Raw genomic sequence first — 144,179 nt, forward strand, 5'->3', positions numbered from 1 at the left:
CCTAGTCACCACATTCTGGATGCCTGTTCGGGTACACTGAGAGAGAATTTAGCATGGCCAATACACCTAACCCGCATGTCTTTCAGACTGTGGGAGGAAATCGGAGCAGTGGGGGAAACCCACACAGGCACAGGGAGAATGTGCAAACTCCACACAAACAGTGACCCCAGGCCGGGAATTGAACCCGGGTCCCTGGCTCTGTGAGTCAGCAGTGCTAACCACTGGGCCACTGTGCTGCCCCACAGTTCTGCTGAAGGCGGTCATGGTTCAAACTAGTGACTGGCTGAGACTCAGTTCAATGACTCATTGGAAAAACTGTCCTTGGAACAAATCTTAGAATCGTAGAATCCTACAGTGCAAAATGGGACCATTCGGCCCATCAAGCGTGCACTGACAACAATCCCACCAAGGCCCTATCCCCCTAACTCCACATATTTATCCTGCTAATCCCACTGACATTAAGAGACAATTTAGCATGGCCAAACCACCTAACCCACACATTTTTGGACTGTGTGCCTGAAACATCTGAAAGAAGCATATGCAGATGTGGGGAGAATGTGTAAACTCCACACAAACAGTCACCCAAGCCAGGAACTGAACATAAGTCCCTGAAGCTGTGAGGCAGCAGTGCCTCCCAAAGGAATGGAAAAGAGGGTCATAACAGCAATTTGAGATTATAAGGGAAGACATGTGTGCTTAAAACATTGCATTGTTGGGTGGAATCATATACCCTTCCCAATGGTGGGTTTGGTGATGGTGAGGAGCTGGGGGGAGAGGGAGGGTATTTAAACAAATGGGAGGGTGGTGTGTAAGGAGACCACTATCCTCCTGCCTTTACCCAATTAGATTTGTGTGGGAAGGCCCTTGGGTAACCTTGTTGACCTGCCAACAACTGAGGGCCTTAAGTGGGTAACTCATGCACACTTAATGGCCTCATCCTGCCAACACTGGCATTAAACCAGAGGTGTGGGTATGAGGCTCGCCATGCAGTGAGCATGTGAAGCAAACACATGCAGAGTTGCTTGTTGGCACCTTGGAGGTGGTGTTCCTCATTCAAAGACACTCAGTGCCTGATCAAGGGAACTGGCACCTGGAAGGAGGAACCCACTGAGAGCAACTCACCTGCCCTCACTGCTGAGTCCTCATGACACCACACCATGAAGTCCACCCTACAACCCTCTCCTGCCATTGCTCACCGTTGGCCTGGGATCCACCACTATCACCATGCCTAGGGTGGATGTTGTATTGGCCGCTGTCACTGACATTCAATAGAACTCTTGACTTCTGATAGACTAGATGCTCTCAGCGCATGGGTCTTCCACCTCTGGATCCCGGGGCATAGGCCCTTGGCTGAACTGTCAAGTGCCTGAATGGAAGAAGGTATACATCCCCAAAAAGAGGCAAGGGGCCCCCGCCAGCTCTCTATCTCAATGGCTGTCTCTGCCTGCTGTCTTTTGTCAAAAAGGCAAAAAGGGACCCATTCTTGCAAGAGTTATAAAACCTTAGCTGCCAGTGATTTATATATCTTCTACACAGCGGACAATAGAAGAGATGGCAGCTTCCAATGAATGCTTCAGGAATCAGGATGTTATGTTGCAGTCTTATCAAACTTTGGTTAGACTGCACTTAAGAGTATTGCGTTCAATTCCACATTACAGGAAGGATGTGGAGGCTTTGGAGAGGGTGCAGAAGAGGTTTACCAAGTTGCTGCCAGGATTAGAGGATATGAGGTATAAGGAGAGGCTGGACAAACTAGGGTGGTCTTCTCTGGAGCAGCAGAGCCTGGAGAGAGATCTGAAAGAGGTCTATAAAATTATGAGGGGCACAGATAAGGTTGGCAGTCAGAACCTTTTGCCCGGAGTTGAAATGTCTAATACTCGGGGGCCATACACTTAAGGTGAATTCAAAGGAGATATGAGGGGCAAGTTTTTTAGAGAGTGGTAGGTGCCTGGAATGCATGGTCAGGGGTGGTGGTGCAGCTGGATACAATAGGAGAGCTTAAGGGGCTTTTAGATAAGCACATGAATATACAAGGAATTTATATTTATGTTCGTAGAATCCCAACACTGTCTTTCGGCCCATTGAGTCTGCACCGATAACAGCCCCACCCATCACCCTGCCTTTACCCTAGCTAGTCCCCCTGAAACTGGGGGGCAATTTAGCATGGCCAATCCACCTAACTCTCATCTTTGGACTGTGGGAGGAAACTGGAGCATCTGGAAGAACCCCGCGCAGATACATGCAAAATCCACACAGACAAACACCCGAGGCTGGAATTGAACCTGGCTCCCCGGTGCTGTGAGATAGCAGTGCTAACAATTGTGTCACCGTGCCACCCCAGAATAGAGGGAGATGGGGCAAAGGTAGGCAGAGGGGATTAGTTTAATTTGGCGTCATGTTCCTAGGCTGTACTATGCTACGTTTTAATGATACAAATCAACAAACCATAAGGACTGAGAAGTTATCACTAGAATTGTAGAAGTCCAGATTTAATTCTAATCATGGGATGGAAGGTACAAAGTGGGTGAAGAATATCACATGAAGTATAACAACCCAAACAGTGATAATTCAAAGGCAACCTGTCACATATCAAAACACAATTCATTCTTTATCTTCTCTCTTCCAGTCTTGTACCTTTGGACGTGGACAGAAACAAACTTTATGAAATAATTTAAATACTCTTGCTCTGAAAATACAGTTAGACCTCAAAATATGTTTGTAAAACAGTCACCATTATAATAAATGTGTTAATTCATTCGTTAGAAATTTGGACTCAAAAATCCTGTGTCTTGAGAATGGCAAAACCAATGTACCGTTGGCTATGAATAGCCTCTGATGGCAGCCTCAGGCTTGGGTTACAGGCCGACCTCTGGGTAGAGTCTCTGGCACCGTCTCAAAGCTCCATTCAAACTCTTGCCTCCACATTGTACCTGAGATGTCGCAAGAGGCTGGTGATAGGAGGCCAACACTGATGGAGGGGAAGCACGAGAAGAGGAAGGGGGGGGTGGTGGGGTGAACACAGATCATTGGCGGGCCATCCGTACAGTCTCATTGGACGGAGAACAGTCTGGGCTAGCCCGAAATCTGAAAGTTACCTCCTTCCAATTGGTTTCGCCACCTCCTCTCCCCAGGCCACTGTTGGGAACTGTCTGTCACGTTGCTCGCTGCCTGGCCACATCACTGTCATGTGTCCACTATTTCCCTGGTTGGCGTCTGGTCATGTGGGATGGCCTGCGTTTCGTGGATGGCCTGATTGTGAGGAATGGAGTTCTGTTGGAGTTCGAGAGCGATCGCGTTCTCGGGGAAATTCTTGACCTGCTTCTGATACTCCACGAAGGTGCAAGTCTTGGTGGCGATAGCTATGATGTTCTTCCCGATAAATATAGTCGAAACCCGACTGTCTCGAAATAAGACCATGTTAATCGCCCGGATGAATATTGTGACTATGTTGATGGTTACCAGACTTAAAACAGGGTAGAGCATCATTTTTTGAGGGGCTATATACTCACCTTGCATGCTGATCTCGCTGAGAGAGACACAAGGTAGAATGAGCAGGAGAATGTAGCAATAGAAAAACATGAGGCCTTCTGCCCACATTGGAAGGCCAGACTTATGTGGCTCCCATAGATTGGCTTGGATGTCCAAAATATCCAGCAAGTCCAAGGCTACCCAGAAGAGGCGACCTCTCAAGTCTTCCTTCTTCCTGAAAGTCCTGACATAGTCCATGCTGTCTAAGGCAATCAGGATGAGGTACAGCCCTGGTACACAGATGGAAAGGAGTAAGGTCAACGCCTTCCGCGCAACTGTGTCCGTGTTCTTCTTCTCAGCCTTGTAGTTCTGAAAAATAAAGTACAGCTTAATCTCCAGGACAAAGATGTACAGGAACCAGAGGATCATGGCGTAGCCCCGTTTGGCCGTCTTGACCTCGGCGCCGACCCAGACCGCCACGTACCGCAGCACAATCAGGAAGCAGATGTCTCCGACCAGGACGATGATGCAGACGCCAATCTTCCGAGGCCCCTGGTTCTGCTCCACCAGGTAGGCGTCCATGAAGGCCATGCTGCTCATGATGACGATGGTGGAGAGGCACACGTGCCGCCTGTCGGGCGGTGGCAGCACCATGGTGGTCGGTCGAGGAGCTCTCTCGGGCAAGGCTCCAGGGCTTTCCCCGTCAAACTCAAAATGGAGGCAACTGGGCCGAGGGGTTGCACCTCTTACCCAGTGGGTTGACTTACGCGGGGCCTATGCCTCCTGATGTTTTGAACCAATGTTTTCTTCAGCTTTCCAATGACTGGTCCTTTAAAGACTTGGGAGGCCACCTTCCAACCCTCCACACTCCTCTTGTGATGTATGTGTCTCTTGGCTCAATTGACTCAGGAGAAGTCTCACACTTCATTAAAGGCAAGGCAGTGGCCTACATCAAACAGAAGGAGGTAAATATATCACTGGGGGCTAATTAATTTCCTGTGAATGCATTTCACGTCTGACTGTCGAGTTAAGATAAATGTCCTGGACAGTTTAATCAAAGATACAGTAGTGCCCATTCAGCGCCAGGTGAGTGGAGTCAGCCTGAGGTGCAAATGCATTATAGTTGATCCGTCACCAATTTGCCAGTCGACCCATGAGACCATCTATCAACTGCATTCCATGGTCAGGAGCGTGGATCTTCATCTCTACCCCACAACTTGTGCCTTTGTGCCCATTACTATATCCCAGCAGGTCAAAGGCCTTCCCTTTGCAATTTGGATCCTGGTGTTATCTTCAAATCCATCGCCAAATCCAGCAGACACGATCAATAAGATCTAAGAGAAATAGGGCTGGGGGGAAGAGAAAGAGGGAGGGAATTAGCATTGAGAAATAATGACTGTATTGGCTTGTGTGGCTTGCTGGAAATGAAGTTAAAGTTTTATTTATTGGTCATCATATTATCACACTGCAATGAAGTTACTATCAAAATCCCCGAGTCGCTACACTCCAGCACCAGTTCAAGTACACTGCAGGAGAGTTAAAGTTTTTAGTTTATTTCTTAGTGTCATAAGTAGACTTACATTAACACTGCAGTGAAGTTACTGTGAAAGTTCCCTGGTCGTCACACTCCAGCGCCTGTTCAGCTACATTGAGAGAGGATTTAAGTTTTTTCATTTATTTATTGTTGTCACAAGGCAGGCTTACATTAACACTGCAATGAAGCTACTGTAAAAATCCTTTAGTTGCCACACTCCAGTGCCTGTTCAGATATACTGAGGGAGAACTTAACGTGGCCAATGCACCTAGCCAGCACGTCTTTTGAACTGTGGGAGGAACCCAGAGCACCCGGAGGAAATCCATGTAGACGGGGGAGAATGTGACCCGAGCTGGGAATCGATCCTGGATCCCTGGTGCTCCGAAGCAGCAGTGCTAACCATTGTGCCACCTAATAGATTGACTATTTGTTGGTTCCAAAGTGCACTGTGTATTTGGGAACATTCTGATACATCTTTTACAAACAAAAATTCTGATTTAAAAATCCCTGGTCTTTAAATTAGGAACTGTTCTGTCACGTAGCCTGGGGGAATTCACATTTCAAAGGAAGGCCTGAAGTACGCCCAAGGCAACTTGCAAAGGATGGGCAAGGCAATCGCAACTCCAGTGTGGTGACTTGCCAATGGGAAATGGTGGGATACAGAGTCTAACACACAAGCCAGAAGGGCAAATGGGCCATTCTTTCCTCAAAAAATGTTGCTTAAACAGTGCAAATATAAGTACCCTGACCTACAGTCAGAAAGAGAGACTGATTCACAAATGTGTTACTCTCACTGGAGGTGGGGAGGCGGTGTGTGCTAGAAAGGTCTCAGGTTCTGTGCTTTATTGACCTGGGCTGGAGTTAGAATTTGGGAGGAGGATGGGATATTAGTTCAGTTTCCTGTTCATGATCAGTAACCATAGGTGACACAGCGGTTAGCACTGCTTCTTCACTGTTCCAGGGACCTGGGTTCAATTCCAGCCTCGGATGACTGTGTGGATGGGAGTTTCTGGTCCCACTCACCCCAAGGCTGGAAAATCCCACATGAGGTCAAGAGACCTTTGCATAGTCCATGTCCTACCCACTACAATTCCCGTGGAGGGAGGGGAAAATTCTACCCTCTATGTGGAGTTTGCACGTTCTCCCCAGTGCTCTGGGTTCCCCCCACAGTCCAAAGGTGTGCAGGTTAGGTGGATTGGCCATGCGAAATTGCCCCTTAGTGTCAGGGGACTAGCAGAGTAAATGGGGGTAGGGCCTGGGTGGGACTGTTATCAATGCAGACTCGATGGGCTGAGTGGCATCTTTCTATACTGTAGGGATTCTATGGATTGTCCTGCCCTCATTCAGAAGCATCCAGTATTGTGCAGTATTTTAATCAGCTTTGCTTCCAGTTTCCTAATTCAAAGGCTGTGCTGTGAGAGTGCACTGTGTATCTTGGGTGGCACGGTAGCAAAGTGGTTAGCTCACAGCACTAGAGACCTGGGTTCAACTCCTGGGGTCACTGTCTGTGTGGAGTTTGCACATTTTCCCCGTGTCTGCGTGGGTTTCCTCCGGGTGCTCCGGTTTCCTCCCAGAGTCCAAAGATGTGCAGGTTAGGTGGATTGGCCATGCTAACTAAACCCTAGTGGCAGGGAGATTAGCAGGGTAAGTATGTGTGGGGCTATGGGAATAGGGCTTGGGTGGGATTGTAGGCAGTGCAGACGGGCTGAATGGCCTCCTTCTGCAGGGTGGGGATTCCGTGATTCTGTGGAGAATGAATTATAGCCACAGCCGGAACAAGTTTTTGTCTGATATCACTGGAATGGCGGTTCCCTGAGACGCTGAGTGAAACACACGGACAGTCTCAGGATACCGGACAGGCCATTTAGATGATCATGAGGTGAGAAGAAATGTTTTCACTCAGGGGGTGGTGAACCTGTGAAATTCCCTACCACAGAAGGCCAAGGAGACAAACCACTGAAGCTATTTAAGAAGGAAATGGACGTATTTCTCAAAGATGTCAAGATGTCAGGGGACAACGCTGGAGTGTGGGTTGAGATTAGTTTAAAGTTTATTTATTAGTGTCACAAGGAGGCTTACATTAACACTGCAGTGAAGTTACTGTGAAAGCCCCTCACACTCCGGCGCCTGTTCAGGTACACTGAGGGAAAATTTAGCATGGCCAATGCACCTAACCAGCACGTCTTTCAGATTGTGGGAGGAAACCGGAGCACCCGGAGGAAACCCACACAGACACGGGGAGAACGTACAGACTCCACACAGACAGTGACCCAAGCCAGGAACCGATTCTGGATCCCTGGCACTGTGAGGCAGCAATGCTCACCACTGTGCCACCGTGTTGCCCTCACGCTAGGATAATTTAAGACTTACCTAGATAGCCACATCAACAAACTGGGAAAAGAGGGATACAAACAGATGGTGCAGTTAGGAACACATGATAGGTGCAGGCTCAGAGGGCCAAAGGGCCTGTTCCTGTGTTGTATTGTTCTTTGTTTCTCACCAGGAATCTGGGCTCTGTTCCCTGCTGGGGTCATTGTGTGTGTGGGGAGCTTACACGTTCTCCCTGTGTCTGCGTGGGTTTCATCTGGATGCCCCTGTTTTCTCCCACGCTCCAAAGATGTGCGGGTTAGGTGGATTGGCCATGCTAAATTGCCCCTTAATGTCCCAAGATATGTAGGTTAAAGGGGGATTACCAGGTTAACTATCTGGGGTTACAGGGATAGAGCCTGAGTAAGATGCTCTGTTGGAGAGTCGGTACAAAGCCAATGGGCCAAATAGCCTCCGTCTGCATTGTAATGTTTCTATGACTCTATGGGATAGAGGATCAGCCATGGCCACATGAGATGGCGGAGCAGACTCAAGGGGCTGAATGGCCTACTTCTGTTACTATTTTCAATGTTTCTGTGTAACACAGCTCAGAACACAATAAACAAAGCACCAGAGATGAGATGCTAAGCAAACAGGATAGAAATGTCCTCATTTATTGCACAGTGAACAATCTGAGGACTAGGAAGAAATAGTTCAGTTAAATAAATGTCCAATGAATGATTCTCCATTGGAAAGAGTTTGCAGGGTGACAAGTTAGTCCAGCTTCCTTCTTCCGTCTATACAGACTCTTTGTGCCACCAACTCCCCCTGACCATATTGTGGCATTTAGTTAAACGATGGTCAGAATGGTAATCTTTGTCACCCTATCTGGGAGCCCATTCTATGTGATTGCATGACAAAAATTCCTGATATCACCTTTATCACTCGGTAACGAACTCGCCCCACTGGTTACTCGTGCACTGCAGTCCGGTGACAGCTTTGGCTGACACCTGCATCCACTTTGCTTGCCTGACAATTTCATTCCCCCACCCTGCCCTCAAGTTGACCTCTCAGTCCTTGCCCTCCCACAGTGTTTCAATGAAACTCGAGGTGCAGCACCTCCGCTTTTGGTGAGGCCTTCTGAACTCAATGTTCCAGAGATATCAGAGGATCCCAACCATGCAGAGGGAGGCCATTTGGCCCATCAAGCCTACACTGACAACAATCCCACCCAGGCCCTATCCCCGTAACCCCATGTATTTACCCTGCTAATACCCCTGACACTAAAGGGCAATTTAGCACGGCCAATCCACCTATCTCCACATCTTTCGGTCTATGGGAGGAAACTGGAGCACCAGGACGAAACCCACGCAGACATGGGGAGAATGTGCAAGCTCCACACTGATAGTGACCCGAGGCCAAAATCGAGCTTGGGTCCCTGGTGCTGTGTGGCAGCAGTGCTAACCACTGTGTCACCGTGCCTTTGAGTTCAAGAATTGCAGCAGACATTCTCTTGGTTCCTTTGCCAGTTGTTCTTTTGCAGATGGCAGCATTCTGCCATTCTTCCAAACCCATCATTTGTTTCTCTATTTGTCCCATCACCATTCCCTTCAACCTTGTACCACCAAATCTTTTTTATCATGGAATCTCACCTATCCTGACGCGATCACAGACTTATGCTTGTGTTCATTTTCCCCCCTCCCCTCTGTCACTGGCTCAAAACCATTTCTCATCGACTGGGAACACTGGAAGCAATTTTACCATTTATTGGCAAAGTGTTATCTCGGGTGAGAAATCGCCCGTCTGCCCGTCGGCTGTGCTGCCCACTTGTCCCGCTGTATTGGTAGGCAAAAAAGTACCAAGGGGCGAGCCTCACAATGAAAGATCGGGTCGCCTTTTTTTTAAAAAATGCAATGAAAAGGAAACCTCCCCCCACCACGGATCTCCAACACCCCCCACCATGGGACCACCTCGCTCGTCACCTCCTCCAGAAAACTCCCCTACCTGTACCAGCTGGGGGCAGAGCTTCCAGATACTGCCCCAGCGTGACCCTCTGCCCCCAGGGGCCAAACTCACTTTTGCGCCTCCAGTAATTTCTGATCCCCAGGTGCCCGTTGTAGCAGACCTGTCGTGATTTAGGGCACACCAACATGAGTGGGCAATTTAACACAGCGGGGGATGGAGGGGGAGATGGTGGGGGAGTCTATCATGTGTAAAAGTTAAATAAATGCGAATGGGGATTCTGTCTTTTAAAGTCAGGATTCCAGTTACGTCACTGGAGACAACTGAGTGGGGAAATTCTGCTGGCATGACAGCTGTTTTGGGATACCTGTTCAATTCTCCACACTCCCACCCCCTCATCCCTGTTTCTCCCCACAAAGTGGTCACAGGCATTCGGCCTCTGATCTTCAGGTGATCGCTCTCCAAGGCGGCCTACACAACATACAATGGCACAGAGTCGCTGAGCAGAGACTGATAGCTAAGTTCCGCACACATGAAGACGGCCTCAACTGGGATCTTGGGTTCATGTCGCACTATCCGTGACCCCCATGACTTGCCTGAATTTGCAACATCTCACTTACTGTCCTGTCTGGAGACAATACACATCTCTTTAACCTGTGCTTAATGCTATCTCTGCTCACATTGTCTGCATCTTTAAGACTTGATTAGCTGTAAAGACTCACATTCCGAGTGTAGGGTATCGAAATTTGCTGATGACACCAAGATTGGTGGAACGGCAAATTGTGCGGAGGGTGTGGAGAGTCTGCAGAAGGATCTAGATAGGCTGGGCGAATGGGCCAGGAAATGGCAAATGGAATTTAATGTTGGCAAGTGCGAGGTGGTCCACTTTGGTAGGAATGATGGTAGGAAGGACTATTACTTAAGTGGCGAAAAACTGCAGCATGCGACGGTGCAGAGGGACCTTGGGGTCCTTGTGCATGAGTCGCAAAAACCCAGCCTGCAGGTGCAGCAGGTGGTCAGGAAGGCGAATGGGATGCTGGCCTTCATAGCGAGGGGGATTGAATATAAAAGTAGGGAGGTCTTGCTGCGGCTGTATAGGGCATTGGTGAGGCCGCAGCTGGAGTACTGTGCGCAGTTTTGGGCGCCGTACTTATGCAAGGATATTTTGGCCTTGGAGGGAGTGCAGAGGAGGTTTACTAGGCTGATGCCGGAGTTGAGGGGGTTGAGCTATGAGGAGAGGCTGAATAAATTAGGCTTGTACTCGTTAGAGTTTAGAAGAATGAGGGGAGATCTCACTGAGACATATAAGATGACGAATGGGATGGATAGGATAGAGGTGGAGAGACTCTTCCCGCTCAGAAAGGACAGTAGGACTAGGGGGCACAGCCTCAAGATAAAGGGGGGGCGGTTTAGAACAGAGTTGAGGAGGAACTTCTTCACTCAAAGGGTGGTGAATCTCTGGAATTCTCTGCCCGTTGAGGTGGTGGAGGCTGCCTCGCTAAATATTTTTAAGACGCGGGTTGATGGGTTTTTGATAAGCGAGGGGATTAAGGGTTATGGGGAGAGGGCGGGAATGCGGAACTGAGCCACGACAGATCAGCCATGATCTTATTGAATGGCGGGGCAGGCTCGAAGGGCTAGATGGCCTACTCCTGCTCCTATTTCTTATGTTCTTATGTTCTTATTCTAATCAGTATTCTGTAAACTGTGTGTGCCTTTATATGCCCTGTTTGGGATCAGGATTCCCCACTCACCTGACAAAGGAACAGCGTTCCAAAAGCTCGTGGCATTCACTACCAAATAAACCTGTCGGACTTTAACCTGGTGTTGTGAGACTTCTTACTGTGTTCTCCCCACAAAAACAGGACAGAAAATGCCCCCCCCCCATTACCTCTGATCCTCTCTCAACAGATGCTGCCAGACCTACTGAGTTTTCTGCCAATATTTGCCACATCCATTTCAGGTTTCCAACAATCGCAGTCTTTTGCTTTTGAAAGGAGCGCAGTACTCCCTGTGTTAGGTACCCTGGGGTTGATTTTAACCATTTCCCGGCAAAGTGTGGAGGAGACCAAGTTAAAGTGCTCGGAAACCAGGGCAGGATGAGGGCTAGTGGCCAGAAGAGGCCAAGGTGTTTTCAATTCGCGTGAGGATCCCTTCAGGAGGAGATCGGAACCCTGGAGCTTGTCCTCCCTTGTTGTGGGTGTGGTGTCTGTCTCTTTAAGGCAGCACAGCAGAAGTGAGTCACATGACATGAGGGGACAATGGGAGCTGGGAGTCAGTGACCACCCCAGAGGGTGGAGTCCTCTCTCAGGCAGAATACATCTCGCAGCCATGTAGTTAACATCATAAAGTCTGGGGTTCAACTCCAGGGCAGCCCAGAGCTGTAACTCCTGTACCTAATTTCTTTTAATGATAAATAGCTCTTGTTTCTAACAAAGCCTGAAATCTCTTGACAATGTCACGACGTAACGCGCTGCCCTCCATCGGAATCGTTCTGGAGCGCCCCATCCTCACTGCCTCTCAGCAAGTCACCTGTCTTAGGTTTTAAAATGAGGCCTACCCATTATCAGGCATCACACGCTTTCAGACTCTGCAGTGCCATCCCTTTTCACCCCTTCCCCACCCCACTTGCCCAGGCACCAGTCCAAATTGACCCCCGGTGTCAGCATCAAGCACCGCCCCCTGACATTACCATCCCCCATTGTCAACATCCTTAGGGTTACCATTGACCAGAAACTCAACTAGACTCACCACAAATACAATAGCTACAGGAGCAGGTCAGAGGCCAGGAATACTGCGGCGAGTAACTCACCTCCTGACTCCCCGAAACCTATACAAGGCACAAGTCAGGACTGCGATGGAATACTCCCCACTTGCCTGGCTGGGTACAGCTCCAACAACGCTTAAGAAGCTTGACACCATCCAGGACAAAGCAGCCCGCTTGATTGGCAGCACTATACAAACATCCAATCCCTCTACCACCGACACTCAGTAGTAGCAGTGTATACCATCTACAAGATGCAGCAATTCATCAAAAGATCCTTAGACAGCACCTTCCAAACACAAGACCACTTCCATCCAGAAGGACAAGGGCAGCAGATACATGGGAACACCACCATCTGCGAGTTCCCCTCCAAGCCACTCACTATCCTGACTTGGAAATATATCGCCGTTCCTTCAGAGTCGCTGGGTCAAAATCCTGGAATTCCCTCCCCCATGTCATTGTGGGTCAACCCACAACACGTGTGGGCTGGAGCGATTCAAGAAGGCAGCTCACCACCACCTTCTCAAGGGCAACCAGAGATGGGCAATAAATGCAGGCCAGCCAGCGACACCCATGTCCCACGAATGAATTTTAAAAAAGTGTTTCTGGGTAAGGTGCGGCACAGGGAAAAGCACTTTAATTTGGTACAAAGAAGAAGACTGTTCAGCCCCTCAAGTCTGTTCCTCCACTCAGTTAGTTCATGCTTGATCTGCATCTCAACTCAACGTACCTAGCTCAGCTCCATATCCTTTAACGATATCATCCATCAAAAATCTATCGATTTCGGCTCTGATTTTTTTAGTTGACATGGCTGCTCTTTCCTTCCGTCTGCTCTTGGCATTTAAGCTGGTTCCTCTCTGCCGCGTTCCAAGTAAAACCTTCTGTGAAACAAAACTCCCTCCAGGCAAATGAAATAAGGAACTACAATTACTCCTGACTCTGTCTACGCTGTTCCTCATGGTTGATGCAGACTGCAGCTAATTAAATAGGAACCTGGGAAATAAGCCCATTCTTTCACAGTAACTACGGGCAGTGGAATCTTCCTGACTCTGAACATTTGCGCGCCTTAAAGTTTATTTATTATTGTCAGAAGTAGGCTTACATTAACACTGCAATGAAAATCCCCTAGTCGTTACACTCCGGTGTCTGTCCGGGTACACTGAGGGAGAAACCAAACCTAAAGGCAAATTCAATGTTAACATTCATTTCTAGAGCAAGAATGTACTGCTGAGGCTCTATAAGGTTCTGGTCGGAAGCCAGTCGGAATATTGTAAGCAGTTCTGGGACCCATACCTAAGGAAGGATGTGCTAGCCTTGGAGGGGCTCCAGATAGGGTTCCCTAGAATGATTCCAGGAATGAGGATCTGGGTCGATCCTCGATGGAGTTTAGAAGGAAGAGGGTAATCTAATTGAAATTTACAGAATATTGAGAGGTCCAGATAGAGTGGACGTGGAGAGGATGTTTCTAGTAGTGGGAGAGACTCGAACTCGAGGGCACAACCTCAGAGTGAAGGGACGCTCCTTTAATTCCTCCAGAGATGAGGAGGAATTTCTTCAGCCGGAGGGCGGTGAACCTGTGGAATTCGCTGACACCGAGGGCTGTGGAGGGCAGGTCATTGAGTGTCTTTAAGACAGAGATAGATAGGTTCTTTATTAATAAGGGGTCAAGGGTTATGGGGAGAAGGCAGGAGAATCGGGATGAGGTTCACATCAGCCATGGTTGAATGGGGATGGGTTGAATATCTTATAGTCTAACCAGCACATCTTTTGGACTGTGGGAGGAAACCTGACCACCCGGAGGAAACCCACGTAGACACAGAGAGAATGTGCAAACTCCACACAGACAGTGACCCGAGCTGGGAATCGAACCTGGCTCCCTGGCACTGTGAGGCAGCAGTGCTAACCACCGTGCCACTGCTCAGAGTACAGGCACAGTCTTATGGGAGGCTGTTTAATTAAAAACACATCTTTGGGATCACCATCCAATTCAGGGTGATGGGTGGGCTAAGGGAGAAGGGACCCAGTCAGTACCCCCAGTGTGAGGGAGGCCAGTAGCCTTCACTGTGGCATCAGCTAAGAGTGTTGCTGAAGAGCCTGGGACATGGGGGGGGGGACTGAAAGGGAGACTAGGCCGATAGAGTCAGAAGGATTCTCTTTACCCTGAGCACTGTCCCTGAGAGCAGTCTGAATGAGGTACTGCTCTCATTGGCAGGTCAGTGCCATGGGGGAATCGCCAACTTGCCATTGTACCGTACAAACTTCAATATGGCTGCAGCTCGCTTCTCCCATAAGGAAAATCCAGTAAAACGGGGGGAAAAGGGAATACTGGTCCGAACTGGTCTCGTATACTTTAAAATGGAACACCAGTAAAACGGGGTATTCAGAATACTGGCCTGAACTTTTTTACCTTCTGAGTGGTGAGCTGCCAGGTTTGCCAGGTTATGGACTCTGCGGGAAGAGCCTTGGTGTCCCTGGGTAATAATGCCTGACAATTGCCTCGTTAGCAACCTCAACCAGGATGGCACGGTGGTTAGCACTGCTACCTCGCAGCATCGGGGACCCAGGTTCAATTCCCGGCTTGGGTCACTGTCTGTGTGGAGTCTACACGTTCTCCCTGTGTCTGCCTGGGTTTCCTCTGGGTGCTCCAGTTTCCTCCCAGTCCAAAGATGCACAGTTAGGTCATGACAAATTGCCCCTTAGTGTCAGGAGGACTAGGAAGGTAAATATTTATTTATTAGTGTCACAAGTAGGCTTACATTAACACTGCAATGAAAATCCACACTTTAGCACCTATTCGGGTACACTGAGGGAACTTTTAGGAAGACCATATGTGGGGTTATGTGGACAGGACCTGGGTGGGATTGTTGTCGGTGCAGCCTCAATGGGCTGAATGGCCTCCCTCTGCCCCTGTAGATTCTATGACCCCCATGAATTGGTTTCTTGCCACCACGGGTTCCCTAGGAAAAGCAGCTCGCAGAGGAACACCTTGACAAACTGGCCCACCTGTCTTCCAAGCCCACCCCTGAGAGGTGTTGGGAAAAAAAATCACCCTTATCTACCCCGCCACAGGAACTAGTGCAGACCACCTGGCGATTCAGTTGGACCATGGTCGCTTTGAAGCTTAGCACCATCGAGCCCTTGATATCGTTAAGGGTTTTGCAGCCCTTGATACCTTCAACTGACAACCATCCAGCGCTCACTTTGGAAATGTTCAATTAACTCCCAGCCACCACAGCTCTTTAAGATGAGAGTTTTACGGATTTCCACTAAGCCTCTATGTGAACATCAGCCCTGAGTAGCTAATCTCTAACTTTAACATTCTGCTGCGTGTCAAATGAGGAAAGGGACCAATTCTATCTGACCAATTCCTTTAATCATCTTAAACACCTCTCCTCAACAAACCTTAAACTCCTGCACTCGGAGAGAATACAAGATGAGTTTCTACAACCTGTTCTCCTGATCTAACTCTGCTTACCCAGCTGTCGTTCTGGTGAATCTGCACTGCAACCTCTTTCAGCCCAAAATGTTCTTCCTACATTGTTCCAATTAACATGTCTCATCCTCAACGCATATTTACCTGTGGGACATGGGCAAGGCCAGCAGTTGTTGCCATCCCTAGTTGCCCCTGACCTGAGTGGTTTGCTGGAGCATTTCAAAGGGCAGTTGAGAGTGAACCACATTGCTGTGATTCTGGAGTCACATGTAGGCCAGACCAGGTGAGGACAGCAGATTTCCTTTCCTAAAGGAGATTAGTGAACCAGATGGGTTTTCCCAACAATTGACAATGGTTTCATGGACATCATTACGACTTTTAACTCCAGATTTTTTTAAACAGAATTCAAATTCCACCATCTGCCGTGGCGGGATTCGAAACCAGATCCCTAGTGCATTAGCTGAGTTTTGGATGAATGGTCTATTGATAATACCACAAGGCCACTGCCTGTCCTGCATCAGTTTCTCCAATTTCTTTCACCCACCATGCTTATACCCACTCTCAGCACTCAATGAGGTTGTACCAAACTCATTTCATGAACTATGCACCATGGCACAGTGGTTAACATTGTTGCCTCACAGTGCCAAGGACCCAGATTCCATTCCCAGCTTGGGTCATTGTGTGTATGGAGTTTGCACGTTCTCCCTGTGTCTGTGTGGGTTTTCTCTGGGTGCTCTCGGTTTCCTCCAAAGATGTGCAGGTTAGGTGAATTGGCCATGCTAAGTTGTCCCTTAGAGCCAAGGGGACTAGCTAGAGAAAATGGGGATAGGGCCTGGGTGAGATTGTGGTCAGTGCAGACTCGATGGGCCAAATGGCCTCCTTCTGCACTGTAGGGATTCTATGTATTCTATGACCAGATGCAGAAAGCTGCCACCCAGTCTGTCGGAACCCAGATCCGATAGATAAAAGGCCAACCAACTCTGCCAAACAGCTCCTCCAAGAGCGCAGCACCACACACACAGCAACCTGTGGTCGAATGGCCTGCAGTCACTCAACATTCTTACAGTTTATTTATTAGTGTCACAACTAGCCTTACATTAACACTGCAATAAAGTTACTGTGAAAATCCCCTAGACGCCACACTCCGGCACCTGTTCGGGTACACTGAGGAGAATTTAGCATGGCCAATGCACCTAACCAACATGACTTTCAGACTGTGGGAGGAAACTGGAGCACCCGGAGGAAACCCACACGGGGGGAATGTGCAGACTCTGCACAGGCAGTGACCCAAGCTGGAAATCAAACCTGGCTCTCTGGCGCTATGAGACAGCAATGCTAACCACTGTGTCCATTGCTCGTGGAAGGAATTGCAGACCTCTTGGGAATTAGAAACCTAGAAAAAATTAGGAGATGAGGAATGAAAAGAAAAATAATACAAAAATATGAGCCCGCACTCTCCACCCGGGGGGAGGGCAGTGAGTGCTCGCAATTCAAATAAACTCGGAAAATGTGATTCATTGCAGCGAGTTAGGTTCACGAGGCTGATACCAGAGATGAGGGGGTTAGCCTATGAAGAGAGACTAAATAGACTGGGTCTGTACTCGTTGGAGTTTAGAAGGATGAGGGGGGATCTTATAGAGACGTATAAGATAATGAAAGGGATGGATAGGGTAGAGGTAGAGAGATTCTTCCTGCTCAGAAAGGATAGCAGGACTAGAGGGCACAGCCTCAAGATAAGGGGGTGCAGTTTAGAACGGAGTTGAGGAGGAACTTCTTCACTCAAAGGGTGGTGAATCTCTGGAATTCTCTGCCCGTTGAAGTAGTGGAAGCTACCTCACTAAATATATTTAAGTCACAGGTAGATAGGTTTCTGATAGACAAGGGAATTAAGGGTTATGGGGAGAAAGCGGGAAAGTGGAACTGATCCACTTCAGATCAGCCATGATCTTATTGAATGGCGGGGCAGGCTCGAAGGGCTAGATGGCCTACTCCTGCTCCTATTTCTTATGTTCTTATGTTTCTGAGTTCCGATCTTATGTCTCTCTCACTGGCGGAGTAGTGTGAAACATGCTGCAGGATCCCAGGAAGCTCACTGTAGCACGTTAGCATGTCATTAGCAAGCACTTTCGCTGGAACATTCACCCCTCCCCCCTCACCGGATTATCAGTGAGTGCTGGCATGATGTCACATCAGCGCCATTTACAACAGTCCTACATGAGAGTGTGACCCTGGCACTTTGACCTCTGAGGGGAGTGTTTAGGCTTGTGGTGTGCTCTGCTCAGGGGAGAGGACTCAGGGGACACAGACAAGTTCAACTCGGGGCCAGGAATCCCAGAATTTTGAGAGGAGGAGTCCACAGAGGTCACTGGAGAGTCATATCTTTCCCTCATGTCAGGACATCCCTTGTTTTAAAGGGATTGTGAAGGTTGGTACGCAGGCAGTGCCTCTCTTGTCCCCCTTCCTGGGTTCCTGTCCATATCGCAGTACCCATCCTTAGTGGGGGCTGGCAAGAGGCTGGGAGGGCTTGTAAACAAGAGGCTCCACACTAGGGGGTGACTATGAGTTACCCGGGTGGGATCCTATGAGAAGCAGGGCTGTCAGGGCAGAGTGGGGGCCATCAGGAATGGACTGCGTCTCCCCTCACGCAGCCTGAAGGGCCTCACCCTCGGGGGGGGTGGATGAGTGCAGAGTTACTGGAACCCACATTCAGGCAGCGGTAAGATGGGAGAGGCTGCCCAGAAGACCAAAATCAATTGTCAGGAGCGTTTGCGTGTAACGGTCCGTGGATCGTGGAAGGCTGCTCAAGTCCACAGACCCTGTGACCTGGGAGGAACAGGGTGCCCTCTGGGAATGCACTGGACTTGCTAATTGCTGACCTCAGCTGTCCCTTGTCTGGCACGAGACAAAGACACTAGGCCCGAACAGCCTCCCCGGCCTCCCCTCACTAGTGATTATGCCAAGAATAGTGGAGACCATCCTTGAACACTTTGCAAGTCAATGTCCCAAAGCATTGATCTGAAGTTCTCAGAAAGGCTGCAACGTCGCACAGACTACATTGGTGTGTCCCCTAGTGCATGGCGTAATGGTGAGGTTTACTATCATGCACCGCAATCAAGGCCATGATGGGGTGCATTGGCGAGGCCCCCCCCCCTCAGAATGCAAACACATGCAGCAACTGTCCTCTAATGTGAAGGCAAGTTTCTTTGTGGGGATTTGGGGGCATTTGGTGCCACCAAGACCCTGGTGGGTCCATGGATGTATCCTATTACAGTTGACAGGGACCAATATGGAGATGTGGCCATAGTATTCTAGCGATGGGTGTGAGGGATGGAATTGAGGCCCCTATTGAGTGTACTGCTGCGGAATCCTTTGTATGACCTGCTCAGTTAAAAGGCTTCATTTTAAGATATTTCTGCCTCTGTAACTAACCATGCTTTAAAGCTAACTTAGCCACATTTTAAAACTCAGCTAGGAATGCTGGGACGAGCTTAGAAAGTTGACAACAATCTTTGAAAGTAATCCTGCAAGAAGGGATGTGCCAAAACAGAAGCTTTCTCGGCCACACAGCTGCCAATTGTTTATGAAAGTTAGGGACGCGGATTGTACTAGCAACTTTGATAACACAGATTATAAAGAACATATATTGTGGATTTCAGTGTGCGTTTTTGAGTTCAGTGTTCAGTCTTATTTTTGAATATTCAAGATTTGTACTGGGCCTGGCTGTGAAACCAGTTCCCAACTTTTCTCTTTTTCACTTCTGTAGCTTTAATTTTAAGTTTTATTCAATAAAGAAAATAATTTTTAAACGTTGTACCAAGTGCTGCCTACCTCTATTCTGAGGAATGAATGGACTCTCCAGCTGCCATTGGGTGGTGGTCTCAGGGGTATTGAGTGGTGGGGGTCAGGATTCTCTCACAAACTCTTATAACTCACTGTGGCTTTCTCTTCTTTATAGGGCACCTGATCGGCAACAGCACCCTGCGGAGGAGGGAGAGACTGGGCCTGTTGCTGTTCTGGGAGCAGCACCGTGAATACTAGTGCCTTGTAGGTACCGGCCAACGTTATTCTGACGTCAGTCCTTGTACATGTAAGTGTTAAAGATTCAGTGCTGTAGAAGATGACTGCTCTCTTGGGGCATGGTGGACCACTTCTGCCAGGCCGAGCAAGAGCTGGCACCTTGTGGAATGGAGGGGCACCCTCTGTCTACGGCCCTTAAACTCACACTCATTCTGAATTTCTATGCGAGCAGCATGGGCGACCTGTGTGGCATCTTCCAACCAGCCACATGCACAAATACATCCGGGAGGTCACAGATGTGAGGGCTCACGTATATATCAACTTGGACTGGGACCAGGAGAGCCAGTGCCATGGGCTTTGCCCACTTAGTAGGCTTGCCCCAGCTGCGAGGTTTGACTGACTGCGCCCGTGTGGCCCTGTGCACTCCATGGCGCAACACGGCGCCATTCATGTACCGCAAGGGATAATGCTTAGCACTGCTGCCTCACAGCACCAGGGACCTGGATTCCATTCCCAGCTTGGGCCACTGTCTGTGTGGAGTTTGCACATTCTCCCCATGTCTGCATGGGTTTCCTCTGGGTGTTCCCTCCCACAGTCTGAAAGAGGTGCTGGTTAGGTACATTGACCCGAACAGGCGCCGGAGTGTGGCGACTTGGGAATTTTCACAGTAACTTCATTGCAGTGTTAATGTAAGCCTATCTGTGACACTAATAAATAATCTTTACTGTTACTTTACTCCAATGTGCAGCGTACGGTGCGTTTCATGCAGGTGAGTCTCCACGTCCTGGGACCATCCACGACAGCTACATCCCGGGGCGCTCTTAAATCCCAGCGGTCTACGATTGGCTCCTGAAGCGGGGATAGAGTGTGTCCTGCCTTTGCTTCACTCCGTCCAGCAGTCTGGTCAGAACCACAGCATGGTGCTGGCTTCTGGGCTTCTGTCCCCTACAATCACTGGGGAACAAGTCCTGGGGAATCGTTTATGTCTACCCAGTCTTTGCAGTGATTGCTGCAGGGTAGATAAATCAGGGAATATGCCACAGGTATTGTGTGATTCTCATAGGCGTAGAAATTATTCCTAATGAGGCATAAGATTCAGTCCGAAGTGATGTGGGAAACCGTCCATTTTTCACCACACTCGGCCATTTTGTGTTAAGCTTCCACCCGCTTGGCCTGACTAGTTTTTAAACTCTCTGTGTAAGAGTTTTCACAAGCTGTTCTGTTTGAACGGGGGCAAGTTATAATCCTCAGGGGATCCTCATTTACAGTTTAAAACAACACCAACTAGACAACAGCACAGAATCACAGCTCACTTCAAGGGAACATAGCATCTCGGCCTAAACTTCCCCAGATTTTCTGGAGCCTGGAATGCCTTTGCATTAATGAGTTCTTTTGTCTTCAGGAACAATTCGGGTTCAATAGCTTAAGTAAATTAGACTGCTGTTGGAAGAGGACCACTGGGATACAGGTAGAGGGCAGTCATTAATCATCAATTAAATCCATTCGTACGTTGCATATGTAACGCATCTACAAGATTTTGTTATTAACGAGGCCTGAGGGAAGTCAACTCAAGAACTATTTAGCATAGAAATGTGGAAACTAGAAGCTGCAGTAGGCCATTCGGCCTCTCGAGACTGCCCTGCCATTCATTATGATCATGGCCGATCATCAAATTCAACATCCTGATCCCCCCAGTTCTCCCCATATCCCTTGATCCCTTTAGCCCCAAGAGCTATAACTAATTTCTTCTTGAAATCAAACAACATTTTGGCCTCAGCTACTTTCTGTGGTTGTGAATTCCACACATTCACCACCCCCTGGGTGAAGAAATTTCTCCTCACCTCAGTTCTAAAAGGTTTACCCCCTTATCCTCAAACTATGACCAGTTCTGGACTCTTCCATTATTGGGAATATTCTTTCTGAGTCCATCCTGTCTAACCCTGTTAGGATTTTATAATTTTCAATGAAATCAGGAATAACCGGGATCAGGAACAGAATCATAGAATCCTACAGTGCAGAAAGAGGCCATTTGGCCCATCCAGTCTACACTGACAACAATCCCACCTAGGCCCTATCCCCAAATTTACCCTGCTAATCCCTCTAACCTACACACCCGGGGACACTAAGGGACAATTTAGCAATCCAATGCACCTAAGCCACGCATCTTTGGACTGTGGGAAGAAACTGGAGCACCCAGACACGGGGATTACATGCAAACTCCACACACATGGTGACCCAAGACCAGAATTGAACTCAAGTTCCTGGAACCGTGAGGCAGCAGAGCTAACCACTGCGCCACCATGCCACCCTAATTCCCTCTCACTTTTCTAAACTCCGATGAATATAATCCTAACTGACTTAGTCGCTCCTGATATGACAGAGCTGTCATCCCAGGAATCAGCCTGGTAAATCTTCACTGTACTCCCTCTATAGCAAGGACATCCTTCCTCAGGTAAGGACACCAAAACTGCACACAATACTCCAGGTGTGGCCTCACCCACATGTTGCCTTTTTCTCTGTCTCCAGGTCTGCAGAGCCTGTTATTTTGGGCAAGAGTAGAGAAGGGAAATTTTTTTTTCAGGGTAAGATGACTCACATGAAGTTAATCTTTCTCTAAACCCTAGCTATAAATGTAACACTACATTCTGCACCCTCTCCTTCTCAATGCTTTGTCTGTATTAGTGTGCAAGAAACAATACTGTATCACTGTATACCAATACATGTGCCAATAAAAAGTCAAATCACCCAGTGGATACCCATGCAGACACGGGGAGGACGTGTACACTCCGCATAGACTGTGATCCAAACCAGGAATCAAACCCGGGTCCCTGGCGTGTGAGGCAGCAGTGCAAACCACTGTGTCACTCTTGTGAAAGTTGACAGAATAAATACTCCAGAGGAAACATTTGTAATGCTCAGGGGAAACAGCAGGGAGTGGGACTTTCTTTAAAATGGACGCCGCACACAGCTGGGTCAAATACCCCTTCAGTGCTGCCACACGCTAAATTACAGTGCTGAATCAGGCTTTGATCAGTGCCATGTTCCCAAATTCCCTGCAGTATCCCCTCTGACAGGCCATTCCTATCTCTGCAGCATGGTAGCTCAGTGGTTAACACTGCTGTCTCACAGCACTGGGTTCCACTCCGACTTCAGCTGACAGTCAGTGTGGAGTTTGCATGTTCTTCCCATGTCTGCGTGGCCTTCCTCCAGGTGCTCCAGTGCCCTCCCACACTCTGAAAGATGTGCTGGTTAGGTTGATTGGCCATGCTAAGTTGACTCATAGTGTCAGGGGGATTAGCAGGGTAAATATATGGGGTTGTAGGGATAGGACCTGGATGGGATTGTTGTTGGTGCAGACTCGATGGGCTGAATGGCCTTCTTCTGCACTGTAGTGATTCTATGATCTTTGACAATTGCTATTTGATCATGCAAGGCCTCACCCAATGCTCACAGATATCTGGCTGCTACCAGCTAATAACTCAGGAAATGGGATCTTGGGCTGATTCTTGTCTCTCCCTATGGTAATTACAATGTTTTGACTGTTAGTGAAGGGGAAAAGCTAAGTATGCCATGGCTCAGTGGAGAACACTCATTCCCCTGAGACCTCACATCCCAGTCTGGGAACCTGACCACATAATAGAAGCTGACATTCCAGTGCAATACTGAGAAATGACTTTGGAGGTGTTGCCTTTCGGGCGATTTGTTAAACTGAGGCCTTGACGCCCTCTCCGCCTGTTGGAAAACTTCCCAATGGCATTATTTTAAAATAAAGTTGGCAGTCTAGCCAATATTTATCTCTCGGCCAATCGGACTAAAAACAGACGATTTCGTTATCCCTTTCTGAACTGTTTGTGGGATCTGGCTGTGCACAAACTGACTGCTCAATTTCCTACATTACAACACTGTTTATATTTCCAATGGTTGAAAAGCGCTTTACAATATTCTGAAATTATGTCATATCACTGTCCTCTCTTCAATTCTTTCTGTCTGTCTCTTTCTTTCTCTCTTTCTTACTTTTTCTATTTTTATTTTCCTTCTTGCCTTCTCTCTCTTCCTTTCTCTCTTCCTTGCCTTCTCTCTCTTCCTTTCTCTCTTCCTTGCTTTCTGTCTTTCTTTCTCTCTTTCTTGCTTTCTGTCTTCCTTTCTCTTTCTCTCTCTTTCTTGCTTTCTCTCTTTCTGTCCCTCTTCCTTTCTCTCTATCCCTCTCTATCTCTCCTTCCTTCTTTCTCTCTTACTTGCTTTCTCTGTTCCTTTCTCTCCTCTCTCTCTCTTTCTTTCTTTCTTTCTTTCTTTCTATCTCTCTCCCTTTCTCTCTTTTTCTTTCCCTCTATCTTTCTCTCTACACTGTCCGCAGCATTGTATCTCAGGGACTGAGTCAGAGAGCTTGTTTAGCTTCATTAGTAGGCATGAGTGGTAGCAATTGGAAACACGCTTCTCCGGAATGCGGGGGATCAATAGGAGATTTTGTGACTGTGATTGGTGTATTTTTGCTGAGTAAGTATATCGAGGCTTCTGGAATAAGCACATGAATATGGAGTTCAGGTAGAAATCAGCCATGACCTGATTAAATGGGGAAGCAGATTGATGGGCTGAATGCCCTACATCTGTTTCTATATTCATATCAAAGGACAATTCATTGAAACATAGCGACATAGAAACTAGAAGCAGCAGTAGGCCATTTGGCCCTTTGAGCCTGCTCCACCATTCATTTTGATCATGGCTAATCATCAGATTCAATATCCTGATCTCCCCCCTTCCCCCCATATCCCTTGATCCCTTTAGCCCCAGGAGCTATATCTAATTCTTCTTGAAATCACACAATGTTTTGGCCTCAACTGCATTCTGTGGTGGTGAATTCTACACATTCATCACTCTCTGGGTGAAGAAATCTCTCCTCACCTCAATCCTAAAAGGTTTACCCTTACCCTCAAACTATAACCCCTAATTCTGGCCTCCCCCACCATCGGATTCATTCTCTCTGAATCTACCCTGTCTAATCCTGTTAGAATTTTATAAGTTTCTATGAGATCCCCTCTCAATCTTCTAAATTCCAGTGAATATAATCCTAACCACTTCTCGCATTAAGATTTTAAGTAAGTTTTTTAATTTATTTATTCGTGTTGTAAGAAGGCTTACGTTAACACTGCATTGAAGTTATTGTGAAAATCCCCTAGTCGCCACACTCCGGCTCCTGTTCAGGTACACTGAGGGAGAATTTAGCACGGCCAATGAACCTGACGTCTTTCAGACCATGGGAGGAAGCCGGAGCACCCAGAGGAAACCCACGCAGACATGGGGAGAATGTGCAGACTCCACACAGACAGTGACCCAAACCTGGAATTGAACCCAGGCCCCTGGCGCTGTGAGGCAGCAATGCTAACCACTGTGCCACCATGCTGCCCATGTGACAGACTTTCCATCCCAGGAATCAGCTTGGTTACACATCAATTGTGTATATAGACAAAAAGAAATGTGATTTTCTGCCATGTTACGGAACATCAGCCTGTCCAATGGCGACAGCCAACATTTTCCAGTCCCCCTGCAGCATGTTTCCCTGGGTTAGAGGCGATTTGCCATTGGGCGCTGGGATCTTCTGGTTCTGCCGAAGTCTGTGATGATTTGAATGGCTGACTACCGGGAGGAGAGGGGGAGGTCGGGTCACCTTCAGCAGGACTGTTAAAACCTACTGCTGGGAAGGGCTGGAAAACTCCAACCTGTGTTTCTCTCATGTTGAATTGAGTGAATCTCCAGTAAACAGCCATAATAAATGGTTAATAAACTGAAAGGTTAATCGGTTGTCGATGATTTCTGCGTGAAGGGATAAACACTTAGGGCCTGCTGTTTATGTCAAAATTTGACTTTGTCCAACAGGTATGCAGCATTCGCCATCTGTACAGGCAAGGGGAAAGACAGCAGGGAGAGTGGGCAATTTCAACATGGTATAGAATCATAGAATCTTAGAATCTTAGAATCATTGAATCATAGAATCTTAGAATCATAGAATCTTAGAATCATAAAATCATAGAATCTTAGAATCATAGAATCTTAGAATCATAGAATCATAGAATCTTAGAATCATAGAATCTTAGAATCATAGAATCATAGAATCTTAGAATCTTAGAATCATAGATTCTTAGAATCATAGGATCATAGAATCTTAGAATCACAGAATCTTAGAATCACAGAATCATAGAATTCCTACAGTGCAGAAGGAGGCCATTTGGCCCACTGAGCCTACACCACAATCCCACCAGGCCTTATCCCTGTAATCCCACATATTTACTCTGCTAATCCCCTAACACTAAGGGGCAATTCATCATGTTTAATCAACCTAACCTGCACATCTTTGGAGTGTGGGAGGAAACTGGAGCGCCCTGACGAAACCCACGCAGACATGGGGAGAATGTGCAGACTCCAAACAGACAGTGACCCGAAGTTGTACAGAAAGCCATTCAATTGGGAGGAGTAGAGCAGAATGTGGCATTGACAAGGGGAGAGTATGGTTCGGGAAATAGATACTGTCTATTACATTAGTGTTTACCTCCTTCGTTCTATACCTGTACCCTGATGATCTTTGTAGTTCAGGCTTTAGATGGGGGAGACTTCACATGAGGAGACATTTAAAAATCGAAAGGGAAAAATCAAAAGCCATAAAGCTGAGTGTGACAGGAGGGGACGGAGGATTTATACAGTCATACAGCATCAGTGAATGAGGTTAACTCAGGCCAAAATGGTAAAACATTGAAATCACAGGCATTTTATCTAAATACATGAACCATTTGTAACAAGATAGATAAATTAATTCCACAGTGAGTGACAACTGGATTTAATCCAATAGCCATCACAAAGATGCAGCTACGAATGACATATTAATCCAGGCGAGGGGGGCGGGAGGCGGCTATGACAGAATTTAATCTAGGCAAGGGGGGGTGGGGTGGGAGGGAGGGAGGGGGTTGCGGGCAGTTCTGCCGACTGATCAGCTGGAGAAAACTCTTTCTTCACCTCTTTAGAGGAAAGCCCACCACATTTACTGCCCATCAGGCACTTTAATAGCCAGAATAGGGTCATCCTTGTGATCAAGGAACCTGGGAGATCATAAGACCATAAAGTACAGGAGCAGAATTAGGCCATTCTGCCCATCAGGCCTGCTCCTCCATTCAATTATGGCTGATATGATTCTCATCCCCATTCTCTGTCTTCTCCCCGTAACCCTTGATCCCCATATTGATCAAGGACCTATCTATCTATGTCTTAAAGACACTCAATGATGTGGCAATGAGTTGCAAAGATTCACCACCCTCTGGCTGAAGAAATTCCTCCTCATCTCTTTAAAGGAGTGTCCCTTCACTCTGAGGTTGTGCTCTCAAGTTCTAGTCTCTCCTACTAGTGGAAACATCCTCTCCATGTCCACTCGATCTAGGCCTCTCAGTATCCTGTACATTTCAATTAGATCCCCCCTCATCCTTTTAAACTCCATCGAGTATAGATCCAGACTCCTCATATGACAAATCCTTAATTCCTGGGGTCATTCCTGTGAACATTCTCTGGACCCCCTCCAAGACCAGCACATCTTTCCTTAGGGATGGGGCCCAAAACTGCCCACATGGAGTGGGTGGGTGGGGGAGGGTGGCGGGAGTGGTGGGGGGGGGGAGGTGGGAAATCTCACCCCCTGCGCGCTACAGGTCAACCAGAGAGCAGTAACTCCACACTGCCACTGGGGAGTGGTGGTAACTGCCGGTAATGCACCCACAAAAAGCCCAGGATCAGCGAGAAAGTCTGGAATGGAGGGGCGAGAGTCGCAGGGGTGGGGGTCAGGGGGGTCAGGAAAGGGGTCAGAGTGGCTCTTAGCGGGCCCCCCTTCACCATGGCAGGTCACTCAGTCAGGCCAGACCACACAAGAGCCCACCATCCCGAGAAGCTTCTGGTTTGGGAATAGCCCTGACAGTTGCTGGTTGGATACGAGCCGCATTGGGTCCTCCAGTTGACAATAATTGTCCACCTTTGGGCCCAGATGGCTTCAATCCAGGAAAGCCGTCCTTGAACCTTGCTGCTCCAGTCATAATTGAGACAAAGATGGCAGGACGGTGGCAGGGCCCTCATTTGGCACCCTCCTGCCCAATTAAATAGCACCCACTCCAACTGCCACCAAACACAGGTGAGGAAATTAAAGTCTACCCGCAGTAACCAACTAAATAGTATAGGCAGGGTCCATAGCTAACTGAAAAGACATACATACAGAAAGTACTAGCAGATGAGTATATGTAAGCCTTATAGTAAGAGTAAGGATAGTAATGAGGCAGGATTTTGGTTCACAAAAGCAAGTGGGTAGAATCAATATGGATGAAAATAAGAGATAATAAAGGGAGCAAACGCTGGAATAGTTTGTGGCCCCTCCCCAAAAGTAGTGACAGTAAGAAGTCTCACAACCCCACGTTGAAGTCCAAAAGGTTTATTTGGAATCACGAGCTTTCGGAGCGCTGGTCCTTCCTCAGGGAATCCTTTCTCACTCACCTGAGGAAGGAGCAGCGCTCCGAAGGCTCGTGATTCCAAATAAACCTGTTGGACTTTAACCTGGCGTTGTGAGACTCCTTACTGGGCCCACCCCAGTCCAACGCCAGCATCTCCACATCATGAATGAAACATTGAATGTGTTCAAGAGGCAACTGGATATGGCACCTGGGGCAAACGGGATCAAAAGTTATGGGAAGAAAGCAGGATTAGGCTATCAAGTTGGATGATCAGCCATGATCGTAATGAATGGTGGAGCAGGCTCGAAGGGCCAAATAGCCTCCTCCTGCTCCTATCTTCTATGTTTCTATAACATTAGCTATACCGCTGGACAGAGTGTCAATTCAAGAAATAACAGGAGGTTGTAACGTGGGGAATGTAGTAATCATGGGGGTCTTTAATCTTCATGCAGAGAAGACAAATCAAAGTGATGAAAGTAGTTTGGAGGACAGATTCATGGAACGCGTTCAAGGCAGCTCTCCAGAATAATAAGTCATGGAACCAACCCGGGAACAGGCTATTTTAGATCCAGCTGTGAACGATGAGATGGGGGTAATAAGTAATCTCACAGTAAGGGATCCCCTGGGGAAAGAATCATTATCATGTGATAAGAGTTTGACATTGAGTTTGAGAGTTGTATTCTGTAGGCCAAAACCAGAGTCCTAAACTTAAAGTCCATTACGTAGCAGTGAGGTAGATTGCCCAAATGGGATTAAAATAATTTGGAGAGGCGATGGCCAAGTATTATTATCACTAGACTATTAATCTAGAAACTCAGCTAATGTTCTGGGGACCCGAGTTCGAATCCTGCCATGGTGGAATTTGAACTCAATAAAAAGAAATCTGGAATTAAGAATCTACTGATGATGGGATTGTCGTCAGTGCAGACTTGATGGGCTGAATGGCCTCCTTCTGCACTGCAGGGATTTTATGATCCTACTCTATGATTCTATCTGCAGGATAGGTGGGTTGACCATGCTAAATTGCCCCTTAGTGTCAGGGGGTTAGCCAGGTAAATATGTTAGGTTATGGGGATAGGGGCTGGATGGGATTGTTGATAGTGCAGATTCAATGGGCCAAATGGCCTCCTTCTGCACTGTAGGGATTCTATGATTCTAAGGTGCCAGATTACAGGAGTTAAGGGTTCACGGGTTAGGCTGGTAGATCAGCTTGGACAGAGAGTTGGTCAATGGACAGAAAAGAATGGAGAGAATAGAAATAAGTGGGCCATTTTCAGGTTGGCAGGTTAGTGGTGCCATAAGGATCAGGACTGCGGGACTCAGTTATTTACAATCTATACTGACTTAGAGAAAAGGACCTGATGTGATATAATATATCCAACTAAGTGGAAAGTTAGTTGTGAGAAGAGAAAGGATGTTTATAATTTATAATTCATTATAATTTATAATGAGTTTATAATTCATTAATAAGGTTCATAACAGAATACATTAAGGCACTGACAAAACTACCTGTAAAGAGTTAAATGATTCTTGAAACAAGTTAATATGCTAAGGAGGCAAACAATTTATACAGGTGTGGATGCAGTAAGAGGATGAAACAAGTAGTTATGATTTTGAAATATATATATTAATACTTTAAATATATTTTAAGCATTTATGAATCATTGTTCACTTCAGCCAAAAGCAGGTTACCACAAGGTATGATGGTAAAGGCGAATAGTTCACAGCCAAAGGCCTGGGAACCCTATAGTTAGCGAAATTCATCTCAGAAAGTTTCTTATGTCAGACCACATATTGTAACATTATAAATAGTCTCATTCATTGTCTAGACTTAGGATAAAGATGTGTCTGGATGCAGGGACATGTGTTTATCCAAGTTCAATGATCCAGTAGGAACATCCATTTTGACCCCTGCAGCAAGTGACTAGGGTAACCAGGCAACCAGGAAGTGACTTTAGCCGAGATAGAAGTTAGCATCCGGATTTAATGGGCAAATGAGATATCATTATTCTGGAAGATAGAATGCAGTTGGCTGAGCTGAATGTCAGAAATTATTACTGATGTGTGTACACTAGATGTAATTGATTTTAAACTAATATGAGTCAGGAATGATTGATAGGGAAAACTATAATTGATCTGTTTTTGATTGTATACTTCTGATTCATCGGAGAGGTTCTGTCGCTCTATTTCAGAGCTACTTAATCCTTTTAGAACATAGAACACTACAGCACAAACAGGCCCTTCGGCCCACAAGTTGGGCTGATCACATCTATACCTACCAAGCCATAGAACTATCTGTAACTCCCAATCCCATTAGATCCCATATAGTCATCCAGAAGTCTTTTAAAAGACCCCAGTGAGTTCGTCTCTACCACCACCGATTGCAGCTGATTCCACTCACTCACCACCCTCTGAGTGAAAAACTTACCCCTAACATCTCCTCTGTACTTGCTTCCCAGCATCTTAAACCTGTGTCCTCTCATAGCAACCATTTCAGCCCTGGGAAATAGCCTCCAAGAATCCACCCTATCTATTCCTCTCAACATTTTATAAACCTTTATCAGGTCGCCTCTCAACCTTCGTCTCTCCAGGGAGAAGAGTCCCAGCTCCCTCAACCTATCTTCATAAGGCATGCCTCCCAATCCAGGCAACATCCTTGTAAATCTCCTCCGCATCCTCTCAATAACTTCCACATCCTTCCTGTAGTGAGGCGACCGGAACTGCGTACAGTACTCCAAGTGGGGTTTTGGTGAACTCCGATCAGCTGCTTATTGTGTCTTTTGTTTTGAATAAATGTTACATCTTTATACAGAGATATCTGCCTCATGAGTTTTGCCTATACATGCAGTACAGGTCATCTCAATGTACCAATTTTCCAATATTGGAAGGTTAAGTGAGTGGGCAAGAAGGTGGCAGATGGAAAATGATGTAGGCATTGTACTCACTTTGGCAAGGAGAATAGAAAAATAGATGCTGAAAACCTCCGACCTTGTTGGCCGTTCAATTCCTACCGCAGTCAATGAAGTTTTGGCTGAGTACCAAATGCTTCCTTCTCGCTGGTAGTGTGAGTGGGAATGGACGAGATCAGAGAATCCCACTCAGGATGTTTTTTTTTTAAATGGTGAGAAATTCTTTTAAGTATTTAATGGTGTTTAGAAGGTTTCCAGTGTACCGGAACACAAAAAGTTAACAATTCTGGCAATTGGGAAGGTCAACATTTTGTTGTCTTTCTTGAAAGCTACATGACTAAGGATGTCTCGTTGAAAGAGGAACATTGTGTACAGATTCTGTCTCCCTATCAAAGGATAGTTGCCTTGGAGGGAGTAGACAAGAATTCAATAAATTGATTCCTGGTATGAGAAGGCTGTTCTATGAAGAGAGATCAACTAGAATGGGCCTATGCTCTCGGGAATTTAGAAGAATGAGAAATGATCTCACTGAAATATGTAAGATTCAAAGAGGGCCTGACAGAAGGAAAAAAAAGTAAAAACAGGGAAATAAGAATACTGCTTCCAGCTGTTTGCTTCCCTCTGTGGATCTGGATGCTTAGAGTCAATTTTCCCTGACTGGGGAACTGAGAACATGGAGGCACAGGGCAGGACTTTCCCACCAGTGGGATTTTCCAGTCCTGCCAAGGGTGACCTTCAGCCATTGGTTACCCTGCAACGGAAAGATGGGAAACCCCATTGAAAACAGTAGGATGGGAAGGTCCCACCAACTGCCAATGGTGGGCTGCATTTGTCATCACAAAACATGTCTGCCGTTGACAGAGGGGTGGGGTGGAGGGTGGAATTGCGTCAACAGTCTCAGGTTGAGGAATAATCATTCATGACCCAGAGGAGGAATAACGTCTTCACTCAGATGGTCAGGAATCTTTGAAATTCTTGACTCCAGAGGGCTATGGCTGCTCAGTCATTGTTTATATTCAAGACTGAGCTAGAGGGAATTTTGGAGTCTCGGGGAATTGGGGGCTATGATGGCTGGGAAGGGAACTAGAGTTGAGACTGGGTGGCACGGTGACACGGTGGTTAGCACTGCTGCTTCACAGCACCAGAGACCCGGGTTCGATTCCCAGCTTGGGTCACTGTCTGTGTGGAGTTTGCACATCCTCCCCATATCTGCGTGGGTTTCCTCCGGGTGCTCTGGTTTCCTCCCACAGTCCAAAGATGTTAGAGTTAGGTTGATTGATCATGCTAAATTCCCCCTTTGTGCCGGGGGGCTAGCTGGGGTAAATACATGGGGTTATGGAGATAGGGGCTGGGTGGGATTGTGATCGGCGCAGACTCGTTGGGCTAAATGGCCTCCTTCTGTAGGGATTCTATGGATTCTATCCATGTTGCAAGAGTGACAAATTGAATCTCCATAACTAGGCAAAATACAGGAATGTTTATTAGTAGGGCATGACCCGAGTTAACATAAATGAAGTTACTGCAGTGGCTCTAGGTAGGAAACATACTTGAATGAAAGAAAACTCAATGGCAATTGTGCACTTTTATTGAAATCAAGGCAGATGCAACATATTAGGCATATGTTAGGGTTTGGGTTAGGGATATTTGGGCCCACTTAGGGGCTAACACTGCTTTTGTTTTCTCTGTTCTCATGAATAAATCTTCGCTGCTTCTTGTGAAGTGGCAGGCAGCTCCGAGTATAACAGGAATCTCACAGTAACCTTTCCTGTGCTTCTGCAGATATGCAGTGCTACTTACAGCACTTACTAAAGGTGACAATCGACCCCGTACTGAGTGGTTTGTTTCGTGCGTTGGTGTATTTTAGCAGTATTGTGATGAATGGTTGGGCAAGGCTCATGTGAATTAAGTCTGCAGGTAGCTGATTGGAGCTCCCCTTGTGATTGTGGACTGACTCCCATGCCAAGGAAGTATTCAGGTCTCTTCAACTTCCCTTGGGTGTGCCACAGGAAATGGTTGGCACTCCTGTACAGGGCTGAGGCAGTGCTGTACTGTTGCAGGTGCCTTTCAGGCAAACTCTCAAACCAGGGTTTGGCCTTCCCCCTCAGGCGGATATGACTAATCTCATCACACTTTGAACAAAGAACAACACAGCACGGGAAACAGGCCCTTCGGCCCAACGAGCCCGCGCCGCCGTCCCACTGTCTCAGTGTCCTATTCATGATTTTAGTCTACGCCTAATGTGCGAGGATCAGGGAGGTCCAATTTAGGGACAATTTAGTACCCAATCAATCAGCCTAAAAGCACATCTTTGGGGATGTGGGAAGAAACCGGAGCACCCGGAGGAAACCCACGCAACCACGGGGAGAACGTGCAAACTCCCACAGACACAGGCCCAAATCCATGTGTCCGCACAGCAACAGAGATAGTCTCTGAGCTGTCATGTTGCCCTCGAGATGGTCCAGTTTAAGCACACTAACGACATGAAGCAATAGGCAACTCCCGAAGCAACGTCCAAGAGCAGCCCACTACAACCTGCCGCATGCATGCCCCTTGCTGGACTTAAATGCCTGTGGAGACAAAAAAAATTCATTGTGTTGTGTTGAATAAGAGCCGGAGACTCCAGCCCAGAGTCCTGATTCAATAATTATCCCTTTAACAACACCTTAAATTGGGAGAAGTGGAGGTGCAGTGGTATTCATAGAATCCCAACAGTGCAGAAGGCAGCCATTCAGCCCATCGAGTCTGCACAATCCTCCCCAGGCCCTATCTCTATTTCCTCATGCATTTACCCTAACTAGTCCCCCTGACACTTAAGGGGCAATTTAGCATGGCCAATACACCTAACCTCCACATCTTTGGACTGTGGAAGAAAGTGGAGCACCCGGAGGAAACCCACGCAGACACAAGGAGAATGTGCAAACTCCATACAGGCAGTGGCGCAAGCTGGGAATTGAACCCGGATCCCTGGCGCAGCAGTGCTAACCAAAATTGTCCAGAAATCCAGAGTTCCGAGGTAATGCTCTGGAGACCTGGATTCAAATCTCGTCATGACAGATGGAGAAATTTGAATTTAATACAAATCTGTAATTTAAAACTTGAATGATTGTCATCAGCAAAAAAACCCATCTGATGCTCTGATGAAGAGTGATCCAGATTTGAAATGTTGGCTCTATTCTCTTTCCACAGATGACATCTGACCTGCCGAGATTGTACAGCATTTTCTGTTTTTTGTTTCTGGTTCACGATTGGCCTTTAGGGAAGGAAATCTGCCGTCTTTACCAGTCTGGCCTACAGGTGACTCCAGAACCACAGCAATATAGATGAATTGTCCTCGGAAATGGTCCAGCAAGCCATTCAGCTCATAGCAATTAGGCATGGCCAACAATGATGACCCAGCCAGCAAGACCCACATCCGATGAATAACAAAACAATTAACCTTGTCATTCATTTATTTGCTTGTATTGGGAGCTTGCTCTGTGCAAGTTGTTACATTTCCTACATTAGATCAATGATTATACTTTGAAAGTTCTTCATTGATAGTAAAGCACTTTGGGCACCTTGGGGTGATGGAAGCTGCTTTATAAATGCAAGTTGCACAGACAGGAAGGACATCTCTCCCGTCACATAGTTCTAAATAGTGGGTTGCCTCTTCCTGTTGGGAGATTCCCTAGGTTTCAAGTCGAAGCCACCCTGCAGTAACACAGCAATTTATTGGAGGGTAGGGTCAAGACCCCTGCTTGGATCTATTCTTGGCCATTTCATCGCATGACCTCCTGCCTCCAACAGCACCACCCCACTATTGGTCACCTGTCAAGCCTTCCTCCTCAAACCACGCCTTCCTATGCCAATTAGTCAGGGCACAAGTTCCATGTTGTCTGGATGGACAGACAACCCCAACTCTCCAATATTCCAGTGATGGGGGACGAACTTCCCAGTAAAACAGAGGCCTAAATGGGCGAGGTATTAAATGAGTACTTTGCATCAGTATTCAACAGAGAAGGACTTGGTGGATTCTGAGTCTGGGAAAGGACATGTAGATAGTTAGAGTCGTGTTGAGATCAAAAAGGAGGAGGTATTAGGGTTCTTGAGAAACATTAAGGTAGACAAATCCCTGGGATCTGATGGGATATACCCCAGAATACTGAGAGAGGCAAGGGAAGAAATTGCTAGGGCCTTGAGTGAAATCTTTGTATCCTCACTGGCTACAGGGGAGATCCCAGAGGATTGGAGAATAGCCAATGTTGTTCCTTTGTTTAAGAAGGGTAGCAAAAATAATCCAGGCAATTACAGGCCAGTGAGCCTTACTGCAGTGGTAGGGAAATTATTGGAGTGGATTCTTCAAGACAGGATTTATTCCCACTTGGAAATAAGTGGACGTGTTAGTGAGAGGCAACATGGTTTTGTGAAAGGGAGGTCGTGTCTCACGAACTTGATCGAGTTTTTCGAGGAAGTGACAAAGATGATTGATGAGGGTAGGGCAGTGGATGTTGAGTACATAGGCTTCAGTAAGGTGTTTGACAAGTTCCCTCATGGCAGACTGGTGCAGAAGGTGAAGTCACATGGGATCAGAGATGAGTTGGCAAGGTGGATACAAAACCGGCTTGGTCAAAGAAGACAGAGGGTAGCAATGGAAGGGTGCGTTTCTGAATGGAGGACTGTGACAAGTGGTGTTCCTCAGTGATCAGTGCTGGGACCTTTGCTGTTTGTAATATATATAAATGATTTGGAGGAAAATGTAACTGGATTGATTAGTAAGTTTGTGGACGATACAAAGATTGGTGGATTTGTGGATCGCAATGAGAACAATCAGAGGATAGAGCGGGACATAGATCAGTTGGAGACTTGGGCAGAGAGATGGCAGATGGAGTTTAATCCGGACAAATGTGAGGTAATGTATTTTGGAAGACTGAAAACAAATAAGAAATATACAATAAATGGCAGAATCCTTAAGAGTGTTGATAGGAAAAGGGATCTGGGTGTACAGATACACAGGTGGAGAAGGTAGTCAAGAAGGCATACGGCATTGAGTTTAAAAGCTGGCAAGTCATGTTGTAGCTTTATAGAACCTTAGTTAGGATGCACTTGGAATATAGTGTTCAATTCTGGTTGCCACACTATCAGAAGGATGTGGAGGCTTTAGAGAGGGTACAGAAAAGATTTACCAGGATGTTGCCTGGTATGGAGCTATGAGGAGAGATTGGAGAAACTTGGTTTGTTCTCACTGGAATGACGGAGTTTGAGGGGCGACCTGATAGAAGCCTACAAGATTCTGAAGGGCATGGACAGAGTGGATAGTCAGAAGCTTTTTCCCAGGGTGGAAGAGTCAATTACTCAGGGGCACAGGTTTAAGGTGCGAGGAAGAAGGTTTAAAGGAGATGTACGAGGCAGATTTGTTAGACAGAGAGTAGTGGGTGCCTGGAACTCGTTTGCCGGGGGAGGTAGTGGAAGCGGACATGGTAGTGACTTTTAAGGGGCATCTTGCCAAGTACATGAATAGGATGGGAATAGAGGAATATGGTCCCCGGAAGAGTAGGGGGTTTTAGTTAAGTTGGGCAGCATGGTCGGGGCAGGCTTGGAGGGCCGACGGGACTGTTCCAGTGCTGTAGTTTTCTTTGTTCTTAAATCTTTTGGCTCTGCCTGCCGCAGGAATCATTATGGGCGGGATGGATAATTTTATTAACCAGCAAGAGGTCTGTCGACCTTGAGTGGAAATTTCTGGAACTGGGGTGGGTGGAACTGGAAAATACAAGCAAGAGTGTGCAATAAATTACTGAAGATACTTTGGAGGGAAGGTCATTTTCAGCAGCAAATCTAAATTCTAAACCATCTCCAAGGTGCCATCAATAGCTGAAATGCCAGTTTAGCACTTACTTGACAGAATGCAATATTTTCATAGAATCATAGAATCCCTACAGTGAAGAGGGAGCCTGAGTCTGCACCGAACACAATCCTACCCAGGCCCTATCCCCATAACCCAACATATTTACCCTGCTAATCTCCTTGACATTAGGGTCAATTTAGCATGGCCAATCAACCTAACCCACACATCTTTGGACTGTGGGAGGAAACAGGAGCACCCGGAGAAAACCCATGCAAGCATGGGGAGAATGTGCAAACTCCACACAGACAGTGACCCGTACCCAGAATTGAACCCAGGTCCCTGCCACTGTGAGGCAGCAGTGCTAACCACTGTGCCGCCATGCCGCTCTTGATATGGTGTTTAAGTCTGTGCTAGTAACGGCTTCCTGAAGACTCATTAAGAAGCTGACCTCCCCATAGGAAATTTGCTCCCACTCATTAAGAAAGCTGTGTAGCATTTTGATGCCTTGCACTTGTCCAGGAGTGAATGAGAGGGGGCTGCGGAGTTTTCACACTTCAAAGATGTATAGGTTAGGTGGATTGACCATGTTAAATTGCCCCTTAGTGTCCAGAGACATATAGATTAGATAGATTGGCCATGGTAAATGGACAGGTTATGGGGATAGAATGAGGTAATCTGTGAGAGAGAGTCAGTGCAGACTGAATGGGCCAAATGGCCTTTTTCTGTACTGTAGGGATTCTATGATTCCTGCAAACCATACCTCTGAATAACCCACTGCCAGTGATTTACACCCTGAGCAGGACTTCCCCATTGCCAGATATTGCTCAGGACACCGGCCCTGCATTGGTCACTCATTATAAGGAGATGTAACTGTGACATTATTCTGTATATGCCACACGACATGAATATATTGAAGTAAGTGCTCTAAGGACAGGGGAGATGGGGTCAAATGCAGTCAACTGAAACATAATTCCTCACAGTAAATGGATTCACACTGTCCCGGTGGTAAGAGGATCAACAACACATGAAGCATTAGTGCAAAGGAAGCAAAGGTTTATAGCGAGGATTATGTTTTTCATCAAGTACAACAAAATAAGAAGGATTGACCTGAATTTATCCAACGCATTTCAGTGCCTCAGGATTTCCTAAAGTGCACTTCAGTGAACTAAGTGCTTTTGAAAGAATCACTGGTGGAATTTTTTTTTGCTTTAGTTTGTTCACGGGATGTGGGAATCGCTGCCTGGCCAACTTTTGTTGCCCATCCCTAACTGCCCACGAGAAGATGGTGGTTCGCCGCCTTCTTCAGCCGCTGCAGTTCACGTGTTGGGCACGGAAAGGAGTTAGGAACTCAGTGCCCCATAGTACGGCGGAGTCTGAGTGGGTGAATGGTTTCAAGAAGGAGATAGATATGTTTGTAATTTATACAAAGGGGGTGAAGGGGTATGGGGAACGGGTGGGGAGGTGGATTTGAGACCAGGGAGAGATCAGCCATGGTCTGAATGAATGGCGGAGCAGGCTCGAAGGGCTGAATTTGCCTACTTCTGCCTTAATCTTTGCGTGATAGATTTTGGTGCCCTCACTTGGATACAAAACTTTTTATTATGCTCCAGTTAGGATTGAAACACATAAGGTCCTGAGGAGATATGGTAAATACCAGGAAGATGTTTCCACTTACAGGAGGGACTAGAACAAGGGGATACAGTTTAAGGATAAGGGGTCAACAGTTTTAGAGGTGAGGGGACATTTTTCCTCCTCGAGGGTTGTTATTGTGTAGAATTCCCAGTGGAGGCTGGGTCATTGAGAGTATTCAAGGTAGACTTGGATAGAAACTACAAAATATTGTGAAAGCAGTCACGCAATACAGCCTCCCAACCACTGACACTGTTTACACTTACCATAGCCTTTGGAAAGCAGCCTGCATAATCAAGGATCCCACACACCCCGGACATAATTTCTTCTACCTTCTTCCGTTGGGAAAAAGATACAAAAGTCTGAGGTCACGCACCAACCGACTGAAGAACAACTTCTTCCCGGCTGCCGTCAGAATTTTGAATGGACCTATCTTGCACTAAATTGATCTTTCCCTCAACCCTAGCCAAGACTGTAACACCACATTCTGTACTCTCTCCTTTTCTTCTCTATGAACGGTAGTTTTGTCTGTATAGTGTGCAAGAAAACAATAATTTTCATTGTATACTAATACATAATAAGTCAAATCACATCAGATTTATTAGAGACAAGAGATTTGAAGGTTATTGGGGGCAGATGGAAAAGTGGAGTAGAGACCAGGATGAGATCAACCATGATCTTACTGAATGGCAGAGCAGTCTTGAAGGCCCGAATAGCCCATTTCTGCTTCGAAGTTAAATATTACCATGAAAAAATGAGACTTTGTTGGTGGCAGAAATTTTATTCATTCAGAGGATATGGAGTGTCACTGGCTTGCCAGCATTTATTGCCCATTCCTAGTTGCTCTTGGGGGGGCAGTTGAGAGTCGACCACATTGCTGTGGCTCTGGAGTCACATGTAGGCCAGACTGGGTAAGGATGGCAGATTTCCTTCCCTAAAGGACATCAGTGAACCAGTTGGCTTTTCCTGACAATTGACAATGGTCTTCAGTAGATTCTTAATTCCAGATTTTTTTATTGAATTCTAATTTCACCATCTGCCACAGTGGGATTCGATCCCATGTCCCCAGAGAATTAACTGAGTTTCTGGATTGATAGTCTAGCAATAATACCACGAGGCCATCACCTCCCCTGAACTGTGAGTAAGAGGTTGTGAATGACAGGAAAACTCATTGACTGTGGCGGGACCAGGAGATCCTGCCATCAGGCCATGGTGGGCTACCCCCACCACCACAAAACAAGTGGGGGGGACAGGCTGCTGAAGAATTCCACCCCTCTGTCTTTGCTTGGTACCATTCCAGTAAATATTCCCTGCATCCTCACCAAGAGTAAGGAATTCTCCCAGCACCCTGTCAATATTTATCACTGGACTCCCATCTCCAAGTACAGATTGAGTGGTCATTATCGCTTTCTCTAACATGGGACTTTGCTGTGAGGAAATTGGCTAGCTTGACAGCCGGCAAGCCAATAGTTTTGGGTGTAATCTATGAGTTGTTCCGAGAATGTGCAGACTCGGATTCTCCCCATTCAGTACATCTTCATTATCTTCAACTCTAGCCTCATGTGTTTATTATTCAGTTTAGTTTTTGGAAATTTAATCAGTATCAAAGAGGCAGCCTCGGTGAGTTAGGAGTGAGAATTTATAAACTGCAGTAAACATATGGTGCTTTCACTGAACAGATTCATTGCCCATCGTGATTTAAATAGTGGATTCAGCACAAGGTTCACACCCTGGGTGAAGCTTTTATGTTGCTCCTTAATTATGTTGCTTTCTCCCGCCGTGCTTCCTGCTACTTTGAAAATGATTAAAAAAAAATGTTGCTTAAAGCCAGTCTCATTCCTGTTTCACTGTAGAAATGAAACAGTACACAGTCAATGTAGTTCGGAGCACTAATGATTTGGTGGTTGGGCCTTCAGCCCTCTAGACGTGGTGGCACAATGGTTAGCACTGCTGCCTCACTGTGCCAGGGACTAGGGTTCAATTCCCGGCTTGGGTCACTGTCTATGTGAAGTTTGCATGTTCTCCCCCTGTCTGCATGGGTTTCCCCCGGGTGCACCGGTTTCCTCCTACAGTCTGAAAGATGTGCTGGTTAGGTGCATTGGCCGTGCTAAATTCACCCTCAGTGTACCCGAACAGGCGCTGGATAGTGGCGATTAGGGGATTTTCATAGTAACTTCATTGCAGCGTTAATCACAGGGTGGGCACATAAGGAGTCTCACAACACCAGGTTGAAATCCAACAGGTTTGTTTGGAATCATGAGCAGTGCTCTGAAAGCTCGTGATTCCAAATAAACCTGTTGGACTTTAACCTGGTGTTGTGACACTTGCTACTGTGCAGTTAATGTACTTATGACACTAATAAAGAAACTTTAAATTAGTTCAGTCATTTATGATGAAGTTTGTAAAAATGTAAGCTGCATTCAAAATGTTAACCCATTACAAAATACCGAATATAGTTATCTGTAAGACTTGAGGGAGAAACCCATCTAGCTTTGAACAATCAGAACATTAGGAATTGTTCAAAGAATTACAGAATCATGCAGCCCAGATGTCCCATGCCATCGCTTTTGAAGATAATTAGTGTCACTCTCATATTCCTTCCCTTTAGTCATGCACGTACCTCCTTTTCAACCATTCATCCAATTTCTTTATTCCTGAATCTGCCTCTACCACTCTTTAAGGCAGTGAATTCCAGATCATGGCGCATCTCTATTTACAAAGGAAATACTGCATTTTGTGCTCCAATTTTGGGACCGCATTCTATCAGGAAATGGGAGAAAAATGGCCACTGTGCAGTGAAGGCACAAATCCCACCTTCATTTCCATCTCTTTTCAGTGGCAAGGGAAAGGAAGGAGGGCAGGAAGCCTCTGTATAGAGGCCAAATGATCAAATACTGCCTGCCGTGACTGTGCTGGTTCCCAGTAGCTCACTAAGGAATGAGCATCATAGACCATATCAACACAGCTCCAGTATGGCTTCAAAAAACAAAAATGTACCCATCAATGTTCAATACTAAAAAGAACGTCTTGGGCGGGATCTTACCGGCTCACCACACCAGTCGAGCGAGTTCTCACCCGATTTCTCACCTCTTGCAACCTTGCCAGCTCCATTGTGCCGGCGAAACCAGCCTCATGCCCAGGAATATTGCGAGGCTGAGTTAAATATTAATTACATGTTTAGCATGTCACTAACGAGCCAAGGCGCAATCATCCCGGCTCACTTACCTTAGTCCTCTTGCTGGTGGAGACCCTCATTGGCAAGGGTCACAGGCGGTCCCCACTAGCAGGGACCAGACATGATAATGGACCAGAGACTATTAAAGTATTCCGGCTAGTCATGGCAGGGCCGGGCAATGTCCATGGGGTGGTACCAGCCTGGCACCCTGGCAGTGCCAGCCTGGCACTGTGGCACTGCCCACTGGGCTCCAGACAGTGCCAAGGAGGTGGTGCCTGAAGAGATGGGTCCGAATGGGTGGTGGGGTCTGAGGAACGGAGCTAATGGGGCAGGGCCTGAGAGGGTGAAATGGGGGTGGGACCTAACGAGGGCAGGGCAAGAGACGGCAGGGCCGTTGCAGGGGGAGCACTCAGCAAATTGTGTACACTGTGTACATAGTATGCTGAGAGATTGAGGCACCTGCACAATTGTGCCCCTAGAGCTCAGCAGCCGGCTTCTCAGGTGAGCTGAGATTCCACCCCATCCCCCCACTGGCATGAATCATATTACACTCGCTGTGTTGTTCGGAATGCCATAAATTACCACCAGCTATCTCGTTGAAAAAACTGATGAGGAAACCTCTCATTTTCTCACCCATCTTACACTCAGAACTTTTTGAGAAAATTCCGTCCCTTAACTTTCATATTGAGCTCTTTTCCTACTCTTCTTTTTAGAACATGTTAGGTTGAGGTTTCATTTGCCCTCTCAAGTGGACACAAACGAATCCATGGCTATATTCGAGGATAAGCAGAGGAGAACTGGCCAAAATTTATCATTTAAGTAATATTGTTAAAAAAAATGATCTGGGCATGATCGCATTGCTGTTTGCAGAATGTTGCAGTGCCAAAATAGGCTGTTTGTAGCATTTAGATAGAAACATAGAAACAAAAAAAAGGAGCAGGAGGAGACCATTTGGCCCTTCGAACCTGTGCTGCCATTCATCACGATCATGGCTGATCATCCAACTCAATAGCCTAATCCTGCTTTCTCCCCTTAACCTTTGATCCCACTTGACCCAAGTGCTATATCCAGCCACCGCTTGAATACATTCAATGTTTTGCCACCCACTATTCCTGCGGTAATGAATTCCACAGGCTCACCACTCTTTGGGTGAGGGAGTATCTCCTCATCTCCATCCTAAATGGTCTACCCTGAATCCTCAGACCCCTGATTCTGGAGTCCCCCACCATTGGGAATATCCTCCCTGCATCGACTCTCCCTAGTCCTGTTAGAGTTTTATAAGTCTCTATGGGATCCCCTCTCATTCGTCTGAACTCCCACGAAAGCAACCCTAACCTAGTCAATCTCTCCTCATACATCAGTCCCCACATCCCCGGAATCAGCCTGGTAAACCTTCGCTGCACTCCCTCGAGGGCAAGAACATCCTTCTTCAGAACAGGAGATCAAAGCTGCACACAACACTCTAGCTGAGGCCTCACCAAGGCCCTGTATAATTGTAACAATACATCCCTGCTCCTCTACTTACTGAGTACAACACTTCACATCAAAATTACAGTTCAAAAAATACTTAATTTACAGTGAAGCACTTTAGGACCCTCTGAGGTTCTGGAAATTTCCATATCAGTGCAATTATTCTGATTGTAAAAATTTTATGTACTTGTCTTGGGTATTTCCTTACTAACTGTGCCCATAAATAAAGTTTATTTATTAGTGTCACAAGTGAGGCTTACATTGACACTGCAATGAAGTTACTGTGAAATTCCAGTCGCCACACTCCAGCGTCTGTTTGGGTCAATGTTCCTAATCAGTATGATTTTCAGACTGTGGGAAGAAGCCCATGCAGACACAGGGAGAATGTGCAAACTCCACATAGACAGTGACCCAAAAAGCCAGAGTCGAACCTGCATCCGTGGCGCTGTGAGACAGCTGTGCTAACCACTGTGCCACTGTGAGTGGGTTACTTTGTCCCTGTCATGTTTATAACAGCACTTTGCCATTGATGGGGCAGCTGGATTGTAAACCTGCTGTCACGGAGTAGATTCATCAATTTTTACCTGAGCTGAGAAAAGTTGTTTGCCTTTCCTTTGGAATAATGGTTATTTGTTTCCAAAATAAGGGTTTCAACACAAAAGCCAAAGTACGTACTTCATAAATCTTAAAGGAAACACAAAACATCAAATCAAAATGTGATTAAAGGGGTCAATAACACGCCCCAATCCCTGTGGTGCCCAACATGCATGGAAGACCTTGAGGGTGCCAGTCAATAACATGTGCTCCCTCTTCAGGGACACCCGGTCACTCACGTAGCCAGTAGAGGGGTAGACAGTCAGATCGAATGAACCCCTCCTTGGTCCCCCACTGCACAGTGGCAAGAATGGCCAGGACCGGGAGTAGGTTCATGAGGAGGGTCCCCCCCTTCCCTCACCCCTCCAAATCTGGGTCTCGCAGATATCCATTCCATTTTCTGCCTTTTAGTATTTATAGAGAAAAAGATGGCGCTGGAGTGTGGCAACATCTTGCAAGCTCTCACCAGCATATCCTCAACTTCTATACTTTACTCATGTTTTCTGCTTTTAAAACTCTTTAACTTTTCTAATAAATGTTCTCTTTAAATCTCTTACAGATTTGTCAATCCTCCAGTCTCTGAACTTTCTCTACACCCTAGCTATGACTGTAATACTACATTCCACACCCTATCCTTTCCTTCTCCCCTACGTACACTATGAACGGTATGTTTTGCCTCTATAGCACGCAAGAAACAATACTTTTCACTGTATTCCAATGCACGTGACAATAATAAATCAAATCCAATTTCATTAAAGGCCCTCCATCCGTCTCAAAACCTTTCACCTTGGAGGGGATGCAAAGGCCTAACGGTAATTTCACTGGGCTCGCAATCCAACAACATAGCTAATATTCTGAGGACCCAGGTTCGAATGCTGACACGGCAGATGGTGGAATTTGAATTCAATAAAAAATATCTGGAATTAAGAATCTACTGATGACCATGGCACCGTTGTCGGAAAAATGCATCTGGTTCACTAATGTCCTTTAGGGGAGGAAATCTGCCGTCCTTACCCGGTCTGGCCTACATGTGACTCCAGAGCCACAGCAATATGGTCGACTCTCAACTGCCCTCTAAGGGCAACTAGGGATAAAAACTGGCCCAGGCAGTGACGCCAATGGCCCACAAATGAATGAAAAAGAAACCTTGATTGGATACTTACAGTTCACAACAATTAATCGCATCCGTGTTCTCCTGAGCACGTGTGGCTTCCAGAATAATCAGGGCAGAATGCGTGTACTAGCAGGATTTGATGGCCTTTCGACGATTGAAGAGATTTTTCTATTCTTTTTACACCCAACGGACCTTGAGATTGAACTCTGGAAGCTTTTATTTCAGGCCAGTGACAAACTTGTATAAATATTTTACAAATGTGCCTTTTTGGTTATGACCCTCTGCAGGGAAAGCTGAACCAGCGGACATGGTGACAGAAACATGAGGCTTTAGTGGGGAAAAAAATAATAAGAATCGGTTTTGAGAGCTAAAACTTATTGCTGAGAGTGAATTGATTTTTATAAAAAAAGTCAATCATCATTTTCTGCTGCAGAGATTCAGTTCAGAAGATCTCTCAGACCAGTCTTCAGCTTATTCTTCACACAGTTGGTGTAAAACTCCTTAAGCTGCCTTCCCAGATGGTTCTGGGTGACAAGAGGTCACAGGAGCTTTTGATACATCTTTGAATAGCTCCAAATGATATGGGCAGCATGGTGGTCAGCACTGCTGCCTCCCAGCACCAGCGACCCAGGTTTGATTCCAGTCTTGGGTCACTATTTGTGCGGAGTCTGCACATTCTCCCCATGTCTGTGTGGGATTCCTCCGGGTGCTCCGGTTTCCTCCCGCAGTCTAAAGATGTGGTTAGGTTGATTGGCCATGCTAGATTGCCCCTAGTGCCAGGCGGATTAGCAGGGTGAGTACACAGGGGTAGGGCCTGGGTGGGATTGTTGTCAGTGCAGGCTTGATGGGCTGAATGGTCTCCTTCTGCACAATAAGGATTCTATGGGGGTGATTCTCCCATCCTGCCGCAGGCTGGGAGAATTGCGTGTCGGCCAATTCACGGGATGCACCAGGTAAGTTATTTTAATCTATTTTTAATGTAATTTAAATGTGATCATTGAGCCCTGACTAAATTCTCTGGGTCTCCACAGTATCTCCCACCCTGCCAGGAGTACTTCACTCCAGCGGGGTTTAGAGTGGCTCCCCACTTTCAGGGAACTAGCAGGATGACCCCGCTGGAGTAAGGGGGTAACTGGGACCCCCGGGGGGGGTCAGGCAATGGGAGTAGTGCCCCCTGGGCACAGACACCCTGGCAGTCCCAGCCTGTGCCTCTGGCACTGCCCAAGGGACAAAATGCCCATGCCCAGGGGGCACATTGGCACTGCCCATCAGGCATGGGGCAGCGCCAAGGGGGCAGGGCCTATTGGGGGGGGGGGGGTAGGGCCTGCAGGGGACAGGACATGGGGGTGGTTCTGCTGCCACTCTGCCATTGTGATGGATGGGGGTTGGAGACAGGCCAGCGATTGGGGTGGGCTGCAAGGAGGGAGGTGGATCTGCTGGGGTGAGGGGGATCGTCACTGCTGGGGAGAGGGGTGGGGGCTGGAGATTGGCCTGGTTGGGACGGGACGGGCGAGTTTGGGGCTTGCCCTCGAATGGACAGGGGGCTGTGATCAGGCCATGGGGGTTGGGGGGGGTAACACTGCAGGGGTCCCAGGCTGGCTGGCGATCGAGCTGAATAGCAAACGGTAGGTTGATGATTCGGGGCCACTGTGTATGCGCAGGAGCCTGCTGGTTTCAACTTCCTGGGCAGGGATAGGCCCCGTCCCCTGAAATCTAATGACATTCACATTGGTGGCCTCTGCATTGCACAGAATGTGGGAGATTCTAGTGTGAACTCCCACTGAAAAAAACAACATGAATTACTCCAGTTTTCCTGCAAATTTGGCACTTAGTTGGAAGAATCCTGGCCATGTGATTATACCTGTGGGAGGAAACCGGAGCACCCAGAGGAAACCCACACAGACATGGGGAGAATGTGCAAACTCCACACAGACAGTGACCCACGCCGGGAATCGAACCCGGGTCCCTGCCGCTGTGAGGCAGCACTGCTTACCACTGTGCCACCATACCATCCCTCATTGTACTGATGTTAAGTGGATGTTAATGGTATCTGAAGAAGAGCAGGTGAATTCTCCTTGTTATCCTGACTAAAATTTATCAGTCAACCAAGTGACTCCACAAATACACAGTCTCCAGACAGCAGAAGAACAGTAATAAGAGCTGTTACAGATCCAGGCTGACTTGTCCAATCTGCCACCAATCCATTTCAAATCTAAACGGCTATTTTAGTTCAGTGACTGAAGCTCTGCTGTGATTCTTTTCCCCTCACTCTTGACAACTGAGGAAAAACTGTTGGAAAATGCTTGGGACAACTGCTTCAGACAGCAAACTGATTCCTTATCGAGGGCTCCCACTGAACAACCTAAAGGGGCAAACCTTCTTCACAAACAGTGGACAACCAGAAGCTGCCTCGGAACTGGCCCCGGATGATGCTGCCACCTTCTCTACAGGATATAAAACACCCCCAGCAAGCCACACGCCGCACTTCCGAATGACATCCTGGGGCATATCATTGAGTATTGCCCTCAAGAGGGACTCACTGGTAGCCTCCGGTGGGGGGGTGGGGGGGAGGCGGGGGGGGGGGGGGGGGGGGGGGGGGGCGGGGGCGAGGTTTTACACTGGCAGCTTTGGCCTGGATATTTGATTGAGATCTTGTTTCTTTTTGACCGTTTTGCTTACTACCGTACCAGAGAAGAAGTCAACCACCACCGAAAGAAGATTATTTGGTGAACAGATTAATTTACAGAACCACACAGTGCACAAATTGAAAAGGCCAGACAGATAAAACAACTGGTGAATCTTTTCCATTCTGCTGGGGATTCTTGGTGTCACTATACCTCACTGTTAGCTGAAACACAGTGTAGACGGAGAAGGAATGGCTATAGCAGTGACTTAACAACAATAATGTAATAGAGGCTTTAAAATGGCTATTGTGGCTGAGATCTAAGTATGCTGGGATTTTTGGACAATTTATAGATTAAAACCAGATGCACGTCATATAGTTGCTCTGGGTAAGGCTCTGGTCTGGGAGTTTGATCTGAAATTGTTTACATTAATTGAGACACTGTGGCTTCGATTTGTATGGCTGTTATTAATGGCATGGTACACGTCAAATGAACTAAGTGTAATAGCATCATTTGCAAGTAAATTTATTGGATGTTTGAGCCATGTGATCTGTTTCTGGTTACATAGTTGGCTGGATGGCAGAGAATCTTCCGGAAGTGAGTGGGGGATTGTAGATAAAAGGGCATTTGAGTCTTTGCTTGCCAGCAATAACTCAAAGAGACCAACCATCGTAAGAACATCTGTACCCTGAAGGATGCTTCAGAGAAGAAGATAGATTCTACATCAAGGATTTTTTTTGGCCAAGGGTTTCCTAAATTCGACAGTACCTATTTCCAATTAAATAGTAAAAGGTGATGTTCAATTAGAGTTAAAGTTCAGTGAAGAGTTAATGACTTGCAATTGTTTATGTTTGAATTGGTACCAGAAGTGTTAAAGAAAGGAATTGCTGAATTACTGTTCTTGTTTGTCTCATTAAACAGGAATGCTTGGAAGGTGTTTAAATTAAAAGCTGTATAACAATACTGTGGAGCTTAAATGCTGCATGATATTGCTATAGTCCAATGGCAAAATAACGGGGACTCCCCTATCATTCCTGATTGATTCCAAGACATTCCTGCTCTCCCTTTCTAGTTTGTGCCCTCCTCCAATGCTACATCTGGGCAGTGGCAAATATTAAAGGGATTCAATAGTTTTGAAAACCAGTCTCCTCCAGTGTGGGAATCAAGAACAAAGGAGCACAATCTGAAATTAGAGTCATCTCAGTTAGACATGATGGGCGGCCATGCTCACCTCAAAACCGGAAAATCCCGTCTGAGGTCAATGGACCTTTGTTTAGTGGTCCATAGCAGATGGGACAGGAAAATTCCCCTGGAAATCAGGAATTACCACAAAGGGCAGTGGCAATCTCTCCCAATATGGGCTGTGGATGTTGAGGATCAATTCGAGCTGTCCAGGCTAAGATCAACAGGCTTTTGTTGGGATAAGGTGATTGGATCTGAGGTACCACAGTCTAATTAAACGGTGGAACAGAACTGAGTGGTCAACTCCTGTTCTGATTTTACCCCTTATAATTATTGGTTTACAAACTTGGTTATTGCATAAATAATGGACATACATGGCAATTTTATTTGCAGGCAGTCTCATGTGTAAATTATCCAACCAGACATGTGGCAGGGTTGCATCTTTGGTGGCACAGTGGTTAGCACTGCTGCTTCACAGTGCCAAGAACCTGGGTTCAACTCCCGGCTTGGGTCTGTGTGGAGTCTGCACGTTCTCCCCATGTCTGCGTGGGTTTCCTCCGGGTGCTCCAGTTTCCTCTCACAGTCCGAAAGACGTGCTGATCAGGTGCATTGATCGTGCTAAATTCTCCCTCAGTGTACTCAAACAGTAACTTTGCCGAGTTAATGTAAGCCTACTTGTGACATTAATAAATAAACTTTAAACTTAAACTCAACAATGACGGTTGCCACGATATTGGAACCAAGTCACCCACTAATACAACTAAGAATGATTCTACTTATAGAAGGTTTGGACAACTATTTTCCCTCCCAACACTCTTCCCAAGCCAAGAACCCTGATTTCAAATACAGTGTGAACTACACTGTGAATGGCAAAACCCTTAGGAACATTAATATACAGAGGGATCTGGGCATGCAGGTCCACAGTCCCTAAAAGCGGTAACACAGGTGGCCTAGGTAATTAAGAACACATTTGGCATGCTTGCTTTCTTCAGCAGGGGCATCGAGTACAAGAGTTGGCCAATCATGTTGCAGCAATATAAAACCTTAGGGAGGGCAACATTTGGACTACTGCGTGTTGTTCTGGTCACCACACTACCAGAAGGAGGTGGAAGCTTTGGGGAGAGTGCAAAAAATGCTCAGCAGGATGTTGCCTGGTCTCGAGGGTGTTGGCTATGAGGAGAGGTTGCATAAACTACAATTGTTTTCACTAGAAAGGCAGAGGCTGAGGGGAGAACTGATAGAGGTCTACAAAATTATGAGAGGTATAAACAGGATGGATAATCAAAGGCTTTTCCCCAGGGTGGAACTGTCAGTTACAAAGGGGGCACAGGTTCAAAGTGAGAGGGGGGAAAGTTTAAGGGAGATGTGCAGGGGGAAGATTTTCACACAGTGAGTGGTGGGTGCCTGGAACGCGCTGCCAGAGGAGGTGGTGGAAGCAGGCACATTAGTAACATTTAAGAGCCATCTGGATGGGTACATGAATAGGGAGGGAATAGAGGGGCACAGACCGAGTAAGGGCAGGGTTTTTATTTAGTTTAGTTCAGGCAACATGATCAGCACAGGCTTGGAGGGCCGAAGGGCCTGTTCCTGTGCTGTACCTTTCTTTGCTCTTTGCTTTTTGATTTGATTTGATTTATTATTTTCACGTGTATTAGTATACAATGAAAAGTATTGTTTCTTGCGCACTATACAGACAAAGCATACCGTTCATAGAGAAGGAAAGGAGAGAGTGCAGAATGTAGTGTTACAGTCATAGCTAGGGTGTAGAGAAAGATCAACTTAATGTGGGTTAGGTCCATTCAAAAATCTGATGGCAGCAGGGAAGAAGCTGTTTTTGAGTTGGTTGGTACGTGACCTCAGGCTTTTGTATCTTTTTGTCAATGGAAACTCCATCACAGACAACACAGAACACAGATCAGGCCTCATGATAGATGGGAGGCTTCCATCACTTGGAGCAGAAACTAGGGTGAGACACTCTATGGATCATGGCCTCACTGTTAAAATCTGGTTTATATTCTCACAGGGTAGGCCTAACTTAAAGGCAACAACCATTTTAAAAGATGCCACGTGATAAGGGATGAAATTTTCTGTGAATATATTTGGCCCTCTGCTTTCCAATCATGCCAAATGCTCAGACATCCAAATAACTCATCTAATAATATATGGAGCTTACTTCTAATGATAGGCATCCTTACTCTGTCCAAAATTCTTCACCCCTTTATAGTTCACCTGCATGCAATGTTCTGCTCCCACTACAAGGGAAAGCTCCCTGAACTTTATCCAAATCTGCATGTGGATCTGTGAATCATTCTGCAAATAAAATATCCCAGAAGATCACCCCTGAAGCATATTATAATTCCAGTGGGATTTGCACTTGCCAGGGAGTCCTCTGGGAAAACTGGATTTCTCTAATTCCAAAACACACCAGCAGGCTTCACCATCAATAGACAATTTGAGCTTCAGGGTTTGGCAACTACTCCACTAAGTTGGCACACATCAAGAATAAACATTCACAGATCATTGGCTTCTGTATGCTTTTCCTTCCAAACTGTTATTTTTAACCTAACTTTATTCCAACACAATAAATTCTATTAATTTCATCTTGGATTACAGGATAGGTTCAATACCTCCATTTTAAAATTCCTGTCCTCTTCAAATTCTTTCATTGCCTCACTCAACATATCTTCATAACCTCTTTCAGGCCCATAACCCTCCAAGATCTTTCTGCTCCTCCAAATCGACAGTGACAGTGGGTGGCATGGTGCCACAGTAGTTAGCACTGCTGCCTCACAGCGCCAGGGACCCAGGTTCGATCTCCTGCTTGGATCACTGTCTTTACAGAGTTCGCATGTTCTCCCTATGTCTGCATGGGTTTCCTCTGGGTGCTTCAGTTTCCTCCCACACTCCAAAGATGTGCAGATTAGATGGATTGGCTATGCTAAATCACCCCTGGTGTAGGGGGTAAGTATGAGGGGTTATGGTAACAGGGCCGGAGTGGGATTGTTGTCAGTGCAGACTCAATGGGCCAAATGGCCTCCTTCTGCACTGTAGGGATTCTATGATTTGCTTCATCGCTGGTGACTGTTCCCTAATCTAATCTTGGCCCAAAAGCTTTGGAATTCTCTTCTTAAGTTTCCTTGGCGCTCCAACCTCTCTCTCCTTTCAAAATGCTTCTTTAACACCTACCCCATTTATCAAACTGCTCTAATCTCTTAGCTAACCTGGTGTTAAACTTTGGCTATGCTCCTACGAAGCATCTTTGAGATGTTTATTCACATGTCCCACAAAACAGCAATTCTCATCGGATGCCACTCCGCTCAAACTTATGACGGTGCTCCACATTCCTGGCTGGCTTCTCTGAGCCCAGAATGCGGAATGCACCGTTCCACAAGAAAGTCCATTGCAGCATCAGGGGGAAGACAAGCAACATCCCTTTTTAATGGCACTGTGCGCGGCACGGGGCACAGCGGTTGGCACTGCTGTTTCACAGTGCCAGGAACCCGGGTTTGATTCTCGACTTGGGTCACTGTTTGTGTGGAGTCTGCATGTTCTCCCCGTGTCTGTGTGGGTTTCCTCCGGGTTGGTCCAGCTTCCTCCCACTGTCCAAACATGTGTGGTTAGGTTGATTGGCTGTGCTGAATTGACCCCTATGCTGGAATTTGACCACCTTGCTAGCCCGAGGCCAACAAAGAAGGCTGTTCTGCGAGCTCCGATTCTGGAATGGGGCAGGCAGTAAAATTCCACCCTTAATGTCAGGGGAATTAGTAGGGTAAATACATGGGGTTAAGGGAATAGGGCCTGGGTGGGATTGTAGTCATTAGAAAATAAGAGCAAGGATAGGCCATATAGCCCCTTAAGCCTCTCCGCCATTCATGGCGGATCTCTTCATGGAGTCAGCTCCACTGACCTGCCCACTCACCATAACCCTTAGTTCCAGTGAAGGCTCAATGGGCCAAATGGCCTCCTTCTGCACTGTAGGATTTCTATGTTTTACAGGCAAGTTTAAATGTCTACCATGCATGTTAATGAATGGGTGTAAGTCTGACTGGATGGATGAGTGAGTGTACAGGGTGGTTGGGTGGATGGGTGGGTGGGTTAAGTGATCGGTAGGTACGATTGCAAGTGGGTGAAGTGGCAGGTGGGTAGGATGGTAGTTAGTTGTGGTGGCAGTGATTGAGGTGGCAGATGGGTGAGGTGGATTGTGGATGAGGTGGATTGGGGGTAGGATGGTTCATAGGTAAGGAGGCATGTGGGTGAGGTGGGTAAGTGGGTGAGGTGTGCGAAGTGGGTCAGTGGGTTGCGGGTTAGTTGGGTCGGAGAAGCAGTCAGGGGGTCAGGAGGGATAGTTGGGATGCCAGGGGGTAGGGAGTAGATGGGGGAGGGGTGTCATGAGGGGAGTCGAGGGTCATTGTGAGTTTTGGGAGATCAGATCTGTACCTGCCCAGGAGTTAGACTAGGAACTTTCTGTCTAACTTTTCTGGGATAACTATCCAGGTAAGAACCTGTCTGAAGTCTCTGACTCTAAACCTGAATTGGTGAGGTTTGCAGATGGACCAGGGGAGCAGGGGAGTTTTAAACCTCCTGAGCCATTCCCACTGAGGGCAGCTCTTTTGGTCTTCCACAGAGTGCGCCTGGGGTCATAGGTCATAGGTCCAGTGTCCAAAGGAAAAAGTACTTATTGCTGCTAAAGGGAATGTCAGGAAGAGTTTGCTGACGACACAAAACATGGTGGGAATGTGAGCGGTGAGGCTTAAGAGGCTTCAGGATGATTTAGACAATTTGTGTGAGTGGGCAAATACATGTCAGGTGCTGGATAAGTGTGATGTTATCCACTTTGGATAAAGAAACAGAATAACAGTGTATTATTTAAATGATGACAGATTAAGTGATGACAGATTGGGAAATGCAAAGAGACCTGAGCATCCCTGAACGTTTGTCATTGAAAACAAGCTTGCAGGTTCAGCAAGCGGTTAGTAAGGCAATTGGTATGTTGGCCATCATTGCAAGAGGATTTGTGTACTGGAGCAAGGATGTCTTATCGCAGCTGGACAGGGCCTTGATGAGGCCACACCTGGAGTATTGTGTGCCTTATCTAAGAAAGGACATACTTGCCTTCGAGGGAGTGCAGCAAAGGTTCACCAGACTGGAAGGATTGTCGTATAAGAAGAGATTAGGTCGACTGGGCCTGTGTCCACTGGAATTCAGAAGAATGAGAGGGGATCGAACTGAAAATTCTGACAGGGCTGTACAAACTGGATGCAGGGAATTTGCTGGGGGTTGAAGGGATTGGTTTCAGGACGTGAATTAAGCCATTTAGGACTGAGATGAGAAGAATTTTCTTCACTCAGAGGGTGGTGAACCTGTGAAATTCCCTACTACAGGAAACTGTGGAGCCGGGACAGGATTTTATGGCCTCACTTGTACCAAGATCGGAAAATTCCACCCGAGATCAATGGATCTTTCCATGGTCCACCCCTCACCTGCTCCAATTCCTGTGGCGGTAAAATTCCAGCTCACGTCACTGCCTATATTTAAGAAGAAAATAGGTAGATTTCCAGACTCTGAATATGTCGAGGGGTGTGGGGAGAGTGCTGGAGATAAGAGGATCAGCCATGATCAGATTGAATGGTGGGGTAGGTTTGAAGGGCCGAATGGCCTACTCCTACTCCTATTTTCTACATTTCCATTTCATAAATGGAATACATTGTAAACAATATAAAAGTTGGGAATTTGGTGCAGATGGGGAGGCAAGTGGTGCTTTTTTTGCCCCCAGTGTCTGCATTTAGATTTGATTTGATTGGATTTATTATTGTCACATGTATTGGTATACAGTGAGAAGTATTGTTTCTTGCGCACTATACAAAGCATACCATACATAGAGAAGGAAAGGAGAGAGCGCAGAATGTGGTGCTACAGTCACAGCGAGGGTGTAGAGAAAGATCAACTTATGCGAGGTAGGTCCATTCAAAAGTCTGACAGCAGCAGGGAAGAAGCTGTTTTTGAGTCGGTTGGTACATGACCTCAGACTTTTGTATCTTTTTCCCAATGGAAGAAGGTGGAAGAGAGGGTGTGTGGAGTTCTTGATTATGCTGGCTGCTTTTCCGAAGCAGTAGGAAGTGTAGACAGAGTCAATGGATGGGAGGCTGGTGTGCATGATGGAGTGGACTTCATTCACAACCCTTTCTTTACTCAGAGGGTAGTAAGGGCGTGGAATGCCCTGCCTGCAGCAGTTGTGGACTCGCCAACTTTAAGGGTGTTCAAATGGTCAATGGATAGGCATATGGATAACATTGGAATAGTTTAGGTTAGAGGGTCATTGGATTGGTTCCACTGGTCGGCGCAACATCGAGGGCCGAAGGGCCTGTACTGCGCTGTAATGTTCTATGTCCTATGTTCTTTCTAGTTTCTTGTGGTCTTGGGCAGAGCAGGAGCCATACCAAGCTGTGATATGACCAGAAAGAATGCTTTCTATGGTGCATCTGTCAAAGTTGTAGTGCCTCATGTAAGCTTCAGGCAGTAATCTTGTCTCATGTTTTACTGCATAGTTTATACAAAAAAAACTTATAAGAAATTAAACAGCAGTTATAAATAAAATAAATAAGCTCGACAATGGCAGGACAGGTTCTGAGTTTGGAATGCGATCAGTGGGAGTACATCAATAATGAGACTGTTCCAAGTGAATACATCTGTAGTCAATTTGTCTGCCTTGTACCTCTCCGACTCATTCATTGGGATGGAACGGCAGTTGAAGAAACTCTGGCACAAAAAAAGAGTAGGACAATTTGCTCCAGACACCACAAAGAGGTGTATAATCGCATCGAGTTTGGCATGGCAAATAATGTCCAGACTAAGGGGGATCAGGTGAAAGTTACACTGCACAGGAACTGATCCTATCCAACAGCTACAATGAATTTGCTACTGGCGAGATTGTTAGGAGGTCTGTCAGAGTGCAGGCCTCGGAGCAGAAGCCTCTCCAAAATGCAAAGGAGGAAGGGAGATATATGTGGTAGCGTCAGACACAGATAGCATCCATGCAAGTTACATTGTGCTCCTGCCTTGCAAATGCTAACTGGTGTCAGGGTGAGGGACATCTTGCTCTGGATTGAAAGGATCTTGGAGCTGGAGTGGAAGAATCGGTACGGTGGCACAATGGTTAGCATTGCTGCCTCACAACTCCAGGGACCTGGGTTCAATTCCAGACTATGCAGAGTTTGCACATTGTCCCCATGATCTGTGTGGGTTTCCTTTGGGTACCCCAGTTCTCTCCCACAGTCCAAAGATGTGCAAGTTAGGTGGATTGGCCATGCTGAATTGCTCCTTAGCATCCTAAGATGTGTAGGTTAGATGGATTAGCCATGGGAAACGTGTGGAGTTATGGGTATACGGCGGGGGGAGGGTGACTCTCTGTCAGAGCATCGGTGCAGACTTGATGGGCCCAATGGCCTCTTCTGCACTGTAGGGATTCTATTCTATGATCCAGTCATTGGGATCCATGGGGTCGGTTAGCTAAGCTGGTTAGACGGCTGGTTAGGGATGTAGGATGATGCCAACAGCGTGGGTTCAATTCCCGTACCGGCTGAGGTTATTCATGTAGGCCTGGCTCTCTCAGTCTTGCTCCTTGCCTGAGGTGTGATGACCCTCAGGTTAAATCACTACCAGTCGGCTTTCCCTCTCAAAGAGGAGAGCAGCCTAGGGTCATCTGGGACTATGACAACTTTACCTTTATCTGTGATCTGTATTGGGACCAACAACATAGGGAAGTGTAGACGGGAGATCCTGTTTCGAGACTAGCAGTAAGTTGGAGCTAAATTGAAGAACAGAACCTCAGAAATTACCTGAGCTACTTTCAAACTGGCGCAGGGATAGGCAGGTTGGAGAGGTGAACATATGGCTGATGGAGCGCTGTGGGAAGGAGGGGACCCATTTCATGGAGTACTGGCCTCAGTACTGGGCGAAGAGGAACCATACAATTGGGATGGGCTTCACTCTGTGAAAGGGTTAATAATCACACACAAGTTTAAAAATCACTGCTATGACAAAAGAGGTTTTCTTATAAGATCCTTTACAGATAGGCACCAAGGCCACCAGTCTGTGCAAAGCTCATTAAATCAGACATCTGTAACAAGGAGAAAGGGAATAATCCACAGACACTGGAATGAGCTAGAAAATTAAACAAGTCATAGAACCCCTACAGTGCAGAAGGAGGCTATTTGACTCATTGATCCTACACTGCCAAGAATCCTAGCCAGGCCCTATAACCCCATATATTTATCCTGTTAATCCCCCTGACACTAAGGGCAATTTATCATGACCGATCCATCTAACCTACATCTTTGGACTGTGGGAACACCTGGAGGGAACCCACGTGGACACAGGGAGAATGTGCAAACTCCACACAGACAGTGACCCAAGGCCGGAACTGAACCTGGGTCCCTGGCACTGTGAGGCTAAAGTCCTAACCACTGTGCCACTGTGTCGCCCCTACCACAATATCATGAAAACTTGTAAAAAAGTTACAATTATGTATTAAGCCCTCATACTGATTGATTATTATAATGGCGCAAGTGTAAAGGGATTGTGATTGTATGCAAATTACTTCTAATCGAAGTCAAAAACTATAATTGCTTGTGTATCGCAGAATATTTCACCCTGGCTAGCCACAGAGATGTGAACTGTAGGTTTCCAGCATCCTTGCGAGGGCTTGAATTATAACGGCTGTTTAAGAGAACTCTGTGGCTTGTTCTAGTTACTTGAAGAGTAAAGTTGCAATCAATTAAAAGTTTGAACATCAAAGCCTGCAACACTTAGGGAACTGAAAGAGAATGAGTGGCCTGGTTAAGAAATTTGCTCAATGGCAGGAGATAGAGTGAATGGACATTATACAAGCACTCCAATTGGAAAGGTGGTGAGAGATGTTGATGATGATGAGGCGAGGTTGAGTAAGTTGAGCCTGGAATCACTGGAGATTGAGAGGTGACCCTTTTGAGACATATAAGATTCTCAGGGGCGGGGTAAATGCTGAGAGGTCACTTCCCATGTGAGAGGCTGAATAAACTAGGCTTGTACTCGTTAAGAGTTTAGAAGAATGAGGGGAGATCTCATTGAGACGTATAAGATGATGAATGGGATGGATAGGATAGAGGTGGAGAGACTCTCAGAAAGGACAGTAGGACTAGGGGGCACAGCCTCAAGATAAAGGGGGGCGGTTTAGAACGGAGTTGAGGAGGAACTTCTTCACTCAAAGGGTGGTGAATCTCTGGAATTCTCTGCCCACTCTGAAGTGGTGGAGGCTGCCTCGCTAAATATTTTTAAGATGCGGGTTGATGGGTTTTTGATAAGCGAGGGGATTAAGGGTTATGGGGAGAGGGCGGGAATGTGGAACTGAGCCACGATAGATCAGCCATGATCTTATTGAATGGCGGGGCAGGCTCAAAGGGCTAGATGGCCTACTCCTGCTCCTATTTCTTATGTTCTTATGTTATGTTCTTAATGTTGAGGACCAGTAGGCATAGACTCAGTAAGATGTCATCCATTTCAGAGATGAGAAGGACATTCTCTCTGAGGGCAGTGAATCGATTATTTACCGCAGAGGGTTATATAGGCTGGGTCATTAAGTAGGTTCAAGGTTGAGATAGACAGGTTTTTAATCAGTAAGGGAATCAAGGGTTATGGAGATAAGGTGGGAAAGTGGAATTGAAGATTATCACATCAGATTAGTCACAATCTTATTGAATGACAAACAAACTTGGTAGACTGAATTGTCTACTTCAGCTCTTACATCTTAAGTCTGGTGGTCTTACGACGTCCCGGAAGGATCTATGTTGTAGTCTCAATTATTTGCTGTATGTATTAACACCGTAAAGTGATGGGACAGAATGCCACACATCCACATTCTCTCATGGCGCAAGGATAGGCAGCACTGAAAGCAGTGCAGATGGAAGCAGAGGATTTACAACGCGACATTAATAAATTAAGCGAATGGGCAAAACTGTGGCAAATTGATTTCAATGTAGGCAAATATGAGGTCATCCACTTTGGACATAAATAGATGTGACAGGGTACTTTGGAAATGATGGAAGGCTCAAAACTCTGGATGCCCAAAGTGTCTTGGCAGCGTGAGTACATAAATCTTTAAAATGTCACGAACAACTACAGCAAACAATCAAAAAGGTTAATGGAATGCTGCCTTTTTATATTTAGCCATTCTGAGTGCAAGTCCTGCTTCAGTTATACAAAGCCCTGGTTAGAACACAGAGGGAGTTACTGTGAGCAGCTCTGGGCACCACACCTCAGGAAGGATATGCTGACCTTGCAGGGACTGCACTACAGATTTAGCAGATTTATAGTGTTAGGGTGACACAGTGCTGCCTCACAGCGTCAGGGACCCAGGTTGGACTCCAGGCTTGGGTCACTGTCTGTGCAGAGTCTGCACCTTCTCCCCATGTCTGTGTGGGTTTCCTCCGGGTGCTCCAGTTTCCTCCCACAGTCCGAAAGATATGCTGGTTAGGCGTATTGGCTATGCTAAATTCTCCCTCAGTGTACCTGAACAGACGCCGGAGTGTAATGAATAGGGGATTTTCACAGTAACTTCATTGCAGTGTTAATATAAGCCTACTTGTGACACTAGTAAATAAACTTAAATTGTGAAGAGCGATTGCACAAACTAAGGTTGTAATCATTGGAAGTTAGAAGTTGAAGATATATTAAACAGAACTGGTTGGGTGGATAGAGAGAAACTACTTCCTAAACTCAGGAACCTAGAGCTAAAGCAAGGCAGGAAAACAGAGGTAGTTTTAAGTGATCTATCTTCATATTGTTTCATATTAGAAATAAGGTATAAAATTAGGTGGGCTTAATTTAGTGGTTCTGTTTAAGAACAGTAAAACTCTCATTAGATTAATGGTAGACAAAGGTATTTGAGGGTTTTGGTTGTAGAATCAGTAAAGAAGGAGGCCATTCGGCCCAACAAGTCTGCACCAACCACTAACCCACCCAGGACCTGTTCCTATAACCTCACATACTTACCCTGCTAATACCCTACCACTAGGGTCAATTTATCATGGCCAATCAACTTAACCTGCACATTTTTAGACTGTGGGAGAAAACTGGAGCACTCCGGAGGAAACCCACACAAACACAGAGAACAATGCAAACTCCATGCAGACAGTGACCCAAGGTTGGAATTGAATCTGTGTCCCAGGCGCTGTGAGACAGCAGTGTTAACCACTGTGCCATCAGTCAATTCAAACTGTGCTTCTGTTGTGCTTAGAGAGGCTACGGCATGAAAACTGAATAAAGGTTGGAAAAGGAGAAAGTCTTACTTAGCAACCAGGGGCAACTTTAGAGTGGGAGATCTTTTGGTAATTGTGTGTTTTAGCTGAATTTGTATGATGTATGAGTGAGGGAGGTCAGAAAACTATCTGAATTAGTTCTAAGATGTGAGCTGTTATTATAGTTGTAAGATGTTATTTTAAATAATTGTGGAAATTGTTGGCTGCATCTCAGGGTTTATGTAAAAGCTTTTCAGACAAAGAAAACCTGAACAGGTGTAGTGGAAAACCTGGAGCTGGATTCCTTATTAAACAGTGGAGCAGAAGCTATGTTTGAAAGGATAAGTAGAAAACCTGGAGCTGGATCCTCAATACAAACAGCTAATGTAAAGCATAGTATTAAAATTTTAAGGAGCGACCTTTGGGTGAGGAGTTTGGAAATACTTACGTGACAATCATCTGGGGGGATTGTGAGGGAAAAAAATAATGGAAGGTGGGCTGAGTGGCACAGCCGTTTGGCTGCATAGTGAGGTGCGACCTTTGGAAATTGTGTACCTGTATGAACCAAGGAGGAAAGTAAAGGAGTTTGTATTGTAAAACTTTCCAATTTAATAAATGTTTTCATTTCGTGTTATCAGCTAATAAGCAGTCCTGTGATTGGGTTCATTCGCATGTTCTTAAAAAAGTAAAACGCTACAATTTCCTGAGGTTGGGTTCCATTCTGGAACCTTCCCAGTAACCCCAACTGGGATTGTAACAAAAGCATAGTCTACAAATTGGAGTAACACATTACTTAATATCCAGAGAACTGTGCTAGTAGGCAAAAACTGTGGTGTGTACGCTTGGAAATAAAACAGAGCCTTTCAGTTTTTGGTAAAAGGATGTATGTTATCACCACTACTTTTCAATATAAGGTAACAAGATGAGCCAGTTCAGGACATCTCAGGACATCTCTCCCAGGACATCTCAGCCAATATTGGTGGTCACAGCATCTGAATGATCAGTTAAGCTGATGACATTATTTTAATGGCCAACATCGAGCCAGAACAACTGATGAAGGAACTCAGCGGAGTGCCCATCTCTGCGTTAACTCAACACTATAACCATCAGGTAGCTTGTCCTTTCCCTGGCTGAGGCTCTGCAACTACAGAACTGAGAAAAGAAATATTTTTGTTAAGAGCTTCCATCTTAAGGAGGAGGATTCCGAACATCCAACAACCTGCTCTGAAAACCCTGATCACATGATAACAGCTACATTACGACAGATTCCGCCGCAGCAGTTGAGATAATCGAGAAACATTGTGAAACAACCAATAATTCTAAACAAAACAACTCACAACACTCCAAGTCAGTTTGTCCTCTTTCCCAATATTCATCTGTTCTTAAAGGAATTCCAGGATCTTGATCTGGAACCATGGCCCTATCACAAGAACTACTCATTGTCCATTAGATACATCAGGAGGAATTTTCCTGTTCAGCTTGCTATGGGAATTCTGGCAGGCGGCTGGGGTGGGGTGGGGGGGCGGATTTGGGGGTGGTTGGGGGGGGAGGGAGGGCGGGTGGGGTGGGGAGGGGGGGTCACGGTGATGGTGGTTTGGCCGACCATGCAAAGCTCCATTGATCTTAGGTGGGATTTTCCGGTTTTGGGGCAAGCGCAGCCAGAAGATCCCACCCCCCGTTTTACAAACAGACAGACTAACAAACAGGGGTGAAGAAAGTAGGCGGATTCTCCCAAAAGAAACTGTGTTGAATTTGCGTGAAAACTGGAGTAAATCACACTGATTTTTTTCAGTGGGAATTTGGAAATGAATCACCCACACTCTGTGCGTGGCAAAAATCGCTAGTCCCACAATTCTCGCAAAGCCGGCCCTCTCAGCCGTGCCCTCCCCACCCAGCAGTGCCCCCCCGCCCCCCCCACATCCTGCTCCCCACCACCCCCAACACCCCCCACCCAACCTTGCGGCCTGATCGCTGGTTCCTCGGACATTCCCGGGCCAGCCCAACTACCGGCCCTCCCGGCTAGCCCCAATCTCCCCCGCCGCCTGACAGTTACATGCGCCCCCCCCCCCCAACAGTGCCAACCCCCATCCCTCCCTGCAGCCCCAAACCCCCGATCGCTAGTCCTCCTCCTTCCCCCACCGATCCTGACTGCAGAGTGGCAGCAGGAGCCTCCCACCCCTACCAACTGCCCCACCAGGCCCATCCCATCAGGCTCTGACCTCTAGGCCCCACTCCTCCATCAGGCCCCTCACCCTTGGCACTGCCCCCTGTCCACTAGGCAGTGCCTTTGGGGGCCAAGCTGGCACTGCCAAGGTGGCAATACCCAGGGGACACCCCTCCACCACCCAACCTCTGGGGGTCACGATTGCCCTCTCTTCACTCCAGCAGGATGAGGCCACTCGTTCCCCATTCATGGGGAGCTACTGTGAACCCTGTTGGAGTGAACCACTCCTAGTAGGGGGGAAAGGCTAGCGGGCCTGGAGATTTCAGTCCTGGGACCTCTGATTGTATTTAAATGTCATTAAAATTCTTATTTAGATAAGTCATGAAGCTCCGTGCCTATTTCCAGTGTGGAGCTGACGATATCAGAAATCTGGCGCTGGGAGATGCACTCGGGGCCGGATGCCTAGCGCGGATCGCGCTAACCCGGCTCCCTGCACTAAAAGATCAGCACAGGGGTTTGGGAGAATTGCCCCATTACCTCCACCCTATCTTCACTGGGCGAGGTAACCATGCATGGTAGCTGAAGAGCCAGAAGGTCGAGATATACTGGATGCAAATTCATGGTGCTAATTGAATGACGGTTCAGCTCACAGCCATTACAAACACTGGGATTGATGGCAATCCCAAATGAATAGCATACTTAAATCACAACTAGGCAACTGACTGCCCCAGGCTACAACCTTCAGCTGCATGAAATACTGAACCCATCCAACACTGGCCGGCACTCGAAAAAGCAACTTGCCAAATCCTTGGTGCAGAATATTGCACTGTGTGGGGGCGAGAATTGTACCCCCCCCTAAGGCCGATGGGTAGCAATGTTACTCTGGCGAAGTCAGGGTCTCTAAAGTCTCTGATGAAGTCACGGGTAGATAGATTTCTGATCGATAAGGGGATTTATGGTTATGGGGAGCAGGCGGGTAAGTGGGACTGATCCACTTCAGATCAGCCATGATCTTATTGAACGGTGGGGCAGGCTCGAGGGGCTAGATGGCCTACTCCTGCTCCCATTTCTTATGTTCTTATATTCTCATGTAATCCTTAGAAGCTGATGGGCAGAGGGAAGGACCGATGTGTCAATGTGTCCTCGGGGGAAATTGTGGCCCCAGCATCTCACCGGCTTTTAGCTAAACCGGGGAGGCAGGGATTGAGAAAGTACAGCCACTGGAAAAGTTGGGCTGAGAGTCTGGAGTTGGCAACACTAGAGTTTAAAGTTCAGTGTCACATTACATTAACACTGCAATGAAGTTACTGTAAAAAAATCCCCTAGTCGCCACACTCCGGCACCTGTTTGGGTACACTGAAAGAGAACTTAGCATGGCCAATGCACCTAACCAGCATGTCTTGCGGACTGTGGGAGGAAACTGGAGCACCCGGAGGGAGCCCACGCAGACATGGGGAGAACCTGCAGACTCCGCATAGAGAGCGACCCAAGCTAGGAATCGAACCCAGGTCTCTAGTGCTGTGAGGCAGCAGGGCTAACCACTGTGCCACAGTGCCACCCCTAGAAGGTGAAATATCAGGGGGCAGATAAGCCAGGATGGAGAAGGGCTGGATGGATAAGATCAAAAACAAGGTGGTGCGAGGAACGATAGTGGTGAACAGAATTGCAGTGGAGAGAGATACCAGGACCTTCATCAATCGAGGGATTGAGTTTAGGGGTTGGGAGATAATGCTGCAGCTTTATAAGACCCTAGTCAGACCCCTCTTGGAATACTGTGCTCAGTTCTGGTCACCTCATTACAGGAGGGATGTGGAATCTATTGAAAGGGTGCAGAGGAGATTTGCAAGGGTGTTGCCTGGATTGGGTGGCATGCCTTATGAGGATAGGTTGAGGGAGCTCGGTCTTTTCTCCTTAGAGAGACGAAGGATGAGAGGTGATCTGATAGAAGTGTATAAGATGTTGAGAGATATAGATCGGGCAGATTCTCCGAGGCTTTTTCCCAGGGCTGAAATGGTTGCTACGAGAGGACACGGGTTTAAGGTGCTGGGGAGTAGGTACAGAGGAGATATCAGGGGTAAGTTTTTCAGTCAGAGGGTGGAGGGTGTACGGAATCGGCTGCTGTCGGTGGTGGTGGAGGCAAATTCGTTAGGGTCTTTTAAGGGACTTCTGGATGAGTACATGGGACTTAATAGGATTGAGGGTTATAGGTATGTCTAGTAGGTAGGGATATCATCAGTGGAATTTGTGGGCCGAAGGGCATGTTTGTCCTGTAGTTTTTCTATGTTCTATGTTCTAACCACTCGCAGACTGTGGCTAATTATGGTTTAATGGCTGAAGATGCTCCGGGAGCTATATGGCTTCCTCCTGTTCCTCTGTTTCTGAATTGCCATAAGTTCTAGTGAGTATTATGGGCAAATTTATTGTGGTGCAATTACTAGAGAGGGTTCTGAACAAAGAATTCTTTTACCGTGCCTTTCACATCTGTCGGTAACTCTCCCAGGTGAATCACGAGTAATAAATTAATTATACAAGTGCTAAACATTGTCTTGGCAAATGCAGCAAGTCATTTTGCACACAGCAAGATTGTACAACAGCACTGAGGCCAATGACGAGATCACTTTTTTTTGGTGGTGGTGTTGGTTAAGTGATAAAAACACATGTGTATTTTATCTTTTAATGAAGATCTGCCGTTTTCAAAAATTCACACGATCTGAAAGTTCCTGCTGTGACTCTGCGATTGCAATAGCCCTGAGCGGAGCAGAACACTGGAAGCTAAAAGCTTTCCTTCTGTTGCCTGCCAAATTGTAGTTTGACATTTACAAATGAAAAGTCTAATTTATTCAGAAATCAAAGTCTTTCCCCACCCTCCAATCCCAAAAGGCATCTAACCTGTATTTACAAATGACTTGATTGAAGGGACAGAGAACTCTATATTTGTCCTGCAGGTGATATTAAGTGAAACATGAAGATGAGAGCAGAAATTTACAAAGGGACATTGATTGATTAAATAGGCAGCTTATGAAGTGGTAGGCAGAACTCGATGTGGGCAATTGTACAGCCTTAATGACCACACGTGTCACCCGCTTTGAATCCAAGAAAAATACCTACAGAATCCCTACAGTGCAGAAGAAGGCCATTCAGCCCATCAAGTCTGCACCCAAGCCCTATTCCCGCAACCGCATGTATTTAGCCTGCTAATCCCCTGACATTAATTTACCATGGCCAATTCATCTAACCTGCACATCTTTGTAATGTGGGAGGAAACCAGAGCACCCGGAGGAAACCCACGCAGACACAGGGAGAACATGCAAACTCCACACAGTCACTCGAAGCTAGAATTGATCATAGGTCCCTGGTGCTGTTAGGCAGCAGTGCTAGCCACTGTGCCACCCTTACATCAGAATATTTTCTATATGGTAAGAAACTAGAGCCAAAATATTCCCCGCACTGCCTGCCAGCAGGATCTTCTGTACTTTTTAATTCATTCGTGGGACATGGGCATCACTGGCTAACGAGCATTTATTGCCAATTCCTAGTTACCCTTGAGGAGATGGTGGTGAGCTCCTGCTCGAAACTTTTTTTTGTTTACTTTATTCCAATCCAATCAAGTCAAATTAAAGCCAGTTCAGAGTCCCAACAAGTTGGGACATTCCCGATCCAAGCTGACAAGACAGGGCTCCCACCTCCTGTCTTGGGCTTGATCTACATGATCCAAGCTGATTGGAGTAGGTGTAGCTCCACCTCCAAGGCTTGATCTAATTTGCATCTTAGCCCAATGGCTGAGATGCTGCTTTTAAAAATTGCTTCAAATGAAGCTGAAATGTAACTTAATGACTTCAGCCAAGCTCAGCATGTCGATACTACACTTCAGTCAGAAGATCATAAGTTCAAGTCTTGCTCCAGAGACTTCAGCCCATAATATAAACTGACACTTCTATGAAGTGCTAAGGGAATGCAACATTGACTTTCAGGGATCACCTGCTCTGTCAGGTGGATGTAAAAGATCCCAAGGCATCATTTGAAGAGCAGCAAGAGAGTTATCCCTGTTGTCCTGGCCAACACTCATGTCTCAACAAAAATCTTACCTGCCATTACCTGAACTCCCATTGCTCCCTGCCAATGATACCGTGCCACTCCAGAGAGGGCAAAACGCTACTTCTTTGTTATTCGTTTGTGGGACATGCTGACCATAGCTAAGAAAGCCCACCAACGCCTCTACTTTCTCAGAAGACTAAGGAAATTTGGCATGTCAGCTACCAATCTCATCAACTTTTACAGATGCACCATAGAAAGCATTCTTCCTGGTTGTATCACAGCTTGGCATGGCTCCTGCTCTGACCAAGACCACAAGAAACTACAAAAGATCATAAATGTAGCCCAAACCATCACGCAAACCAGTCTCCCATCCATTGGCTTTGTCTGCACTTCCTGCTGCCTCAGCAAAGCAGCCAGCATAACTAAGGATCCCATGCACCCCGGACATTCTCTCTTCCACCTTCTTCCATTGGGAAAATATACAAAAATCTGAGGTCAGGTATCAACCAACTAAAGAAAAGCTTCTTCCCTGCTGTTGTCAGACTCGTGAATGGATTTACCTTGCATTAAGTTGGTGTTTCCCTACATCCTAGCTATGACTGTAACACTACATTCCGCACTCTCTCTTTTCCTTCCCTATGAACAGTATGCTTTGTCTGTATAGCGCACAAGAAACAATACTTTTCATTGTATACTAATACATGTGACAATAATAAATCAAATCAAAATATGGGCATCGCTGGCCAGCATTTATTGCCAATCCCTAGTTGCCCTTGGTCAGAGGGCAGCTGAGAGTCAACCACATTGTTGTGGCTCTGGAGACACATGTGGGCCAGTCCAAGTAAGGACGGCAGATTTCCTTCCCTAAAGAACATTAGTGAACAAGATGGGTTTTTCCCTAACAATCATGGTCATGATTCTTAATTCCAGATATTTTTGTTAAGTATCAAACTCCACCATCTGCTGTGGCAGGATTTGAACCCGGGTCTCCAGAAGATGCGTTGGGTTTCTGGATTAATATCTAAGGGTAATAGCACTAGGCCATTGCCTCCCCACTTGGATCGGAGTATGTGTTGTTTAACCTCTTTGATTGTTGGTTGTATTCAATTGGGGCTTTAAAAATGACTGTGGTCTCCATCAAGGACAGAGCTGCCAACTGAATAAGAACATAAGGACATAAGAAATAGGAGCAGGAGTAGGCCATCTAGCCCTTTGAGCCTGCCCCGCCATTCAATAAGATCATGGCTGATCTGTCGTGGCTCAGTTCCACATTCCCGCCCTCTCCCCATAACCCTTAATCCCCTCTCTTATCAAAAACCCATCAACCCGCGTCTTAAAAATATTTAGCGAGGTAGCCTCCACCACTTCAACGGGCAGAGAATTCCAGAGATTCACCACCCTTTGAGTGAAGAAGTTCCTCCTCAACTCCGTTCTAAACCGCCTCCCCTTTATCTTGAGGCTGTGCCCCCTAGTTCTACTGTCCTTTCTGAGCGGGAAGAGTCTCTCCACCTCTATCCTATCCAACCCATTCATCATTTTATACGTCTCAATGAGATCTCCCCTCATTCTCCTAAACTCTAACGAGTACAAGCCTAATTTATTCAGCCTCTCCTCATAGCTCAACCCCCTCAACTCCGGTATCAGCCTAGTAAACCTCCTCTGCACTCCCTCCAAGGCCAAAATATCCTTGCATAAGTACGGCGCCCAAAACTGCACACAGTACTCCAGCTGCGGTCCCACCAATGCCCTATACAGCCGCAGCAAGACCTCCCTACTTTTATATTCAATCCGCCTCGCTATGAAGGCCAGCATCCCATTCGCCTTCTTGACCACCTGCTGCACCTGCAAGCTGGGTTTTTGTGACTCATGATCAAGGACCCCGAGGTCCCTCTGTACCGTCGCCTGCTGCAGTTTTTCGCCACTTAAGTAATAACCCTTCCTACCATTATTCCTACCAAAGTGGACCACCTCGCACTTGCGAACATTAAATTCCATTTGCCATTTCCTGGCCCATTCGCCCAGCCTATCTAGATCCTTCTGCAGACTCTCCACACCCTCCACACAATTTGCCATTTCACCAATCTTGGTGTCATCAGCAAATTTCGACACCCTACACTCGGTTCCCTCCTCCAGATCATCTATATAAATGGTAAATAGCTGAGGCCCCAGCACCGACCCCTGGGGCACTCCACTAGTCACCATCCGCCAATCCGAATAGCACCCATTGACCCCCACTCTCTGCCTCCTATAATGGGCCACACAACATCTCCACCATCCTTGTGATCACATTCCCAGTCATCCACTAACTTACATAACTTTCTGTTACAGCGTCATTGCTGTAAGGCAACTTTTGATAACTCCCAAAGGCATTCACCATCTGCGATCAAACCCTTTCACCATGAGCAGACAGCATTGCATTTACAAAAGAGCCATTAACTAATCAAATACCCCAAGCTACTTTGCAAAGGCTGTGTTTCCATGCTGTAAACCACCAAAACTCTAAAATTTGACACTGAGCTACTTGGAGGTATTAGGGTGATCATAAAGGTAGATTATAAGAAGTTTAAAGGAGTGAAAAGCAGAGAAGAAGCAAGGTTTAGGTCAGCGATTCCAGAGCTTAGGACCTCGGTCACTGAAGGCACAGACATCGGAGGTGCAACAACTGAAATTGAAGACGTGCTTGAGGGTAGAATTGAAGGGCGGCACGGTGGCACAGTGGTTAGCACTAATGCCTCACAGTTCAGGGATCCGGGTTCGATTCCCGGCTTGGGTCACTGTCTGTGTGGAGTTTGCACGTACTCCCTGTATCTGCGTGGGTTTCCCCCAAGCGCTCCGGTTTCCTCCCACAAGATGTGCGGGATAGCTTGATTGGCCATACTAAATTGCCCCTTAGTGTCAGGGGAACTAGCTAGGGTCGATGCATGGTGATGAGGATAGGGCCTGGATGGGACTGTGGTTGGTGCAGACTCGACGGGCCGAATGGCCTCCTTCTGCAGTGTAGGATTCTATCATTTCACGGCGGAGGGAAGGATCTCGGGGCATTGTAGGGCTGGAGAAGGTTGGGGAGGTGAGGCTATGGAGGGATTTGAAAGGCAGGATCTGGATTTTCAGTTGAAGCATCATCAGACTGGGAGCCAATATAGCCATCAAGAATAGTGATGATGGGTGAGTGAGACTGAATCCAATTTAAGACGATAAGCAGCAGTGCTTGGGCTTGTCCGAGGACAAATAATTGAAAGCACAAGTTCCTTTGGGAGAACAGAGGTGCTTCATAATGACTGCAAACAGTGAATTCAGTGGGGATACTTCTCAAATTCCAAGCATCATCAATAAATTACTGGGCACAGAGGAACCAATTTGTCTATTCTCGGCTGATGCTGCCCAGAACAAATTGGATGCAGACAAGTTGTGAGTACACCTGGGTTAATCTTTTGCTTCGGAGTCAGAAGGTTTCGTGTCCAGAGACTTAAATCGCGTAATCCAGGTTGACATATATGTTCATAGGACAGTCCCAGGGCAATACTGAAGGAGTGCTACTCTACTTTATTTATTAGTCACAAGTATTCTGAAATTAATATTGCAATGAATTAACTGTAAAAAATCCCTTAGTCGCCACACTCTGGCGCCTGTTCAGGTACACTGAGGGAGAATTTATTATGGCCAATGCATCTAACCATCACAGCTTTCAGATTGTGGGAGGAAACCAGAGCACCTGGAGACACAGGGAGAATGCACACAGACGGTGACCCAAGCCGGGAATCGAACCCGGGTCCCTGGTGCTGTGAGGCAGCAGTGCTAACCACTGTGCCACCATACCGCCCACTATGGGAGGTGCGGACGGCCAATTAAACTGGAGCCCAGTCTGCCCTCTCGGGTGGATATAGAAGTTCTCACTGCATTAGTTCCTAGAAGAGCAGAAATTTTACCCAATCCCCTTGGCGATATTTTCCTTTAACTGAGATCATTTGGAAGGAAAAAGACGATAAGTTCATTGATCACATTGTTGCTTGTGGGATCTTGCTGTGTACAAATTGGCTGTCCTGTTTCCTACATTGCAACAGTGACAACACTTCGCTCAATTAGCCTAAAGTACTCTGAGGCGTCCTGAGGTTGAAAAAGGTGCCATATAAATGTAAACAATTCTTACTTATTAAGTACAGCGTAGCCCTGGAGATGGGTCTATTCTGTAAATAACACAATAGCTGTATGTATTGCATTTCTGTCTCCACTGAAAGGCACAAGCATATCTATTTAGAAGCTTTATTGGGTTTCAGCTGACTGTACTGCTACCCCCTCCACCCACCCCATCTTGTAGAACGTGGCTTTTATTGTTATATGCAGACTGCGTGCCATCTCTTAACCTGCTCGTCATAATGGCATGTTACTAATCACATGAAGCAGATTGTTAGTCTCCACCACTGAATGTAAGCAGCCACTGAACAATTCTAACTGGAATAAATGACTGATGCTGAGCTGCCTAACAGGCATGTGTTGGTGTTTGCCATCATTCGCCTCCATTTTGCAAAGAAACATATCCTTGAATTATACAGTCAACAGCAGAACCCCTTAGCAGCATTGACATCCAAAGGGATCTGGGTCTACCGCTGCCTGAAAGTGGCAACAGAGGTGGATAAAGTGGTCAAGAAGGCATACAGTACGCTTGCTTTCATTGGCTGGGATATCGAGTATAGAAGTTGGCAAGTTATGTTACATCTGCATATATTTGGACTGTTGCATGTAATTCTGGTCGCCATACCACCAGAAGGATGTGGATGCTTTGGCATGTCAGCTACGACTCTCGCCAATTTTTATAGGTGCACCGTAGAAAGCATTCTTTCTGGTTGTATCGCAGCTTGGTATGGCTCCTGCTCTGACCAAGACCGCAATAAACTACAAAAGGTAGTGAATGTCGCCCAATCCATCACACAAACCAGCCTTCCAGCCATTGACTCTGTCTACACTTCCTGCTGCCTTGGCAAAGCAGCCAGTATAATCAAGGACCCCACACACACACCGGACATTGTCTCTTCCACCTTTTTCCATCGGGAAAAAGATACAAAAGTCTGAGGCCACATACCAACCGACTCAAGAACAGCTTCTTTCTTGCTGCTATCAGATCTTGAGCGGACTTATCTCACACTAAGTTGATCTTTCTTCATACCCTAACTCTGCCTATAATACTACATTCTGCACTCTCTCCTTTCCTTTTCCTCCCTAAGTACTCTATGAATGGTATGCCTTGTCAGTGTAGCACACAAGAAACAATATTTTTACTGTATACTAACACATGTGACAATAATAAATCAACTAAGCAACAGATATTGATTTTATTGACCAATGTCACAAGTAGTCTTACATTAACACTGCAATGAAGTTACTGTGAAAATCCCCTTGTCGCCACACTCCAGCACCTGTTTGGGTACACTGAGGGAGAATTTAGCATGGCCAATGCACCTAACCAGCACGTCTTTCAGGGAGGAAACCAGAGTACTCCAAGGAAACCACGCAGAGATGGGGAGAACATGCAGACTCTGCACAGACGGTGCAGGGAAGCCGGGAATTGAACGCAGGTCCGGGCACTGTGAGGCAGCAGTGTTAACCACTCCACCACCATACCACCCATGGATAAGTTGAAGACTTATTATCTGGTGCAAAGGGTCTCATTTTATATACCAGGAAATACAGTAATAATCCAATGCCCTTTTGAAAGTTGTTATTGAATCTGCTTGCGGCATTCTTCCAGGCAGGATGTTTCCGACCATCACAAAAATTCATTTCACCACTGGCCATCATTTGTGCCCTGTGGCTACTAACACTCAAACTGGAGGGACCTGATTCTCCCTCTGTCCTTTAACAAAATCCATTGTAATTTGAACATCACTCTTGAATCTGCTCTTGACAGCCTGTTTTAAGGAAGCAATGTTGATCCAGAAGGATCCAATGTAGACAATAAAAATATTAGAAAACTTACAAATCAAAGAAAAGGTTTAATAAAGAAACTTCATTACTCCAAATTTGAGGCCTCACCCTGGGCCACTCCAAGCAATTTGACAATTCTCAACAGGTTCTTATTTATACTAAGTCATCACATCATTCTGTCATTGGTTACATGATTTACTGGGTCTGCTGACCTTTACAGCTTGTTACCATTGGTCACATTAGAGATTCAATGCTATCACTGGTCACATTCTAACAAGCAATCCCAGTTTTACTCATTTTCTAAATATGGCCAGGTCTGTGCATATTCATGGCAAGCAGTTGCAGGTCTCTGAATTCTGGATGAACCATCTCGGCGTGGTATTCAGGCTGTTCAAGGTCAGTTCATACTGGACTGCAGATATAGGAAGGAGGGCCCGGCCTATTTAAAGGAGGTTTCTACCTCCTCAGTGCTTCACTGTGGAAGTGCATTGCTTGGCCTTGTTCTAAATCACAAAAGCCTTAGTGACGCTGGCTGGTGCGAGCTGAGTGGACTGGTGAGACTGGGCAAGGGAGGGGAACAGCCCCCAATCACTGGGCAGCAATGCCCACTGAATAATGTGGTGTGTGGATACCCAGCATAGGCTAGGGTCATCAATGGACGCAGTGTGGAACTGGCAGCCACCAGACTGGCATGTGATGCCATTCTCCAGTGAACTATACAGCAATAGAATATCTAAACCAACACAGATATTAAAAATAACAACAGGGTGGAGAAATAAATAAAATTTAGTCTACAAACACACATACAGTTTATTAAAAACTTGATTATCAACAGGATGGTACAGTGGCACATTGACTAGCACCGCTGCCTCACAGTGCCAGGGACCTGGGTTTGATTACCGGCTTGGGCCACTGTCTGTGCAGAGTCTGCACATTCACCCCGTGTCTGCATGGGTTTCCTCCAGATGCTCCGGTTTCCTCCCACAGTCTGAAAGACATGTTGGTTAGGTGCATTGACCATGCTAAATTCTCCCTCAGTGTATCCGAAGGGATCAGGGTGTGGTGACTAAGGGATTTTCACAGTAACTTCATTGCGGTGTTGATGTAAGCCTACTTGTGACACTAATAAATAAACTTTAAAAAACTTTAAACAGTGATTGGCACTACTGCCTCAAAGCGCCAGGGACCTAGGTTCGATACCCAGTTTGGATCATTGTCTGTCCAGAGTCTGCACGTTCTCCCCACGTCTGTATGGATTTCCTCTAGGTGCTCTGGTTTTCTCCCACGCTCCAAAGATCTGTGAGTTAGGTTGATTGGCCATGCTTAGTCACCCCTTAATGTCGGGGTTACAGGGATATGGCCTGGGTGGGATTGTTTGAGGCTTAATGGGCTGAATGGCCTCCTCCTACACTGTAGGGATTCTATGATTTTATGAATTTAAAGCAAGTAGTCCAATCTCTATCCACCTCATCAAGTGGCCTCAGGATCTTATGCTTCAATAAGGTAATTGTTGTATAAAGTGGACAGCCAACTTTAACAGCAAAGGTAATAGGATTAAAAGGTTGCCACACAATGGGTTCCTTAATCAGTTAGTGCACCTTTATCAGAATACAGAACATAGAACATTACAGCGCAGTACAGACCCTTTGGCCCTCGATGTTGCGCTGACCTGTGAAACCAATCTAAAGCCCATCTAACCTACACTATTCCAATATCATCCATATGTTTATCCAATGACCATTTAAATGCCCTTAAATTTGGCGATTCCACTACTGTTGCAGGCCGGGCATTCCACGCCCTTACTACTCTCTGAGTAAAGAACCTACCTCTGACATCTGTCCTATATTTATCACTCCTCAATTTAAAGCTATGACCCCTCATGCTAGTCATCTCCATCCAAGGAAAAAGGCTCTCACTGTCCACCCTATCTAATCCTCTGATCATCTTATATGCCTCTATTAAGTCACCTCTTAACCTTCATCTCTCTAACGAGAACAGCCTCAAGTCCCTCAGCCTTTCCTCATAAGACCTTCCCACCATACCAGGCAACATCCCGGTAAATCTCCTCTGCACCCTTTCCAATACTTCCACATCCTTCCTATAATGCGGTGACTAGAACTGTACACAATCTTCCAAGTGCGGCCACACTAGAGTTTTGTACAAATGGATGTTGCTTGTTCACAGCCCAGAATGGAAAGAGGAAAAATCTCCCAACTGCCTCTGATGATGCCATCCCATAATCATATGATTTGCTACGCAGTGATGCATTGATTTACAAAACATGAGACCATAAGGCCATCAGACATAGGAGCAGAATTAGGCCACTCAGTCCATCGAGTTTGCTCCACCGTTCAATCATGGTTGATATTTTTCTCATCCCCATTCTCCTGCTTTTACCATATAAACCCTGATCCCCTTATTAATCAATCTATGTCTCAAAAACACTGGCCTCCACAGCCTTCTGCAGCAAAGAGTTCCACAGATTCACCACTCTCTGGCTGAAGAAGTTCCTCCTCATCTCTGTTTTAAAGGATTGTCCCTTTGGTCTGAGGTTGTGCCCTCTGGTTCTAGTTCATAGCACTGACCACCTTCTAAACTCCAAAGGGCATGGGTACAATGTGTTTAATATTGCCTTATAAGATAACCCCCTCATCCCAGGAATGACACAAGTGAGCCTTCTTTAAGACGTCCTACACAGTAAGGAGACTAAAAATTGGATACAACACTCCAGATGTGGTCTCACCAAAGCCCTGTACAGCTGCACTAAAACTTCCCCACCCGTTCTGCTTACAATAAAGATCAATGTTCCACTTGCCTTCCCAATCACTTGCTGTACCTTTTTAATTCACTCATGGGATATTGTAGGCATCACTGGCTGGGCCAATATTTATTGCCCATCTCTAATTGCCCACGAACTGAGATGTGGATGTGAGTCTGGAGTCACATATGGACCAGACCAGGTAAGGATGGCGGATTTACTTCCCTAAGGACATTAGTGAACCAGATGGGTTTTTACGGCAATCGTTTCATGATCATCATTCAACTTTTCACTCCAGATTTTGATTGAATTCAAGTTTCACCATCTGCCGTGGTGGGATTTGAAACTGGGTCTTCAGAGCATTAGCCTGGGTCTCTGAACTAGTTCAGTGGGGACAATACCACTACAACCACCTGCATGCTAATTTTTTGTGTACTGTCTACAATCTTCCCCATTTAAATATTTGACTTTTCTATTCTTCCTGGACAAGTTCACATTTCCCCACATTATGCTCCATCTGCAAAATATTTGCTCACCTACTTAACCTGTCAATATCCTCTTGCTGACTCCCTAGATCCTCTTGGCAACTTGCTTTCCTGTCTATCTTGGTGTAATTTGAAAATGTAGTTATTTGATCCCTGTAGCACTCCACTAATCAATGCTTGCTAACCTGAAAAAGACCCATTTAACCCTAGTATGAAGTCTCACAAAATCAGGTTAAAGTCCAACAGGTTTATTTGGAATCACAAACTTTCGGAGCGCTGCTCCTTCATCAGGTGAGTTACTTCTTAGTGGGCCCACCCAAGTCCAACGCCGGCATCTCCGCATCAAGTCTAATGGTGACCATGAAATCATTGTCGATTGTCGTAAAAACCCATCTGGTTCACTAATGTCCTTTAGGAAAGGAAATCTGCCGTCCTTACCCAGTCTGGCCTATATGTGACTCCAGATCCCCAGCAATGTGGTTGACTCTCAAATGCCCCCTGAAATTGAGGGCAGTTAGAGTTGGGCAATAAATGTTGGCACAGCCAACGAAGCCCACATCCCATAAATGAATTTTAAAAAGCCTCCTTCTGCACTGTAGGAATTCCAATTTCCTGTCAAGTCCTGTACAGATGCAGGGAGGGAAGAGGGGAGGTGCAGCATCTAAGTTCAGCGACACCGCCCTTCATATCCTTCTTGACCAAGTGGAGGACAGGAGGAGTGGTCTCTATCCAGACTGGAGGGGGAAGCTGAGCAGGGAAGCTAACTGCATGGACACACGTTGTTGATGCTTTCAATGCCCTGACTGTCCAACACTGGTCCAATATCCAATGCCAGAAAGCCATGTGGTAGCCCTGTTGGGGAGGCAGTGGCCTAGTGGTATTGTCAGTGGATTAGTAATCCAGAGACTCCAGGCAAGATCTGGGGATCCTAGTTCAAATCCCACCATGGTGGATGGTGAACCTTGCATTCAATAAAAATCTCTGTAGTTGGCATGCGGGAGGGGGATGAGGCACTGTGACCTCCCTCTAGATACTCCTTCCCCTCAAGGGGACAGGCCAGGACCTTCAGACACCCAAAGGGAGGGGGAGCAGCAGCTGGACTCTCCCTGGGACCTCCACTCAGGAATCTGAGGTTGTCCAGCCCTCTGCCTGTGACCCCTTCAACTCTCATCCCCTGAAGCCACCGAGGGAAGAGGTGGCCCACAGGAGGACAACCAAAGGGAGCCAGGGCCCTCCAAGCCTTGGCTCTCCAGGGGATGGCTACCAAAAGTGGCCCAAGGCAACAGGCCCAACAGACTGCCTCCCTCCCTGCTGTGGATATTGGGTGTGCGCCCTGAAGAAGGAGCAGGTCAAGGAAAGTCAAGAAATTAATTAATCACAGCTGATTGTGCGAGGAAACAATTAATTAACACAAATAGCGAACTTGTATAAATATATCATATAATCACTTTCACTTCAATGTTGTTTCCTGTCTTGTTTCAGGTTCTTAAGGCTTATTGAATGCTCTCTACACACCCCCTCTCTGTCTTCATAGACTTGTAGAGTCAGTGGTATGTGCCAGGGTCATTGTGAGCCAAGAGCAAACACTCTCCTGTACACACTGAGCCACTCTCCATCATGTAACCCGTGTTCCAAACACTGTCAATACTGCTGGGGTCCCCCTTGAATGGTTCGATAGAAATGACCTGAATCTCCGCCCCACTCACTAACCCAGCTCCCATCCAGCATCTGGGGATCTCCACCTCGAGGCTCTGTTTAGTTTGGAACAGTGTGAGTCACATTCTCCATGATCTCCAGCATTGAGTCTCTTCCCCCCAAAGTCACCCACACACTATTTCCCCATATCCACTGACAGATCCCCTGGCATATCGTTCGCCATGCCTCATCATAACCCTTCAACCCGCTCCTTACTCCTTCGATAATGTTCAAATCAATGTACACGTACACTTCCTCCCAGAAAATCCCACGCCCATCACCATTGTCTCCCCCCATTCTTTCCTACTCTATGAACGGTGTGTTTTGTCTTTATAGCCCACAAAAAACAATATATTTCATTGTACATTAATATATGTGACACCAATGAATCAAATCAAATCACTTGTGTGAATCTCTGTACCCCCATCAACATCAGGAGTGGGATTTTCCGGTCGCACTTGCCCCAAGACTGGAAAATCCTGCCCCCGAGGTCAACGGACCTTTGCATGGTCCAGCCCAGCCCACCACGATTCTTGTGGTAGGTGAAAATTTTGCCCCAGGTTTTCTATATTTGAGTCTGCTGACCCCTCCCAGTGAGCACCTGTACATGCGGACACCCCCAGCATGACCAATCAACCTAATCCACACATCATTGGACTGTGAGAGGAAACCGGAGCACCCAGAGGAAACCCACGCAGACGTGGGGAAACTCAGCACAGACAGTAACCCGACGCCGGAACTGAACCTGGGACCCTGGGGCTGTGAGGCAGCAGTGCTGACCCCTGTGCCACCGTGCTGCCCCGATGTGGTGGTTTGTAAATAACTCAAACCTGAGGGGTGGGATCATTGGTCAGCACTGACTTCCCGCGATGGGGCAAATTTTCCGATCACATTAGCTCCACTAATTTCCACGGATGGAGAAACAATATCCTGATTGGGATGAAGCAGCGCTGAGGTTATCTGCAATGGAACAGCTGTCATTGTCTATGCCTCTCACAAAACAGTCAATCAAGTGGAAACTGTTTAGACTTTCACCTGATTCAATTCTCCCTCTTATCTGCCTCAGCTGCCAATCTGCAGCAAGGCAGTGGTTTGGGGCAGGGGACATTATTAAAGATTTTATTTGATAAGGTTTCACTTTGAACCAATTTTATCCAGCTTTTCTCTTTAAGATAAAGGATTGATTATCCCAGAGCGGAGGTGAGAGCGTCTGCCCTTGACATTAAGACTGCATTTGACCAAACGTAAGGGGCCTGAGTAAAACTGGAGTCAATGGGAATCGGTGGGGGGGCGTGGGGAATGACTCTCCACCATCTGGGGTCGTAGCCAGCGCAAAGGAAGATGATTGTGCTTGTTGGAGGCCAACCATCTCAGCCTCAGGACAACAGTAAACTGAAAACGCTGGAAATTCTCAGCACAACCCAGAAATGCTCCGGTTTCCTCCCACACCCCAAAGATGTGCTGTCAGGCTGATTGGCAGGAATAAATTGTCCCTAAATCAGATTCCCTCAATCTGGATGGCCATAAAACATTAGACAGGGGTTGTGGGTGGAGAGGGGGACTGGTGGTGTTGAGATGGCGGCGTGGGCTCGTTGGGCCGGAGGGCCTGTTTCCCGGGCTGATTTTGTTCTTTGTTCTTGGTTCTAGGTCTGACAGCAGCTGTGGAGAGAGAATAGATGTGGAGATGCTGGCGTTGGACTGGGGTAAACACAGTAAGAAGTCTCACAGCACCAGGTTAAAGTCCAACCAATTTATTTGATAGTAAACTCACAAGCTATCGAGGTTTGCCCCTTCGTCAGTTGACGACTGACTGTTCCCTTCCTGTTGGCGAACACTTCAGCGGTCACAGGCAGTCGGCCTCTGACTTTCGGGTAAGCGTTCTCCAAGGTGGCCTTCACGACACACGACAGCGCAGAGTCACTGAGCAGAGACTGATAGCCAAGTTCTGCACACATGAGGACGGTCTCAACTGGGATCTTGGGTTCATGTCGCACTGTCTGTAACCCCCATGACTTGCCTGGGTTTGCAAAACCTCACTTACTGTACCGTCTGGAGACAATACACATCTCTTTAACCTGTGCCTAATGCTCCTTCCACTCACATTGTCGGCATCTTTAAGACTTGAACAGCAGGTTAGTTGTAAAGACTCGCATTCTAATCAGTAATCTGTAAAGTGTCTGTGCTGTTATATGCTCTGTCTGAGGCCAGAACTCTCCATTCACCTGACGAAGGGGCAAACCTCGATAGCTTGTGGGATTACTATCAAATAAATTGGTTGGACTTTAACCTGGTGTTGTCAGACTTCTTACGGAGAGAATAGAGCCAATGCTTCGAGTCTGGATGACCCTTCATTAGGGTCTCAGGACACTGCTGCAGGGGTTCCTCAAGGATAGTGCATGTTATCAGGGTCAATTGGCTTGATGGATAACAAACCTAATTAACCCTTGATAGTTTATTTGAATATGATGAATGGGCTGCAGGTTTTGTCACAGGGCTAACCTCCCCTCCCCTACGAGGCCTATCTCCAAACTTCATGACCTGGGGCTCGGCTTCGCCCTCTACAATTGGATCCTAGACTTCCTAACCCACAGACTGTAGTCAGTAAGGATAGGCAAGAACACCTCCTCCACGATCATCCTCAACACCGGTGCTCTGCAAGGCTGTGTCCTCTTACTGTACTTCTTATGCACCTTTGACCGTGTGGCCAAATTCCTCTCCAACTCGATTTTCAAGTTTGCTGATCACACCACCGTAATGGGCCGGATCTCAAGCAATGATAATGTGGAGTACAGGAATGAGATAGAGAATCTGGTGAACTGGTGCAGTGACAATAATCTCTCCCTCAATGTCAGCAAAACGAAGGAGATTGTCATTGACTTCAGGAAGCGTAGTGGAGAACTGTCCATGTCATTGGGATGAAGTAGAAATTGTCAAAAGCTTCATGTTTTTAGGTGTCTGGATCATCAACAACCTGTCCTTGGTTCACTCATGCCAACACTATAGCTAAGAAAGCCCACCAATGCCTCTACTTTCTCAGAACACTAAGGAAATTTGGCCTGTCAGCTTTGGCTCTCATCAACTTTTACAGATGCACTATAGAAAGCATTCTTTCTGGTTGTATCACAGATTGGTATGGCTTCTGCCCTGACCAAGACCACAAGGAACTACAAAAGGTTGTGAATGTAACCCATTTCATCATGCAAACCAACCTCTCATTCATTGACTGTCTACACTTCTCACTGCCTTGACAAAACAGCCAGTATAATTAATGACCCCACACACCCCGGACATTCTCTCTTCCACCTTCCTCCTTCTGGAAAAAGATATTAAAGTCTGAGGTCATGTACCAACCAACTCAAGAACATTTTCTCCACAGATGTTTGGCCTACCTTGTATTGAGTTGATCTTTCCCTACACGCTAGCTATGACTGTAACACTACATTCTGTACTCTCTCGTTTCTTTCTCTATGAATGGTATGCTTTGTAAAGTGTGCAAGAAACAATACTTTTCACTGTATACCAATACATGTGACAATAATAAATCAAGTCAAATCAAATCAAAACACGATTGATGGGATTAGATAAAATACAGCGCAAGGTTAGTGATGGGGTGTTTGCTGATGATTGCACAGTGTTCTATCCACTTGTTAGATGCAAGTCTGTGCCTGCTACAGCAATATGTGGATAATTTTAAGCTGCGGTTCTGGAACACTTGTATAGGGCTAAGAACTGCAATTAACAATCACATCACACAAGTATAGATCATCACCACCTTCAACGAGGGAGAGGCAAGCTTCCTTCCTTTCCAGCTCTTTGGCATTGCCATCACTGAATTCACCCCACACTCACTGTCCTGGGATTTGGCATAGATCAGAACCAGCCAGGTCAGGTGCTGAGAATTCAAAGGCAAGTAACTCATCTTCTGACTGCCCCAAAGCCTGTCCATGATGTACAAGGCACATATCAGGAGTGTGATGAAATGTTCTCTGCTTTCCTGCAGCAGGCGACGGTGCAGAGGGACCTCGGGGTCCTTGTGCATGAGTCGCAAAAACCCAGCTTGCAGGTGCAGCAGGTGGTCAGGAAGGCGAATGGGATGCTGGCCTTCATAGCGAGGGGGATTGAATATAAAAGTAGGGAGGTCTTGCTGCAGCTGTATAGGGCATTGGTGAGGCCGCAGCTGGAGTACTGTGTGCAGTTTTGGGCGCCGCACCTGCGCAAGGATATTTTGGCCCTGGAGGGAGTGCAGAGGAGGTTTACTAGGCTGATACCGGAGTTGAGGGGATTGAGCTATGAGGAGAGGCTGAATAAACTAGGCTTGTACTCGTTAGAGTTTAGAAGAATGAGGGGAAATCTCATTGAGACGTATAAGATGATGAATGGGATGGATAGGATAGAGGTGGAGAGACTCTTCCCGCTCAAAAAAGACAGTAGGACTAGGGGGCACAGCCTCAAGATAAAGGGGAGGTGGTTTAGAACGGAGTTGAGGAGGAACTTCTTCACTCAAAGGGTGGTGAATCTCTGGAATTCTCTGCCCGTTGAAGTGGTGGAGGCTGCCTCGCTAAATATTTTTAAGACGCGGGTTGATGGGTTCTTGATAAGAGAGGGGATTAAGGGTTATGGGGAGAGGGCGGGAATGTGGAACTGAGCCACGACAGATCAGCCATGATCTTATTGAATGGCGGGGCAGGCTCGAAGGGCTAGATGGCCTACTCCTGCTCCTATTTCTTATGTTCTTATGTTCTTATGAAATCAGCTCCGACAACACCCAAGAAGCTCAACATCATCCAGGACAAAGCAACCTACTAATCAGCAGCCCACACACCGTCTTATCATTCACACCTCCATCTGGCACACATGGGTGTGCCATCTACAAGATGCACAGCAACAGCTCACCAAGCCTCCATCCACAGCACCCTCCAAACCATAAGAACTAGAGCTGTAGATAACTCCAAGTCACACATCATTTGAGCTATACTGTCATTCCTTCAATGTCGGTGAGTCAAATCCTGGAACTCCTCTAACAGCCCTTGACATCAAGGCAACAAGAAGTTTACTGTTTAGTGTCACAAGTAGGTTTACATTAACACTGCAATGAAGTTACTATGAAAATCCTCTAGTCACCACACTCCGGCACCTGTTCAGACACACTGGGGGAGAATTTAGCATGGCCAATACGTCTAACCATTATGTCTTTTTGAATGTGGGAAGAAACCAGAGCACCCGGAGGAAACCTACACAGACACAGGGAGAACATGCAGACTCCATACAGATAGTGACCCAAGGCCGGAATTGAACCCAGGTTCCTGGCGCTGTGAGACAGCAGTGCTAACCACTGCGCCACCATTGCCACCCCTTCCAGATTCCCCAGACAGGGCAAGCATCTGTTAAGCATCTATCCTGTCAAGCCACTAGAAGATTTTATTCAATTAGATCACCATTATGGGGATAGGGCCTGGCTGGGATTGTTGTCAGTGCAGGCTCAGTGGGCCAAATGGCCTCCCCTGCACTGTAGGGTTTCTACGATTTTGGGGCAGCACGATGGCACAGTGGTTGGCACTGCAGCCTCACAGCTCCAGGGACCTGGGTTCAATTCTGGCCTCGGGTCACTGTCCGTGTGGAATTTGTACATTCTCCCCATGTCTGTGTGGGTTTCCTTCAGGTGCTCCAGTTTCCTCCTACGGTCCAAAGATGTTTGGGTTAGGTTGATTGGCCATGCTGCATTGTCCCTTAGTGTTAGGGGGATCAGTGAAATAAATATGTGGGGTTATGGGGGTAGGGCCTGGGTGGGATTGTTAACAGTGCAGGGTCAATGGGCCGAATGGCCTCCTTCTGCACTGTAGGGACACTATGGCCATTCATTTTTCTTCAAAACACCTAATCTCAGCAATTGCCGAGCAAAGGCCAATCCCCTCATTTCAGAAACCAATCTACTGAACCTTCATTGTATTTCCTTTAGGGTAAATACATTCTTTCTTTATACACTAGTAGTGTACTAGACTCTGGCCTAGTGGTATTATCACTAGATTATTAATCGAGAAACTCAGCTAACGTTCTGGGTACCCAGGTTCAAATCCCGCTACGGCAGACGACGCAATTTGAATTCAATAAAAAATATGTGGAGTTAAGAATCTACTGATGACCACGAAACCATTGTCAGAAAACCCCATCTGGTTCTTCAGGGAAGGAAATCTGCCGTCCTTACCCAGTCTGGCCTACATGTGACTCTAGAGCCACAGCAATGTGGTTCACTCTCAACTGCCTTCAGGCAATTAGGGATGGCCAATAAATGCTGTATGGTCAGCGACGTCTGTGTCCCACGAATGAGTATATAAAAAAAACTCAAATTGTGGCTTCACCAATGCCCTGTACAATTGTCAAGAAATGTCTTTACCTGAGAATTGAGGTATCTATAGTGGAGTGCACTGGGCAAATACGAATTGTAATGGGTACCAATTTATTCACCATAATACAAAGAACAGCCTCTAGCTCTGAAGCAGTCTGAGGCAGGTCTTCAGAATGCAAATTACATCAGGGATTGGCCTCGTCCTGAGCCAGGGTTTAATGGTTTGTCTTAATGAGAATCTTTTTGTGCATCGTGCCCAATGAGATATTCCGTCCTGAGAATCCATTTTGCAAGTTGCAATTCGCCATTCAAATGTCAACTGCCAAAAGAAATTCAGAAGTGAAGCAGGAATTAATGATGCACAATGTTGAACTCAATGGCTCCATTATGTAATTAAGTAATAATAGACGTGAGACTGTCTCGGAAAAATGGAAATGGTCAGGTCTGTCTGGAGGGCAAGACGTCTCGACTCCTCAACTCCGTCAACCGTTTTAAAAGAAGGCTCTTGAATAATTTTGAAAAATAATTTTGCTTCCTGTGGCGCTGGACTGGAAGAATGAGCAGATGTGGGGCAGCCACCACCAAACAGCCAATTTATCAGCCAAAATAAAACAAAAAATACCGCAAAATCTCAAACAAGGACAGAAAATGCTGGATGGAGATTTGGCAGCACCTGTGAAGAGAAACAGGGTTACCGGGCAGGATTCCTCCCCAATTTGCCATGAGTTTGGTGACGGTGGAGGGTGTCCACCTTTGGCCAACGGTGGGATCTTCTGGTTCCTGCTGTTGTCAAAGGGGTTTCCTGTTGAATGCATCCCTCTCCACGGGCAAATCTGCAACAGGGGTTTGCCGTCAGCGGGAACGGAATATCCCACCGATACCAATGGCCCGAAGGTTCAGGCCAACACTTTGGATAGAACCATAAAATCCCTGCAGTGCACAAGGAGGCCATTCGGCCCATTGAGTCTGTACCAAATCTCCAACCGAGCATCCCACCCAAGCCCAATCACTGTCACCCCACATATTTATGCTGTGAATCCCTTAATAGTTTCAAGGAGGAGATAGATAGATTTTAATAAAGTAAGGGATAAGGGGATATGGGGAACAAGTTGGGAGGTGGATTTGAGACCAGGGAGAGATCAGCCATGATCTGATTGAATGATGGAGAAGGCTTGAAGGGCTGAATTTGCCTACTTCCGCTCCTAATTCCTACATAAAAGTTTTTAAAGTTTATTTATTAGTCACAAGTAGACTTACATTAACACTGCAATGAAGTTACTGTGAAAATCCCCTAATCACCACACTCCAGTGCCTGTTCGGGTACACCGAGGGAGAACTTAGCACGGCTAATGCACCTAACCAGCATGTCTTGGGAGTATGGGAGGAAACCAGAGAACTCAGAGGAAACACATGCAGACATGGAGAGAACATGCAGGCTCCGCATGGACAATGATCAAAGCCTGGAATCGAACCCGGGCGCGGAGAGGCAGCACTGCTAACCACTGTACCACCATGCCAGCCCTGATCTCTGGACACAAAGGGGTAATTTAGCATGGCCAATCCACTTAACTTGCACATCTTTGCACATCCTTTTGTGTGGAAGAATCATTTAGAACCAGATTGCTAACTCTGTTTCTCTTCACACATGCTGCCAGATCTGTTGGATTTACCCAGTATCTTCTGGTTTGATTTTTAACTGGGAGGTTTGTAACCAGGACCCAGAATGATTCGTATCATTGGCACACACTCAGATGAGGGTGTCATTTTAAGAGAAGGCTCACCTTTCCTTTAGATGCTGTTACTCTATTTGAACATTTGATGAAGGGATTGTCTCACTTACAGCGTGCACTTCCAATAAAATAACCTCATCTTAACATTTCTTTTGAACTACAGATGGCCCCCACTTTGAGCTCAATTTAGAATTAGACATGCAGAATTTTACAGCATTTAGCCCAACAAGACTAACCCCTACATGAGCCTCCACACAGCCTACTTCTTTTAAAAGTTTAATGGGCAGCACGGTGGCACAGTGGTTAGCACTGTTGCCTCACAGCACCAGGGACCTGCGTTCAATCCCGGCTTGGGTGACTGTGTGGAGTCTGCACATCCTCCCCATGTCTGTGTGGGTTTCCTCCGGGTGCTCCAGTTTCCTCGCACCGTCAGAAAGACATGCTGGTTAGCTGCATTGGCCGTGCTAAATTCTCCCTTGGTGTAGCCAAACAGGCGCCAGAGTGTGGCGACTGGGGGATTTTCACAGTAACTTCATTGCAGTCAGATTCCTCTCAGTATTTCCTTCACTTTCAGCTGGTGCAGGAACATTTTATAACAAATCATATTGCATAATGTGAAAATGGTGCCTTCTAAATAAAGTGAGAAAGGTGTTGATGTTGTTTATTAAATCAGTGGGACTGAATTATTAAAGCAGACACTCTGCCAAGTTCACTTGACATTTTGTGCAAGAGTTGAACTCTGGAAGTGTTCTATAGGGAGGGGAATAACAGGGTAGGAATTTCAGCCCAGGCTCGCCCAATCTCCAGTTGCAACGCTGGCAGAAGATTGGCAGAAACTCCATAGACGTAGCAGATGCTAAGGCAACAATACTTGGAGATACTCTACCCAATCCACTGTTCTGCTGATGGAAACATTGCAACAGTCGATCTTATGTCAGGACAGAAGTTGATTCATCAACCATGTTCAATTATTTTGTTGGCTTTGGCAACTCCACTTCTTTAATCTCAATTTCTTGCCTCCTCTCCATCTTTTAATATCCTTAATATCCAGTTATGGGCTGGCACAGTGGTTAGCACTGCTGCCTCACAGCTCCAGGGACCCAGGTTCAATTCCCGGCTTGGGTCACTGTCTGTGTAGAGTTTGCACATTCTCCCTGTGTCTGCGTGGGTTTCCTCCGGGTGCTCCGGTTTCTTCCCACTGTCCAAGCACACGCTGGTTCGGTGCATTGGCCATACTAAATTCTCCCTCAGTGTACCTGAACAGGCACCGGAGTGTGGTGACTAAGGGATTTTCACAGTAACATCACTGCAGTGCTAATGTAAGCCTACTTGTGCCACTAATAAATAAATAAACTAGTTAATGCCAGTGTTTATCCTCAACACAAACCTACTCCCAACTGGGCAGCATGGCAGCACACTGGTTAGCACTGCTGCCTCACAGCGCCGGGGACTTGGGTTCAATTCCCAGCTTGGGCCACTATCTGTGTGGAGTTTGCACATTTTTCCGATATCTGCGTGGATTTCTTCAGATGCTCTGGTTTCCTCCCACACTCCAAAAATGTGCGGGTTAGATGAATTAGCCACGCTAAATTGCCCCTTAGCACTAGGGGGACTAGCTAGGGTAAATTCATGGGGTTATGGGGATAGGGCCTGGGGGGATTGAGTTTGGTGCAGACTCAATGGGCTGAATGGCTTCCTTCTGCACTGTAGGATTCTATGATTCTATCTCACCCTATCAGTATGTCCTCATTCTTTCTCCCCTCACCGTGCCATCCCCAAATCCCCGCCATCCCATTTTTATCTAGCCTATCGTTAGACACTTCTACGCTATTCATTGCAATTACTCCAGGTAGAAACTAGATCCATGTTCTTGCCATTCCCTGTGTAAAAAAATCTCCTCCTCAATTGTTTAGTCGTTAGTGGTTAGCACTGCTGCCTCACAGCGCCAGGGACCTGGGTTCAATTCCAGCCTTGGGTCGTTCTCTGTGTGGAGTCTGCACATTCTCCCCGTGTCTGCATGGGTTTCCTCTGGGTGTTCCAGTTTCCTCCCACAGTGTGCGTGAGTTAGGTTGACTGGCCATGTTAAATTGCCTCTTAGTGTAAGTCAGGGGGATTAGCAGGGGTAAATGCACGGGTTGCGGGGATATGGCTTAGGTGGGCCTGGGTGGGATGTTCTGTCAGAGAGTCAGTGCAGACTCGATGGGCCAAATGGCCCCCTTCTGCACTGTAGGGATTCTATGAAGCCTTTGTGATGTTTATGTTAGGATTTCCACACAAATGGAAACATCTTTGCATTGAAATTTTTCAGTAGTCTCTATCTGTCCTCTCTTTTCTAGATAAACAAGCCTCAGCCTGTTCAGTATTCCCTGATAGTTACACCATCTCAGTTTCGGCGTCATCCTCACAAATATTTTGCAACGCCTGCAATGCCTTTTACAAATACAGAGATCAGAGCTATTTACAATACTCTGAATGTGATATACCCGGTGTATGGTACAAGCTGAACGTAATGATGATATTGTGAGTGGCTGAATAGCCTCTTCTTTCACCATGACCTGAGTAACATCTTAAGAACATAAGACCATAAAAAATAGGATCAGGGGTAGGCCATTCGGCCCCTCAAGATTATCTTGCCATTTAATAGTATCACGGCTGATCTATAGCTGATCTTCCTTGGTAAAGACAGATGCAATAAATACATTTATTGCCTCAGCCATGCCCTGTCCCTCTATGCGTAACCTACTTTTTATTCCCAACGGAACCCCACACCTCCTTTTACCACCTTTTTATCATTTAAATGCCGACAGTACATTGGTGGCTTGCCTTTTATGTCCACAGGCTCCCTACAGTGTAGAAGAAGGCCATTCAGCCCATCAAGCCTGCACCAACCACAATCCCACCCATCCCCTATCCTCACGTATTTACCCTGCTAATCCCTCTACCCTACACATCATGGGACACCAAGGGGCCATTTAGCATGGCCAATCACTCTAACCTTCTTTGGACTGTGGGAGGAAACCGGACCACCCAGTGGAAACCCACGCAGAAACGAGGAGAATGTGCAGACTCCACACAGAGAATCACTCGAAGCTGGAATTGAACTCGGGTCCCTTGTGCTGTGAGGCAGCAGTGCTAACCACTGTGCCCCCGTAACACCCTGATGTTAGCTGCCAGTCTCTTTTCATACCCCCTCTTTGCCTCTTTTATTTGCTTTTCTGCCTCCCCTCTGAACCTTCTGTATTCAGTCGGGTTCTCAATTGTATTTAATCTTGGTTGGAAAATTTTCAGTTGGCCTCCTCTAGCCTCAACACTGCCTTGGGAAGGGGGTCAGATTTCCAATGCCTTTTGTGTGAAGAAGTGCCCTTCACATCATTGAATAACCTTCATCTTTATGTAGCTTCCTCAATTATTGAAGGGTCAATGAACCATTGGTCGCGCTGTCATTTTACTATGGAGCGGCATGGTGGCACAGTGGTTAGCACTGCTAATTGGATGCTAAATATTCCTGGATGCAAGTGGTTCAAGAGAGATAATGAAGGAAAGAAAGGAGGAGGGGTGGCAGTATGGATTGAGGATAATATAACAGTACTATAGGGAGAGAATATCCTACAGAGCTCAAGGGCAAAATCTATTTGGTTAGAGCTAAGAAACAATATCAGCAGCACAATGTCACGGCGGTTAGCACTGCTGCCTCACAACACCAGGGGGCCGGGTTCGATTCCCGGCTTGGGTCACTGTCTGTGCAGAGTCTGCATGTTCTCCCCGTGTCTGCGTGGGTTTCCTCCAGATGCTCCAGTTTCCTCCCGCCATCCAAAGATGTGCAGATTAGGTGGATTGGTCATGTTAGATTTCCCCATGGTGTCCCAACACGTGTAAGTTAGCCATGATGAATGTACAAGGATAGGGCAGGGCAGAGAACCTGGGTAAGACACTCTGTCAAGAGTGTCAGTGCAGACTTGATGGGCAGAACTGCCTCCATCTGCACTTTAGGGATATGATGATTCTATGAATGCTGACCCCTTGTTTTTTACCACTCGCACTGCCCTTTCCCTTTCAATCTAGCAGTGAGGTTCAGGTCTTGTGTGATAAAACACAGCACAGCACAAATATTGATGTAGACATTAACTATGACATTTAGCTGTCTGTGTGGAGTTTGCATGTTCTCCCCGCATCTACGTGGGTTTCCTCCGGGTGCTCCGGTTTCCTTCCACAATCCAAAGATGTGTAGATTAGGTGGAGTAGCCATGGTAAATGCACAGGGTTACAGGTGGCGAGTGGATGTGAGTAGAATCAGTGCAGACCCGATGGGCCGAATGGCCTCCTTCTGCACTGTAGGGAGTCTATGATGGGGCAGTCTGAGGGGGCTCCACCCCACCCCGCTGCAGTCCACCTCAGCTGACCAGGGAACAAATCCTGCACTGCCGAGCCACGTGCTGGCCATCTAGCCAGCTGAGCTAACACAGCCCATCTCCGGAACAACCTCGCTCTAATTTTAAGGTTATTTGTTCTTGGAGCAGATCCAGCAGTAACAACAGGAAATGCTCAGCAGTAAGAACCTTTCAGGCTGTCACTTCTAACTAATGAGGTGAATTTTCCATAGATTTACCACAGCCTGTACAAGACCTGCAGGGTGAGAGCTGAGGGCACAGGAACAATGTCAGAGTAACCTGAAACAGCAGGGGAGTTAAGCAAATTCTCAGTTCATTTATAGCTTTTGAACAGTAGATCATTCAGAGCTATTCCACCATTTCTGTTAGCTGATAGCCAGCCTGCACTTAATCCCATTTTACCCACTTTGTTCCCGATCTCTTGTTTAGCCTACCCCAGCAAACATCTATCAATCCCAGTGCTGCAATTTCCAATTCACCCCCATCCTCAATAGTCTTATAAAGGAGAAAATTCCAGATTTCCCCACTAACCCCCTCCGCGTTCTGGTCCTTCCACGGCGCGCTACAGTTAAGAAAGCCCATCAGCGCTTCCTACTTTCTCAGGAGGCTAAAGAAACTTGACATGTCCACTATGACTCTCAGATGCACCATCGAAAGCATCCTTTCTGGTTGTATTGCAGCTTGGTATGGCTACTGCTCTGGCCAAGAGCACAAGAAACTACAAAGGGTCGTGAACTTAGCCCAGTCCATCACTCAAACCCGTCCATTGACTCTGATGACACTTTTCGTTACCTTGGCAAAGCAGCCACCATAATTTAGGACACCCTGGACATAAACTCTTCCATCTTCTTCCATCGGGGAAAGATACAAGTTTGAGAACACTTACCAACCGACTCAAAAACAGCTTCTTCCCTGCTGCCATCAGGCTTTTGAATGGTCCTATCTTATACAAAGTTGTTCTTTCTCTACAGCCTAGCTATGACTGTAGCGTTACATTCTGTACCCGCTCCTTTTCTCCTTCTCTATGCACATTAGGAACGATACCTTTTCTCTGTATAGCGCACAAGAAACAAGGCTCCCACTGTATCCCAATACATGTGACAATAATAAATCAAATCAAATCAAATCAAATCCTTTAGGTGAGGGGGTGCTTCCTAAATCACTTCTAAATGGTCTAGTTCTACTTTAAGGTTGTGCTGGCCTCCACCACCAAAGGCTACAGTTTGACCCTATCCTATCGACTCTCAACATTTTAATCACTTCGATTAGTCAACCCGCAATCTTCTGTACACCTCCTATAATAACTCTCTAAGTTCTTGCCAGAGAAGCAGGAACATTCTAGATGATGCAAAGGATTCAATGCAGGTGCCTGAAAGGTCTGGGAAGAAAGGGGAAAGGTGGTTGTTAAACCTATTCTTGGCGAGTCTCCACCATGTTTTATTCGAAGAGAACCGCAGAGTAGAGTGGACATGGGGTTGGAGTACATGTATCGGGAGAAATCAAATCCCAAGCAGCCATTAAACAGGAGAGGAAGAAGTTTTATTTGGGGGTGTCAATTTGCCGCAAAACACAATTGAAATAATGAATTACATTGATATAGTATCCCTATAGTGCAGAAGGAGAATGTTCAGCCCATTGGGTTTGCATCAACTCTTCGACAGAACATCACACCCAGATCCTATCCACGTAGCCCCATGTATTTATCCCCTATTAATCCCTCTAAAGTTACACAAGGGGTGGCATGGGGACACAGTGGTTAGCACGGCTGCCTCACAGCGCCAGTGACCCAGGTTTGATTCCCAGCTTGAGTCACTGTCTGTGTGGAGTTGCAGTCCTCCCCTTGTCTGTGTGGGTTTCTTCTGGGTGCTCCTGTTTCCTCCCACAACCCAGAGATGTGCAGGTTAGGTGGATTGGCCATGCTAAATTTCCCCTTAATGTCCAAAGTTGCGCAGGTTAGGTGGATTGACCATGCTGAATTATCCCTTATCGGAAGGGCTAGTAGGGTAACTATGTGGGATTATGGGGATAGGATTGTTGTCGGTGCAGGCTCGATGGGCTGAATGGCTTCCTTCTGCACTGTTGGATTCTGTGATTCCAATACAGGCTTTGTTTTCCTTATGATCGCCTTCTCTCCTGAAGAGATTTTACTTTTTTGGCTGAAAGAGACCAATTAGTGCTCAGTTCACTGCATTTCTGTACCACTGCTTGCCAGAAATCTCAGCCTTGGGAACTTTGATGTAAAATGGCACAGGGTAAAGAGAGGTTTGATATCAAAGGCATACACTGGGTATGTAAAGAGGGTGTCAGGAATTGAAAATGGTTGGATAAGCCAAGGATAAGTTATTTTAATTACATTGAGAAAAATAAAAATGCAACTTAGAATCGGGTTGGGTGAGGGAATGACAACTTACACTACACATGCGACAAACTTGTTCAGTAAGATTTCTGTTGCAGTCCTTATTCAGAGGAGACAGGTCATCTGTGTGAACCAGGGAGGGAAGGAAGGGGCTTTGCAGAGGCAAATTGTAACCCTTCACATTAACTGGCGGCACAGTGGTGAGCACTGCTGCCTCACAGGAACCCAGGTTTGATTCTGGCCTTAGATGACTGTCTGTGTGAGTTTCCTCCGGACGCTCCAGTTCCTCCCGCAGTCCAAAGATGTGCAGGTTAGGTGGATTGGCCATGCTAAATTGTCCCTTCGTGTCCAAAGATGTGCAGGTTAGGTGGATTGGCCATGCTAAATTGTCCCTTAGTGTCCAAAGGTGTGCAGGTTAGCTAGATTGGCCATACTAAATTGTCCCTTAGTGTCCAAAGATGTGCGGGTTAGGTGAATTAGCCAAGCTAAACTGTCCCTTAGTGTCCAAAGATGTGCAGGTTAGCTAGATTGGCCATGATAAATTGCCCCTTAGTGTCCAAAGGTGTGCAGATTTGGTGGATTGGCTATGATACAAGCACAAGGTTATTGGGATAGGGCAGAGGGAAGAATGCATGCTTTTTCGGAGAGTCAGTGCAGACTCAATTGACTGAATGGCATCTTTTCTGCATTGTAGAGATTCTGTGGATCCCATGAAACTACCAACTGCTGAACAGTTATGCAAATTTAAAGTAACTAAATCACAGGGCAAGGATAAAGAAGAATCTGAGGACCTATCAGAAAATTGCCGGACCATCTTCCAGGAATACCGGAGATGTTCCTGGGAACAAGGGAGAGGTGGATGTTTTCTTTAATATAATGTCTTACTCCATCCTTAAAGTTACAAAGCCAATGCTCAGAGTGGACACGGCAAACCCAAACCCATTCCTCACTTGGTCCACAAACCAAATTCAAATTGAGTCCGATTCATGGTCCCCCAGAAGAGGGACAAATAAGATCCAAACTAACAAGATAAGACATTGCATCCCACTTTGGGCTTGGTCTGATGCTTGGTTTTAGCCAAAGGCTAAGAGGCAAGATTGCTCCTGTCACAAATTGACCCAGGGAATGACAGGACAGTGAGCTTGATGTCCATCCTGGGTAGAGTTATGGAAATTCTATTAAAGATAAGGAGATGGAATAACTGGATAATAATAAACTCATGAAAAATAGCTAACATGGGTTGAAGAAAGAAAGATTTTGCCAGTTGAACCTATCGGTTTTTGATCTTTTTAACTCCCCACCGACCTCTGTTTTCACCTTCCTGCAGTCTCCCAATGAAGCTCAATGTAAGCTTATAGAATCATAGAATCCCTACAGTGCAGAAGGAAACTATTTGGCCAAGCAAGGCTGCTCCAACCATAATCCAACCCAGGCCCTATTCCAGTAACCCCCACATATTTACCTTGCTAATCCCCCAACACGAAGTTCAATTTAGCATGGCCAATCAACCTACCCTACACATCTTTGGACTGTGGGAGGAAACCCATGCTGACATGGAGAGAATGTGCAAACTCCACACACACACTGACCTGAGGCGAGAATTGAACCCGGGTCCCTGGCACTGTGAGGCAGCAGTGTTAATCACAGTGCCACTGCGTCGCCTCTTGAGAAACAGCACCTCAACATTTGCCACCTTACAACCTTCCGGACTCAACGCTGAATTCAACAATTTCAGACTGCAATTCCACCGTCACCCTCCATTTTGATTTTGTTCCTCTCACTGGTTTGGATTTTACTCTTTTATTTCTTTTCTTTTTGCTTTGAAATAGCAGCTGCTTATGACTCTGCCATTCACACTTCCCCCAGAGATATCCTTGTTTCTTCACACATTCCAGTCCCGCTTTCTTCAACCTCACACCACCCACTGTTTGTCATTTGTCTCCTATCAGAGACTTTCCCTCTAGTCTTTATCTCAGCCTCCCCTCTTTCTCTTGCTTATAGTGGGTAGCACCTCTAACTGAAGAGTTTTACAGCACAGAAAGAGGCCCTTTAGCCCATTGTGCCTGCACTTACCATCAAGCATCTATCTATTCTAATCCCATTATCCAGCACATGGTCCATAACCTTGTATGCTATGACATGCTCATCTAAATGCTTCTCAAAATGGTTCCTACCTCTTCAGGCAGTGAGTTCCGGATTCTCACCACCTCATGGGGGAAAATGCTTTCCCTCAAAATCTCCTGTAAATCCTCTTTCCCCTTGCCTTAAATCTGTGCCCCCTGGTTATTGACCCCTTTACTAAGGGGAAAGGTTCCTTCCTATCCATCCTATTTATATCCCTCATAATTTTGTAGACCTCAGTCAGATCTCCCCTCAGCCTTCTCTGCTCCCAGGAGAACAACCCCAGACTGACCAGCTTCTCCTCATAGCTGAAACACTCATCTTGGTGAATCTCCTCTGCACCCTTCCTGCTGCAATCACTTCCATCCTACTTTTCCCAGTTCTGATCATGGGTCATCAATCTCCAACATTAATGCTGTTCCTCTCTCTGCAGACACAGCCTGGCCTGTTGAATATTTCCAGCAGTTCATGTTTTTACTTCAGATTTCTGCAGTATTTTGCTTTTGTATGACCAGTTTTCTTTGGGGAGCGGGTCTGACAGGAGGGCATGATAAGGGTAACTCATTGGATGCAGATAAGGTCTTTGCTGGCTGGAGATTTGATTTGATTTATTATTGTCACATGTAATAGTATACAGTGAAAAGTATTGCTTCTTGTGTACTATACAGACAAAGCATACCATTCAGAGAGAGTGCAGAATGTAGTGTTACAGTCTTAGCTCGGGTGTAGAAAAAGATCAGTTTAATGCAAGGTAGGTCCATTCAAAAGTCTGACAGCAGCAGGAAAGAAGCTGTTCTTGTGTCGGTTGGTACGTGATCTCAAATTTTTGCTGAAAATAAGTGAGATTTAGTGGAAATAATTTATAGTGGATCCGAAGCTGTTTACCAAATGCAATTGTGGTTGTACAGCAATGTGAACCAGAGGCATCCCACTATTTAGGGACCTCTTTTGTTTAATACCATCACATCTGGAGCTGGAAGCCACTGACCAAGCTTAAACTTGAAGTTGTTACAAAGATAGTGGCATCCAGGTGGGGTGACGCGGTGGCACAGTGGTTAGTGCTGCTGCCCCACAGCACCAGGGATCTGAGTTCGATTCCTGGCTTAGGACATAGAATATAGACATAGGATTCCTACAGTGCAGAAGGAGGTCATTCGACCCATCGAGTCTGCACCGACCACAATCCCACCCAGGCCCTGTTCCCGTAACCCCACATATTTACCCTGCTCATCCCCCAAACACTAGAGCCAATTTAGCATGGCCAATCAATCTAACCTGCACATCTTTGGACTATCAGAGGAAACCAGAGAACCTGGAGGAAACCCATGCAGACACGAGGAGAATGTGCAACTTCCACACAGGCTTGGGTCAGTGTTTGCACAGAGTCTGCACATTCTCCCCATGTCTGCGTGGGTTTCCTCCTGGAGCTCCAGTTTCCCCCCACAGTCTGAAAGGTGCTAATTAGGTGGATTGGCTGTGCTAAGTTCTCCCTCAGTGTACCCGAACAGGTGCCAGAGTGTGGCGGCTGGGGGATTTTCACAATAACTTAATTGCAGTGTTAATGTCAGCCTACTTGTGACTATAATAAATAAATAAAGTTGGCCTTATCAAATTCTAATAGAATTCTACACAAACAGCAAGGACATGGGGTGGGATTTTATGGCCTCGCTCATCCCGAAACCATAAAATCCCACCCCAGGTCAACAGACCTTCCCATTGCCCACTCCTCGCCTGCTCCAATTCCCATGGGTGGTGGGGTGGTAAAAACTCCAACCATCATCCCTTACTGTTCTCTATTCTCAGGAATGCTAAGGGAAATTTTGAATGCTCTTGGGAATTGGGCCAATAGATAATGTTAAAAGGGATTGATAAAGTGAATGTAGACCAAATGTTTCCCCTTGTGGGACAGGCTAAAACAGGAGATCACAGGTATAGGTTATGAGGCGGTAGATTTAAAACCGAGGTGAGGAGGAACTACTTCTTGCAGAGGGTGGTGAATTTGTGGAACTCACTGCTCTGTAGTGCGGTGGAGTCAGAATCATGAAATGGTTTCAAGGAGATAAGATATATTTCTGATTAAAAATAGGAGATAAAGGGATATGGGGAACAGGTGGGGAGGTGGATTTGAGACTAAGAAGAGATCAGCCATGGTCTGATTGAATAGTGGAACAAGCTCAAAGAGCTGTACACACTGGCTTTAGCTCCTAATTCCTGTATTGCTGTAGGGTGCAGATGAAATTCAACATTCAGAAACACAAAGTGTTTCACATGGGCACAAAAATCTAGTAGATTGTGATACACTGAAGTTATTGTAGCTGTGCTCAGTAGCAGTTGAGCCAAGAGAATCAGATGTTGGGATGTATAAAAGGATCAGCACTGGACCAAGACAGTCTGGTAATCTTGCCACTGTTATAGGTAGGACAGTGCCAATGGACCTTATGATGTGGAGATGTCGGCATTGGACTGGGGTAAACACAGTAAAAAGTCTGACAACACCAGGTTTCAGTCCAACCGATTTATTTGGTAGTAAATTCACTAGCTTTCGAGGTTTCCCTCTTCTTCAGGTGAATGGGGAGTTCTGGCCTCAGACAGAGCAGATAAAGCACAGACAGTTTACAGATTACTGATTAGAATGCGAATCTTTACACCTAACCTGCTGTTCAAGTCTTAAACTGCCTGACAATGTGAGTGGAAGGAGCACTGATCACAGGTTAAAGAGATGTGTATAGTCTCCAGACAGTACAGTAAGTGAGGTTTTGCAAACCCAGGCAAGTCACGGGGGTTACAGATAGTGCGACAATGGACCTTCCCAGGGGCGGCACGGTGGCACAATGCTTGGTGCTGCTGCCTCACAGAACCAGGGACCCAGGTTCAGTTCCGGCCTCGGGTGACTGTCTGTGCGGGGTCTGCGTGTTCTCCCCGTGTCTGCGGGGGTTTCCTCCGGGTTTCCTCCCACACTCCAAAGATGCGCAAATTAGGTTGATTGGTCATGCCAAATTGTTTCTTAGTGTCAGGGGGATTAGCAAGGTAAATATGTGGAGATATGGAAATAGGGCCTGGGAGGAATTGTGGTCAGTATATACTCAATGGGCCAAATGGCCTCCTTCTGTACTGTAGGAATTCTATGTATGTGAATAATGTGCACAGTTCTGGTTTTCACATTACAAAAAGGATATTGTAGTGACTGGAGAGATGCAGATATGAGCAATAGGAATGGTGGAGGGATAGAATGATGGGATTACGAGGACTGGTTATTTAAATTGGACATGTTCTCAGTAGAAAAGAGAACAATAACAGGTAATATCATTGCTGTTGGCAGGATTCAATAAGGACAGGATAATATCAACCATAGCAAGTTATTTCACCTTCCCGAGCACAGTGGAACATAATGACACAAGAAATAGGCGCTGATGTGGACTGTTTGACGCCTTGTGCCTGCTCTGCTGGTCCACAAAATCATCTTGTACCCCCAGCACCACCTTCCTGAAACATAGAATCATAGAATCCCTAGAGTACAGCCATTCGGCCCATCGCGTTTGCACCAATTCTCCGAAGGAGCATCCCACCAAGGCCCTATCTCCATAACGCCACACTTTTATCCCTTGACATACACATCTTGAGACAATTTGGAAGGGAAAATGGTCAAAACTGGACACATTGTTATAGTAAGTAGTGACATGCTCCCCTGGAGATAATAGGGAAAAATGAATATGTTACCTTAATGAATTTGATATCTGTGGAATTCTCTACCCTGGAGTGCAGTGAATGCTGGAACACTAAATAAATTTAAACAGGAGATCGATAGGTTTTTAATTAGTAATGGGATGAAGGGTTATGGGGAGAGGTGGGAAAGTGGAGATGATATCAGCTGTGATTGTATTGAATGGAGCTGGCTTGTGGGGTTGATTCCTGTTCCTCGTTCCTATGCTGTTGTATTTCTTTGAGAAGATAATATTTTGGTGCACAGCATAGAGCATGACATATGATGTGTGTAACATGCTTGGAAGGAACAGGCAACTTTGGATCTGCCATCTTCCACGTTTTCTGTCACTGGGGTTTTCCTCACCCCATGTTGGAGACTAACTGATAATGATTGATTCAATAACTCGTCAAGAACTCCACTGCCACACTGAGCGATCACTATTCCGGAAACAGATTGTTCAAATGTACAAAGCCAGCAGTCCCACTCTCCCATTCCTGCCTCAAAGCTCAAAGTTAACTCAAATACAGAATCACAGAATTGTTACGGAATAGAAGGAGGCCATTTGGCCCATCATGTCTATACTGGCCCTCCAAATGAGCATCATGACTTGTTGCCATTCCCCTGTCCTTTTCCCCCATATATTGTTTACATTCAAGTACCATAGAGCCTTGGAATTACTACAGTGCAGGAGGCAATTCGGCTCATCAAGTCTGCAAACAATTCTCTGAAAGAGCATCCCGCCCAGGTCCTCCCCTCCAACCGCTCCCCGTAGCCCACACAATTACCTTGGCAATCTACCAGACCTACACATCTTTGGACAGTAAGGAGCAATTAGCATGGCCAATCCACTTAACCTGCACCTTCTTGGACTATGGGAGGAAACCGGAGCACCCATAAGTCCACAAGACATAGGAGCAGAACTAGGCCATTCGGCCCATCAAGTCTGCTTCTCCATTCAGTCATAGCTCATATGATTCTCATCCCCATTCTCCTGCTTTTCTGCCTAACCCTTGATCCCCTTATTGATCAAGAACCTTTCTATCTCTGTTTTAAAGACACTCAGTGACCTGGCATTGAATTCCACAGATTCACCCACCCTCTGGCTGAAGAAATTCCTCCTCATCTCTGTTTTAAAGGAGCGCCCCTTCACTCTGAGGTTGTGCCCTCGAGTTCTAGTCTCTGCCACTGATGGAAACATCCTCTCCACGTCCACTCCATCCTGGCCTCTCAGTATTTTGCAGGTTTCAATTAGATCCTCGGGGGAAACCCATGTAGACACGGGGAGAATGTGCAGACTCCACATGGTCAGGCACCCAAATCCGAATTCGAACCCGGGTACCTGGCACTGTGAGGCAGCAGTGCTAACCACTGTGCCACCGTGCCACCACGTAATCACCTCTTCAATCCCTCCACCACACTTCCAGGCAGTGCATTCTAGGTCCCAACTCGCTGGGTGAAAAAGGTTTTTTTTTCACATCACATTTGCTTCTTTTGCAATTCACTTTAAATCTGTGCCCCCTGATTCTCGAACCTTTTGAACTGGGAACAGTTTCTCCCCATCTACTCTGTCCAACCCCCTCACGATTTTGAACGTCTGCCTTTAAGGAATCGCTTTGTTGTAATCTTCTAAAAAAGAATGCCAGTTAATAAGCAGAAGAGCAGTTCTGCTTTTATTTTTCCCCAGACAGGACCGTTTCACAGAAAGGGAAATAATATTAGCAGCTCTCTTTGTAATGGAATTTACCACAAATCTGCTGTCATTTATAGTTACATCTAAAGACAAGAAACCTTCTGCATGTAAGATTCCCTTTATGAAATCGAGTACCCATTTTAAAACTGAGATGAAGAGAAATTCCTTCAGCCAGAGGGTGAAGAATCTGTGGAATTCATTGCCACATGGGTGGTATGGTGGCATGGTGGTTAGCACTGCTGCCTCACAGCACCAGGGACACAGGTTCAATTCCCGGCTTGGGTTACTGTACGTGTGGAGTCTGCATGTTCTCCCCATGTCTGTGTGGGTTTCCTCCGGGTGTTCCAGTTTTCTCCCACAATCCGCAGGACATGCTGATTGGGTGCATTAACCATGCCCAATTTTTTCTCAGTGTACCCAAACAGGCGGCGGAGTGTGTGGTGACGAGGGGATTTTCACAGTAACTTTGTTGCAGTATTAATGTAAGCCTACTTGTGACAACGATAAATGAACTTAACTCAACCACAGGATGCTGTGGAGGCCAGGTCATTGAGTGTATTTAAGACAGAGATAGATAGGTTCTTGATTGGTAAGGGGGTCAAAGGTTATGGGGAAAAGGCGGGAGAAAGGGGTTGAGGAACTTATCAGCCACGATTGAACGATGAAGCAGGCTCGTTGGGCCAATTCTGCTCCTATATCTTATGGTCTAAGTCACTTTAGGAAGAGGAAACTACACCACTGGGTGTCCCATATTGTGATGGAAAAGCAGAATATTGAGGATGCTGGAAATCTGATACTAAAACGGGAAGAGATAGAAATACTCAGCCGGGCAGACAGCATCCGTGTGGATGGAGGAACTGAGTTAACATTTGTGATCAGTGATCTTTCAGATCCCAGCTTGTCCTGTTTCCATTTCAGAAACTTTTGTTCTTCTCTGTTCCAAGTTGTGAAACCTCTGAGGTAGCAGTACCAAGCTGATCTGGACCCATTTAAAACTAGCCGTCATGCCAGTTAAATGGGAATCTTTAAATGGGAATCTTACCCTCAATACCACTTCTTAAAACCTAATAGCTATTAAAAAAGCGCTGATTAATACCAAAGAGGAAATCCTTTGATATCATTCAGAAACATTCCACACTGGGTGAACCATCGAACACAGTTTTAAATTGCATTATTGACTAAATGTTTGCAGATTTGGGGACCGGGTTTCTACTAATAACCCACTCTCTCTCATTCACTCTGTAACTCCTCCCAGCACGCTGTTGACTGTATCTCTACTTCTGTTAACCCGGCTGTCTGACACTCGCCCCCTCCTACAACTGCACAGATTTCCGCCCCCCCCCGGGTGCTCCAGTTTCCTCCCATAGTCCAAAACTGTGTGGGTTAGGTGGATTGGCCATGATCAATGCGTGGGGCAACAGGCAGGGGTGTGGGTTTAGGTAGGGAGCTCTATCGGAGGGTTGTTGCAGGCTCGATGGGCCGAGCTTCCTCCTTCGGCACTGTAGGGATTCTACGGATATGGATATGTGCAGGTTTATGTTCATTTATTTATTGTCACAAATAGTGCCAACCACTGTGCCGCCATGGTGGATTAGCCATGCTAAGTTGCCCCTTTGTGTCCAAAAGTGTGTCAGTTAGGTGGGTTAGCCATGATAAATGTACGGGGTGACAGGGATAGGGAAGGGGGGTTTTATTTTATTTATTATTGCTACAATTAGGCTTACATTAACACTACAATGAAATTACTGTGAAAATACCCTAGTTGCCACACTCTGGTGCCTGTTCAGGTAGACTGAGCGAGAATTTAGCGTGGCCAACCCACCTATTTAGCATGTCTTTCGGACTGTGGGAGGAAACCGGAGCACCCGGAGGAAACCCACGCAGACACAGGGAGAACATGCAAACTCCACACTGACAGTGACCCAAGGCCGGGAATTGAACCCAGGTCCCTGGCGCTGTGAGGCAGCAATGCCAACCACTGTGCCCCACCTTGGTGCCTGCGTGGGATAGAGTCAGTGCAGGCTCATTGGGCCGAATGGCCTCCTTCTGCACTGTCGGGGTTCGATGGTTTTACGGGTAAACGGGTTCACTGTTCGTGGGGATGCTGAGAAAGATGATGACGGATGGTGGTCTGCAGGGGGACACCCAAGAAGTTACTCAGTGAACAAAAAGTGCGTTCACAATCAAGCGTGGCACAGCACTTATAAATCAGTACGGATAGGAAGCGGCTTACAGCAAACTGCTCGAGGCATGCCTGGTTTTAAAAAGAACACATCACTGTTGTGTATTTTGTCCTGCGTTTGCTGGGAGCTGACTAAGTCTGTGAAATGACCTGATTTCATCGAAACCCTGAACACTGAGTCCCACATGCTCCTCTTCACTACGTGAAATAATGGATTAATTAACACACACAAACCATGAAAAAAGGAAGGCCGCTTGCAGAGTTTATTTAAATTCCCTTTAGGGAGAGTCGCAGGAAACTCTTGATACCACGTTGGGCGGTAGGGTGGGCACTTAATTAAAATCTCAGGCACACTGTGCGGCAGGGCCTCTGGTGTTGCAGCAATGGACTATAAAGTGGACAGTATCCGACCATAAGGTGCAGGAGCAGAAGTAGGCCATTCGGCCCATCGAGTCTGCTCCGTCATTCAATGGCGATCTGATACAATTATCCTCAAATCTACTTTCCCATCTTAATCCCACAACCCTTGATCCCTGACTGATTAAAAATCTATCTGCTTTTACTGTATAGCTGACTGTGTCCCTGCGCACAGCAGAGGGCAAACGGGTGCGTTACATATCGTTCCCCTTCCTCTGGATACACACCCATTCTCCTGCTCCCTTCTGCCAAGTTACACATCTGGCACAGGGGTTAGCACTGCTGGCTCTCAGTGCCGGGGACCCGGGTTCAATTCTGACCTCAGATAACTGACTGCCTGGAGTCTGCACATTCTCCCCGTGTCTACGTAAGTTTCCTCCCACATTCCAAAGATGTGCAAGTTAGTTGGATCGGCCATGGTAAAATTAGTGTCAGGGAGATTAGTAGGGTAAATTCATGGGGTTACAGGACCTGGGTAGGGATTGTTGTCGGTGCAGGCTTGATGGGCTGAATGGCCTCCTCCTGCCCTGTAGAGATTCTAGAATTCTAAGTTTATTTTTTTGATGTAACCTCTTTGAGTCAAATTTATATTAAACAGCAAAAGAAACACACTTCCCGCTCTAGTTTACAATCACCGGCATTGGGGAACCAGGGGATTTAATGGGCACCTTGCCCCTTGCTTGGGGATTATATCAACCTGGGATATTCGACTTTAAACTGGATTACACATGTCACTCTCTCTGCTCCCCCCAGCCACCCCAGCCCCTACATGACAATCTGATGCCGACTCACTGCTGCCACCTACTGAGAATTCAATCCAACACGTCTCAACTTTTATTTCAGAGAAAAAAAAATCCTGACTTTAAATGATAAGAGGAACGATTTCAGTTCACTCCTGTTGCAAAGCGAGCTCAGCTGGCTCCCTCGCCAGGGCTGGCTGCAGACTGGCCCGTCCCAGTGTAGCCCTTTCACAGGAAGCATCCTTTAAGAGAGAGAGAGAGAGAGAACAGCAAACTCCTGTCTCTGTAATTCCCTGGGTAGCCCCTCTCTGAGGCTCACAGCTCTCTGCCTCTCCCAAGGGTCGGGGGGCAATCCTGTGAGCTAGAGCACTGACAGCCCCCGGAGCTAGCACTGCACCACACACACCATGCTTTTTTTCTTGACACTATGCTTGCCAAACGAATGGATGTCTTCCAAAAGAAAACTTTGCCATGGGCTTTGCAATGGGCATCTTTTTTAATACCCTTGAGATCAACAAAACGTGGTTTTAACCCTCCCCCCCCCCCCAAATAAAACTCTACTGTGTATAAATCTGAGAGTTGGATCTAAAAGTCATGAGATGGGGAAGAAGAGGGTAATTAAATCCTTAATCTCCCTAATATCATTTTTACCTTCTCAAAAGAGACCTGGTGTGACTTGAGCAGTGTGGATACCCAGGGGGGGTGCGGGGATGGGAGGGGGGGGTTCGCCTTCTCAAAAGGTCCCGTGTTCACAACAGCATTCAGATAAAAGTTCAAAAGCTCCAGAATAGATGGTGCTTTGTGCAAAGGGGCAACTCTTTCTCCCTCTTCCCCCAACCCCCCCATTCCATCCCACTCATTAATTCCTGCAGCTCAGATTTTAAAATCTAACCAGACGCTGTGAATGGAGCTGAGAGGGGGAAGAGCACAGATGTGCTACAGCTGGGTGCAGGATGCTATTCAGGGGCACAGGTATAAAGTGGGGAGGGTGGGGGGGGGGGAGATGGGGATATAAGAAACATCAGATTTTGCAAAGTGGACATTTAGCCTCCACAGCTCTGACTTGTATCTCTCTCCACAATTCAAGCAACATTACACGTTTCTTACCCGATGCTTGCTGTGAGTGTGTGATTTTTTTTTTGTATCCTCAGTAGCTTCCCAATCCCTCCTGGCTGGCGACGAGAGGCTATTTGTAACGCTTCCCTCCCCGAGAGGAAGGGGACCCCGGTTAGATAGGATTCCTGGGTGACATTGAGGAGAAGCCGGGGCTCCTGAGCTGCTCCTGGTCTCCCCCAGTGGAATGATGCTTCCTCTCAATCTCTCTCTCTCTCTCGCTGCTGACAAGCATTGGTTCCTGCTCCTCTCTGCCGCTTGGTACTGAACGAGAGCGGGCTTGGAGCTGTGTCTCAGTGTGCATAATTTACCAGCAATTTGCTTATGTATGAAATGCTGTCACAATGTCCTGCACTGCCCGAGACCAGTGTTCTGCCCACTCAGCCATCCCTCCCCCTTTCCCTCCCTCTGCCTCCACTCTCTCCCTCCCTCCACACAATCTCCAGCTCTCACTCACACTGAAGGCAGTCTCTTGTTGCAGTCATTTGCAAGACAAATGCCAACTGGCCCTGTATCCCTCCCCTCCCCTGGAGGTTAGAGGCAAAAGGAAAAGAGTTAAAATGAAATCGAGCTTGTGGGCCCTCCCGCCTGAGATGGAACAGAAAGGTTTTTTGTGGATTGATTTATGATAAAACAGGCCCAGCCCCTCCTAATGGGCATTAAAAGAGATGGAATGAACTGGGCTTGTGGAATTAATTATCCAATGTGTGTTGGGGGGGGTGGGGAGAGAACCCTCCACTCCCCCCTTCCTCTGCTGCATCTCTGAAGGCTCATTCAGAGAGGACAGTTCCAACTTGCTGCTTTGCATAACATCAATAAGCCCACTATTTTACACTGGCAGCCTTAATGGCAGGGTGATCAGGAATAAGAGACTACGGGCTCGCAGAAGTGCTTGAAATTCTTGAAGAGTTACCTCACATTTGCCTCGTCAATCACGGGAACTGTAAAGCTCGGCCCCACCTCTGAGCAATAGTTTGAGGGCGGACCGGGAGGCAATGCCAAGGCGGCGTCTGTGGTGAAAGTTGCTTCTCGGACTGGCAGCACGGCGGCACAGTGGTTAGCACTGCTGCTTCACGGCACCAGGGACCCGGGTTCGATTCCCGGCTTGGGTCGCTGCCTGTGCGGAGTTTGTACGTTCTCCCCGTGTCTGCATGGGTTTCCTCCAGGTGCTCCTTATTACTCCTCCCACAGTCCGAAAGACATGCTGGTTAGGTGCATTGGCCACGCTAAATTCTCCCTCAGTGTACCCGAACAGGCATCAGAGTGCAGCAACTAGGGGATTTTCACAATAAGTTCATTGCAGTGTTAATGTAAGCCTACTTGTGAAAATAATAAGTAAACTTTAAGTGTGAGATTAGTTGCAGTGTATGTTAACAGCTTGGATCTAATGGGGGATATTGTGGGGACCGTGAATTGGATTGAATTTGAATTTGATTTGGTTTCTGGAGTGAGCAGGGAGATGGGTTAAAGACTAGCCCCAATCCACTCTGCACATTGACTTTGTAACTCTGAAAAAGGAATATCTTTTTATTAAATATCTGGGGACTGAGGATGACTTGCTCCTGGTCTGGTTCAATGCATTCTGAGATGGCTGTTAAGTCCAAATCTTGGTCTGAAGCCATGTGGCGCTTGAAGGGTCAAAATGATGGGTTGTTTGATGGTTTGTACATCCTCTACCACACCTTACATTTTCTCCAGGAATTCCCTCTCTGCCCACGGTGCCTTCCCAAATGAATCTTATCAGTTGTAGGTGAGAAACCAGGGTCTCCCATGACTCAGAGGCATGTTTGACCTTTTTAGGGTTACTTTTATGATATCCTTAAAATCTTGTAGGAGTCTCCTACTAAGACCGGGTTCTGGATGGAACAGCTGCATCAGGAATCTGGAGCCAGGCACACAAGAAATGTATCCCACCCAGTGGGGTTGGTTTTGAGTGACTAGCGCCTTGATCCAAGGCCTATTGGTTTGGGAGCATGCCTTTGCCAGATCGTTTATTTTGCTACTGGATTCGTAAACCATAACCTTAGTGTCATTTTGAGATGCTGGCCTTCAAATATTCTTCCACGGTCAACCAATGCTGGCACATTGGAGGTAGCGACGAATTTCATCATCTACACCTGCTGTCAATGAGGAGAGGCTCCCACTATCCAGAAAATGATCGGCATTTTCCAGGATCTTGCCATTAATCAGTGAGGGGGTGTGTTGTCTGTGTTAACTGAATGAGGATGTTTAGCAAGAGGTTCATTTTCCCAACTGCTTCGGAGGAGCTAACCGTGACCTGGAGTCCAGTTCCTGATCAAGCTCAGATACATATCAGCATTCTGTGAACAAATGTCTGAGGTTGGAATGGTTTAGATTTCGGGTTGAGAGTAATGTAGGTTGAACAGTAATTCTGTCCGCAGTGTAAATGATCTGCATTCCTGTGGGCGGAGGTGAGGTGTGGTTTTACAATGAGGAAGATGGAGAAGAGGGTTGGTGCAAAGACACAGCCTTGTTTGACCCCAGTTTTTACTGAGATAGTGTCTGTGGCTGGTGAGGACCATGGCTTGCACATCATTGTGGAGGATGAGTTGAGAACAAGATCCCTTAAGTGTTATGAAGGGGGAGGTTGATCCCATCTCTGACAGCTAACACCAAAACCCCCAAAGAGGGATACCTCTCTTTATAATCTGTCAAAGTGTGTGACAAATAGTGCAATCTGCTCATCGGCAACCTTTAATGGTTAAATCAGAATAACCCCCTAAAACTCTCTATAAAATCAACAAATAACACTTTATTTATCTAACTAACAGTAAAGAGGTTAACTAAACTATTAACAAACCAAATAAAATGCTGTTCTAATGGAATGCTGTTTAGATAAATACTATTCCCACTTATTAACAAAATAATAGAAGTTTTAGTCACTCTCAAAATACAATCATGTTTTATCTTCTGGAATCTTCTGCCTTTTTTGCTGATTTCTTCTGTCTTCACCGTTGAGATGAGGCTTTCTTTTAAGACATAATTGTACTGTGGCAGCAGCAGTTACTGTCTGGTTCTCTGGAGCTGGGAGCTGTCTTTTATACCCCCTGATGACATAGCAACATCCCCACAATAGGATTGGTTTACAGGTTACCAAAACATCAAATTCAAATCTAATAGGCTGCTGTTATTCAAATTCCTAGTTTAAACTGACTGGGCAAACTTCAAAAACAGCCTGCTATGCTGGCAACACTGCTGCCTAGCCTCAGGATACAATGTTTCATTCTATGCTCTCAGTGTACTGCATGCATCTCTTCAGTAACAGACCGTGCAACACTTTCTCCTCTTAGCATCTTACAATTGTTTAAATGATTTCACAAATTGCTAAGTTTCTAATAAGTTATAAATTTCAAAAAGCCTTCACAGTTGACAGAGTCGAGGGCTTTAATGAGGTCAAAAAAGAGCAATGCACAGTGGGTCATGCTGCTCTTTGCACTTTTCCTTGATTGGCTGTGCAGTGAAGATTATGGGGGTGTTATACCATTGCATTCCGCTGGCTGATGGGAGGGGTGAGTTGGTAAGATCGTGAGAGAACCAAGAAATCAGAATCACACCCGATTTCTCTCCTCTCGCAATCTTACCGACATCGGATATCCGGCAAGTTCAGCCTTATGGCCCAGAAAGAGCATGCGAGGCTGACTGTAATATTTAAATGCAGTGTTAAATAGAAATTAAATATTGCAAATGAACCTGGGACATTGCAATCTGGGCTGACTTGCTTCTGTAGCCTCACCAGTGAAAGTTCTCTCCGGAGAGGATCACGTATGGACACCATCAATTGAACCTGACTTTTTTCTTGGATATAGTCACGATCGCAGCACCCCGGTGATCCCATGGCAAGCACGCCTCTTCCCAGCTGAGGAATATGAGGAGAGGCTCCCAAGATACGGAAAATGATTGACATTTTCCAGGATTTTGCCATTAATCTTCATCGGTGAAGGGATGTGAGGTTATCCACTTTGGTAGCAATAATAGGAAGACAGTTTATTATTTGAATGGATGTAAATTGGGAGAGGTGGATACTCAACGAGGCCTTGGTGCTCTTGTTCATCAGTCACTGAAAGTAAGTGTGCAAGTACAGCAGGCAGTAAAGAAGGCAAATGGCATGTTGGGCTTCATAGTGAGAGGATTTGCTTGCGTATAAGGATAGGGATGTTTTGCTACAATTATATAGGATGTTGGTGAGGTCACACCTGGAGTATTGTGTGCAGTTTTGGTGTCCTTATCTGAGGAAGGATGTCCTTGCTATAGAGGGAGTACAGCGAAGGTTTACCAGGTTGATTCCTGGGATGGCAGGGCTGTCATATGTTGGCCTTTATAGCGAGGGGGATAAAATATAAAAGTAGGGAGGTCTTGCTGCAACTGTACCCCGCTGGCTGGGTGCTGGTGAGGCCGCAGCTGGAGTACTGTGTGCAGTTTTGGTCGCCGCACTTGCGCAAGGATATATTGGCCTTAGAGGGAGTGCAGAGGAGGTTCACTAAGCTGATACTGGAGTTGAGGGGTTTGGACTATGAAGAGAGACTAAATAGACTGGGCCTATACTTGTTGGAGTTTAGAAGGCTGATGGGGAGATCTTATAGAGACGTATAAGATAATGAAGGGGATGGATAGGGTAGAGGTAGAGAGATCCTTCCTGCTTAGGAAGGATAGCAGGACTAGAGGGCACAGCCTCAAGATAAGGGGGGGGGAACGGTTTAGATCAGAGTTGAGGAGGAACTTCTTCACTCAAAGGGTGGTAAATCTCTGGAATTCTCTGCCTGTTGAAGTGGTGGAGGCTACCTCGCTAAATATATTAAGTCACGGGTAGATAGGTTTCTGATAGACAAGGGAATTAAGGGTTATGGGGAGAAAGCGGGAAAGTGGAACTGAGCCACGACAGATCAGCCATGAGCTTATTGAATGGCGGGGCAGGCTCGAAGGGCTAGATGGCCTACTCCTGCTCCTATTTCTTATGTCCTTATGAGAGACTAAGTCAGTTAGGATTATATTCACTGGAGTTTAGAAGAGTGAGAGGGGATCTCATAGAAACGTATAAAATTCTAACAGGGTTAGACAGGGGAGATTCAGAAAGAATGTTCCCAATGGTGAGGGAGTCCAAAATTAGGGGTCATAGTTTGAGGGTAAGGGGTAAACCTTTTCAAACTGAGGTGAGGAGAAATTTCTTCACCCAGAGGGTGGTAAATGTGTGGAATAATTCACTAGCACAGAAAGTAGTTGTGAGGCCAAAACATTGTGCGATTTCAAGAAGAAATTAGACAACAGCTCTTGGAGGTAAAGGGATCCAAGGATGTGGAAAGAATTGCGGGGGGTGGAATCAGGATACTGAATTCGATGATCAGCCATGATCAAAAATGAATAGTGGAGCAGGCTCGAAGGGCCCAATGGTCTACTCCTGTTTCTAGTTCCATGTTCCTTTGGGTCTTATTAAAAATGTTTAAGTGGAGGAAACCCCGTGCACTCTTGGCGGGTGGGGGTGGGGGTGGGGGGTGGGGGCGGGGGGGTTTGCGGTGGTGGTTCTCTGGGGGCACTGGTTCCCAGCGAGAACCCTGCTGGCTCGGTGAATCAGGCATCAGATGAAAAACGGGTTCTGCGCCGGCCACTATACCTGTTCCGATGCTCCTGGTCCATCAGTCCGGCCCCGATTGGGCTCCCAGCCAGAATGAGTAGGAACACAATACATACTCTGACTGTCTCGTTAGCGGGCTTGGGGGTCGATTCAGTTCCCTTTCTCACGCAAAGCAGGAACAAATGAGCGATGAAATAACAATGCGGTGTAATTCTATTCCTTCATTTTTCTCATTCAGTTTTATATCAGCTCTCATGAGGTTGCACACAGCGGCATCTGGCTCCATTGATCTCGGCAAGATACAGTGCTTCTTCCAAAACGTCATTCTTTATGTCAGGATGGTGGTTGTTAACTACACGTTCATCTGGGGGGGAACACGCAGAGTTTTAAATTTCTTGGTTCACCTAAGCCTGTTCCCTGCTCTGCACTGCCACAGTAAAAATCCTCTCACTGCTCCACATTGTTCAAATGGATAATCAGGTTGCTCCGGAATGGTGCAGGTCATGGAATCATAGAATCCCTACATTGCAGAAGGGGGCCATTCAGCCCATCGAGCCTGCACAGACCACAATCCCACCCAGGCCCTATCCCCATGACCCCATCCATTTACTAGTTCCCCTAACACTAAGGGGCAATTTAGCGCAGCCAATCCACCTAATCCACACACCTTTGGACTGTGGAAGGAAACCGGGGCACCCAGAGGAAACCCACGTAGACTCAGAGAGAACACGCAATTCCACACAGACAGTGACCCAAGCTGGGAATCGAACCGGGCTCCCTGGCACTGTGAGGCAGCAGTGCGAACCACTGTGCCACCCAAATGACCCTCTATCCTTTCACTTTGGATCAAAGAGGTGGAACAAAGAACAAAGAACAACACAGCACAGGAAACAGGCCCTTCGGCCCAACGAGCCCGCCCCGCCATTTTAACATTATGAGTGCCCTCCTCTACCTATGACCTTTGTCTATGCATATTGGGGAAGATTAAGGTAAGCAAGGAGCAGATGGAACTTTCCCTCTGCCTCAGAGTCTCATCAGAACATTTGGCCTCTCGGCATTTGGAGTTTTCAGAATTAAATATCTCTGATTTAAACTGTGAAGTGGAGGTGACAATTCTTAAGAATGCTCCTTTAATGCAGTGAGGAGTGTAGCTATTTAACTGGACTTGGGTCACATTCTACCTGTTCAGTCCCTGGGACTCACATGCAGACATCAACCTCAGAACTTTTTGCACCTTCCCAGCACCCGACTCAGTATTTGTTCCCTCAAACCTGCTGAAAGAAAGTTGTACGTGACCTCTGCACCATCGACAATGTCCACAAAACCCCTCCCTCTTGACCCTCAGGCTAACCAATCCCATTGAAAGATTGGTTCAGTTCACTGCAATACTGACTGGGGAGGCCAGCTTGTTGGTTCAAGCCTACACATCAATTTTTATCCTTGTTCTGGGATTTCCACTGCTAGCTATCTTTTTTCTTTTTTTTATTCATCCATGGGACGTGGCTGTCGCTGGCTGGCCAGTACTTTTTGCCCAACCCTAGGCTCTGGAGTCACATGTAGGCCATACTAGATAAGGACGACAGATTTCCTGCCCTAAAGGACATTAGTGAATTCCAACAATTAACAATGGTTTCATGGTCATTAGTAGATTTTTAATTCCAGATATTTTGTTATTGAATTCAAATTTCACCATCTGCCGTGGTGAGATTTGAACCGAGGCCCCCAGAACATTAGCTGAGTTTCTAGATTAACAGACGAGTGATAATCCAACTAGGCCATCACCTCCCCAATGCTAGGATTAGGTGTCTCTTCCTGATTGTTAGATCCAACAAAGCTTCATTGTGGCCAGTGTTCACCAGGGCAATGGTTCACGTACATGAGACTCACGCAGAAAGCAGGTCAATTCATAGCTTCCACTTTACTGATTTTTTTTTACCCTTCGCATCAATCACCAACAATCTCTGGGTTGTAGAAATAAGAGGATAAAGCAGGTGGATGCTTGACTGAAGAGATGGCGCAGAAGGGAGGGCTTTAGATCCCTGAGACACTGGGAACAGCTCATAGAGTTTTACAGCACCGAAAGAGACCCTTTGGCCCTTCATGTCCGTGCCAGCCATCAAACACCTATCTATTCTAATCCCATTTTCCACCACTTGATCCGTAGCCTTGTGTGCTATGGCATTTCAAGTGCTCAGCTAAATGCTCCTCAAATGTTGAGGGTTCCCACCTCTATTGCTCTTTTAAGCAGTGAGTTCCAAATTTCACCACCCTCTAAGTGAAAAGACTTTTCCTCACATCTCCTACAACTCTTCTGCCCCTTAACTTAAATTGCTACCCCCTGGTTATTGGCCTTAGGGAAAATCTGCTTCCTATCTATGTCCCTCATAATTTTGTACGCCTCAATCAGATCCCCCCTCTCTGCTCTAAGGAAAACAACCCCAGACTAATCAGTCTCCCTGCATCGCTGAAACACTTCAGCCCAGGCAACATCCTACTGACTCGCCTCTGCACCCTTATCTAGTTCGATTTCCGACTTGGATCATTGTTTGTGCGGAGTTTGCATGTTCTCCCCATGTCTGCATGGATTTCCTTCCACAGTCCAAAAGATGTGCTGGTTAGGTGCACTGGCCACGCTAAATTCTCCCTCAGTATACCTGAACAGATGCTGGAATGTGGTGACTAGAGGATTTTCACAGTAACTTCATTGCAGTGTTAACATAAGCTTATTTGTTACAGTAATAAATTCCACAGATTCACTCCTGGCGAAGAAACTTCTCCTGACCTCCGTTTGTTATAATCCAGATCAGAAACGCCAAAATGATTTATGAAGGCCGTCTGGATCATAAGTTCTGCACTTTGAATTTGGCTAGGATAAGCATGAGATGTTTCACATTAGGTGTGATTCAAATGCCCCACTAGGGAGCTTTTATCAAGCAAAATTTATGTAAGAATATAGTTGACATGTATCGAAAGAAAATTAGCAATAACTTATCAATTATAAACAAAACAAATATGATAATGTATAATCCTTAACAAATATATTTAAAATGTTCCAATCAAACAAAATTTCCCATAGACAAAACCCATTCCACAGACTTACAAAGATCAGTACAGCACAGAAACACACCCTGTGCTGATCAAGTTGTCCTATCTAACCAATCGTTATATCCCTGTTTGTTCATATGCCTATCAAGGTAAGTCTTAACTGTAACTAATGTAACTGCATCAATCACCTTACTTGGTGGTGCATTCCAGGTCCCCAGCACCCTCTGTGTAAAAAACTTCCCCCGCACATCTCCACTGAACCTTTCCACCCTTACCTTGAACTTGTGCCCCCTTGTAATTGTCGTTTCTGCCCTAGGAAAAAAGCTTCCAACTGTTCACCCTCTCTATACACCTCATAATTTTATAAACGTCTATCAGGCTGCTCCTCAGCCTCCATCTTTCCAGGGACAACAATCCCAATTTATTCAATCATTCCTCATAGCTAATGCCCTCCATATCTGGCAACATCTTGGCTAACCTTTTCTGCACTGTCTCCAAAGCCTCCACATCCTTTTAACTCCATGACCAAAGCCTCTACACCCTGTTTAACAGGCAATGTTCACGTGATACTGGAACTGAGTCCTTTGGTTGAAGGATTTAAATCCCTGACTTCTCAGCCTTGTACTTTCTAGCAGCCCTCTGGATATGCCCAGCACAGTTTGAAGATAGAACAGCTCCCCAGAACATCAGGAAGACTCTCTGGCCCAGCCACCAAAAGCAGATTTTTTATTCTAGGAAAGCAAGAAGTCTTGCTTTCAGTGAACCAGCAGAATTTCCAAAACCAGGGAGAGAGAGAAACATTTTCAGCTTGATGTCCCTTTTAGACTCAAACTGCTACCAACCAAACAGAAAACAAATTCACTAGGAAGGAAAAAGAAACTGTGTAAAACATATGACTTGCTAATCAGTCTTCCTCCTAACAATGCAGGCCCATAAAAGATCCCATTTAAACCACTGAAGGAGCAATAAAAAGACTTCTACAAACAACTCAGCAACAATGAAATGAGTCGAGGCTGTGAGAGCTGCAGAGATCATGATTTAAAAAATACATTTCTTGAAGATAGACTAACGTCAGAAGTTCTAAAATATTTAGCCCTTATCCACAAACTATGATCCCTGGCTCTGGACTCCGCCACCATCGGGATCATTCTTTCTGAATGCGCCCTGCCCAATTCTGTTAGAATTTTATAAGTTTCTGAGAAATCCCTCTCACCTCTTTAGCACTTTGATGAAACTTGAAAAGAACGTTGGCAGGCCGATGGAATGGGCAGACATTAGCAGGTGAAATTTAATTCTGAGAAGTAGGAAATGATTCATTTTGGTTGGAAGAATGAGGAGAGGCAGTCTAAATTAAATGGTGCCATTGTAAAAGGGAATGCAGGAATGGAAAACCCTGGGGCTATTATGTGCTCATATTATTGAAAGTAGCCAGTGAAGCAGTTAATAAAGTGTATGCGATCCAGGATTTTATGAAACAGAAAAGCGAATAAGTTATGATAAACCTATATCAAATATTGAAACAGCTTCAACTAAAGTCTTATGTCCATTTCTGGGCATCACACTTTAGAAAGGATGTGAAGACATTAGAGAGAGTGCAGGAAAGAATCACAGGACTGGTTCCAGGAATGAGGAACTTTTATTAGAGAAACCATACAATCTCTGCAGTGCAGAATATGACCACTCAGTCCATCAAGTCTGCACTGACTGCCTGGAAGCATCTTACCTTGGCCCACCTGCCATCCTAACCCCATTATCCCACATTCACATTTAGCATGCCCAATCCGCGTAACCTACGCATCTTTGGACACAAAGGATCAATTTAGCATGGCTAATCCACCTAACCTGCACATCTTCAGACTGTGGGAAGAAACCAGAGCACCTGGAGGAAACCCACGCAGACATGGTGAGAACATGCAGACTCTACACAGATGGTGTACCATGGCTGGAATCAAACCCAGGTTCCTGGAGGTGGCAGTGCTGCTCTCAGGGGCTGTCCTCTTTGGTGAAGGGAGGATTAAGAAGAGAATTGATAGAAACATTGAAAATAGGAGGAGGGTTAGGCCATTCGGCCCATCAAACCTGCTCCAACATTCAGTACGATCATGGCTCATCCTCAATCTCAACAGGCAGGATTTCTCCCCTTCCCACTCCCACCATGACCGGCTGCAGAGGTGGCCCTCCATTGGCTGGTGGTGGGATCTTCCAGTCCTGCTGATGTCTATGGGGTTTTGCACACCCCACACCCTGTGCTGCCAGGGAAACCACCATGGCAGAAGCGGGGTTGGTCTCGGCACGTCCAGAAAAACCTGCCGGTGGCATTAGGGTCGAAACGTGAAGATGTGCTATATAAATGCAGGTTGCTGTCTACCTTGTTCATCACATGACATCCTGCCCCTTAACAACAGACTCCCCAACCCCACCACTGCCACCCCTCCCTATCCCTGCACCCCCATCTAGTCAAACATGAAATTTAGATTGGCTAAGGTGGAGTAAGATGCTTACGTGGAGGATGTAATGTTACTATTCTGTATCGTAATTTCAATGCAATTGCACCAAAAATAATCCTTTGATTTTGTATCCAATATTCAGTGACCAATAAACAGGAAAGAAAAAGATACCACTTGTCTAATACTGGTATGATTTTTCCTTCCCAGGTTTGCTTGCAATCATGTGCTGAAGAATAATTATTAGCCCATGGAGTCCCCAAGGCAGTGCTGGAGTGCTGGTGACCCTGTGACAGGGCTTTGGTCGCTGTACTTACGCAAGGATATTTTGGCCTTGGAGGGAGTGCAGAGGAGGTTTACTAGGCTGATACCGGAGCTGAGGGGGTTGAACTATGAGGAGAGGCTGAATAAACTAGGCTTGTACTCGTTAGAGTTTAGAAGAATGAGGGGAGATCTCACTGAGACGTATAAGATGATGAATGGGATGGATAGGATAGAGGTGGAGAGACTCTTCCCGCTCAGAAAGGACAGTAGGACTAGGGGGCACAGCCTCAAGATAAAGGGGGGGCGTTTTAGAACGGAGTTGAGGAGAAACTTCTTCACTCAAAGGGTGGTGAATCTCTGGAATTCTCTGCCCGTTGAAGTGGTGGAGGCTGCCTCGCTAAATATTTTTAAGACGCAGGTTGATGGGTTTTTGATAAGCGAGGGGACTAAGGGTTATGGGGAGAGGGCGGGAATGTGGAACTGAGCCACGACAGATCAGCCATGATCTTATTGAATGGCGGGGTAGGCTCGAAGGGCTGGATGGCCTACTCCTGCTCCTATTTCTTATGTTCTTATGTTCTTGCCTTTCCAACTCTGCTGGTTGGTCGAAGGAATTGCAAATTCAGCACATCGCGAGCATTATTTCCTGAACATAAGCATTGTTGTATCTCAACGGGTCATGCTCCCCTCACAAAATCCAGCAATTATCCAACTTGACTGCAAGAATCAACAAGAACTCACACTTCGAAAGATACCATGGGATCCTTTACATCCACCTGAGAGGTCAGAATGGGGTTTCATTTAACATCATGCCCAAAATGTGGTACTTTCAACAGTACCGCACTCCCTCAGTGTGGTTCAGGGAACGTCAGCCTCGATGTAAGAAAAGGTCCAATGATTAAAAATTTAGTCAAAGAGATAGTTTTATGGAACATCTTAAATGGGCATGTGGCAGTGAGTTTTTTTTATTCATTCATGGGATATGGGCATCACTGGCTGTGCCACCATTTGTTACCCATCCCACATTACCCTTCAACTGAGTGCTTACTAGGCCATTGCAATAACATGTAGACCAGACCAGGTAATGATGGCAGATTTCCAGCCCTAAATGTGACACTAGTGAACCCAATGGGTTTTTAGAGCCATAGAATCCTAAAGTGCAGAAGAAGGCCATTCAGCCCATCGAGTCTGCACCGATCACAATCCCAACCAGGTCCCATCCTCACAACTCCATGCATTTACCCTAGTTTGTCCCCCTGACACTAATGGGCAATTTAGCATGGCCAATCAACCTAACCCGCATATCTTTGAACTGTGGGAGGAAACCAGAGCACCCAAAGGAAACCCATGAAGAGAGTGTGCAAACTCTGCACAGACAGTGACCCAAGACGGGAATCGAACCCAGATCCCTGATCCCGTGAGGCAGCAGTGCTAACCACTGGCCCCACCAGGCCGCAACAATTGACAATGGTGTCATTGTCATCATTAGATATTTCAAGTCTAGATTTTTATTGAATTCAAGTTTCATTTTCTGCTGTAGTGGGATTTGAACCTAGATTTCCCAGGGCATTACCCAGGGTCAAAAACTGGAAAATCTCAGCAGGTCTGACAGCACCGGTGGAGAGAAAATAGAGCCAACATTTCGAGACTGGTTGACTCTTTGTTAGAGCTGTTTTTTTTAGGAGCTCAACGTGATAGGGAATGGAGGTGTAGAGATTGGACATCCATGGTGAGGAGGAGGTGGTTTGGGCCAGGGAACTGGAAGTTATTGTTAGGGTATAGAGCGTCAGAGGAATTGGGGATATTGGTGGGAAGGGACTGACAAGAGGAGAGAGGACGGAGACAAGATTGGAGGAAATGAGTTCAGTGGGGCAGGAACAAGCTGACATGATAGGCCTACTGGGGCAATCCTATTTGTGGATTTTGGGAAGGAGATAGAAGTGGGCTGTTCAGGTTTGGGAAACTGAGATTGGAAGCTGTGGAGGGGGAAGATTTTCAGAGGAGGCGAGATCATTGACAGATTACCCTGGGTGTCTGGACGACTAGAGCAGTGACGGTGCCACTATGCCACCGCCTCCCCAGGTGGCGCCATTTTGGGAGTGAATGCTAGAGTCTACTAAAGGCTTGAATAGCAAGGATTGGAAAATTGAGGATCTGCAAGGATTGGCGATGGGAGGACTGCAAAGATATCGGAGGGTTGTGAGGCTGAAGATGGTCACAGGGATACTTGGAAAACCAGGGAGAGAATTTTAAAGTTGAAGCATTGCTCGACTGGGAGCCAGTGCCGGTTTGCGAGCACAGGCGCGGTGTGTGATCGGAACTGGGTGCAAGCTCTGATAATGAGTAGCAGAGCTTCAGATAAACCAGAGGGTGGCAGGACTGCAGTGAACTGTCAAGTATGGTAGTGATAAGACGGCAGCCGATCTTCAGTTTTTAAATAGATTCTCTGGATCCACTTACCAGCCCCTTAGAAAGAGGCCTCTCACAGATCAGCAGATAAGAGACAGCAGAGCGTCTATAGTTACAGTGCTGGGCTCCATCACACCCTTTCATTCACATTGATTGCCTGTATTTTATAGCTAGTGGCTCTGATGCACAGAGCTGTCATGAGGGCCAGGCAGGCAGCTGTGAGAAAAAAAATTCCTTGTTTGGTCCGTAGGTTCTCCAAAGGGCATTAATCATTTCGTAGCAGGGCCACTTGTTACGTTAACATACTCAGCATTCACATTCAAGGTAAACCTTCCCTGTCAGCTTTAGTTAGAAAACAGGAGTATGAAAAGTGGTCCCAGCAGGTAATCTACTCTTCACGATGACACCGTGCCATTAGAACGCTGCTTAGGGCTTCCTGTAAGAAGTCTCACAACACCAGGTTAAAGTCCAACAGATTTATTTGATAGTAAACGCCACAAGCTTTCAGGACGCTGTTCCTTCGTCAGGTGAGCGGAGATTTCGGATCAGAAACAGGTCATATAAAGGCACACACAGTTTACAGAATACTGGTTAGAATCTGCTCTTCAAGTCTCAAAGGTGCAGACAATGTGAGTGGTGATAGCATTAAGCATAGGTTAAAGAGATGTGTATTGTCTCCAGACAGCACAGTAAGTGAGATGTTGCAAGTTCAGGCAAGTTATGGGCATTACAGATAGCGTGACATGAACCCAAGATCCCAGTTGAGACCGTCCTCACGTATGCGGAACTTGGTTATCGGTTTCTGCTCAGCGACTCTGCGCTGTCGTGTGTTATGAAGGCCGCCTTGGAGAACGCTTACCGAAGATCAGAGGCCAAATGCCCATGACCGCTGAAGTGTTTGCCAACAGGAAGGGAACAGTCTTGCCTGGTGATTGTCGAGCGATGTTCATTCATCCGTTGTTGTAGCATCTGCATGGTCTCCCCAATGTACCATGCTTCAGGACATCCTTTCCTGCAGCGTATCAGTAGACAACGTTGGCCGAGTTGCAAGAGTATGTACCGTGTACCTGGTGGATGGTGTTCTCACGTGTGACGATGGCATCCGTGTTGATGATCCGACATGTCTTGCAGAGTTTGCTGTGGCAGGGTTGTGTGGTGCCATGGTCACTGTTCTCCTGAAGGCTGGGTAGTTTGCTGCAGACAATGGTTTGTTTGAAGTTGTGCGGCTGTCTGAAGGCGAGAAGTGGGGGTGTGGGGATGGCCCTGGCGAGATGTTCGTCTTCATCAATGATATGTTGAAGGCTCCGGAGATGATGTCATAGCTTCTCCGCTCCGGGGAAGTACTGGACGACGGAGGGCACTCTGTCCACTGTGTCCCGTGTTTGTCTTCTGAGGAGGTCGATGCGATTTTTCGCTGTGGCGCATCGGAACTGTCGATTGATGAGTTGAGTGTCATATCCTGTTCTTACGAGGGCATCTTTCAGCATCTGGAGATGTCTGTCACGATCCTCCTCATTTGAGCAGATCCTGTGTATACGGAGGGCTTGTCTGTAGGGGGTGGCTTCTTTAACGTGTTTAGAGTGGAAGCTGGAGAAGTGGAGCATCGTGAGGTTATCTGTGGGCTTGCGGTACAGTGAGGTGCTGAGGTGACCGTCCTTGATGGAGATGCGCGTGTCCAAGAATGCAACCGATTCCGGAGAATAGTCCATGGTGAGTCTGATGGTGGGGTGGAACTTGTTGATGTAATCATTGTTCACCATGAGTCCAAAGGAAGAAAATGTCATTGATGTATCTAGTGTATAGCATCGGTTGAAGATTCTATGCGGTGAAGAAGTCTTGTTTGAGCTTGTGCATGAAGATGTTGGCATATTGAGGTGCAAATTTGGTCCCCATGGCTGTTCCGTGTGTCTGGATGAAAAACTGGTTGTTGAAGGTGAAGACGTTATGGTCCAGGATGAAGTGGATGAGTTGTAAAATTGCATCTGGAAACTGGCAGTTATCAGTGTTGAGCGCTGAGGCGGATGCAGCAATGCCATCATCATGGGAGATGCTGGTGTAGAGCGCCGAGACATCCATTGTGACAAGAGGTTCTCTCCAGCTACTTTGAGGGCATCCTGAAACCCACTGTACAAAGAACCCCCAGCTTTTTGCCACAACACTACGGACTTCCTACAGAAACTCAGCACACATGGAGCAGTTAAACCAGGGGCACTCCTCATCACAATGGATTTCTCGGCACTCTACACCAGCATCCCCCACAATGATGGCATTGCTGCAACTGCCTTAGTACTCAACGCCGACAGCTGCCAGTTTCCAGATGCAATTTTACAACTCATTCTTGGACACGTGCATCCCCATCAAGGACGGTCACCTTAGCACCCTCACTGTACCATAAGCCCAGGGATAACCTCACGATGCTCCACTTCTCCAGCTTCCAATCTAAACACATTAAAGAAACCATCCCCTATGGACAAGCCCTCCATATACACAGGATCTGCTCAGATGAGGAGGGTCGCAGCAGACACCTCCAGATGCTGAAAGATGTTCTCATAAGTACAGGATATGACACTCGACTCATCAATCAACAGTTCCGATGTGCCACAATGTAAAACCACATTGACCTCCTCAGAAGACAAACACGGGACACAATGGACAGTGTATCCTCTGCAGAGTCAGCCTCAGCAGGTAGGTGTGTCTGTCAGTTGCAGAGGTGATAAGTAGGTGCCACAAACAGGTTTAATGAGTTCCATTGAGGTGAATGTCCTACAATTCTCAGCTGGCTGACAATCACTCTCACCTCACTAGCATTCTCCTACACAGCACCCCTCTGATAGCTGTGACGCACACCTTCCTCCTCCTGCTTCCTCCCTCAATCTCTACCAAATCACACAATACTCACTCTAAACCTATATCACTCTTGTACCCATTCCTCACAACTACCCTCAACCTATATCCCTCTCAAACCCATTCCAAACTGGTACCTTCAATCTATATGCATCCCATACACATTCCACACAATTACCCTCAACCTATAGCCCTCTCACAACTATCCTCAACCTATTGCCCTCACAACCATTGCACATGGTTACCTTCCTCAAATGCCTCCCTTCCCTCCTCAGCAACCTGTTTATTTCTTACACTGATGAACTCCCTGCCTGTTTTTAATGGCATGAGAAGGTCAAGGAAGAGGCAGCGAAGCAAGGGTGGACCTGTGGCCATTGTCACCCTGGCCACAATGTTGGTCTTACCCTGGAAATTGGTAGGGTGGCACTGATAGTAGTCATTGGTGATGGAGAGAGAGGATTGGTGGCCCAGACTTTTGGAACAGCATAAGATGAAGACTTGCAACTTAACACATATCATTTGTGTTTATTAGTCTAGTCAACAGTTGAGATGTTATGAGTTGCATTACTAACTTGAAATCGTATTTCATCTACTTTCAGCACTAACCAATATTTTATTTCTCACAGGTTTTTCGCAGGTGGATGGAGGAGAGGAGACAAAGCTACTTAGGAGTTTTTTGTGTAAATCCATTGGCCATCGTAGGCCCTTGTAACCTGCACCACACCTTTAACACTGGAGGCTTTCATATTTCTCCAATTGACATTCAGAGGCAGACAGAGATGGTGACACAGAAAATGAGACAGGGACAGACAGATGGAGACAGACTGAGAGACGTGGCAGACAGAGCCACAGTGAGAAAGAGGTAGAAAAAGATAGAGACACAAACAGTAAGACAGGGATAGACAGGTGGAGGCACACAGCAAAACGGAGCGGAAGAGAGATACAACAATAACAACAATTTATATTTATATGGCACCCTTAGCATAATCAAATACCCTGAGGCACTTTACAGGAGCATCACAAAACTGTATATAACATTGAACCACAGAAGGAAATATCAGCTGACCATGAGCTTAGTTACAAAGAAGGTTTTAAGGAGTATCTTTAAGGAGGAAGTGAGATACAGATGCAAGGAGCTGTTGGGAGGATGCTCTGGATGTTGGGGCCCAAGCAACTGGAAGCAAAACCAGGGTGGAGTGATACTTAACATGGAAGGGCCCTTAAAAGGTCAGAATTAGAGAAGCAGAGGATGAGGATGATGAGGATCTATGAGGATGTGTCTAGTGCGGTGGATAGAGGAGAGCCGGTGGATGTGGTCTTTCTTGATTTTCAGAAGGCGTTTGACAAGGTACCTCACGAGAGGTTATTGCAGAAGGTCAGGGGACATGGAGTTGGGGGTAGGGTGTTAGCGTGGATAGAGGATTGGTTGTCAAATAGGAGGCAGAGAGTGGGGGTCAACGGGTGCTATTCGGATTGGCGGATGGTGACTAGTGGAGTGCCCCAGGGGTCGGTGCTGGGGCCTCAGCTTTTTACCATTTATATAGATGATCTGGAGGAGGGAACCGAGTGTATGGTGTCGAAATTTGCTGATGACACCAAGATTGGTGGAACGGCAAATTGTGCGGAGGGTGTGGAGAGTCTACAGAAGGATCTAGATAGGCTGGGCGAATGGGCCAGGAACTGTAAATGGAATTTAATGTTGGCAAGTGTGAGGTGGTCCACTTTGGTAGGAATAATGGTAGCAAGGATTATTACTTGCGTGGAGAAAAACTGCAGCAGGCGACGGTGCAGAGGGACCTTGGGGTCCTTGTCCATGAGTCGCAAAAACCCAGCTTGCAGGTGCAGCACATGGTCAGGAAGGCAAATGGGATGCTGGCCTTCATAGCGAGGGGGATTGAATATAAAAGTAGGGAGGTCTTGCTGCGGCTGTATAGGGCATTGGTGAGGCCGCAGCTGGAGTACTGTGTGCAGTTTTGGGCGCCGTACTTATGCAAGGATATTTTGGCCTTGGAGGGAGTGCAGAGGAGGTTTACTAGGCTGATGCCGGAGTTGAGGGGGTTGAGCTATGAGGAGGGGCTGAATAAACTAGGCTTGTACTCGTTAGAGTTTAGAAGAATGAGGGGAGATCTCATTGAGACGTATAAGATGATGAATGGGATGGATAGGATAGAGGTGGAGAGACTCTTCCTGCTCAGAAAGGACAGTAGGACTAGGGGGCATAGCCTCAAGATAAAGGGGGGATGGTTTAGAACGGAGTTGAGGAAGAACTTCTTCACTCAAAGGGTGATGAATCTCTGGAATTCTCTGCCCGTTGAAGTGGTGGAGGCTACCTCGCTAAATATTTTTAAGACACGGGTTGATGGGTTTTTGATAAGAGAGGGGATTAAGGGTTATGGGGAGAGGGCGGGAATGTGGAACTGAGCCACGACAGATCAGCCATGATCTTATTGAATGGCGGGGCAGGCTCGAAGGGCTAGATGGCCTACTCCTGCTCCTATTTCTTATGTTCTTATGTAGATTCTTCTGAGGGTTGAGAGGTTGGAGGAGGAGGCTACAGAGATAGGAAGGTGCGAAATTCTGGAGAAGTTTGAAGAAAGGATGAGAATTTTAAAATCAAAAACATTGCTTTTGATTTTAAAATTTGACAATGTAAACACAGAAGTAATAGATGAACAGGACACTGTATAAGTTAAAGTATGGGCAGCAAAGTTCGAATGACCTTAGGTTTAAAGGTGGGGGGGGGCAGGGGTGGGTTGGTGGGTAGATTATGGGTGACCAGCCAAGAATGTGTTGGAATAAACAAATCTAGAATTAATAGAGACAGGAATAAGGATTTCACCTGTGGCTGAATTGAAACTTGGGCAAAATCCGATGGTGATTCTTTTTATTATTTGTTCCCGGAATGTGGGTGTTGCTGGCTGGGCTCTGAGGGCATTTAAGAGTCAACCACATTGCTGTGGCTCTGGAGTCACACGTAGGCCAGACGGGTAAGGACGGCAAATTTCCTTCCCTAAAGGACATTAGTGAACCAGATGGATTTTTACGACAATGGTTTCATGGTTGTCAGTAGACTTTTAATTCCAGATTTTTATTAAATTCAAATTCCACCATCGAAGTTTAAAGTTTATTAATTAGTGTCAAAAGTAGGCTTACATTAACACTATAATGAAGTTACTGTGAAAATCTCCTAGTCCCCACGCTCCGGCACCTGTTGGGTACACTGAGGGAGGTTTTAGCACGGCCAATGCACCTAACTAGCACGTTTTTCAGACTGTGGGAGGAAACCGGAACATCTGGAAGAAAGCCGTTCAGACACGGGGAGAACGTGCAGACTCTGCACAGACAGTGACCCAAGCCAGGAATCAAATCCAGGTCCCCAGCACTAACTAACCACTGTGCCACAGTAGGATTCAAACCCAGATTCCCAGAGCACTACCCCAGGTCTCTGGGTTACTAGTCCAAACAAAATGGAGGTGGTGCTTAGGTGGAACCAGATAATATCAACATACATGTGAAAACTAACACCGTCACATCACCAAGGATGTAGAGAAATGGGAGGAACAGAGATACAAGCACCATGAAACCAAAACACATATGGACTAAAGAACCTGAAAGATATTTACCTATAATTCCCTCTAACCTGCCATGCTCTGAATTTCCCCTCATTAAATCAAGCTAACTGAACCACCCTTTGAATTTATCTAACCCCCAGCTGACTGACTCCACCATTACACACTCCCCCACAAACCACTTCACCACAATCTCTCTTCCACCTCACCCCTGCCACTAACCCTCTGATCCCTCAACCTCTTGCATGCCGATCCCCACCAAATGACTAATTCCACCCTCAATGCCCTCTGACCCAACCGCAGACCCCACCACCTTCGAACTCACACCTGCCTTTGCTCCTTCCAAACAGCAGATTTATTTATTTATCAATTCAGATCATTGGCCACTGTTTAAGGCTGAAGTGACCTGATCACATACTTGGTGATCATTGGACTCTGGGCAAAGCTTCTGATCCCATTTCGTCGCTGAGACCACCTACTTCAATCTCTATAATATCGCCTGGCTCAGCCCATCTGCCACTGTAACACTTACCCATGTTATTGCTGCCTCTATTTCCAACTGTTGTAATATTGTCACAGCTGGCCTTCCGTCTTCTTGCCTTCCTCACCTCAGCCAAATATCTGCTTCACAGAGTCCTGTTCACCATTTGTCTGTGCTCACTGACCTACATTGGTTCCTGTTCCAGCAATGTCTTGATGTTAAAATCCTGATGCTCATTTTAAAATCTCTCTCACAGTCACCTCTTACAAATCTAAAATCCTCGAATCTCTGCACTTCTCCAATACTGCTGTCTGGAAAGTTTTCATTCCTACACCATTGGCAGCTGCGCCAAATTCTGGAATTTCTAAACCTTTTAAAGTTGAAGTGTATTTATTAGTCACAAATAGGCTTACAGTAACACTGTGATGAAAATCCCCTAGTAACCACATTCCGGTGCCTGCTTGGGTGTTTGAGCCTCTCAGTTGCAGTTCAGTAAAGGACACATGAGTTCAGCTTCTTCATAAACTATCTTTATTTCTAACTCCACACACATTTCTCCTTCAACAAATAGTGCCACCTTTATATATCAGTGACTTCTATTAAATAACTGACGTCAAATTAGGACTTAATTGCAAGGTTTGCTAATTCATTGTACAGAGGGAGAATTTAGCATGGCCAATGCATCTAACCTGGACATCTTTTGGGCTATAGGAGGAAACCAGAATACCCAGAGGAGACCCACACAGGCACGGGGAGAATGTGCAGTCTCCACACAGACAGTGACCCAAACCGGGAATCGAACCTGGGTCCCTGGTTGCTGTGAGGCAGCAGTGCTAACCACTGTGCCACCATCTCTCTGTGCTCCTTTAAAACCTCGAATCAAGGAGGAAAGGAACTGGCTCTCCTCCTGTTGTAAACAGATGGCCACAAATGTCAAATGGAGCCAGACTGAACAGGTGGTTAATGAGAACAATTTAAACTCAGTCAGAGATAATGAGAGGGGAGAGTGTACAGGGATAAGGTTAAAGCAAATTGCTGCCCTTAATGTTGCCAAGTCCATCAACCTGACCAGGCACTGAGGAAAGACCAGAAGAGATTCCAGCACCGCTGGCAGGGTTGGTCATCAGGGTCACGTCTGTCAGGCAAATGTGAAACATTCCGTGGCAGAAGAGCTGGGGGGTCCAGCCCACCAACCACCCCACCCTCACATCCTTGCACCCCCTCCCCCACCAAAAACATCCTGGTGATAATTCATTCTGCCATCAACATCACCATGTTGGCACAGTGGTTGGCATTGCTGCCTCACAGCACCGGGGACCTGGGCTCGATTCCTGGCTTGGGTGACTGCCTGTGCAGAATCTCCCCGTGTCTGCGTGGCCTTCTGCCAGGTGCTCAGGTTTCCTCCTACAGTCTGAAAGACGTGCTGCTTAGGTGCATTGGCTGTGCCAAATTTACCCTCAGTGTACCCAAATAGGGGATTTTCACAGTAACATCATTGCGGTGTTAATGTAAGGCTACTTGTGACACTGATAAGTTAAAAGAAAATTATCTGATCATGATCACATTACGAGGGGGGATTTTCCATGCCTGCACTGAGACCAGAAATTCCTGTCCAAGGGCAATGGGATGTAAATAATCTGTCAAATTTTCTGTGCGACGATTCCCATGGCCAGTGGGACTGGAAAACATACCCAGTTGTTTTTGGCAGCTTGCTACGTGTAGATTGGCTCCTGTGACAGCTATATTACAACACTTCAATGATACCGAACTGACAGCGTGCGACAATGACCAGATCATATGTTTTCTTGTGGTGTTGATTGAGGAATGACTACTGAGCAGGACACCAGGAATAACCACCTTGGTCTTCTTTGAAATAAACTGGGATCTTTTATACCTACCTGGCAGGCAGACGGGACATTGGTTTGGTCGTCTCATCGAAAAAGCAGCGTCACTTTTTCAGGGAGAAGATCAGACCAGGCAGCTGGTGGTAAAATTACATGAATCATCGCAACGTACATTATAATCTAGCATAGTAGTCACGGTGAATACTTTCTGCTTACTCAAGGTAATTAAATCTGAGGTCAAATCTACACTGTTTCATCACCACACTTCACGCTCGCTTTACTGTTTATACATTGACTTGGCACGGTGGCACAGTGGTTAGCACTGCTGCCAGGGACCTGGGTTCAATTCTGGCCTCGTGTCATTGTCTGTGCAGAATATGCACATTCTCCCCATGTCTGCGTGGGTTTCCTCCAGGTGCTCCGGTTTCCTCACACTCCAAAGATGTGCAGGTTAGGTTGATTGGCTATGCTAAATTGGCCTTAGTATCAAAGGATTAACAGGGCAACTATGCGAGGTTGCAGGAATTGGGGCTGGATGGGACTGTGATCGGTGCAGACACGATGGGCTGAATGACCTCCTTTTACACTGTAGGGATTCTATGATTCTACCTAGCGTAACGCTATGCTGCCACCTTCCGTAGTTAAGACAATGATATTAGGGCACATGATCAAACAAGCCAACAGAACATTACACAGGCACCTGGAGCAGCCCAGACATCACATTGACCCTCACAGGTATAAATCTGGAATAATATTTCCAGCCTGTCCAAATTTGATTCGATTGTTATTATGGTGGCTGAACGTTCCAGCTTATTTGATCTGTTTTCTCAGCTGGGATTTTAGTTTTCCAAGGAGTGAGTTTCCATCAGTTACCAAATCTCCATGGGGTAAGTGAGGGGAGATCTTATAGAGACATATAAGATAATGAAGGGGATGGATAGGGTAGAGGTAGAGAGATTCTTCCCGCTTAGAAAGGATAGCAGGACTAGAGGGCACAGCCTCAAAATAAGGGGGGGTGCAGTTTAGATAGGAGTTGAGGAGCAACTTCTTCACTCAAAGGGTGGTGAATCTCTGGAATTCTCTGCCCGTTGAAGTGGTGGAGGCTACCTCGTTGAATATATTTAAGTCACGGGTAGATAGGTTTCTGATAGACAGGGGAATTAAGGGTTATGGGGAGAAAACAGGAAAGTGGAACTGATCCACTTCCGATCAGCCATGATCTTATTGAGTGTCGGGGCAGGCTCGAAGGGCTAGATGGCCTACTCCTGCTCCTATTTCTTATGTTCTTATGTTCTTAAAGTCATTCTCTTGTATTGTCTGATAAAAACAAGAACCCATCCATCAGGGACACAGACTTAAGATGATTGGTATCATATAACAGAATCCCTACAGTGCAGAAGAGGCCATTCAGCCCATCGAGTCTGCATCAACTCTCTGACAGAGTATTTTACCCGTGCCCTCTCTCCTCCACCTTATCCCTGTAACCCCACACATTTCCCATGGCTAATCCCCCTAAGCTGCACATCTTGAGACACAAAGGGGCAATTGAGCATGGCCAATCTCCTGCACTTCTTTGAACACGAAGGGGCAATTTAACATGACCAAGCTCCCTAAGCTTGGACACTAAGGGGAAATTTACTATGGCTAACCCACCTAACCAGCACGTCTTTTGAACTGCAGAAGAAACTGGAGCACCTGGAGGAAACCCACGCAGACACAGAGAGAGCAGGCTAACTCCACTGCACAGACAGTGACCCAAGCCAGGAATTGAACCCAGGTCCCTGGCTCTGTGAGGCATCAGTGCTAACCACTGTGCTGCCCATTGGTGGAAGGTTTAGAGGAGACACGAGGAACAGCTTTTTTACACGGAGGGTGGAGGGTAACTGGAGTTCATTACTTAAGTTGGTGGTTGGGATTGAAATGCCCATCTCACTTCAAAGGTTCCTGGATCGGAATCTAAAGTGCTGTAAAGGTCATAGGCTGGAACCTGAGATTAAAATGAGCGGCTAGTTTCTCTTCACTCTTTGGCCGGCGCAGACATGATGGGCTGAAAGGCCTATTTCTGCAACGAAACTTGATTCTAGAAAGATATGCAAATTGGTTTACATAAAGTGGCTGGGAAAAGATGTATGTGGCGCATAAACTCCAGCACAGATGCCTTGGGCCAAATGGCCTTTCTCCTCCCTCCGAAGCTTCATGGAAACGGTTCAAGGTCCTGCTGAAAATGGTCAGAGTAAGTGAATAAAGAATTCTACTGGCCATTGTAACACACTACACATCAACCAAGATATACATCTGTCTGGCATTCAGAAGAAAGTGGCAGAGAATCTGCAAAGAGATCGTTCTAGAGCAGATCATGATGGTAAATCCATGAGGACGGGTGGGGTGTTCATGATTCACAGCGTGGCACAGTGGTTAGCACTGCTGCCTCACAGCACCAGGAACCTGAGTTATATTCCAGCCTTGGGTCACTGTCTGTGTGGAGTTTGCACATTCTCCCTGTGTCTGCCTGGGTTGCCTCCGAGTGCTCCGGTTTCCTCCCACAGTCCAAAGATGTGAGAATTAGGTTAATTGGCCATTCTAAATTGACCCTGATAGTTTTATTATTTATGGGACATAGGAGTCGCTGGCTGGCCAGCATTTATTGTCCGTCCCTTGGAGGGCAGTTGAGAGTCAGCCACATTGCTGTGGCTCTGGAGTCACATGTTGGCCAGACCAGGTAAGGACGGCAGATTTCCTTCCCTAAAGGACTTTAGTTAGTAGAACTAACATAGTTAGTAGAACTAAATTGAAGGAAAACATCACATGGGACACAAAGCACCAGCAAAGTCTGGTGGGACTGTATCACCTGTTTCTGTGTTGTAAAACTGTGTAAACTCATCAAATCTCTACAGTGCAGAAGGAGGCCATTCAGCCCTTTGAGACCACACCAACTGTCTGACACAGCATCCCTCCCAGGCCCCCACCTCCTCGTGGATTTACCATTACATTTATCATCACACCTCCTGGGACACTAAGGGGCAATTTAGCATGGCCAATCTCCCTAACTTGCACATCTTTGGACTGTGGGAGGAAACTGGAGCACCCGGAGGAGACACATGCAGACACGAGGGGAAAGTGCAAACTCCACACAGGCAGACATCCAAGGCCAGAATCGAACCCACGACCCTGGTGTTGTGAAGGAGCAATGCTAACCTTTGCACCACTATAGCGCCCCATTATGGAGAAACCGGAAGATTTGAAGCCTCCTTCCCTAAAATGCTGTTAAATTGGGGATCCACTGAAACATTGGGGTTGATTGGTTTTTGTTTGTTAAGGATAGCCAGGGATATCTAGTTAAGTCGGTGAATAGAGTTAAGATATAGATTAGACATAATGTAATGAAATGGTGGAACAGACTGAAAGGTCATTCTCATTCCTCTGTTCCTCAAGGGTATCTTAATTGAAAAAAAAATCAATTCTTTGCTTGTCCTCCTTTTAATATGTTATACCGCATTCACTGCTCTGTATTGGAAAGATCAAATGTCATTTGGATGATGACTTTGGTGTTACCTTTTTCTATGCGTTTGTGAGACATGGGTATCGCTGGCTGGCCAACATTTATTGCCCTTCCCCAAATGCCCTTGGAGGGTAGTTGAGAGTCAACCACATTGCTGTGGTTCTGGAGTCACACATAGGCCAGACTGGGTGAGGATGGCAGATTTCCTTCCGTAAAGGGCATCAGTGAACCAGATGGGTGAACAATTGTTTCATGGTCATCAGTAGATTCTTAATTCCAGATATTTTATTATTGAATTCAAATTCTACCACCTGCTGTGGTGGGATTCGAAGCCAGGTCCCCAGAACATTAGCTGAGTTTCCGGATTAATAGTCTAGTGTTAATACTGCTTGGCCCTCGCCTCCATTAGCTCCTTAACTCATTCCTCAAGCATGGTTCTGAGCTAACAGTCACTTTCTAACTGAGTTTTCTGCTGCTGTGGTCTCAGTCTCCCACACTGTCCCAATGAAACTCAATGGAAGGTCGAGGAACGGCAAATCATTTTTCGCTGAGGCTCTTCACTGTGTCTGGATTCAACACTGGCCTGGATATTCACTCCTGGGTCGGGCGCACACGGACGAGAAAATTTTCAGCTTCGCAAAGCTGCCCTTTGAAAATGGTTGTCCGGCTTTTGATCCAGGGATGTTGGGTAGGTGGGAGAGGGAGGTACGGACTGGAGTGGAAGTCAGGGCAGGAAGCCTGGAAGGAACAGAGGAGGGCATCGGTTGGGAAGGTGGTTCAGACAGAAGGCCTCCCTGGGGCGTGGTGGGGAATCCAGCACTGCGTCTAAACTCCACAAGTCTCTCCAGCCCTTAACCTCCACACACTCCACATGCCCCAAGCATGCCAACTCATCCCCACCCACACCCATTAGCATTCGTACCCTCTATGCTAACCTTTGCCCTCGCACCCATCCCATAACTCCATGCCAACCTATGCCCCATGCTTCATTTGAACCCTCTATCTCAACCGATGTAGATCACTGTTTCCTCTAAGCTCTTCATTCCTTCAATCAAGTTTATGTCCCCATCCATCACATAATCTCTCACTCCCCATGCCAATTGCTGTCTTTCTACCCACTGCTCCACATTGCCCTTTACAGTCCCGCACCAACCCATGCCCTTCTATCCATGGTCTTTTATAATTGAAACTACAAAGGATCATGAACGTAGCCTAGTCCATCACACAAACCAGCCTCCCATCCATTGACTCTGCCTACACTTCCCACTGCCTCAGGAAAGCAGCCAGCATAATCAAGGATCCCACACATCCCGAACATTCTCTCTCCCACCTTCTTCCATCACAAAAAAGATACAAAAGTCAGAGATAACGTACCAACCGACTCAAAAACAACTTCTTCCCTGCTGCCATCAGAGTTTTGAATGGACCAACCTCGCATTCAGTTGATCTTTTTCTACATCCTAACTGTGACTTTAACACTATATTCTGTATCCTCGCCCTTCTTTCTCCCCTGTGTAGTCTGAACTGTATGTTTTGTCTATATAACGCACAAGAAACAATATTTTTCACTGTATACTAATACACGTGACACAATAAATCAAATCAAATCAAATCAAATGGCAGCGCAGGCTCGTTGGGCCGAAGGGCCTGTTTCCCGGGCTGATTTTGTTCTTTGTTCTTTAAAACCTAATGCCTACTTAAACTATTCCATGATCCATAACCCATCAATCCCCCTTTGCTCAAACACCTATCATGCCAGCTCCCACAATGGACAGAGCTCAGAACGTACTCAAAGATGAGATAAAATGAAATTCTATAAATAAAATTTCAAGTCTCCGTTGAATACATCGCTTGAGTAAAGCAAACACTTCTTCATATAAAAACAATATACAGCATTTAAATTCCTTCAACTAAATAATTCCTTATAGCAACAAACATAGGAATCCATTGCACACCAAATACTCTATAACCACCTGTAGCTGTTGGACAAATTGTGAAATTGTGGGCACCCTACTGTGATAATGGGTGGTTATGAAATCAGTCATGCAGCCTTAATCTAGTCATTGGAATCCTCAGGCTTATGTCATAGATAAAGTGAAACAGCAAACAAATAAACAAATTTCAGACCAGATTTTAACTGGTCTACTCTGCGCAGAGTAATTTTCACACTCCTGGCCAAGCCAAATCTTTCTTCAGTGGAAGCAGCCAATGATTAAAAGGGCCAGTGGCCTCTATAAACTGCATGTGAATGAAACACATTGTAGCCCCATACTGCAGAAATTTGAAATGCCTTGCTTGGGGGCAAGAATTTCGGCCATTTTCATACTTTCACCACAAGGGAGAATCTCTCGGTCGTGGTGAAAATCCGGGTTAGTGTTCAGATCATAACCCATTTAGAATCATAGAATCATGGAACCCTACAGTGCAGAAAGAGGCCCTTCGGCCCATCGAGTCTGCACCGAACACAATCCCACCCAGTCCCTACCCCCATATCCCTACATATTATACCCACTAATCCCTTTAAACTACACATCCCTGGACTCTAAGGGACAATTTCTTAGCATGGCCAATCAACCTAACCCGCACATCTTTGGACTGTGGGAGGAAACCGGAGCACCCGGAGAAAACCCACCCATTTGTTTTCAGTCAGTGGCTACGAATGGTTAGGATGTGGAATGCATTCATGAGAGTTTGGTGGAGACAGATTCTTGATCAATAAGGAGATCAAGGGTTACAGAGATGTTGGGTCCATTCATTCATTTCAGTGGCCGAAGGCACCGCACTGATGCAAGTTTTAAAATGGTTTTCTTTTATTGAACAGAACTTAAAGGATTAACATGACAGGAGCGAAAAGAGAAAGCGAACCTGGAGACTGGCTCTTCAGCCTGACCCTGTACTGAGCTTGAATACACTAACCTGAACTGAACTGAACACTGTTTCTAAATCCAAACCATATTTCAATCTTTATCTCATTACTGGAAATGTCCTTCACAGACTGTCTCCGTCTGGAAAAACAAGCCTTGTGCTGCTGTTATGAAAAACTTGTTTGCCTGCATTGTGTATTCTTCAGGGGAGAAGACTGGAGGATGGGGATGAGGATCATGTCAGCCATGATTGAATGGCAAGGCAGACTTGATGGGCCGAATGGCCTAATTCTGCTTCTACATCTTATGGTTTTATGTTTCAAGCATGTCTTTCAAAGAGTATTAGACCATTATCACAAGGAGAAAGCTTTGTGGGAAAAAGACGAGGGAGTGGGGTTAGGTGAGTTGTTCTTGCAGAGAGCTAGTGTGAGAATAATGGGCTGAATGGCCTCTTTCTGTTCTGTAAGCTTCCTCTGATTCTATGCTTCACTGCTCCTGTTGTTACTGATACACATTCCCTCAACCAATCTTCCTTTCCTTACACAATTCTGCACCCCAGACATTCTAAGAACATAAGAACATAAGAAATAGGAGCAGGAGTAGGCCATCTAGCCCTTCGAGCCTGCCCCGCCATTCAATAAGATCATGGCTGGAAAAAGATACAAAAATCTGAGATCACGTGCCAACCGACTCAAGAACAGTTTCTTCCCTGCTGCCATCAGTCACTTGAATGGACTTACCTTGCACTAAGTTAATCTTTCTGTACAATCCAACTATGACTGTAACACTACATCTGCACTCTCTCCTCTAGGAACAGTATGCTTTGTCTATATAACATTGAAGAAACAATACTTTTCACTGTATATGAATACATGTGACAATAATAACTCAGATCAAACCCTTGCACCATTGTCCCTTATGTAATTGAGTAACTCCTGCCTTCTGACCCTTCCACACCTTCCCTTTTGATCTTTCCTCCACTCCATCCTTTTCCTCCCTCTGCACTTACTAAAACTTGTCACATCTCTAATTTTTTCCCAGATCTGAATATCCTGGAATGCCAGCAAATGCCGATAGTGGGCAGGGAGAGTGGCGTTGAAGAACCCATGGCAGCTTTCTGTGCCATACTGTGCTGGGCATGGTGCTGATCATTTCAAAGGGCAGGTCTCATGATATCAGATTGAATCACTCTCCCCCCCTCCCCCGTTCCCCTGTACCCACCCCCAAGCAACAGCCCGACCCACATTCCCTCAGCAATGCTCAGCATCTAGTCCCGGCACTACATGGGCACTACTCCTTGGCACCTCTCAGGTATTGCACGGATAGTGCCCCCATCACTGCCCAGGCACTGCCCCTGGGCACTGCCCCCATCACTGTCCAGGCTCTGCCCCCATCACTGCCCAGGCACTGTCCCCAGACACTGCCCCCATTATTGTCCAGGCACTGTCCCCATCACTGACCCCATCACTACCCCCATCGCTGCCCCCATCATTGTCCAGGCACTGCCCCCCATCATTGTGCTGCCACTGCCCTGGCACTCCTAGGCACAGCTCCCCGCACTGTTTAAGCACTGCCTAACAACTTTATTTCTCTCTCCACAGGTGCTGCCTGACTGGGCAGCTTTCCCGAGCGTTTTCTCTTTTTAGCTCACACTGCTTTCATGTTTGTCATTCTGATGATGTTAGTCAGCCTGAGCTTTCCTGGGACATACATTTTTGATTTGCTTTGCTGCGAGATTGGAACTTCAAAAGTGTTTGCAAAGTGTATCTGAACTTGATTTGACTCCATTTCTGAACCTGGTGAATGAGACACAGGGCTGGATACACAAGGGCGCAGGAGGCCAATTGGAAAATGTTCTAATTGAAGGTGGCTTTACCAGGCCACCCGCTGCCAGTGGTTTGCCAATAGGGGCTTGACCAGTGGCAGCCTGGTGAGACGTGATGTTTGAAGCAGAGTGGAGGCGATTCAAGCAGGGAAGGAAGCTTCACTGTTCCAGTACCTTCCTCTGATGGGTTTCTTCTCCAAAAGCGACTATATTATTTTTATAAAAATGGTCAGCAACTTACCTTCTGTAGGCTGCAGATCCCATTCTGGAATGGCTACCTTTCTGAGGGAGCGATGTATCACCTGACTCCAGTCTATCTGAAACTTTCAATTGATGCAAGGTTTTTGATGCCAGTGAGGAACAAAGTGGAGGCGGACCCTCCCCCCCCACCCCCCACCGAGAACTAACACCCAACCACTCAAAGAGGAGCACCTCACCTCATAGACGTGAATGAGAAGTGGTACGATCTGCTCTTCAGCAACTTTTAATGGTTAAATCAAAATAACTCCCGATGCTCTCTCTAAAATCAACAAGTAACAATTTATTTATCTAACTGACAGTGAACAGGTTAACCAAACTATTAACAAACCAAACAAAATACTATTCTAATGGAATTCCCTCTCATTAATAAAAAAAATAGAATTTTTGCTACTGTCTAAACTACAACCAGGTTTGGCATCATTCGGATTATTCTGGGGTTTTCCTGTTGATTCTTCTGTCTGGAACTTCTGTCTTCTTTGATACCTTAGCTGTCAAGATGAGGCTTTGTCTTAAGACATAAATGAGCCTGTTACTCTGGCAGTTGCTCTCTCCTTTTTGCCCCACTGCCCTCTTCTTTTATATCTGTGATGACATATCAACATTCCCTCATGATAGCCCCCGGTTGCCAAAACCATCAAACCTAAATCTAATAGGTTGCTGGTACCCAAGTGCTTGGTTTAAGCTGATTGGTTATATTCAAAAGCCTGAAAGCCTGTTACCAAAGTAACCCTGTTACTTGGCCTTTCAATACAAATGTTTCATTCTGGTACCCCATATGCATTTTTTAACTCTCTCAGCACAGAAAAAGCACCACCTTTTAAAGGGACCATGCCCTGCTTTCACCTCCTAGCATTTTACAATGCTTTTTAATAATTTTACAAATTCTACTCCTCAAGCTACAATTATTCTACTCAACTTTGCAAAACACACTGACAGCAGGGCAGGAAATGCCACCAGCTGAATTCCTTCCCATTGGATAGCTTGGGGTTTATCTGGTTACCAAAGTTCTTCCTCACCATTGAGATTATCAAGAGTTTGAAGACTGATTCAATGTCTGGAGCTAGATAGTGCTCCCCCGTCCCATAGCTAGACTGGGAATGACCCCTGACCATCCCAATCACACACTGAAGTTGCTAACCCTGATTCAGCAAAATGAGTCATCTGAGTTTCTGAAAGCAGTCAGGAAGCAGATGGACCTGTATCACTTCAAATACACATTCAATGTTTAATGGTAATTTCCCAACATTTCATAAAATCAAAGCGACCCTACGGTGCGGAAGGAGGCCCTTCGGCCCATCAAAGCTGCACCAACTCTCTGACAGAACATCTTGTCCAGGCCCATTCGCCCGCCCTATCCCAGTAACCCCACACGTTTCCCATGGCTAACCTCCCTAACCTACACACCTTGAGACACCGAGGGGAAATTTAGCATGGGCAATCCACCTAACCTACACACATTAGGATACCAAGGGGCAGTTTAGCATGGGCACTCCCACTAACCCACATATCTTTGGGACACCAAGTGGGAATTTAGCATGGGCAATCGCCCTACACACCTTTTGACTGTTTTAATTGGAAGAAATTTTGTATCGGTCAGGGCCATCCGTTGGGCAGGGGAGAGGTTGTAGAGAGATGCACTAGGAGGAGGTGTGGGGCAGGCAAGCTCAGCGTACCTTTGGAACCTGATGTGTTTTTGGATGATTTTACCAAGCTGTGATGTGTCACTGAGAAATAGGAGATGGCCAAGGGTCATCTGGAAAAGTTTATATTGCAGGCAATTTGCTGACTATAACAGGATAGCCTGAGAATGTTACCACGCAAGGGCTGTCCGACTGATCTGGACAGTGGAGGATAGGCACTGGGAAGAGTAGTGTGGTCAACCATGCCCAAGGCAGGTGGAGAAAGATGAGAACAGTATGGTGCTTTATAGTCAGAAGAGTTTAAGGAGATTTGCTTTGAAACGCTATGTGACTTGAGTATACACAGTTGGACTTTAACTGGTGTTGTGAGACTTCTTACCCCAGTCCAACACCAGCATCTCCACACTTGAGTATGACTTGAGTATGACACATATCAACAGATCATAGAATGTCTACATTACAGAAGAGACCACTCAGCTCACCAACTCTCCAACTGAGTATCTTAATCTCTACCATCCCTACCCCATTCCTCCACATATTTATCCCACTAATCCCCCCTAATCTTTGGACACTAAGGGACAATTGAGCATGGCCAATCCACCTAACCTGCATATCTTTGGACTGTGGGTGGAAACCGGAGCACTCAATCGAAACCCACGCAGACACTATGTGCAAACTCCACACAGACAGTGACCCAAGGCCAGAATCGAACCCAGGTCCCTGGCACTGTGAGGCAGCAGTGCTAACCACTGTGCCATGGTGCCAGCCTCAGAAACCACAAAAAAGCTCAAATAACGACACAAGAGAAAAGTTTCCCAGCTTTGTACCTCTTCCTCACACACAGCGGGATGATCACTGCTGACAAAACTGGTGGCAACGAAGTCCAAGAGAAACAGGGAAGAGCAAGAGACTGCATTGATACCACATCTGGAATCCTCCAAATTTCACACATAGCCATTGTGCTCTGGGGCATAGTTTAACTGGTTTAATTTCCCAACAAATCCCTTTAATCCTGCCCCCATTAGTCGCTGATCTGCCTCGTTAACTCTGGAGAAACAAAGGGGAGGAATTCTGGTTGTACACTTGATTTTTACAGGGCATCCCTGTGATCATGATATCCTCTGTGGAAGGATAGCTCCCAACGGAGTTACTACAAGACACATTCAAAAGGAATAAGAAATACACCGATGCAAGCTGACAGAGATCAAAGCTGCAGTGTCAAGGAAGAAAAACACCGGCTACTAAGCAATGATTTTAACTCTTACTTTGCAAATTTATACGTCTCTCGATGGGGAATCTGCACATTTCATAACCTCCAGGGTCACTTTGTGGAGTGCCAGCAGCATTTGGGAAAAAGTCTATTACAAAAATCACATTTTGTGTTCTGTAAGAAAGATGTAAAAACTTATGCATTCCGTAATCTCAGGACCTCCCAAGACACTTCAGTCAATAAAGTACTTTTGAAGTATAGTCAAGCTACTTCATCTACTCTCTTCATTTTTATATTCTGTCAGTTTCATGTTGGCAAGAAGTTTCTGTGCCTCGGGTCAAAATCCATTGCTCAGCTTAGGACACATATGGTAGCTTTTAACATCTCAGCAGGTACAGTGAATTTTGATGGCTTCCCCTTTGTATAGGACCAGGATGGGGAGAAAGATTACCTGCGGGTCCCTAGGTTTATTTTGTAGAATCTCTAACACGCAGAAGGAAGCCATTTGGTGCATTGAGTCTGCACAGACACAGATTGAGAAGCTTACCCAACCCCTCTACCCCATCCTATCCCCGTAACATCATACATTTACCATGACTAATCCATCTAACCTACACACCTTGCTACACTAAAGGGCGATTTAGCGTGTCTAATCCACCTAAGCTGCACATCTTTGGAGTGTGGGAGGAAACTGGGGCACCCAGAAGAAACTCATGCAGACACGGAGAGAACGTGCAAACTCCACGTAGACAGTGACCTGAGGTCGGAATTGAATTGAGGTCCCTGGTGCTGTGAGAAAGCAGTGCTAACCACTGCGTCACTTATGGTTACTGATCAGGAATGGGAAGATGATTGATATCCCACAGTTTGGACTTCAGTGCATCAGTCTGGAGCTGGAGTTTCTCGTCCTGCTTATTGTAGATGCAGCTGCTGTGGATCGCACTGGTGTCCATCAGCTCCCACATACTACAGCTGCATAGCATCACCTCCTTGGTTTTCTCTTCTGTATTTTGTTTTACTAATTAGGTTTTCAAGTTTTGAAATATTACTCAATGAATAGTTCTACTCCCGTTGGGTAGTTTAAATAATTAATCTATAAATTTAATAGAGTACTTTAAACTCCCCAGTTCCAGTTTAAACTATTAACATCATTTAGGGAAAAAGTAATCTGTGAAATTAATGAACCAATTATTTGTTCACCTAACTAATGCCCATCGACCTCAGTCATTGGATTTCACTTTCTCTGCTCGCTGTCTTGGGCCACTCCTTGTTTGTAATTACTAGACATGTACTTTTCCCCTAACAATGCCAAATTCCCTTACTCGCCAAATTCCCAGGTTAAATATAAGATATATTTAAAAGCTTTAGTATCTGATCAGATACAAAAGTGATAGTTAAGAAAGTCCACCAATGCTTGTACTTTCTCAGGAGGCTAAAGAAATTCGGCATGACCGCTGCAAATCTCACTAATTTTTACAGATACACTGTAGAAAGCATCCTTTCTGGATGTATCGCAATTTGGTATGGCTCCTGCTCTGACCAAGACCACAAAAAACTACAAAGGGTTGTAAACATAGCCTAGTCCCTGGAAAGTCACAGGTCAGAGCCGGTAACTAGCCAAAATTCAGGAATATGCAAACAGTTATAATTTCAAATTCGATTACATGGATGTAGCATATACCAATCAAGGTATAGGTGTTTATCTCAATCCACAAATTGCTATTGGTTAAGGTTACATCATGTATAAGATGTAGATATGAAATCCAATCACAATCATTGCATGCCTGCTTAATTATAATATCCAGTCAGTGTGAAGAATTCATCATGTTAGCTGACCTGATTCATTATGTTATAAGTTATCATTGATGTCTGTTTGTTTTCGAGACTGTGTATATCACTCCAACTTCCATATCCAGATATCTGATTTAATGAATTTTCTCAGACTAAAGGGCTTGACACTTATCTGCGTCATCTTTTATAAAGACCTTTAGTTTTTTTTCTCATCGTAGCTTTTTAAACTTGTGTGATTTAGCCAGGCTAAATTTCCCCTTAATCTCCAAAAGATATTTGGATTAGGATTAGCCAAGGTGAATGTGTGGGGTTACTGATTTTTGATTTGATTTGATTTTTTATTGTCACATGTATTAGCACACAGTGAAAAGTATTGTTTCTTGTGTAGTTATACAGGCAAAGCATACCATTCATAGAGGAGGAAAGGGGAGGGTACAGAATATAGTGTGACAGTCAGGGTGCAGAGAAAGATCAACTTAATGCAAGGTAGGTCCATTCAAAAGTCTGACAGCAGCAGGGAAGAAGCTATTCTTCAGTCGGTTGGTACGTGACCTCAGACTTTTGTATCTTTTTTCTCAATGGGGGAAGGTGGAAGAGAGAATGTCCGGGGTGCGAAGGGCCCTTAGTTATGCTGGCTGCTTTTCCAAGGCAGCGGGAAGTGTAAACAGAGGCAATGGATGGGAGGCTGGTTAACCTGATGGATTGGGCTACATTCACGACCTTTTGCAGTTTCTTGCAGTCTTGGTCAGAGCAGGAGCCATGCCAAGCTGTGATACAAACCAAAAAGAATGCTTCCTGTGGTGCATCTGTAAAAGTACTGGGATAGAGTAGAGGGGAGAGCCTGGGTGGGATGCCCTTTCGGAGAGTCAGTGCAGACATGGTGGCCCTTTACTGTCAGGATTCTATGGTTATATGGCTGGGGTTTATGGTGAAATGCAATTCTGGACTGTGTCACTGTCAGTCAGGGAGTAAAGTGGGCACCCCATAAATCCAATACAACGTTGCTCTTTTATGGACAATGAAACTCATGCAAAAGCAATAACAGAAAATGGAAAATCAGTAGTGAAATTGTATGCATGCTAACACTGCAATAGAAAATTAATCCTGTTGAGGTCATGTGTGGTCGCACTGATGAATCCAAAGCATTGAATAAAGGCAGGAGACAGTGATAAGTGTAAATATTCAACAAATAACATGTTTCCACTGATCAGCGAGATTATACCTTCATTTGGATTCCTGGTGTTCAGGAAACCAGCAGCCTACAATTCTGTGACATTTTTGAAATGATTTATTCACAGACTTCTGCATCCTTTCTGTGTGGCTGGTTTGACTGACGTTCTGTGGTTCTATGGGAATAATTGAAACGGATTTCAAAACCGATGGGGAGTTTTTGTTAGGCACGGCAGGGTAAAGATACAGATCAGCCATGGTCCAATTGAATACCAAAATGGACTCAAGGGGCTGAATGGTCCACTCTGTAATTCTTAAAGTCCTGGATTGGGTCCGTGGGGACACCTTAGAATGTAATAACTTTTTGATCCAGTCATTGTACCGTAAAAAGGCTAATGAAAAGGATCTCAAAAATGACATGCAACATCTGTGGCACATTGCAGTGTGACAGAAGGAAGATTCAGGAGGCGAGATTCTGTGGCACTGTCTGTCACAGGTCTAATAAATGCTGAACAAAGAGTGAACAGCTTGTCACTGCCGTATCCCGAAAATTGGAAATCTTATTCCTCTCGCGTGGCAGCGATCAGAAACTTCATCTCGGCGGGAGTTGCTAGCGAACCTGCCTTGTTCGCGGTTATTGATTGCGAGCAGGGAAATGACACACGGAATGCCTGTGATTGTGCTGCCGCTCCCATCGCAAGGCGAGCAAAGCTCGTGGAGATTTTGTTTCACTCTCTACTTGCGGACCGTAACAGTGGGCACGGTGGCAGCAGCGCTTGTAGCGTGTTTGCAGTCAGGGAAACTGTGGTGGGGGTTCCTCTCTGTTCACAATGCGGGGACGGGCACTAGCTCCCATGCGTGAAGTGTGCAGAGTGGGTAAATCATAGACTCAGTCAGCACTGAATGCGGACCTGATGTCTGACCTGCCATTTTGCTACACCCCTCCCAGAAGGAAAAAGGAACAGTCCAGACCAGTATTCTCATTAAATTGCTGTTCCATTTTAATGTATGCAAGACTAATTCAGCCCAATATTCTCATTTTCCCATTTTGCTGGTGTAATAAGTCCTCGGAGGCAAAAGTCCCTTCATCAAAATCCTGTTATTTACAAGTCTGACAACAGCATACTGAGCGCTCTCAGTTAGCAGTCTGCACTAGGAGTACCAGATGAACTGACACTCCTGCTTACATACAAAGCAAGAGGCTCCCTGATTGGCCCATCAATTTGGCCCTTAATCAGGGAGTTCATATTCTAATAGACCCAGCTCAATTGGCTGATTAAAGTTGTTACAACTGCTGTTCCATTTTAAAGTATACAAGACAGTTCAGACCAGTATTCGCATTTCCCCGCTTTACTGGTGTTCCATTTTAAAGTATACAAGACCAGTTCAGACCATGTAGATGTTGTCTACATGGACTTTAGCAAGGCCTTTTACAAGGTACCACATGGCAGATCATTGCATAAAGTTAAATCTCACGGGATCCAGGGTGAGGTATCTAAATGGATACAAAATTGGCTTCTTGACAAAAGCCAGAGGGTGCTTGTAGAGAGCTGTTTTTCAAACTGGAGGCCTGTGACCAGCAGTGTGCCTCAGGGATCAGTGCTAGGCCCACAGTTATTTGTCATTTATATTAATGATTTGGATGAGAATATAGGGGGCATGGTTAGTAAGTTTGCAGATGACACCAAAATTGGTGGCATAGTGGACAGTGAAGAAGGCTATCTCCAATTGCAATGGGATCTTGATCAATAGGGCCAGTGGGCTGACGAATGGTAGGTGGAGTTTAATTTAGACAAATGCAAGGTGAAGCATTTTGGTAGATTGAACCAGGGCAGGACTTACTCTGTTAATGGTTGGGCATTGGGGAGAATTACAGGACAAAGAGATCTAGGGGAACATGTTCATAGCTCTTTGAAAGTGGAGTCACAGGTGAACAAAGTGATGAAGAAAGCATTCACATGCTTGGTTTCATTGCTCAGAACATTTAGTACAGGAGTTGGGACCTTTTGTTGAAGTTGTACAGGACATTGGTAAGGTCACTCTTAGAATACAGTGTGCAATTCTGGTCACCATATTATAGAAAGGATATTATTAAACCAGAAAGAGTGCAGAAAAGATTTACTAGGATGCTACCGGGACTTGATGGATTGAGTTATAAGGAGAGACTGAATAAACTAGGGCTTTTTTTCACTGGAGCGTAGGAAGCTGAGGGGTGACCTTATAAAGATCTATAAAGTAATGAGGGGTGTAGACAAGTAGACAGTCAATATCTTTTCCCACAGGTAGGGGAATCTAAAACTAGAGGGCATAGGTTTAAGGTGAGAGGGGAGAAATACAAAAATGCCCAGAGGGGCAATTTTTTCACACAGAGGGTGGTGTGTGTTTGGAACAAGCTGCCAGAGGTAATAGTAGAGGTGGGTACAATTTTATCTTTTAAAAAGCATTTAGACAGTTACATAGGTAAGGTGGGTATAGAGGCATATAGGCCAAATGCGGGCAATTGGGATTAGTTTAGGGGTTTTAAAAAAGGATAGCATGGACAAGTTGGGTCGAAGGGCTTGTTTCCATGCTGTAAACCTCTATGAGTCTATGATTCTAAGACCAATATTTCCTTTTCCCCATTTTAGTGTTTTTTTTCCTTTCTGGGCGAACAGTCCCTTCTCTGAAACATGACTGAGGGATCCCCCACCGGCAATATTTAAAGGCACCACCCCAACCGGTGAGGTGCATTTGGATGGCTGCTTGCTGCAACAAATTTTGTGGGAATGCTGTGTTTCTGGAGGAGCTTTCAGTCAGTGCTGGACCTTCAGAAGGAGTGACATGGATCTGAAATGTCTCCCAGGACACCAAATGCTCCCAATCAGGGGGGATGTAGTTCCTCTTGAGCTACAGCATCACAGGGAGGTGAGAAATGTGATGAAGTTACTGTGAAAATCTCCTAGTCGCCACGCTCCAGCACCTGTTCGGGTACACTGAGGGAGAATTTAGCATGGCCAATGCACCTAACCAACACGTCTTTCCAACTGTGGGAGGAAACCAGAGCACCTGGAGGAAACCCACACAGACACAGGGAGGATGTGCAAACTCCGCACAGACAGTGGTACATCAACCCAGCAATGTTGTTGAATGGCGCTCAGGACTGGTTTAGGCAAAGCTAATCACATATGATGCTCTCAGCAACTGAAATCCTGGCAAACCTTTAATGTCCAAAATACCAGATGTATAACATAGTGCCTGGAATGGTCGATCATAGAATTAATTCATGCAACAAAGAAAGAAGCCATTCAGCCCATAGTGCCACTGCCAGCTCTTTGAAAGAGCTGTCCAATGAATCCTAACCTGCTGGCTCTTTTACTCATAGTCCTGCAATCCATCCATCATTATGAAGTGCTTCGAAAAGTTAGTGAGGCACAAATCAATTCCAGCCTCCTGGACTACCTGGATCCACTACAGTTTGTCTATTGCCGCAACAGGTCCACAGCACACACCTGACCCTGCACTCAGCCCCAGAACACCTAGATAACAAGGACACTTATGCCCACACTCCTATTTATTGACTACAGCTCAGCCTTCAACACTATTATGCCCATGACACTCGTCTCCAAACTCAGTGGTCCGGGCCTCAGCACCTTCCTCTGCGACTGAATCCTGAACTTCCCAACTCACAGTCCACAATCAGTAAGGATGGGCAACAACACCTCCCCCACAAGCATCCTCAACACTGGTGCCCCACAAGGCTGTGTACTATACTCCTTGTACACCTATGACTGTGTGGCCAAATTCCCTGCCAATTCAGTTTTCAAGTTTGCTGACGACACCACCGTACTGGGTCAGGTCTCAAACAATGATGAG

At 46.2% G+C, this 144,179-nt stretch overlaps 1 protein-coding gene across 1 annotated transcript; it reads right to left on the reverse strand.

Moving 5' to 3' along the window:
* Nucleotides 1-3,034: 3,034 nt before the first annotated feature.
* LOC145352292 (transmembrane protein 121) lies at nt 3,035-103,891 on the reverse strand. Its single transcript, XM_080202042.1, has 2 exons — nt 103,575-103,891; nt 3,035-4,817 (listed from the first exon to the last, which is right to left on the reverse strand). Exon 2 carries the CDS (start codon nt 4,120-4,122, stop codon nt 3,184-3,186), a length of 939 nt encoding a protein of 312 aa, XP_080058168.1. The 5' UTR covers nt 4,123-4,817; nt 103,575-103,891; the 3' UTR covers nt 3,035-3,183.
* Nucleotides 103,892-144,179: the final 40,288 nt, after the last annotated feature.

Source organism: Carcharhinus amblyrhynchos, chromosome 14 (genome assembly GCF_965287045.1).
Source record: "Carcharhinus amblyrhynchos chromosome 14, sCarAmb.v2.hapA, whole genome shotgun sequence".
NCBI lineage: Eukaryota > Metazoa > Chordata > Chondrichthyes > Carcharhiniformes > Carcharhinidae > Carcharhinus > Carcharhinus amblyrhynchos.

What these genes read in the sequence shown, in the direction of transcription:
- LOC145352292 (XM_080202042.1), bottom strand. Translation starts at nt 4,122, where the DNA reads ATGGTGCTGCCACCGCCCGACAGGCGGCACGTGTGCCTCTCCACCATC.